Raw genomic sequence first — 144,179 nt, 5'->3', positions numbered from 1 at the left:
ACCCCAATGACAAAGAGAAGCGTCTCGCATTTTGTGTTTATGTACTAGCAAAGTTGGAGGATGACGCATTTCTACAGCGCGTAATTTTTAGCGATGAAGCGACATTCCACCTTAGTGGAAAAGTCAACAGACACGATGTTCGCATATGGGATTTGGAAAATGAACATTCACCATTGCAACACAAAAGAGACTCACCGAAGAACAACGTGTTCTTTAACACATTTCTAATTATTACATAATTATCGTAAACTATTTAATCACAAATTATTACAAATTGTTAGATTTATTAAACTGATATCAAACATTGTCAAAATAAACTTAGAAACTTCCTCTTTTCGTTGGTAAAAACTTGTTGATTTTGGATTTGTACTTGAATAAATAAGAAGTTTTGAAAATGGGTCCATCATTTAGAATAGCCCTATACAGAGAATCCAATAGTTGCATTAAGGACGACACTATAGTCGCGTCACATAATGTCAGTGGTAATTTATATATCATAGTATCAACTGGAGCAAGATTGTGCAGGATTTTGTGAGCTTTGTCAGCAATTTTACTGAACTGAATAATTTCTCTTTTCGTCTACGTACAATTGGAGTCGGTATGGTAGGCCGAATTTAAAATATGCAGAAAGGGTAGATAACATTAGATCGGAATTCATTCGGGTAAGTGGCAACCAAATGATTATTCACATTGCTGTGTAGGATCTGTGAGACTGGTGACGTACTATCAGACTTTCGGAAAAATGACATAAGTTCGAAAACTAACGCACAGTCAGCTTAATTTATGCAGCCAAGTCTCTCACAAGAATACTATACAGAAGAATGGAAAAGACAACTGAGAATCTCTTAGATGATGGATTATCAGCTTGGCTTTAGGAAAGGTAAAGGCACGAGAGAGCCAATTCTGACGTTGCGATTGATAATGGAAGCAAGACTGGAAAAAAAAAATAGAGAAACACTCATAGAATTTGCGGATCTAGAAAATGCATTCAACAATATAAAATTGTGACCACTGGTCACGCCCACTTTCTACGATACATAAGTCGCTCTCAGACGTCCGACCCGTCAGTCGGCAAGACTCACCGGAGGAGAAACACCCCTCTGAAGATGTCCAGCGAAGCACTGGACGAAACGTTAGGAGCTGAAGAGTTTCATGGACCACGACCTTACATCCCGCAAGGTTTACCAGAAGATAAAATAACAAAGGCTTTAAGGTGGAGCGCTACTAGAGACGAAGAGGTTAGCGCAGGGGAAAAGTTCTCTACGGGCCGCGTCAAACCACTCAGACTGATAAAAAAAAGGAGTGTTATCCACCAGACTCTTCTCAAGAGTTTCGGGCTTTTCGTGATCTCTTTACTGGGCGAACAATGCAGGCCACCAGATGGTGTCAAAAGCACCTCCAATGTGCACATTTGTTGTAACTACATATTTTCTATGGGTGCCGTCCACCAGGTGTATAGCCTTATTTACGGCATCGTCGGTAGATCTCTCTTTACTGAATCCAAATTGATTCTGGCGCAGTCCGTGTAATTCTCAACGCACTTACAGACGGTCACACATGACTCTCTCCTCCACGTATACCAGAGGATTCGTGATGCGTATGGGTATGGGGCTTTTCGGATGTAATACATACTTATCGTTTCCTCTTTACAACGATTATGACTCTCAAACAAGAGGTGGATAAAAACGCGGGAAACACCACAAACACAACACATTAACATGTCTAATACGGCGTAGGAAAAACGTAGATAGTGTCGGAAGTTCCATGCGGCTTTTCGCGGATGATGCTGTAGTATACAGAGAAGTTGCAGCATTATAAAATTGTAGCGAAATGCAGGAAGATCTTCAGCGGATAGGCACTTGGTGCAGGGAGTGGCAACTGACCCTTAACATAGACAAATGTAATGTATTGCGAATACATAGAAAGAAGGATCCTTTATTGTATGATTATATGATAGCAGAACAAATACTGGTAGCAGTTATTTCTGTAAAATATCTGGGAGTATGCGTGCGGAACGATTTGAAGTGGAATGATCATATAAAATTAATTGTTGGTAAGGCGGGTACCAGGTTGAGATTCATTGGGAGAGTGCTTAGAAAATGTAGTCCATCAACAAAGGAGGTGACTTACAAAACACTCGTTCGACCTATACTTGAGTATTGCTCATCAGTGTGGGATCCGTACCAGATCGGTCTGACGGAGGAGATAGAGAAGATCCAAAGAAGAGCGGCGCGTTTCGTCACAGGGTTATTTGCTAACCGTGATAGCGTTAGGGAGATGTTTAATAAACTCAAGTGGCAGACTCTGCAAGAGAGGCGCTCTGCATCGCGGTGTAGCTTGCTCGCCAGGTTTCGAGAGGGTGCGTTTCTGGATGAGGTATCGAATATATTGCTTCCCCCTACTTATACCTCCCGAGGAGATCACGAATGTAAAATTAGAGAGATTAGAGCGCGCACGGAGGCTTTCAGACAGTCGTTCTTCCCGCGAACCATACGCGACTGGAACAGGAAAGGGAGGTAATGACAGTGGCACGTAAAGTGTCCTCCGCCACACACCGTTGGGTGGCTTGCGGAGTATCAATGTAGATGTAGATGTAGATGAATACAGCTTCTCGGAATGGATAATTAATTACAGATCTTCCAGCAAAATAGTGGCAAACTCAGATAAATATGAAGAATGTGTGTAGCGGTAACGCACCCTTCTCCCGAAAGACCACAAACGGTCAATAATACTGAGGTCTGGTGGCTGTGGTGGCCAGGGGAGATGCGAAAATTCTTCCCCGTGGTTACAAAACCAGTCCTAGACGATGCGAACTGTGTGAACACGGACGCTGTCGGTTGTAACACAGCATCACCATTGCGGAGCAAACATTGTATCATGTGATGGACCTGTTAGCCACAATGATCACATAATCCTTGGCAGTAGCGCAGTCTTACAGAGTAACCATGGGGAAATTGGAATACCACGGTATGACTGCCCAAATCTTCACGGATCTGCCGCCTTGTTTGGACGTAAACTAAGCCAGAATGTCGAAACAGTGCGAAACAACACTCATCTGACCAAATGACATTCTTTCATTGCTACATAGTCCAGGGTTTATGGCTTCGGCCTGTTACGGGCATTTGTGTCAGTAATGAGTGGTTTTGGAATTCCAGCTTGGCCTGCACTTCCCTGCTTCTAGAACACCTTTCGTGTTGTTTTGGTGCTGCCAGCAGACATTCAATTCTGAAGTGACTTTTGTAGCTGCCGTCAACTTATTTTTCGTCTCAATCTTCTTCAATGACCGTCGGTCACGATCACTCGACACACGTTTTCGTCGGCGTTGTGACTAAGCGGATGACGTTTTTTTAGGTTTCTCGTATGCGGCATAAATCTTCGACATGTTGCCGCTTGAAACATCAAAGACTTCAGACATCTTGGTTATGGAAGAAAACACCATACGTACAACGACAATTTTCCCACTTTCGAATTCACTTTACTCTGACATAATGCACTCACAGCTACACAGAGCAATGTTCTCACCACGACTGACACTTGTAACGTATTGAGGACATTGCACAGGTGCTGTTCGTAGTCAAATACAACAGCACAGCTTGAAGGGCTGGCTAGTATCTCCCCCCATGCCCCCCCCCCTATGCTATAGTATGAGTTATTAAACGTCGGTCTTAAAAGTGACACATGTTGTCAGGACTTGGATCTTTCCATTTCTTCATATTAAAGTTGACTGTGGCTAACTTCTCTCCGACAAAAGGAAGGACAACCCCATAGCTGAGTTATTAAATATGCATTTGATTTCGAAGGCTACTATGGTTGTCATTGTCTGCAGCAGTGCCTTTACCTGAAAGAAAATGTTGGAAAAGGTGACTGTCATTGTTCTCCCACCTTTAGTCGTCGATTTGAATTAACTACATTTGGTCTGATTTATCAAACAGAATTTTATATGGCCATCCGAAGAAGCTGAACGTAAATTAGTTACGTAGCTAATGGTGGCACTCATGTGCTCAAAATAAATTCTTTACCTCTGCTCCTTCCTGAGCTAGCAGTAATTATCTAAACATTGCTTACGTTTTTGCCTTCCCAGTGATACTTGTGAAACTTTCCGCACTTTTCATATCGTCCTTCATAAAATGGATAGGTCTTTGTTCCATTACGTTTTGACGTATTTGATGACTTCTTGCTCGGTACTGCTATATTTTGTTAGTGTTGTATAACTTCTAACTATATGTATGCTGATCAGCCAGGACATTATGACCACCGAACTACCATCAATATAAACACATCCAGGCGACAGCAGCGTCTCTTGGCAAGGAATGACTGCTAGTCAGACACACGCACGGTGCATGTAATCAGTGAGCGCTCTGTTTGTGTGTAGAATATGCAAGGCACGCGATCTATCTGAGTTTGACCAAGGGCAGATTATGATGGCTCGGAGGCTCGGCAAGAGCATTTCGGAAACTGCACAACTCGTCGGCTGTTCGAGTACTGCTGTAGGGAGTGTCCTCAGCACGTCCGAAACCAAATGGAAACCACGTGCAGACGTCGTGGGATTGGGTGGCCACTCCTCATTATAGATGTTGGACGTCATAGGCTGGGCAGACTGGTGAAACAGGACAGTCGACGAACTGTGTCGGAACCAGCATCAGACTTAAAGGCCGGCAAGAATACATGTCTGTCTGAACACACAGTGCACCGAACACTCCTAACGATGGTCTTCACACCTGACGACCCACACATGTGCTAATGCTAACACCATGACAGCTGCAACTACGACTGAAATGGGCAAGTGACCTTCGGCACTGAACATTGACACAGTGGCAGAGCGTTGCATGGTCTGATGAATCCCTACATCTTCTTCGTCACGCCATTAGGAGGGCGAGAATCCGCCGTCTTCCAGGGAAACAGCTCCTTGACACCGCGAATCCCTCGTCTTTCAGGGGAAGAGCTCCTTGACAACTGTATTGCGGGACGGAGACAAGCTGGTGGCAGCTCCATTATGCTCTGGGGAATATTCACGAGGGCATCCGTGGGTCCAGTGGAGCTCGTACAAGGCACCAGATGGCCAAGGAGTATAGTTCACTGGTTACAGACCGCTTACACCCATTCATGATGATAATTTTTCCCGACGGCATTGGTATTTTTCAGTAAGGTAATGCATCTTGCCGCAAGACCAGGAGTCTGATGAAGTGTTTAGAGGAACACACTGGCGAATTCCAGTTAATGTGTTGGTCCGCTAACTCGCCAGATCTATATATACAGTAATCGACTAATCGACGCCATATTGTTTATAGCGAAGTGGAAATACTTCTACTAACTGCTAAACAAGACAGATCATAATCAGCATGCTACAGGTCAAAAGCATTTCCTGCGGAAATTTGTTTAGCCCAAAATCATGTAGATTTCCTAAATAAAATGCGTTGCCAGTTTGATCAGCCTTAGTTACATTCTGGTTTACAGTCCCTTCCATTGATTCTCTCGATGGATACTATATGGAAGATGGAAAATTGCTCGTAGCTCTTCAGGTATGCACTTTCGATCCTACGTTTACTGAGATTTTTTTGCTTCTAGTATCGTGTACTTTCAGCTGTATGCGTTTACGCCATTAATTATGATACACCCTGTATATGCTTTAGAGCTTTTGTGAAACAATGTACGTCATTGAAAATTAGCTAAGTTCTTGTTAATTCGTTTGATGTCGATCACCTTCTGCCTCTTTAAGTCCTCCGAACTTAGCAAATCACACAGGTCTTATACATTAATTGCTAGATTGTGATATCGAAGCACAGAGTACGCTCTAAATCATTGGACAATGGAAAGTAATTTGGTTACTCTTTTAGGTGAGCTAACTATACAAGAAGGTGTAGTCCTGCAAGAAGTACACTTATATTTCCCAACCCATAGACAATCACAGATTTAACTCCGTCTTACAGTTTACATTGCTCGTCAAAAAAGGTGAAGCACTCACGAAGGCAGGATGAGACTAAATGAAACTTCATGGGTTCAGAGGGTATATAATGTTTTTGCAGTGATTACAAAATTAAGTCAAATTTGCAAAGAACGTGGCAGTATTAACTCACTTATCAGTGTGACGTTGCAGCCCATTTGGCCTAAATACATACACTGATTCAGTTGCGAAAGTGTCATACAGTTCCTGTATCGTCGCTGAAGCAAACTGGCCCAAAACTCCTATAAATCGTCTGTGATATCGTGGATACTGGCACTTGAAAACTGAGCTGATCCCCCTCATCTTCTATCGCGGCCATATCTGGGGCTACCTAAACATTTCGCAGGCAGTTCGTATGGACACGTGTCATGTTTGGACTAGTAGAATCGTGTTGAAAAATGGCACCAAGATACTGTTACATGAGAGATAAGACATGAGGACCCAGTGTGCCCGTGATGTACTGTAGTGCCGTCAGAGTTTCCTGAATCACTATCAGCTGTGATGGTGATGATGATGATGATGTTTGGTTTGTGGGGCGCCCTACAAATTCCCAACCTTTGCTCAGTCCAATCTCACCACTTCCATGAATGATGATGAAATGATAAGGACAATCCAAACACCCAGTCATCTCGAGGCAGATAAAAATCCCTAAGCCCGCCGGGAATCGAACCTGGGACCCCGTGCTCGGGAAGCGAGAACGTGACCGCGAGGCCACGAGCTGCGGACTATCAGCTGTGACCTGATCTCATATTCAAAGGCTCCCCACGCCATCACCCAGGAGTAACACTGCTGTGTCTCTCCAAAAATTGGAAAAATAGGACCTTTCCAATGATAGACTGCAGAACCGCAGTTCATAGTTGAACATAATGCGACGCCATCCATCAGCTTCCCGGTCATTGTATGACCCAAAATTTTCAGTTTGTGTTGCAGTGTTAACGGCAGCCTACGTAAGGGATGATAATCTCCTAGTCTAGCTGTTGTTATTCGCCGACCAATTCTGCCGGATGATACAAACTGCTGCAAGGAGTCCATTACTTTTTCTCGGATGGCAGGAGCAGATGTGAAGGAGTACGACGTTCTTGGTACGCAATACAGTGATCTTCCCACTCAGTAATGGCGTTTGTTTCCGCAAGAGACTTTATAGCATGGTATCATACGCAGTCGAAAGAGAGGAAGCACAAAAAATAGTGGCGCAAGGAAATGTGAAGTGATTCTAGGGCTTTCTCTACGACAGACTTGGCGTTTGAAGAAGTAAGCTCTACTGAGTAACATGAAAATGTAGCTTTATGAACGGAAACGTTTTACGACGTGATTTACACCTAGTGACAGACGACACGGTTCTGTTAACCGGCAATTTAGACATATCTCGCCACAGATTGCCAAGAACAGGAATTTCCCACAAAGTAAAACCCATTCAAAATTTTCGATAAACTGCCAATTCATGTTCAGTCTATGGATATAAATTTTTTTTTAAATTAAGTGGTTCAGCTGGCTGTCAGATCATCCATTCTATGACATTAAAGAATTCTGTGAGATGCCTGAAGAGGATATTAGCATTTCAAAGTTGTCTGTAGTTAAATATATTATTGTGCGCTGTGATTAATCGTGTGTAATTACATAATGTATACAATAAACAATACAATACTATAGTATATTAGAGTATAATTTATTGCATAAACGTTTAGAAGATATGCTGGTGTAATTTGGTGCACTGCCATGCTTAAAATGTATTCTATAATGTACTGACACGAGTTTATTTTATTATTCTGTATGTACTAGCACATCCTGTATAACGAAGCCAATATCATTGTAAAATGATCCATGGTGAATAAAATTCTTGATTATTGTTTCTGAGTATACACTTTTGCAACAGAAGACCACGCAGAAAACTAATCTAATAAGGAAACAGTTTTGGGAAACATCAACGCTATGACGTTAAACTAACTACTTAACCAGCAACGTATATTGATGCTGAAATGTGCACAGAACTATGACCTTCACGATGAATATAAGAGAAAGCGACGTGTAAGCGACGTGTCAAAAAAAGTGGCAACAGTGACAAAACTAACTGGATTGTTGAAGAAAAATAGTTGTGTAACATTTTACAGTTTCTTTTCAGACTTCTACTACGAATTAGTGGCCTAAAACACAGTACAGGAGATTGAATGAATTAACAAAAGTATGAACTCTACTTGCTGTTTTTTTTTCAGAAGTAAATGCTGGTGAGTGCACTGCATCTAGCTACACTTTGTCCACAACATAATGTTCTTGTAAAACCTCCATCTGAAGATGAGCCTGCAGTGGTTCGAAAACATGTTCATAACGAATAAATCTTAAAAACGCGACGGGTTGCATATTTATTACCACATAAATCGCCAATTTAAATCACAATCGTAGATCGTCATCCACAATGGATATATGTAAATGTTTCTCTCTGAGACAGTGTGTTTTTTTGACTTTAGCTGTTACTGCAAGTTCTTTGTTGCTCAGAATGAGTGCCTGTGAAAAAAGTTGCCGGATGAGGATGCTTTAATTTTATGTGAATTACAAAGGTTTTTAAATTTCCACAAACTGAAAAGTTAATGTAACCAATTCCCTTATTTCTTTGTAAATAAACGTTCAGCAACAGCAAGTACTTTTTTCTTTTGCTCTTTTGCTAGTTTCCTGAAGAATTCCCTGATGTCTTTGTAAATAAACGTTCAGCAACAGCAAGTACTTTTTTCTTTTGCTTGTTTCCTGAAGTTGTTTTCTTTTGATGTTCTTGTAAGATTTTTCTCCATATTTCAAGCATCGTGCTCTGGGTGATAGATCTGTGTGTTGTGCTGAACTAACATTTTTAGCATCTTGGTTGGTAAGTAAACAAGTCATATTATGTAAAAATACGCGTTTTCAGAGTAACACGGTTTGCAATAGAGTGAGTTTACAACAGTTTGTCAATCGACAGCTCAAATACAACATATTTATTAATCTACAAGTATTTCTACACAGCTGTCCCAATCGAAGTATGGAATGGAGTTAAGCTTTATACATTAACCATAAAACTGTTTTTCCTTTATTATGATTTAGCTTTTGTATTTATCACACACCCAAGACATTTGTTAACATTATTAGGTCAAGAATTCTTCAAAAATGGTTCAAATGGCTCTGAACGCTATGGGACTTAAATTCTGAGGTGATCAGTCCGCTAGAACTTAGAAATACTTAAACCTAACTAACCTAAGGACATCACACACATCCATGCCCAAAGCAGGATTCGGACCTGCGACCGTAGCGGTCGCGCGGTTCCAGACTGTAGCGCTTAGAACTGCTCGGCCACCCCAGCTGGCCAAGAATTCTTCATTCAAATAGAATTCATTGCACTGAAGCCATGTTCCTAGTACCCTCCCATATAGGAAATAAAAGGCAAAATTAAAATTCTCAGGATGTAATTATTAAGGCCACGCGAGAGAGAGTTTATGGGATAGGAATGAGAAACTTGTTAAAATTTGAGAATATACTTATTTTGTGTTTGTAAAATTACTGGGTGGAGAGAGAATTATATTATTGAGATGTGAGATGTAGATTTAATTTAAACTATATGTTAGAAATTAAGCTTCACTCTTTAATACTACACCAAACATACACAAAGAAAGTGTTGAAGTGTTGTTTTATATATATATATATATATATATATATATATATATATATATATATATATGTGTGTGTGTGTGTGTGTGTGTGTGTGTGTGTGTGTGTATATTGTGGTACAGTATTTGCTTCCCTATTCATTATCCTGCCAAAAATCCAAAATAAATTGATAAAAACATCTTTTATTCACAATAATCTATGTGTGTGTCTTAGAAGGGGAATGTAGGTAGTTGGGTGACCTTGAAAAGTAAATGGAACTACATAGCTGAATGTATAATAACCACAGTTTCTTATCTATATGATGACACCGGGAAGGAAACAAGTTCAACATCATCACCTTTCCAGATTTTTTGATGGAAAAAAGTCACTTGACATATCAACAAAATGTATTTGATGATGGTAAGCATTCTGATCATATTGCTACTCTAAATGTATTCCAAGCATGGGAAGATGTTTGGATAAATGGTCAACTAACTGAAACTGATTTTTGTGAACATAAGATATTGTCATTGGCTAACATTGCTTACTTTAATAATTCTTGTTGGCAAGTGCACTTTAAACTGTAAGTTAGATCAGTATGTGTATTTTGCAGTGTTGTAGCTCCAATTTTATACATTTGATTTATTTAGTAACAGAAGTGATTTCTGGCGTTCCCCAAGGGGGTGTTATAGGCCCTTTGCTGTTTCTTATCTGTATAAACGACTTGGGAGACAGCCTAAGGTTGTTTGCAGATGATATTGTCGTTTACCGACTAATAAAGTCATCACAAGATCAAAACAAATTGCAAAACGATTTAGAAAAGATATCTAAATGGTGCGAAAACTGGCAGTTGACCCAATATATAGAAAAGTGCGAGGTCACACATATGGGTGCTAAAAGGGGTTAAACTTCGGTTACATGATAAATCATTCAAATCTAAAGGCCGTCAATTCAACTAAATACCGAAGAATTACAATTACGAACATCTTAAATTGGAAGGAACACGTAGAAAATGTTGTGGGGAAGGCTAACCAAAGACTGCGTTTTGTTGGCAGGGCAGTTAGAAAATGTAACAGATCTACTAAGGAGACTGCCTACACCACGTTCGTCCGTCCTCTTTTAGAATACTCGTGCACGGTATGGGATCCTTACCAGATAGGACTGATGGAGTACATCGAAAAAGTTCAAAGAAGGGCAGCACGTTTTGTCTTATCGCGAAATATGGGAGAAAGTGTCACTGAAATGATACAGGATTTGGGCTGGACATTATTTAATAAAGAATATTTTTAAAGAAAGGCCTTTTTCGTTGCTACGGAATCTTCTCACGAAATTCCAATCACCAACTTTCTCCTCTGAATGCGAAAGTATTTTGCTGACATCGACCTACATAGGGAGAAACGATCACCACGCTAAAATAAGGGAAATCAGAGCTCGTACAGAAAGAAATAGGTGTTCATTCTTTCTGCGCGCTATACGATATTGTAATAATAGACAATTGTGAAGGTTGTTCGATGAACCCTCTGCCAGGCACTTAAATGTGATTTACAGAGTATCCATGTAGATGTATTTAATGCTTTGTAATAAGATGAAAGAATGGTTGTCTACTTATCTATAATTAATTTAAGTATTGTCAATAAGTGAGCTGCTTGCATTTTTAAAGGCAATACAGATGATTTTCAATTGGAAATATTTGACTTCAAAGTGCAGTGTGCTTGGAAAGTGTGCTACAACTGTCAACTTAATCTGAAAGTTTTATCAGCAGTGCTAATATGCAAGCAAAGAATAACTAATAATTTATGACAGTAGTTTCACGTTCTCAAAATGTTACATGTTTTGAGAAATTATGCAGTTTATATTTTGCTGCAAAGATCGAAATTTCATTTGCAATCAAAGATCTGTAATTGTACTTTCATATTATGATAAGGAATCTTTCCTATGTCTTTCTTTGTCAATAAACGGTGAATAATTTTATATTGGATGCAAAATTTTTATTTTCGAAATGTCGACCTTCCATCTCTATCTAGTAGCATCATCGTCTTTGGTGATGTTACATGTGTCTCCTTCCAGCACCATCTTTGGTCATGTTTTGATTTATAAAAACACAGCAGGAGTTCTCATTGTGTACTGTGTACGTATGCAGTTAAAGTGATGGATAGCAATAAAATCTTATTAAAATGCCTTCTTCCTTCATTGCTAAATGTTTTTTGCTCTTTATGTAAATCTTTTGATTACGTTGAGCGTGAGTGTATGTTTACAGCACATAGTTTGATTAGATTTTCTTTTATTTAGTAGCTGATTATAAGAAGTACAATCAGTAAACCTTTTGCAGGCTCTTGGTATCATAGTTCCAATTGGTAAATATTACAGTCTTTACTAAAAGATGTTAGGGAACATAAACTCGACTAGTCCAAATACTATGTGATAAAATGTAATAATTGCCAGCCAATATCATATATTATTAGTTTCTAGTGTACAAAATGATAAATTATCTTCTCCTCCTGTATTAGTACCTAGCAAGGTGAAACATTATTTAGAAAATGGCAAACATATCAAGTATTGACAGATCGTTCTGTGATTCACCAATAACATTTCCTCAGATTTAACTGACAAATGCCTTTATGTATCTCAGACATGCAGACATCACTGTAGCAGTAACAATTGATAAGCATTATAAAACAATTTAGATGTGTAATAATTTTATTTGAGGGTTCATTGTACCTTACGTAAAGAATAGGCGTAAATAATGGCATTAATTATATTCTTCCAGTCTGTATCAGACTGTCTGTTTGTGTGTTTGCCTGCTTAGCCTAATATTTTATCTAACGCATATTTTGTGCAGTTATAAGTCTGGCCAAATTAATTTAACAAACTACAAATGTCAAATATATTGAGTACATTATTTATAACCATTTAGGCAAGAGCATTGTGACATTTGAGAAACATTGTAGAACAATTTAGATGTGGAAAATAATTAATTTGAGATTCTGTTGCACCTTACACCATGTATACGGCACACAGAACTACATCTGAATGTTCACTAGTGCAGCTTAACATGTAGGTGCATGATATAAATATTGTGTGTGTGTGTGTGCGTGTGTGTGCATGCATTTGTGTGTGTGCCCGTGTGTGTGCACATAAGGAAATAAACACTACAGGTGTGTGTGTGTGTGTGTGTGCTCGCGCGCACATAAGAAGCAAATTTCTTGAAAAATGGTACTATGTTGCACAAATAGATTGACTGTTTCACTTTAATATTGTGCTTACAAAATACAGACGTATGTATGTGTGTATATAATTCATAGGTAAATATCTTTTAACACTATTTCATTTTACACTATTATTTTTGAACATGACACCTATTCAGATGAAGAGTACGTAATTTTTTCGGATTTACTGGACATTTCTTAACTTGATACCATTTGTACGGAATTGGAATGACTGACTATCTCATTTTAATAGGGGGTGGGAAGGCAGAGGGGGAGGGGGAAATGATAAATAAGGAGAGCATGGCTTGTCACGTCATAAATAAGGGAGATACAGCTGGCGATATGATAGATAAGGTTGGCCTGGTTGCTGTTATCCTGAACTTTTGAATTTCCTGTCAGTACCAGCGACTGCAGCTTCACGACAGTGACGCCCACTAGCGGCCATAACTTGAATTACTGACCAGTGTCCTCACACACATACTATTCCAAACTGCCTCTCTTAGACTCTGATTGGGTGATTATTAAACTGTCTCTTATGGTAATACACACCGTTTTGCACGCAAATTGCTAATACCACTGTTTTCTCGGACAAGTAATTTATATTCTAAGCATATTTTCTTGCGATTCTGTGTGTTCGAAGTGACGCAGCTCCCATGTGTGTGTGTGTGTGTGTGTGTGTGTGTGTGTGTGTGTGTGTGTGTGTGTGTGTGGGTGGGTGGGAGGGTAGAAGGGGAGAGAGAGAGAGAGAGAGACAGACAGAGTAGTAATTTACGTGTTTACGAACAAACTGGAAGAATTGTAAAACAACGAATTCAAGAAAATTCTTCACCCATTCAGTATTGACTGAGACAAGAACTCAATAATTATTCCACATTCTATGGTGGAAAGTAAGTAATAAAATTAAAAAGGAATTATTAGTACGCTAGCGAGGAGCCAGATCAAAAAGGATCAACATTTAAATACACTCCTGGAAATTGAAATAAGAACACCGTGAATTCATTGTCCCAGGAAGGGGAAACTTTATTGACACATTCCTGGGGTCAGATACATCACATGATCACACTGACAGAACCACAGGCACATAGACACAGGCAACAGAGCATGCACAATGTCGGCACTAGTACAGTGTATATCCACCTTTCACAGCAACGCAGGCTGCTATTCTCCCATGGAGACGATCGTAGAGATGCTGGATGTAGTCCTGTGGAACGGCTTGCCATGCCATTTCCACCTGGCGCCTCAGTTGGACCAGCGTTCGTGCTGGAGGTGCAGACCGCGTGAGCCGACGCTTCATCCAGTCCCAAACATGCTCAATGGGGGACAGATCCGGAGATCTTGCTGGCCAGGGTAGTTGACTTACACCTTCTAGAGCACGTTGGGTGGCACGGGATACATGCGGACGTGCATTGTCCTGTTGGAACAGCAAGTTCCCTTGCCGGTCTAGGAATGGTAGAACGATGGGTTCGATGACGGTTTGGATGTACCGTGCACTATTCAGTGTCCGCTCGACGATCACCAGTGGTGTACGGCCAGTGTAGGAGATTGCTCCCCACACCATGATGCCGGGTGTTGGCCCTGTGTGCCTCGGTCGTATGCAGTCCTGATTGTGGCGCTCACCTGCACGGCGCCAAACACGCATACGACCATCATTGGTACCAAGGCAGAAGCGACTCTCATCGCTAAAGACGACACGTCTCCATTCGTCCCTCCATTCACGCCTGTCGCGACACCACTGGAGGCGGGCTGCACGATGTTGGGGCGTGAGCGGAAGACGGCCTAACGGTGTGCGGGACCGTAGCCCAGCTTCATGGAGACGGTTGCGAATGGTCCTCGCCGATACCCCAGGAGCAACAGTGTCCCTAATTTGCTGGGAAGTGGCGGTGCGGTCCCCTACGGCACTGCGTAGGATCCTACGGTCTTGGCGTGCATCCGTGCGTCGCTGCGGTCCGGTCCCAGGTCGACGGGCACGTGCACCTTCCGCCGACCACTGGCGGCAACATCGATGTACTGTGGAGACCTCACGCCCCACGTGTTGAGCAATTCGGCGGTACGTCCACCCGGCCTCCCGCATGCCCACTATACGCCCTCACTCAAAGTCCGTCAGCTGCACATACGGTTCACGTCCACGCTGTCGCGGCATGCTACCAGTGTTAAAGACTGCGATGGAGCTCCGTATGCCACGGCAAACTGGCTGACACTGACGGCGGCGGTGCACAAATGCTGCGCAGCTAGCGCCATTCGACGGCCAACACCGCGGTTCCTGGTGTGTCCGCTGTGCCGTGCGTGTGATCATTGCTTGTACAGCCCTCTCGCAGTGTCCGGAGCAAGTATGGTGGGTCTGACACACCGGTGTCAATGTGTTCTTTTTTCCATTTCCAGGAGTGTAAAAATGGTTCAAATGGCTCTGAGCACTATGCGACTTAACTGCTGAGGTCATCAGTCCCCTAGAACTTAGAACTGCTTAAACCTAACTAACCTAAGGACATCACACACATCCATGCCCGAGGCAGGATTCGAACCTGCGACCGTAGCGGTCGTGCGGTTCCAGACTGTAGCCCCTAGAACCGCTCGGCCACTCCGGCCGGCGATCAACATTTAACGTTTGTATGTACCCGACATTGCTGCTTTGCACAAGTGAGGCTCTCCGCGACTTTTGAATCTAAGGCTCTCCTTCGCTTCCCGCATCGGATTTCAACGATTAGTAGTAATAATGGATGACAGCACTGTCTATTATGAGGATTCGTTCACAATAACAAAAACCTGAAACGAATTTAAAGGACACTGCTTCCAGAACCGACGTTTCAAACACCGGCGATCACCACACTACTGTCAGGGCAAAAAATGAATAACTCATCTAGGGGATAGGTGAGCGAAACGATAAAAGACGAGGAGCTTCAGAAGTGATACTAACATCTGGCCAAACCTCAAAACTGCAAAGACACTTAAGAAATATATGGATTTTGCTGTATTGGAAGAGGATAGACGCACCAAAGAACAACTCATACTTACCGATGCCGGTTCTAAGAATTCTCAGGTTTCCGACCATACCAAGTGATTATTGTAATTACTGGTCATTCATTTTCGAACAGTGTATCTTGGATAAGTAAGTGTTCTGCAAGCAAAGCCTAGTACAAACAGATGGAGGATTTTATCCGATCTGTTAACATGATGTTTCAACTGACGTACCTTTTATATTTCTGTGAATCTCTTTCTATATGTATTCCTTGCCAGTACAGTGATTAGGAATATACTATCACCGAAAATTTATCTTTATGGCTTACTTGCGTATAATCGCTTTCGGTCTACAAATTACTGTGGTTTGTATTCAGTTCGTTTTTCGGTAACCTCATTCATGTGTTTCCAAGCCAAACGGAATTCGTATCAAAGCGCCAATAGTCTCGAGCCAGTTCTCTTGCGCACTAGGAATGCCTCCGATAATGAAGCGAGCGTATTCCTCTTATTCTTGCACCGAGGACTTCAGTAGATACTGACTTTATCTATCGGTCTGTCTGTGTGGTCTCCTCTCAGTGTGATCGGCACGCATGCAACAACATGCGCTACCTAACATCTTCCGTAAAAGTCTCGCATAGAAACGGGATGTTTCCGGGGCTCATTCTTCGTGTTCGCCGGCCGCGGTGACCGCGCGGTTCTAGGCGCTTCAGTCCGGAACCACGGGACTGCTACGGTCGCTGATTCGAATCCTGCCTCGGGCATGTATGTGTGTGATGTCCTTAGGATAGTTAGGTGTAAGTAGTTCTAAGTTCTAGGGGACTGATGACCTCAGATGTTATGTCCCATAGCGCTCAGAGCCATTTGAACCATTTTTTTCTTCGGGTTCTGTTGGTAATATAAAGTAGGTTCAAGTATTCTGGACAGCCCTTTGACTACGGACCGTTTGTATACCCAAGAGAAGGATCGCCTCGGTGTCGCTGCCCTATAGTACGGGGTCGAAGTACGAATATTACACATTTCCTCTTGCTTAGGCAAATGGAGCAAATCCGTTGGTTGTTTTTGCATTTGATTTGGTTTACCGTGGACCTAAAGGGGCTTATGGAGACACCATTCGGTCATGAGCGGTTCCTCAGAAAACTCCAAAAAGAACTTTTTAGCCATTTTTCCGTACCAAACCCGAGTCGCAGATTTCAATACGCCTATAGTCGGCAAATAGCTGAAACTTTTACAATATATTTCTAAGATCTCGATCTCGAACAAAGTTGGAAATTTTTTTCATATCTTTATCCGTTTTGAGAGACAGAGCTTCAAAGCCACACGAATTCTACACGTAAAATCCGCTATGAGACGAAATTTGTATAATAAAAAACAATAGTAAACCGCTCAAATTTTAACGGTATATTCTCTAGGTGTTTATCTAGAAGTGCCATCCCTCTGTTTTCAAAAATATTTGTTCGTTAATGTGCGGTTTCGTAGAGAATCGCAAAAAAGGTTATTTTTTACCATTTCTCGTACCAAATCGCTGATCCTGAGACGGCTATACACAGAAAAGTCTGAAATTTTTGCAATATATTCCTAAAATCCCGATCTCGACCAAAATAGAAAATTTTATTGATATCTTGATCCCATTTTCGACATACGAGGTTCAAACTTACCTTACATGTACACTTAAAATACGCACGTTAATTCCGGTGTGAGGCTAAATAGAAATAATGAATAACCGCAGCAAATTGCTCAAATTTCAACACTATATTCTCTATCTCTAGGCATTTATCTATAAATGCCGTCTTTTCGTTTTCGAAAATCTTTATGTGTTATCGAGAATTACCCCAAAAACATGGTTTTGGGGTCTCAGAACCGAGCTGCAGATTCTCAGATGGCTATGAATAGCAAATGAGAGTGATGTTTTCAATATAATCCTAAGATACCGATCTCGAACGAACTCGAAAATTTTCTTGATATCTTTATCAAATGGCTCTGAGCACTATGGGACTTAACTTCTGAGGTCATCAGTCCCCTAGAACTTAGAACTACTTAAACCCAACTAACCTAAGGATATCACACACATCCATGCACGAGGCAGGATTCGAACCTGCGACCGTAGCGGTCGCGCGCTTCCAGATTGAAGCGCCTAGAACCGCTCGGCCACACCGGCCGGCGATATCTTTATCAGTTTTCGAGATACAGAGATACTTACCCTATCTGTACACGTAAAATACGAGGGTATCCGGTGCGAGACGAAAACGTTGTTTATAAAGTGACGTAGCACTGATAAATATGCTGCAAAGTGTCTCCGTTATCATCAGAACCGGACTGGGAAGCCCATGTTGTAGTACTGAAGCACGTGCAAAATTCTTGTGCATGTGAAGTTCGGTTTGAAATATACAATTAGTTTTGCGTTAATTCAATTTCACATAAGTAAACTATCAAAATTTTCCTGGTCCGTGAAGTTCTTCTCATGTGATTGAAATGACCCGCTGCGGCAGGGAAAATTAGGGAACCAGCGGAAAAATGCTCTTATTAGAGCACAAAAAAGGTGAATATACTCTTGTTTAAAAGACTCTGACTGAAAAGATGGGTACCAGCTGCCTCATTCTACCATCCTCAGCATCTTTAGACATGTTCCCAAAATTTTTTGCTTACGAACATGTTAGTGCTTTTTACGCTGAGGGAGAAGGAAACGGTGGCAATGGGAATGACGCGGAGGGACAGAGTGGCATTGGAACGTAATTGACAGTAACAGAACAGTGCTGGGAAAAGAGTGACAGAGACAATGCCATTGGTTGAGAAATAAAGAGAAGCTGATAGTGGAAGTAGATTAGAGCTAAGGATAATGGGAGAATGAGTCTATACAATGACGTCGATGAAGGACAGATAGAGAGAAGAGACAGAAGCAGTTGGAAGGGATGGATGAGATGGTAGCAGTAAGAGAGGGTAAGACAGTGACAGTGAGAGGAGACCGTAGTAGTGGGCCAGAACGAAGGAGACTGTGGCTGTGAGACAGTAGATATGTGATAGTTAGACACAGAGAGATAATGGCAATGAACTGGGCTGAATGAGTGAGTGAGAAAGAGCAAGTGGGAGTGGATGGGTATTAGGGACTTAGAGCCATGGGCTAGTGCGTGTGAGTGACTTACTGTTAGAGGTGATTGTGGTGATGAGAAAAGAGCCGTATCTACATCTACATCTACATCCATACTCCGCAAGCCACCTGACGATGTGTGGCGGAGGGTACCTTGAGTACCTCTATCGGTTCTCCCTTCTATTCCAGTCTCGTATTGTTCGTGGAAAGAAGGAATGTCGGTATGCCTCTGTGCGGGCTCTAATCTCTCTGATTTTATCCTCGTGGTCTCTTCGCGAGATATACGTAGGAGGGAGCAATATACTGCTTGACTCTTCGGTGAAGGTATGTTCTCGAAACTTTGACAAAAGCCCGTACCGAGCTACTGAGCGTCTCTCCTGCAGAGTCTTCCACTGGAGTTTATCTATCATCTCCGTAACGCTTTCGCGATTACTAAATGATCCTGTAACGAAGCGCTCTGCTCTCCGTTGGATCTTCTCTATATCTTCTATCAACCCTATCTGGTACGGATCCCACACTGCTGAACAGTATTCAAGCAGTGGACGAACAAGCGTACTGTAACCTACTTCCTTTGTTTTCGGATTGCATTTCCTTAGGATTCTTCCGATGAATCTCAGTCTGGCATCTGCTTTACCGACGATCAACATTATATGATCATTCCATTTTAAATCACTCCTAATGCGTACTCCCAGATAATTTATGGTGTTACTGGTATCTTAAGACGAGCACAAATATGTTCGCAAGCCAAAAATGTTGGGGAAAGTTTTAAATGTGCTGAGGAAGGTGGACTGAGACAGCTGGTACCCCACTTAAAAGAGTCTTTTAAACAGGAGCATGTTCGCCTTTTTTGTGTTCCGATAGGGCCATTTCCCCGCTGGTTCTCCTTACGACTGACCACTTTTGCTACACCGCCATAGCTCATACCATTTAAATCTTTACCTTCATGTTTTCACCTTCCGATGTGAAACTAGTATGCATTGTGCTCTGTGTATAATGTCTGTTACAAGAATATGTGTCTATTTTATTGAGAAGTAAACTTTACTACAGGATTATTAGACACTGCAATGCGTTTTTATGATTATTTCTGATCATTTACACGTACCTGAAGTTTTTCGATGTCCTTCTCAACGAGGCTTTGAATTATTCACAGCTATTTCCCCGCTTATTTTCCTTACGTCTGGCCATTTTTTCTACACCTGTCATAGCTCATATCATTTAAATTTTTACTTCGTGTTATCAGTTTCCGATGTGAAACTTGTGTGCTTTGTGTATAATGACTGTTACAGGAATATGTATCTATTTTATTGAGAAGTAAACTTTACTATAGGATTATTACACAGTGCAATGCGTTTTTGTGATTATTTCTCATCATTTACACTTACCTGAAGTTTTTTGATGTCCTTCATTGTGTATACCATTTCAACGAAGCTTTGAGGTGTTTACAGTTATTTGGGCTATGAAATGAAATTTTTGTCTTACTAAGATATTCTTCACGTGTAAAAATAGAATGCAAATTCATGCTTCTCTTTTTAGTCTTCGTTTTCTTTCTGTGAGAGCAGAACGAGCCTTTCACAAATTTAGCTAGTTTTCAGCGAAATACCAGTGATCTGCGATTGTTAAGAAAGGACTGAAGTAATCTTGATTTGATACTGCAACTCTCTCAGTCATAATTATGTAACATAACATCGATTACTTATTCCGATTTATCTTATATGTATTAGCTGGAACGGATTTGTTAGTTTTTTTGTGATATGTTACAATACAGCATCACCGGTCTTTTGCGGTCTAACTGTGTTGGTGACGCAGTAAATCTATCCACAGGGCAGTGATACTGCGTCACTGCAATACACTTTGGAAGTGTGACGGTGGGACTTGTAGCCCCGTACCACCCTCCGACGGTGACAGTACTATCCACTGGGCAGTGATACTACGTTACTGCAATAAATACACTTTGGAGGTGTGGCGGTGGGTATTGCAGTCCCGTACCACCCTTCGACGGTGACAGTACTATTGTTAATTTTGGACTTTTGGGCTGTGACGTACATTTAGTGTGTGAAATTGATTATTTAACTACGAGAAGATCAAACTGTGTCTAAACTTTGAATGTGAACATTTTAGGTTAGTATTTATTTGCGTGTTTATTCAAATAACCCTTTTGAAGGTTGCAGTAAATCAACATTGGCTATATTTCTTCGTGTTTATTTTTAATTGCTCCCAGATTTTCTTCATCCTTCGAGAGTGTCGGCATTTTTCTTTCTGGGTCCACTTCCTTCCACCTGCTGACGCTTTCTTCCTTCTCCTATCTTCTCTTTTATGTTGCTTCATTAAAAATTGCTCTGTTATCTATTAAGTGCGTTCTAATAACAGTGTTGCTCACATTTTTCAGTTCAGTGAACCGCTTGGGTTTGGATTTGTGGCTGTTTAATACGTTAAAGATCTGCATTGTCAGTCTGTTACCAACCATTCGGTATAAGTCTCCATAAAACTGTACTTGTCATTTCCTAATTATTTCAATTACATGTCCCATTTTCGTATAGAACTCTCTGCTTCATCTTAATTTGCATTCAGAATTGCTGTTGCTTTTGGTCCCAGTACTTTCCTTATGATTCTTCTTTCAAATTCTTCCAGCTTTTCCAAAATCCCGAAATCCTGTCAGTTTAGGTGTTTCTGCTGCATACAGTGTGTCGAGCCTTACCACTGTTACTTTTGTGTCTTCTCGTAGTTCTGTATTTTTGAATCTATAAATCTTAAACTTGATACTGTGTATTTTTTCAAACTGTTCTTGAATGTTCTACAAAAGTCTATTGTGTTATTCTCCTTAAAATATGACTTAGTTGACGTTAGTCGATCTTTTTGAGTTCTTTTGATGCAAGTTTCCTGGCTTCTGTTAAGTTTTCCCTGTTCTTCTGGGCTTTACTTGCGTTCCAGATGTTACACGCTCGTCCTGTCTACATAATTAACTCATCACCATCGTGAGGGCACCGTTTATTTTTAAGAGAATAATTTATTCCGTAGCGTGAGTAATGTCTTTTTAAAGTTCTTTCCAACTTTTAAATTTTTCTCGAAATGCATTTTGAACTCATTTTTCATAGATAGCTTGTCTGTTCAAATTTTTGGGTTGGTTTTAGTCCTTTTTTCTCAAAATATTGGTCTAATTTTGGATTTAATGATTGTGGTGCGAATCGAAGCAGGTACTCCAGCAACTTTAACACTGAATTTCTCATTGCAGAGTGTCTACATTTAGCAAAATGATCGAGTAGGTTTTCACCACAAATTGGTATTGGTGATGTCCATGTAGTTTATTTTTTAGGAAGTGTTTGAAGACAGTAGATTTTTATTACTGTGTTCTGTTGTCTACATAGAGTTATGACTCTTTCTCCGCATTTGTTGTTTCTTTTATGTTTAGGGAATTTTCCTACTGCGGATCCACGAGGACATTCTTTGCCAAATTGCGCATTGAAGTCTCCAAGCAATATTATTGTGTTTTTCATTGTGTGACACATTTTAGCAAAACATCTCTCTTTTATGTCTCGGTGTTCTATTTTTCTCATTTTTAAGGCATATGTTTGTGTAACAGCCAACCATTTAAGGCTAGTGTGGTAAATCTTTCATCAATGGATTTAAATTCCATTACCGATTTTAGCGTGTTTTGTTTACAATGAATCCTTTTTCACATTGAAGAGCATTCGTCATAACTATTTTTAAGGTAATTCTCATTTATTGTTCCGTCTCAGTTGTATATTTTTAATCAGATTACGTGTTTCGACGGCTCGGGATCATCTTCAGATCTAAGTAGTCAGCAACACGTCTTGCCTGCTCTATATGTACTGTGATACGTGGTCTGAGCAGTGTAATTAAAAATGTACAACTGAGCTGGAACAATAAATGAGAATAATCTTAAATATCTGAACAGTTGCTGAATCTCTCAAGACAATTATGTCGACTATAGTGATAACTATTTTTCCTGGTATTCACTTAAATATCTGGAATCCACCTGAATAAAATTAATGTTCATTAACAAATATTGTTTTTCGTTGTGCTGTTATCATTAAGTTTCTTCTCCTCTTCAGCAAATTTATGAAAAGTTTTCCCGTTTCCAAGACTAAGCCTTCATTAAAAGATAAGGCTAGATAATTCATGTTTCTGTTTTTATTTTTTACAGTTTTTTTTGCATCGCTAGATTTCAGGATGCTCCTACTCATCCTTTGCAGCGTTGTAGGCTCCGCGAATCTGAATGTCTACTTTTCATTTCCGTGGAAAAAGGAATCGGTTGCTCCTTGGTGTAAAATCTCTTACGAAGTAAGTGTCTGCTGTTGATTGTTGAGTCAGTGGAACAAATCCTAAAGATACTGCACGAGGCCGTCAGCTCCAAGGAAAACGTTTCCTAGCGGCACCTTTCGTGAACAGACGCTGACCACTTTACCTCTTACTGCAAGTCAGACGCAATATGGATGTTCCTCTCAACTTGCTTCCGGTGCTAGTTCCGCAGTTCCAAGATCCATTCTCACCACTTTCACTACCATTAAAGCCTTCACTGTAATCCTAACATGGAGTGTTTCTTAAAGTTTATTGAAATTATAAAGTAACTCCCACTACAAGTTTCGGTCAGCTGGATTACAATCGCCCCCATAGCCGGGGTCGTTAACGCACGACTGTGCTGTAGCACTCGACTCGGAGGTAAGCCGGTTGGAATCCTGGTGGTTTCAAGCAAAGTGTTTGGCCGACAAATGCAAGAGAGATGGTGGCGTAAAGTTTCTGATCACCAAGCTTTGCGCCAATGTCCTGACCCATCTGTCGGACGGAGACGTTAAGATGGCGAGCCTCTTCGTTCTATTCGAGAAGATTTCTCTTTACACCGGCACAGGGTGTCACCCTCTCCTTTCTTTCATCATCTATCATACAACACAAATATGCCACCACACTACACACCAGAATGTTAAACCTCAAATGAACAGAATATTTCATCAAACATTCGCAAATGAGAAATATATTAATGAAATAAAAATCTGCTGGAGTTGTAAGTAATTTATCTTTCTTATTGCATGACCAGTTTCGGAAGCCTAAAACTCCATCATCACACCAAATAATTAAAAATCATAAGGCTGTGACTCGCACGACCGCCACACATTTATGATTGATTATTTGGTGGCACCTGATGATGGAGCTTTAAGCTTCCGAAACCCCTCGCGCAGCTAAAAAGACAAATTACTTACAACTGAAGTGGGTTCTCATTATATTAATACTCGTATGAACGAAGAGACCATGGACTATAGAAATCAATGGAGAGATCATTTCGCAAGAATGAATGAAAATAAAATGCCCAAATAGTAATAAATTATCGGGAAATAGGGAAACTGTCTATAACAGACCACGAAAGAGCTGAACAAATCGAGTATAAACCAACGACAGCAATAGAAGCACTGAACACGAGGCTGCAACACGTAAATGCCTAGCACTTGAAGAAAGAAGAAGAAGAAGAGGAGGAGGAGGAGAAGTAGAAGAAACTAACTCTCAGGCTCTCCCATCCAACCACTTCGTATGATACTTTATCATTTGGGTTGTTTTACATTACTGTGACGCAGATTATTTGAAAGCATAATTTTCTGGGCAGCCTGTGGCACCGTAATCTTATCTCTTACTACACAATCTCTGAGTTAGTTAGTTCATAATCCCGGTTAGCCGTTCGGTCTAACGCACTGTTTTCCGGGCGGAAAGGCGTGCCGGTCCCCGGCACAAATCCACCTGGCGGCCTGTCTGTGGATGTTTTTTTTTTTTTTTTTTTTTTTTTTTTTTTAAGGCAGTTTTTCATCTGCCTCGGCGAATGCGGGCTGGTTCCCCTCATTCCGCCTCAGTTACACTATGTCGGCGATTGCTGCGCAAACACTTTCTCCACGTACGCGTACACCATAATTATTCTATGACGCAAACATTGGGGTTACACTCGTCTGGTGTGCGACGTTGCCGGGGGTGATGGGGGGTCCACTGGGGGCCGAACCGCACAATAACAGTGGGTTTGGTGTGGGGTGAGCGGACTGCTGTGGCCTGTTGTGGGGTTGTGTACCACTGAGGGCTAAGGCGGGGACGAAGCCTCTCCGTCGTTTCTACGTCCCCATTTCCATACAATACAATACAATAGTTTATAAAATGTGAAGTGTGTGCTGTAGATTTGGTTTGGATAATCAGCGTGCGAGCAGTGATATACACTGCCACAGATTGCCCAGAAAATTGTACGTACACACCATTCACGTTCCTGTGGTCTAAGAGAGTGTACCACAAGTTGGAACCATAATCCTCCGAAAGACGTAATGAAAAGATAAATGAAACTGCCTAGTTACATTTATGATTTTTAATTGTTTGTGTCGAAAGGGTACCACTTTTCCCGTTTTACTTTCGTCCACTTTACGAAGTGCAGCAGGTCGTGATTTGTGCACATTATTTCCCTGTATGTACCAGTGAGCTGTGGTGAAGGGATGAACAAACTGTGTTATTTTATTTTTCAGTGCACATCGCTCACTAATCCTCAAGTATCCTCATTGTCTGAGTGATTATATTTATGTAACTAATTTTTGTTTTCTTCTGGTGGTTGGTTTGAATGTTGAGTGGCATGGAGTGAATCATCTGCTTAGGTATTAACGGAACCCTTCATAGGTGTTGCCTGTGCAATCCCTAGCTGTTGCCAACTTGAATTTTCTTCCATTAATAGCAAAGCAGGAGTGAAGTGTTAAAGATGTGTACGGTTCTGCATGTGGGGTAGGCCATGGTTGGCAGGAAATCCTTTCCACCACCACTCACCGGAAGCGGGACTCGTCTTCTCTGCCACCTTTCTAGACAATCGTACGCTGAAGTTAGGGGCGGACACTCGCCTTTGCTATGTGCTCCGCTAATTTTGTTGTCGACGAGGGTATTATATGTCGAATACTTATGCTGAATTGTACACTAATTCGTTCCTCTTTGGGAAATGTTGTTAATAAATGAAGGGTGATATTATTTTAATTATTTACTTAGGAAAATTGAGTAGGAACGACTTAAAACCACGCGCCTTTGTCTTATACAAAGGACATGCTTTACAAGCAGGCTTGGTAATGATTTCTGCGAGTGCTAGTCTCAAGCTGAAATTACATGTGAATGAAGTCTAGCATTAACCTGAGATTAGCTGCGTGTGGTTTGGTTTGAAAGGACAAGCACGAATATATGGTGAGTACTTTGAAATTCCATAGTCCGCGGTGCACCTCGTGGTCATTAGCTACACAGACAGTGTGGACAGAGCGTGCTTGATCCGAATTCAGATGAGGCTAGCGTGTGTGCCACTAATTTGAGATTACCTGCGTGTGAAGTCTAGAATTAAGTTGAGATTACTACCGTGTGGGATCATTTGCACGAACAATGACGTATACATGGTGAGTACATTGAATTCTCATTGTCACCGGTGGACCTTGTGGTCGCTAGGTGCACAGACTTTATTATGGAGTGAGGGTGCTTGATCCGCATTCAGTCGAGGTTGGCGAGTATGGTCCTATCTTACATTACTCAGGGTGTGTCTTGATTAATTGGTTCTTGAATCTTTCTGCTGTACTATTTATTTGTTTTATAAGACTAGAACTAGGTATATGCATGAGAAATGAATTGCCCTGGGAGGTAGCGTGTCAAAGTAGTGATATATTGAGGACTGAGTAATAGTCTAAATAAACCACCAAATTTGGGGATAGTGTGCTGGAATATTCCGTGTGCAACATTCCTGTTCTACTGTTCCTTTCTGCTTCAAACTCTCTGGGTTTAGTCGACCTCAGGGAGCTGGTATTTGAGTGTGTGCGAACATGTGATTGAGAGCACCTCCTTAACACTTTCCTAGTTGAGGAAAAAAGAAACATCGTATAATGGATCAGTTTTTTTATAGAGGAAGTAAACAAACTTTTGCTTTCCGCCAAGAGTAGGATTTGGTAAAATAGCTGTCAATAATATACGATATTCGTAGGAGACCAGTAGTTTTAATAGACGAAAAATGAGAGAATGATATGTGTTTCGTCAATAGCGGGTTCTCTGAATAAATAAATGTCGAAGGTGTACAAAGAACACGGACGGGCGGCCAATTTAAATTGCAAACAGTAATTTGCAACCACTATTACCATTTGTATCATCTTGTCTACCGTTGTCTACGTGGCAAGGTCAGGACACGTCATAAGCACAGAATAACAGGGTCGTGGACAATCAGATAAGTCACAGCCGGCCGCTGTGGCCGAGTGGTTCTAGGCGCTTCAGTCCGGAACCGCGCGACTGCTACGGTCGCAGGTTCGAACCCTGCCTCGGGCGTGGATGTGTGTGATGTCCTTAGGTTAGTTAGGTTTAAGTAGTTCTAAGTTCTAGGGGACTGATGACCTCAGATGTTAAGTCCCATAGTGCTCAGAGCCATTTGAACCATTTGAAATAAGGCACCCAGTGCCTCAGTTTGGGTAGCTTTCACTAACGTTACGTGTTATGTGTTGTGCAACTTAACCTCTGAACACCGATAGTATGTGGTAGTGAACTCACTTAGGGCCGGTATTTGCCCAATATATTCTTAATTCCTATTCCGTGAAGGGTACACATTAGTGAGCGGACCTCGATATTCGATGTGGTCCCTGTTTAGTCAACAAACCACATTGAACTTGTCCAGTTCGCCCATCTAGTGCATGTCTTAGATATACAAATAGAAGCAGATCGTTGTTGAGGGAGGTATTAAAATATTGTCTGTATAAAACAGTCACAGAAAACAATAATACCAATCCCTACCCCCTCCCTCTCAGTATGTAATTCTGCTGCAAATTATTTTGCGTAAATTTCTATCTATATTTCGGGTATATATCTTTCATGTCAAATTTTACCGAAAGAACTTGAGCGAAGTACTCCTAGCTTTCGAGGATCTTAAAATCCCGCAGCCTCTTGCGCTCGCCGTTCTCACACGAAATGGTGCTGCATGGCGGCGATGGTGTGGTTACCGACTTGCTAATTGCGAAGGTATCGGGCAGAATCAGTACCTAAAATCAGCTTTAGTTTAGACATTGCTTCCTGCTCTATGTACCGCCAAGCTGACGTCTGCGTCGCTTCGCCATGGGTTTAGTGTGCGTGTGTGCTCCTAGTCGGTTTGGTATCACGTCTTTGGAAATCGATTTTGGCTCGCTTGGAGTGTTTCCGCAATGACGTGTGGGTGGTTACAACGGTCTTCTGCGTTTTATTTTCATATCCCAACTGCGTGAAGGATTAGTTATTAATTGTTGTCAAAAAATGGTTCAAATGGCTCTGAGCACTATGGGACTCAACATCTTAGGTCATCAGTACCCTAGAACTTAGATCTACTTAAACCTAACTAACCTAAGGACATCACACACATCCATGCCCGAGGCAGGATTCGAACCTGCGACCGTAGCGGCCGCGCGGTTCCAGACTGTAGCGCGTAGAACCGCATGGCCACACAGGCCGGGTAATTGTTGTCGGTCTAAAGTTTTGCACCAGTGAGTGTGTGTTCCTGGTCGGATTAGACACCACATCTAGGAAAATTGGTAATGGCTAGCACTGCGAGTGTTCCCGCAGTGAAGTGTGGTTGCTAATTTGGGACATTTACGTGTTCCTTATGTGCAAAACGTGTGGAGCATCAGGGACAAATAGTTTATTTATCCGATGCTTTGGTCTGTCAACTGTGCATTTAGATCTTTGAGTAGGGGAGTTGATTGAATTCCTGTACTTATTTCATATATCAGTGATTGCACCATTCCCGTCGTGATTTTAGCGATGTGTGAAATCTGCATGTCATTCGGGAGGAAACCGTAACGCAATGTCGTTTGTTGTACTGTGTAGAACGTTAGCAACTGTAAGTCAATGTGGTTGTTATAACTGAGAACGGATCCACCACCTTGTTTAACTTGTCACTTGATCGACTGCGTCCCTGTCTGGAATGGCCGAGGACGAGTGGTTCAAGAAAGCCGTGTCCTAGCGACCATTGATTTTTTTGGCCAACTGTGTTTTATGAAATTGCGTTAATCTTGTTGGCTGCGTGTGTCTTGCGCGCTGATGTGCATATCTAGTTTGTTTTTTCCTGATGCTGATCAGTTTGTGCCTTCATTATTCTTGTGTGTTTTGAGATTACTTGTGTATCGAAAACAAGTCTTGTATCTATTTTAAATTGCTACCTTGTGTTTATCACTGTCTGCCTTAAGTATTCTCATCGTGTTTTGGCGTTACTTGTGTAAAGAGCAGACGTTTGCGTATCTGTTTTAAGTTGTTGCCTTGTTCTCATTAGCGTCTGGGTTGAGTTTTGCCGTTGTACGTTTCAGCGGTAAGACTGGCTTGTAAAGAACGACGTATATTCGTTATCGCGGTTCATACGCTTTGCTGAGTGGGTATCGTGAGCTATTAATTGTAGAAGCCTGCAGCTAGAGCTGTTCTTGTTATGTCGGTGATAAACCAACTTTAGTGCGCTGAGCCGCGCGGGATTAGCCGAGCGATCTAGGGCGCAGCAGTCATGGACTGTGCGGCTGGTCCCGGCGAAGGTTCGAGTCCTCCCTCGGGCATGGGTGTGTGTGTTTGTCCTTAGGATAATTTAGTTTAAGTAGTGTGTAAGCTTAGGGACTGATGACCTTAGCAGTTAAGTCCCATAAGATTTCACACACATTTGAACATTTTTTAGTGCGCTTATTACTACTAACCAGGCTAACGCCGTATGATCCTATTTTGTTGTTGATTTTCATCAGGCCACAGCCGGTATAGTTACGAAGGCGCTATTTCGCCGTTCTGTGCTGAGAACATAGGTAAGCTACGGCGAGGCCCTCTTAGGGTAAAAGGGTTATTTCCCGATAGTTGTAATATCGTACGGCAAACGGCGGTTGTCTTAGTTGTAAATGACGCTGTTTTCATTCAAGTTAATGAACATCGAGTGAGCGCTCTGGGTTAAACATTCGCTTGGATATAGTATAGTGAGCGGCCGCTAGTGTGTTCACTAATTCATAGCAATCATTACTACTACCCGGGCCCATGGTAGTATCTGAGTGATATAGGTAACTAATTCTGCCGCTGATATGGTCTGCTAAAACTAACCGGTGGTGACCAGTTAGCCTGTGTACTAATCAACGCCATTAGGTGTCTTTGTGAAGCTCTACACAAAGATTTTGAGCGTATTAGTTACTGACATCTGTATTATAACCATGTGAATAACGGTGTTTCTTTTGTCATTTAATTTTCATTGTGTGGTCCGCAGCTCGTGGTCGTGCGGTAGCGTTCTCGCTTCCCGCGCCCGGGTTCCCGGGTTCGATTCCCGGCGGCGTCAGGGATTTTCTCTGCCTCGTGAGGACTGGGTGTTGTGTGATGTCCTTAGGTTAGTTAGGTTTAAGTAGTTCTAAGTTCTAGGGGACCACAGATGTTAAGCCCCATAGTGCTCAGAGCCATTTTAATTTTCATTGTGGTCATAACTTTGTTTACTTGAAGCCTTTATTTAATGGTGATCACTGGATGAATTTCTGCTCAAGTATTAATATTATTGATCGAGTGAATGTTTTTATGTGGTGTTTTAAAAAATATAGTTGTCAGCCAGTTATGCTGTTATTTGGAGAGAGAAGGAATTACGTTCAATAGATCAACTGGTTATTCAGGTTTCTGTTTCAGAACAAGATATGACTTCCACTCTCAGCAGTTCAGATGTTCGCTGCGTCGTTGTTACCGACGCGGCGGTGGTCAAGCTGAATCAAGTTCTGACATATGGTGCCGGGTTCACTCTGAAGACATTGAAATGTCGGAATCCTGGATAGACTCCGAAGATTGAAAATTGTGTGCGAAAATTTTAAACTGAAAGATAAATATTGTTTCAGCACAGCCTAATGTCACAAACACTCAGCGCTCCACTCGCCAGTCACTTTGCTGTGGCTCAAATTTATAATTAATACGTAAAACAAAAAGTGATCTGATATCGAAAATGAAAATTGATCAGTAACTAAATTTAAAGTAATTTTCAAAATTTTAAGTTTTCTATTTTCGTAAGTAACCAAGTATTTTGCCTTTGAGAAACGATAGGCGGCCAAAATACTAATCGAACAGTGAAGTCAGTCCACTTCATTGGTTATGCTAGAAGGGAAATTTCAGTCATCTCGTAACTAAAAAATTTAAGAAAATTTAACACCCCCTATGAGTTTAGGTCGACACACACGTACGCTGTCAATCACTTTTAAAAAAATAGTCCAACCAACCCGTTTTGTCACAGTTGCTCTATGAGAACCAGATGGAGCCAGACGGGAGATGTGTTGTTATGTGAATACGCTAGACACCGAACGATACCAAATCATTGTCTTGATGCTTGGTCAAACCGATTACAGGGTATATTAAAACGACGAAATTATGTCTGTGCTCCCAGAGTACCGGCGCTGTCGAAAATCGCCATAATAGCAATATAAGGAGGATCATGACGTTTCAGTTTTATGTAGGTCCGTGTCTACTTTATGCATTCGGTGTCTAATAAGAAAAAAAAAACAACATTAATAACAAAATTGTAACAGAGCATAGCGTCACTGTTATAAAATATATGCTGAAGAAATTCTCACGCTACTTTGACTAATGGGCAGCAAATAATCAATCAATCGGAATATATAATATTGCGCAATCAAATATTTACGCTGATGGGATAAAGAAAAAGGAAAAAGTTTAACTGTTATTACCTTTCTAGTTCTAAGCGACAATCGGACGCCCGTAGAAATTAAACGAATTCTTTGATCAACCTAGTGTTACGTTTCAGTCGTTGTTTGGCTCACATAATGATGTGATTTTGTTGGAAGTGAAGAGTCAATATTTGACGGATTCATTTCAGTTTGTTATGATGATTTACAAAACTACGTATGTCTAATAGATTACACTCTGCAGAAGCGCGCGCGGGTGTGTGTGTGTGTGTGTGTGTGTGTCTACACAGGTACAAGCATTATTAAATTTAAAATTTTGTATATTGTATGTGGGGTGTTTACTTTACTTTCATTGTTTGCGTCAAACGTTCCTTTGGCTTGTGTGTTGATTAACTGATAGTTCAACAATGAGACTTCTAATTAGCGAAATGATTCTAATCTAGGTGAACATTAGCCCAAAGTTTCCTCTCAGGACTTAATAGAAAAATTGGAGATCTGTTTAGTGCTCCAGAACTGCTAGTTAATGAACAGGTAAAATTTTATTCATTTTCCTCCTAGTTGTGACATGTGGTTAACTTTCACCTTGGGGACTTGCTGTGTGGTGTGTATTGGTTGAAGCATTGTGTGATAAACAACAGCTATTACGTACTAATTGGTTAGGCCCCTGTAGCGGGAGAAGAAAAATTGCAAATTAGCTACGTATTTTCACGTGACAGAAAGTGTGCGAAGTGAGATAGGCATACTGATTATTAAAACGTGAGTTTTTCCGGTACTATACGAATATCACGCCCTTATTCACGTGTATTCATTCACTCCTTCTATGTGTGCATTTGATAACTCAACTCTTAAGATATTTTAGTTGTTCTTCCAAAATTATTGTAGAAGCTCAGAAAATAGTCCTGGCGACACATAGCTGTTAATATGACAATGATTTGACTGTGTATTTTAGGCGGAAGATGTCCTGAAAATGGAAACCATCATGGTGATCACTGGACATGATGCTACCCAAACTAGTAACTCTTGTCATTTATTACTGAAGCTTGTATGACGCAAAAAAGGGAACATAGAATTCCTGCGGACAGATATTAACAATGAAGTATTACAATTATTTACGTGCGTACAGTTTATTGCAAGCACATACACACTTAAAACACACATCAGTGTCACTCTTGCAGAATATCATATCACTTGAGAAAACTGCGAATAATTAATATACAAATACATATTTATTAAAGACAAATTTTGATAACTGGCGATGGACAGTGCTGTTATAACTTACCAGTACTTCCGTAACTGCTTCCGTGTTACGTACAGGTTGGTAAAGAAAGGAAGCAACATTTTATCTTTGGTCAGTCTCCGGTAACAGCATTATATGGAGAATTTCGTTGCAAGTATGAGAAATATAGCTTACTGCCCTAGAGAAACAATGATAGGAGAATGCTAATGTCAGCAAAATTAAACGTTACACTTGAATAATTTTAGCGGGAAAATGTTTTGGCAAGTTGGTGCTTTTGGCGTGGAAAAAGTGTTCCTCAAGAGGAAGTAAAGTTGGTTGGCAGGAAGAAAACCAGAACTGGTCAAAAAATATAATCAATATTAATTATATCCCAAATATGGACTGAACAACGGAGCTACCATTGCGCAAATGACTAGCTCAGTGGCTGTCTAATTAAGAGAAACTACAGCACGGTGGGTACACAACTCCTACTAGTGGCTGACTCCTGTACCAATTGTGGTAAAAAATTACTCGTACGTGCAACATCTGTGTAACCAGTGCACGTGTATCGGTTGAACAAAGTTATTCCTCTTTCCTGGATCAACTGTCTCCTGGCTATTCTGAAGCGAACAGCACGTCAGGCGTACACGATCGTAACCCATGGCTGAGTGGAACGAGTGTTACAATGTCACTCCGTAGAGCAGAGAACACGAAGGCTTCTCGGATAGCGGCGCAGCACCGAACAGACCGGTGCGTCGATCGAAAAACAAACGACAGCCAGCAGGGCGGCGGAGTGGGGGCGGATGGAAGGCGGCGTAAACAGCGCACGGTGCCTGGCCAGTCTCACCTGAGCCCCGGCGTGGGCGTGTGCGCCGGTGTTTGTTTGCGCACGCGCGCTGCACCGCACCTCGCCGCAGCAGGCGCGCCGACAGGAATAGACAACACGGCCACCGCACGCGACCCGCTGGCGGCTTTCTGCGAGCCGGCGGCGGCTGCATTTCCTTTGCAGTAGCAACACCTCGGGACAACCATTAACTCTGTGAACTATCATCAGTATGGTTGTTTCCCGGCTCCTACCTCTCTCCGAATAAGCGAGTACCAGGATTGTAGCCTGCTCCGTTGTCTGTCAGAAACATCCAAATGGAGCAGGACTAGCCGAGTGGCTGTCAACACACAGTCCTCATAAAGTGTCGGTTTTGTAACTTCGGGCTTCGGCCTCTGACATATCGGGGCAGCTGTGATATGTTGGAGATTTTCGAAGGAAGATTTGCCACGCTCTGTGGAGCCAAGCAATGTCAAGAGACAAAAAAGACGGTTCTTCAAGCAATACTCTAACATACGATGCAGAAGGATGGCCACTGAGCGAGCGATAGAGAATCGGAGTACAGGTAGTAGAGATGGATGGAATAACGAGGGCAGCCAGGATATCCATGAAAGAGCGGAGGAGAAATGAGGAAATTGGGGAGGTAATGGGTATCGAAGAACCAGCCGTGCAAAGAACTGAGAACAGGGATCTTCAATGGTATGACTATGTACGGTGCATGGACTAAGGACGATGGCCAAAAGCATACCTAGGATGGTCGCTGCCAGGAAGCAGGAAATACGGACGGTCGAGATGAACACGGACAGCGGGAGTAGCTGCAGTGATCGGGAAGCGAGGTCTGGAAGAGGAAGACTGCCATGATCGTGACAGCTGGAGAATGGGAATACAGAGCAACTGCTGAAGTGTGGAGAATTAAAAGTAGAAAAAGGAAGATATGCCGACCTACCTAACAGAAATGGTGACATTACAGGATATCATTAGGTAAAAAGAGAAGTTTTACACTAAAGAAATTTATAGAGTAGAGACAAGAATTCAAAACAGGAAACCCTTCGTTCATTTATAGATTCTGTTAAGGCATTTGGTTATGTGAACAGATAAATGCTGTGGAACGTAATGGCAGAACAAGGCTATCTATCTCATCCCATAAATGCTATTAAGAGTCTGTACACAAAAATCGAAAATGTTATAGATATGGAAAACAGCATCACAAAGTCTATGATTATAAGGAAAGGGGTAAGACAGTGGTGCTGTGTTTCCCCAGCACGCTTCAGTATACAGCATGATTCAGGTCCCCCCTCCCCCACTTTTGGGTTTTATACAACTTGCAACATCTTCAAAAACAAAGCGCAAGATTTTCATATTCTCTCGCTCATTAAAAGCCAACTATTAGCCCTACAGCGAAAATGATCATGATCTTTGTATAGGAAATGTAATGTAGTTAAATATTGTTGTGGAATACTTTTTCGCTGGAGACCATGGCTTTCGTGTTATTCAAGAAGAACGTTTTTCTTGAATGGCCTGAGAAGAACGGCATCTAGTGAAAACGTATCCCAGCACAAAATTTAACTATATTAAACTCCCCACAAAAATATACTGTTGTTAATTTTTCCTGTAGGACTAGTAGTTTGCACGTAGTGATCAAGAGAATGTGAAATCTTGCGCTTGGTTTTTGAAGGTGTTACATGTTGCATAAAACCCATAGGTAGGGGCAGCTGTATACGTAGATGGAATGATCAGGAAACGGACAATGGTGAAACTATACGTGGTTCTATATGCAGATGACGTAACTCTCATAGCAGAGAATGAAAAAGACTTTTAGGTGGATGTCTATAAGTTGCAACAGGTAGCCTCCGAATACAACCTAAAATTCTCTGGAGATAAAAGGAAAGTTGTGGCATTTCAAAGCATACTACCAGTAAGATAAGTGTTCAATTAAAAACAATTGGAGCAACTGATACATTTTAAATATCTGGGATGCGCCATTACACATCAAAACATTCACGTCAAGTTTAAGAGTCTACACAGCATTGTAGGAAATCCAGATACAATTAATTTGATATACGCTTTGGAAAAATTAAGAAATTCCTTCGCTTGGGCTATGGAAAAATGTTTAGTGTTGTTTGCTTTAAGGTCCAAACAGCTCAGGCACTTGGAGCAGAGTTATTTTATTTGTTGATGTTACATACTAGCTAAGCGCTTGTGGACCCGGAAAGAAGAAGATCAACGATTAACATCCCGTCGACGATAAAGCCGTTAGAGAAGGAGCCCAAGCTCGGATTGGGTAAGATGTGGAAGGAAATCGACCTTGGCTTTTCGTAAGAAGCGTTCCGGTATTCGCATTAAGCGATTTAGTGAAACATAAATATGAAAGACCGGGCTGGAATCACTGCTTACCCTAAAGTGTGCAAGCACTGCGTCAAATCTCTCGATGCAGACTCTGAGAACCTTCGTAATGATACTTCCATTTTTCACCGCGTGTACATTACATCATCAAATAAAATAAAATCCTTGCTTTTTATATAACAACACTGTCCTGAACCATTTACATAACTATTCTAAACAAGAAAATGAGTCATTAGTGTCCTAATTGCTTAAACTAAAACTAGTTACTCTATTTCGACTCGTATAATCCTACAGTACAAAGTTGGACAGAATTCAGTGTGACTCTTCATTTGCTTTCGCTGACTAGACTTCAGTTAGGACTTGGGTGCAGATAAAATGAAAATGATATTTACATTGAGGAATTCGTTCGCCTTACTGATACATATTTCAGCCTGTGAAATAGAAACAGTAACAAAATACGCTGCTAAACTTCAAACATAAACATGAACGTGCGATCTCAGATCATGTAGTTTTGAAATTTTGCATCAAACGGCTTCAAAGCTGTCGGAAGTCCATTGGTTACTGTCCAGTGCAGTAGGACTTCCACGTTACACACAGTATCTATCTCACCAATTTGTATTCTTAGGCATCACAACATAGCATGGAATCACATATCATTGTCAGTCACTACTGGTTACTATCTCTGCAAACCTCCTAAATTTTCTGACAGAGTGATCGTTCTTAATCTAGGATTGAAACTTGATCGTGAAACCTGCAGTCATGTCTCGCAGATAAATATTTTGTACTGTGCGCTTCTGTGGCACGACTATCTTATTTGACGGAAGTCCTGTTACAGTGATCTAGGTTTTGATGGTATCCGTGACAGCGTCGGAGCAGCAAAAAATATCTTTGATTTGCTCCACTTTTCGTGCCGAGGACCTGTTGTTAACTGGATGCTCGCAACCGTCCTCTGACTACAAACGTCTGTTGTTTGGAGCAGACCTGGAGACGTGGGAAATGTTTCACACGGAGCTGTAACAAGAACAAAGTAGTGAACGGCGATTCCGCTTTTTGGTTCTTGACTGCTTGCCAAGGTACGAGGTATGAGTGTTGACAGACGAGTAGCACAGTGGGGTTGTCTCGACACTGGGCGGTGGATCCTGCTGTGCTGCAAGCAGCAGAACGGTTGCCCCGGCGTCCCCTTGTCAGTGGTGGTTGCTGTGCACAGCGGGCCCGACTTCACAGCTGCTCTTGCTTCAGCTCCAGCGCCCAGACGTGCTGTGGCCAGCCCGTGCGGCCTTTGGACCGACGCAGCGGCGCCACGCCTTCCGCTTCGTCGCTGCAGCCACCCTGAAACAGACGAAAGATGTCTCACCGGTTTGTTTCTGGAGAGCTGACGCTTCTAAACACGTCTGTGTAAAGGCTAAATCAACCAAGGTGCTTTTCCTCTACGCCACGAACATTGACAACGCATCAGTTTAGCGTAGTCAGTTGGTGAATCATCCGAGCTGTACGGTCGTGGTCCAACTTCAGAGGTACCTGCTGTAAGGCTGTCTTGCCGACTTACAGATCGGACATCAGAGAGCGACATAAATACCGTGGAAAAGGGGTGCGGCCGAATTGCACACACGATTGGCAGAGCGAACCCTTGTCAGGGATAAAACATAACTGTCGACTGTAATGTGCCAAAGAACAATTGACCATGTATCTTAATATAATTGTGTAGGTAGCTGTGGCCACAATAGTTGGACATAAAAGTTTCCTGAGTATCTTACCGACATTACGGCTATAGTTACAGTGTTTTCTTCTGGATCTACTGGTCGACCAGCAGACCCAGTGAAGGCCACCGTAACCGTGGCCAAAATGTTGGTTTGTCCAGTGTAGTTTTTTACATAACGACGCAGAACGATGGGCAGGAAACTTGTATGCCAACATACATCACTAAGTTTCATGTCTTCTTCTTTTCTGTTAAAATTACGTCCATGTTTGTTTATTTCGATGGCTTCTCCATACGGTCGTGGATAACAGTTCGTTACTGTTGAAAGGTCTCTGTTGGATTCCTTTCACGTTAATTTCTTAAATCTGTTGTCATTTACGGCATATATTCCACTTCTAAATTTACTGTGATGTTTCTGACTCTATGTGGGAGGAGACTGAGCAGTGGAACGTGTTACTTTTACACATGAACAAACGATCTATCACACTACTACATTTTAAAACAGAGTTTATATGTAATTCATGTCACATAGTCTCATATGGAACCTACATCCGCTTTCTTTTATATAGTGTATATGATAAGATACTGTAATCCCCCATGCATGCTTGATGGTAGCAGACAAGCCTGTCTGCTAGAGAACAGCAGGACCAACGTCGGAACAGGTAGCTACGATTTCTAAAAGCAAAGAGGTTTCTATTCTTGGTATGGTCCTGTCCGTCCCTTGTCATGTTGGTATAGGAAGCTGCCTCTCTGGTCATTTCCGTTTGTGTCTGTGAGGCACCCTCGGTAGGGGCCCACTCCAGTCTGTCCGCAGTGAGCATCTGAAGTGGTAAGATATCCGGCTAAGCGCTTCTCTGCTAAGTCTGTAGGACAATGGATTTCTTAAGTTCAGCCTAGATTTAAAATATCTTCTGTTATCTTAAATTGCAACGCAGTGTAATTTGAGTGTGAAGTTCAGAATATCTTCCAGTAGTTGCTTTGTCACTAGTTTGTGAGCAAAGTGGGACCACATGTTAATGGTTAGGTTAGGTTAGTGTGTTATAACGTCCCGTCGACAACAAGGTCATTAGAGACGGAGCGCAAGCTCAGATTAGGGAAGGATGGGGAAGGAAATTGGCCGTGCCCTTTCAAAGGAACCATCCCGGCATTTGCCTGAAACGATTTAGGGAAATCACGGAAAACCTAAATCAGGATGGCTGGAGACGGGATTGAACCGTCGTCCTCCCGAATGCGAGTCCAGTGTGCTAACCACTGCGCCACCTCGCTCAGTACATGTTAATGATCTGTAACTCTAACAAAGTTCATCAATCTTAAATGCGAATGTGTGTGAGATTATAATGTCTCGTCTTGACAATATTTTTCAATATAGCAACTTTTCTTTATGTTCAACCCATGTGGGGTGTACTTTGTGAGACCAGTACCACGTGCTTATATAATTGTTTGACCCATCAGGTTAATAGTATGACGATAGTAACCAGTTGGAGATTTTTCTTTTGTAAATTGCGTTTTGATGTAATGTATTTTAATTATCAAAATTATTGTGGAGTTACGCTCTTTGTGTAAACCAAGGTGACCACGTGAAGCATGTGGTGTAATCATCAAAGTAGCCCTCAGCTATTCTTTTCGAGAAGATTTCACAGCCGGCTGGAGTGGCCGTGCGGTTCTAGGCGCTACAGTCTGGAACCGCGTGACCGCTACAGTCGCAGGTTCGAATCCTGCCTCGGGCATGGATGTGTGTGTTGTTCTTAGGTTAGTTAGGTTTGAGTAGTTCTAAGTTCTAGGGGACTTATGACCTCAGCAGTTGAGTCCCATAGTGCTCAGAGCCATTTGAACCATTTGAACCAGCCGGCCGCGGTGGTCTCGCGGTTCTAGGCGCGCAGTCCGGAACCGCGCGACTGCTACGGTCGCAGGTTCGAATCCTGCCTCGGGCATGGATGTGTGTGATGTCATTAGGTTGGTTAGGTTTAAGTAGTTCTAAGTTCTAGGGGACTGATGACCACAGCTGTTAAGTCCCATAGTGCACAGAGCCTTTTTTGAACCATTTGAACCAAGATTTCACAGACAATTAGTATGAATTTAGTATACCAGTGTGTGATAATTTCATGACGGACAGGATTGCGCCATGACCGTAACTTCTTTGGGTGAAAATTGAATCGGTTGGTTGTGGTTAATTTCCTCTCGCATATGTTTCAACGTTCTTCGTGTGTTATTTTATGAATTCAGTGTTGTATGCAGTCTCCCAATCTGGGCTCCATATTTGATGTGTTCCGTAAGATTACAAACTCACATTTTCACAATTCTAAATGAGGCACCAGTTTAGTTATGAATCAAGTTTAATATGCTGAAATTTTAATGGAACAATGATCAATGTTAAAATAAATGTCCAAATATAAACCGATTTATTTCTTTTTATTTAAATTCTCGTTTTATTTATAGATCAACGGTTGTCGTAAGATGACTATTAAAAGATTATAATTAATGTTAGTCTGGTTGGCAATTTGGTAAACTAGACTGGATACGTGGTGAAACAGTTGCTCAGTAACGAACGCAAGGATAACTTCCCCAGATAGCTCACAGCTTTTAACCCGCTTTTATTATTTTGAATATCAGCACCGCTTTCAGAACAACTTAATGTATCAACTTTACACTGTAGATAAAGTGTAAGTTTCGGAGCCGGCCAGGGTGGCCGAGCGGTTCTAGGCGCTCCAGTCTGGAACCGCGCGTCCGCTACGGTCGCAGTTCGAGTCCTGCTTCGTGCATGGATTTGTGTGATGTTCTTAGGTTAGTTAGGCTTAAGTAGTTCTGAGTTCTAGGGGACTGATGACCCTAGAAGTTAAGTCCCATAGTGCTCAGAGCCATTTTTTTTTGTAAGTTACGGAAAACCCCTTCATGATTTCCCGAGTGAAGAAGCCACGAAACATATTGATATACGAGACGTTCTCAAAAAGTGTCGGGAATTTTGTAATTTTGCGGGTTATATTAGTCCGATTTGCCAGATTTTTCTTTGTTGTATGTCGCTCTGGACAGCCGCGTGGTCTAGGGGCCGTGCCACGGTTCTCGCGGCTCTCCCCGTCGGAGATCGAGTCCTCCCTCGGGCGTCAGTGTGTGTTGTCCTGAGTTAGTCTAAGGTTGGTTGGTTGGTTGTTTGGGGAAGGAGACCAGACAGCGTGGTCATCGGTCTCATCGGTTTAGGGAAGGAAGTCGGCCGTGCCCTTTCAGAGGAACCATCCCGGCATTTGCCTGGAGTGATTTAGGAAAATCACGGAAAACCTAAATCAGGATGGCCGGACGCGGGATTGGACCGTCGTCCTCCCGAATGCGAGTCCAGTGTCTAACCACTGCGCCACCTCGCTCGGCGAGTTAGTCTAAGTTAGACTAACTTAGCCTAGGGACCGATGACCTCAGCAGTCTGGCCCCGTAGGAACTTACAACAAAGTTCCAAAAGAAAATTTCGTTGTTGTGTTGGGAAACGTCCAAAACGTCTCTCTTCACTGGTAGCCATACGGCATGAACATTCCACCGTCAGTTCTCGTGAAGGTTACACGTTTTGCTTACGAGTGGCGGTTATTCTGCTGTTTTAGAAGTAGGTAAGAGAATTTGCATTAGATTTTGCTATAAAAATGGAATAATATTTAACAAAGTTTTACAAATGTTGATATTGCTTTTGGTGAGTCTGTTATGTGTAAAGAAAAGGAGCTTACAAGTGATATAACAGTTTCCAAAATAGCGGTGAATAAGTTCACGCATTTTCTGGGCGCCCCAGCCCATCAACAACGGTTGAAAAATTGAAAGAGTGATAGAAACTATTATGAACAATCACCGAATCACCACCAAAGAAGTCGCTTATAATTTTGGCATATGAAGTGGCTGATGCCATGAAATCTTTTCGGAAGTTTTGAATGTGAAACGTGTGACAGCAAAATTTGTGTCAAGGAAATAGACTGTCGATAAAAAAAAAAAAAAAAAAATAAGCGGCGAATGGAAGTTGCTCAGAAGATGCTAAATGAAGTCAACAACGGTGCAGAACTACTCAAACGTGTTAGAACAGGTGACGAAACAGGGGTGTACGGCTAAGGCGTCGAAAGGAAGGCTCAATCGTCCCTGTAAAGGCAATCTGGATCGCCAAGACCGAAAAAGGCTCGCCAAGTGCGGTCGAATGTAAGGGTTCTGCTCACTGTTTTCTTCGGTAGTGCATTATGAGTTATTGCCAAAAGGTCAGGCGATCAATGAGTACTATCTACAAGTTCAACGCCCTTTGCGAGAAGCAATCCGAAGTAATAGCCCGAATTTGTGATACAACAATTCATGGCTTTTGCGCAACGATAATGGACCCACTCACACTTCATTGCTCGTTCGCGAATATTTGGTGAAAAACAACACTAATGACGCCCCACCCCCATATGCGCCAGATATGGCCCTACAGAATCGACAGATAAGTCTTATATTTGACAGATGACGATCGATAGTTCAGTTTCATCCGCGAGAGGGATTATTACTGCCGATCACGTTTAAGACTGTCCTCGTCCCTTTTCCACAGTATTTATGTCGCTCTCCGACGTCCAACCCGTCATTCGGCAAGACTCAGCCGAACAAGGAGTACCTATGAAGATGTCCAGTGGAGCTCTGGACGAAACGTTAAGAACGAAAAAGTTTCATGGACCACGAGCATTCAATGCGGAAGATTCACCAGCAGCTAAAACATCAGGTCGTGAAAGCCTTCATAACAAAAAATGTGATATCGGGCGTTCACCCGAGTTGGGAATATATTTCTCTGAGCGATATTTCGACAACAGACCCAAACGTCACCGTCAGATGCTGCAAGTTGTGTTATTATGAGCAGCCCAGATTCCAAGAAGACTAAAGTGTTTTTGGTGTCGAGCCGTTACTTACGAAGGTGGTCACAAATTTCTATTCATCTAAAAAAATAATAAAGTTTTGTAATTATTATGTTTATTTCTTTGCAGGTAGAAGTCTACAACCCTGGCGCACATTGAAATCGTGGCACAAAAGTAGTGCAGCACGCCGCTACAGGAGCCAAAACAAAAAGCCCCTGCCCATTGAGAAAGTGAGTATAATGCGGCAATTAGCATTCTGTATGTGCAAGAGATCAACACTGCAACAATGCATCCTGAGTTCGTAAAAGTAAAGAACAACAATGCTGAATCACATTACACAGTGATTCGGTAGAGCAAATACTTCTGGCGTGGTCAAACAAATCTGAATGACAAAGAACGAAGTGGCCGATCATCACTCTCCATGAGGAACAATGAACCCCAAGAGATTGTTCTGGTACTCAGACTGCTGTATCTAAATCGAGACGATATTGGAAAAAATGACAGTCATGGATTAGTTTTAAGCATCTTAGACGATCTTTGAATGTGACAAAGGCTGCCGCCCACTGGGTTCCACGACTGTTAGCACTCATTCAAAACACCAGCCGAATCAAGACAGCAAACGAAATGCTGCAGCACTGTCAGGCCAATCCAGATGACTTCTTAAGCCTCCTAATCACTACGGATGAATGCTAGATGTATCACTACGACCTCGAGACAGAGGTACGAAGCAGTTGTGGGAGTATATGGATTCGTAACAGCCGAAGAAGGCTAAGACCTATCATCGGGGAAGATGGTTTTAGTATTTTTCGGACTGCCATGTTATGATGTCAAGAGAATATACTTGTAAGAGGCAAACTACTGAAATTTAGTGACGCCATTAGGTGACGCTGTCAAGCCGAAATGTCGTGCAAAGGTGTCTAAGGGGATAGTTTTACTCGAAGACAACGCCACAGCTAATTCTGCACAGGATCGTGCACTTTGGGCTCGCAAAATTTGCTCCTGTCTCTGTACTATCTATATCTACATGCAAACTCTGTAAATATCTGGGAAATGCACGGCAGACGGTACTTACCATTGTACCAGTTATTTGGGGGTTACTTCCCGGTCCATTAACATATGGAGCGCGGAAAAATGACTTCAAATATCTCTGAGTGCGCTATAATTAATTTAATCTTGTCCTCACGATTCTACGGAGACCATATGTAGCATATTGTAATGTGTTATTAGAGTCATCATTTAAAGCCGGTTGTTCGTAAATAGGCTTTTTCGGGATAGTTTGCGTCTATCTTCGTCTTCCAGTTCACTTTCTTCAGTATCTCTGTGACAATCCCCCACGGGTCTAACAAACTTGCTTACCGCCCTTTGTATACATTCAATATCCCCTGTCTGTCCTCTATGGTACGAAACCCACACACTTGAGCAATAGTCTACGATGGGTCACACGAGAGATTTGTATGCAATTTCCTTCGTAGACAGATTGCATTTCTCTAGTATTCTGCTAATGAAGCGGAGTCTGGTTCAAAAATGGCTCTGAGCACTATGGGACTTAACAGCTGAGGTCATCAGTCCCCTAGAACTTAGAACTACTTAAACCTAACTAACCTATGGACATCACACACATCCATGCCCGAGGCAGAATTCGAACCCGCGACCGTAGTGGTCGCGCGTTTCCAGACTGACGCACCTAGAACCGCTCGGCCACTCCGGCCGGCAAGCGGAGTCTGCCACTGCATTACCTACGACAGAGCATATGTGATCGTTCCATTACATATCCAGACAAAGTGCTACACCCAGGTATTTGTATGAGTTTACCTATTCCAACTGTGATTCTTTGATAGTGTAGTTACAGGATACCACGGTTCTACTTTTTGTGAAGTGTACAATTTTAGATTTTTGAACGTTAAATCTAGCTGCCAGTCCTTGCACCACACGGAAATCTTATCAAGATCTGAGTGAATATTATAGATAACTACATCATATGTGAAAAGTTTGAAGTTACTATTGATATTATATGCAAAGTAATTAATACATAACCTAAACAGCAAAGGTCTCAACAAACAATCCGGGACACACCCGACGATACTTCTATATTCATCCAAGATTACAGTATGCATCATCCCTACAAATATATCTTCAATCCAGTCAAAAATTAACTTGATATCCCATACGATCGTACATTTCGTAGTATGCGTAGATGTGTTACTGACAAATGCTTTTCAGAAATCAAGAATTATTGCATCGATTTGACTGTCTTGATGAGTGGATTTCAAGATGTCGCCTGAGAAACGCGGAAGTTGGGTTTCTTATGGTTTATATTTTCAGAATCCATCCTGGTTGACATTTAGGAGGTCCTTCTATTCGAGATTCCTCATAACACTTTAGCTCTGAATATGTTCTAAGTTTCTACAACAAATGAATATCAAGAAAATTTGACGGTATTTTTGTGGATCACTTTTTCTAACTTCCTCGTAGACAGGGGTGACTTCTGGTTTCTTCCAACTGTTGGATGCGGTTTTCTGGTCAGGAGATCTACCGTAAATTATGGTTAAAATAGCGGCCAACTCAGCCACAGTATATCTTTGGATTTGTGAGAGATCCTTCGATAATATTCTGCTACGGTAGTCGTTGCGGACTTCACGCATTGTCCACGTCGCAGCAAAATGCGTTTCCTTCAGCAATTCCCTATTTCTAGCCCTATGATTTGTTTTATCCCATTATCCAGTGTTCTCTGTTTCTTTAGAAATTTCTTTACATTGACTTTATACCACGGAGGTTCCCACCCATCCTGAACTGGTGTACTAGGTGTATAGCTGTCAAGTACCTAGTGAAATAGTTTTTGATCCTGAGCGCCGGTTCTTATATATGCTTCCCTTCAAAGCTAAATGTTTCGAATTCCATATTGAGAAAAATATAAATCCTTGTACTTGTTACACTTGCCCTTTGTGCCTTGATAATCATTCTTGTTACAACTTCCTCATGGTTATTGATACCAGCATTATGTGGAAATCGACAGAGAGGTCAGGTCTATCTATTGCCATTAGATCTAATATATTTCCATCGTGAGTGGACTTCCAAACAATTTGTTTCGAGTATTTATCGGAGAAAGCATTTAACAATATTTCACCGGTCATCGTGTCATGCCCACCACTTGCCAAAGTCTAATTTTCTCAACTGATGGCTGGATGATTAACATCTGCTTCACTAATGACAATATGACTGGGGAATTTACTTACTAGTGAAAAGAGGTTTCCTATTAAGTTTTCGGCTACATCCGGAGGTGAGTCTCGTGGTCAATAGAAGAATACGATTATAAATTAATGCCTACCTTTGTCTTACTCCTACAATCTCGCACACAGTTTCAATTTGTATCTCAGTGGATATGAGTTTCTTGACTACTGCAACACATGTGACAAGGTTCTCTATGACTTCTTCAAGTGCCCTCAGATCAAGAAACCATTTCTTTGCAGACTTTTCCACAATGACGTCGAGGTTACTTTCTAGATGAAACTTTTGCTGAACAGAGAAAAGGTAGACTGCAGCAACCAAGGTGTCTGATAAGTCATTAATCATCAGGAAAGATGTGTCACATTATACAGGGTTTCCCAGGAATTTTGCGACAAACTTCAAGAGTTCTAAAGAGTATCTTGAGGAACAAATCGAGGGCAGGCACCCTTGTCCAGAAATGTCATCCAACGATGCCATGAAGATTCGAAGTTATAGGCGCCAGCGCGTGCCACTAGGCCACCCCTTCGGCAGCAACCATGACTTTGTACGCTGATGGACTGTCGGCAGAACGTCTCGCAATGTTGTTCCTCACTCAGTGATCGCGGCTGATTGTCACTATCGCCAGTGGAGAAGATGGAGATAGCTACTGCGTAGAAATGCCTTCTCTCATAAGAATGTGAAGCTCTGTTCCCTCAGTGTGTGATAGTTTTGGACATGAGTTTTGTAACACCCCCAAGAAATCCAAAAACCCAAATAAGAATGTCATGATAATTTAAAGTAGGGTACAGTGTTATCCTGACAGGTACGACAACTTTGACAATAATATAACACCTTAAAGTTTTGAAGAACACCAATTTCAATAATTATTGAATATGTCATGATATAAAGCTGGAAGGGAAGTACAGTTATTTTTAATTAGCTATCAAACATCTCAGTAATAGCTGCAAATCAGTACGACAAAAGTTAAGTCCAAAGTAGTATGTTGGTCAAAGATAACATTTATTGTGAAACAGAGTTGTAAACAAGGCGAAAAGGAAATTCAGTGCGTCTACAATGCTCGATCATGGAAAAGTTAGTCACTTGCTAGCTTGCTTGCTATCAAGTCGTGAGAGAGCACCGTTTCTTATAGTACTACAAACGGAACGGTACGAGATTGTTTCTTTCTTTCTTTTTTTTTTTTTAAGTAATATTGTGTGACAGAGATGCGCTGACTTTGTTCTCAGTTATTCTGAACTGATAGTGTACGACGAGTTAATGAACTTCAATTTTTGGAGATATTATTGTTGGACTCAACCTACATTAAAGTGAACAGTTACAACGAAGAATGGACATAGCATCGAAGACTGCAATACCTGATTAGCCTGGAGTAGGAGACATTAATACGACCACACGAAGATAATACAAATACGCCGATTGTAAAAGTTGTCTAAATTGTCACGACCACCGAACTGAAAAGAATCGTAATTGATCTGATCCATCGGTGTGCGTGTGGTGTGATGATTATAAACTAATTGCTAAGAAGGAACAATAAAATTGTTCGTCAGTAATGGAAATCTCACGTGTTGGCTCCATCATTAATTGAACTGTGTGATAGTTGATAATCGAAATTAATTAACTGTGAACATTTTAATTGAAAAAGTGACTTGATGAACATTGAGCATTGAAAGGAGTGTTTTGCCGAAATAATATCACGACGCACGAAAGAAAGATCGCATTATAGATTATCTCTGAATTTGCGTCGTGCCGTAGTGAACAATTCTGCCTAGCAACGAAACAACGACTGACACTGAACCGCAAATGAATTTTTCCTCGCTTCAGTGGTGTGAAACGACGCCGGTGATGAATGATTCACTCAATACAGCAATAACTAACTAACCGGACATAGCAAATCATCATAAAACCATAACAGACATTAAAATCAACAGTTCGCATCGCTGAGAAGACTGTGCGAACTCGCAAACGAACTTTCATAAATTTTCTTTAGAGATTTTCACGTGCTGTTCCACTTTATCCGACGGGGACAACCATCACTGCGCGTCGCGTCTCCATTCCACCGACCGAGCTGTAGCAGTAGCGGCTCAACATCAACACCGACAACAAAAAGGGGAGTGGGGATATCACAGTTTCAAACCCTCTAAAATCCGTAACCTTCATCCACCGAGGCGACAGAGCATCGCATTCATAGGAGACAAAGCCTTTATACACAGCAGCTAGCTCCATCTTCTCCACTGGCGATCTTGGCAGTCAGTAGCGATCACTAAGTAACAAACATGATTGCGAGACGTTCCGCCTACATTCCGATACCGTAGAAAGTCATGATTGCTGCCGAAGTGGTAGCCTAGTGGCAGGCATTGGCTCCTATAACTTCGACTCTCTGTAGCGTCATTGCATGACATTTCCGGCCACGGGTTCCTATCCTCGATTTGTTCCTCGAAGCCCAACGTTTCTGGCATACTGTGCAGCGTGAATGTTTAGAGATACACTACTGGCCATTACAATTGCTATACTATGAAGATGATGTGCTACAGACGCGAAATTTAACCGACAGGAAGAAGATGCTGTGATATGCAAATGATTAGCTTTTCAGAGCATTCACACAAGGTTGGCGCCGGTGGCGACACCTACAACGTGCTCACATGAGGAAAGTTTCCAACCGATTTCTCATACACAAACAGCAGTTGACCGGCGTTGCCTGGTGAAACGTTGTTTTGATGCCTCGTGTATGGAGGAGAAATGCGTACCATCACGTTTCGACTTTGACAAAAGTCGGATTTTAGCCTATCGCGATTGCGGTTTATCGTATCGCGACATTACTGCTCGCTTTGGTCGAGCATCGTGCAGCCACGTCTCGATCCCTGAGTCAGCAGATGGGGACGTTTGCAAGACAACAACCATCTGCACGAACAGTTCGACGACGTTTGCAGCAGCATCGACTATCAGTTCCGAGACCATGGCTGCGGTTACCCTTGACGCTGCATCACAGACAGGAGCGTCTGCGATGTTGTACTTAACGACGAACCTGGGTGCACGAATGGCAAAAGTCATTTTTTCGGATGAATCCAGGTTCTGTTTACGGCATCATGATGGTCGCATCCGTGTTTGGCGACGTCGCGGTGAACGCACATTGGAACCGTGTATTCCTCATCGCCATACTGGCGTATCACCCGGCGTGATGGTATGGGGTGCCATTGGTTACACGTCTCGGTCACCTCTTGTTCGCATTGACGGCACTTTGAACAGTGGACGTTACCTTTCAGATGTGTTACGACCCTTGGCTCTGCCCTTCATTCGAACCCTGCGAAACCCTACATTTGAGCAGCATAATGCACGACCGTAAGTTGCAGGTCCTGTAAGGGCCTTTCTGGATACAAAAAATGTTCGACCGTTGCCCTGGCCAGCACATTCTTCAGATCTTTTCACCAATTGAAAACGTCTGGTCAATAGTGGCCGAACAACTGGCTCGTCACAATACGCCAGTCACTACTCTTGATGAACTGTGGCATCGTGTTGAAGCTACATGGGCAGCTGTACCTGTACACGCCATCCAAGCTCTGTTTGAGTCAATGCCCAGGCGTATCAAGGCCGTTATTACGGCCAGAGGTGGTTGTTCTGGCTTCTGATTTCTCAGGATCTATGCACCCAAATTACGTGAAAATGTAATCATATGTCAGTTCTAGTATAATATATTTGTCCAATGAATACCCGTTTATCATCTGCATTTCTTCTTGGTGTAGAAATTTTAATGGCCAGTGGTGTAGATTAAGGCCAATTTATACGGCCGCCGTTAGATTTCTTCTAGATGATAAGATGTTATGACTACCTTCCTCGTACATATTTTTGCATTAATCATTATTATTCCGTTGTCAGAGATGAGTACTTATTAGTATGGATTATAAATGAACATGTTACACGAAAACGTGTTATCATAATAGATATTTCAGCGTTTGGACACGGTTCTCGATTAGTGCACCTGTCATCTCCGCAGCACTAACGTCCCCGGAGCAGAAATCGCCACCCGGCGATCGTTAAGCGCTAGTGACAGGGAACAAGGGCTGTGCGCCCCGGCAGCACCTCCGGTGGCGGACATAATGGCGGCCCACCCCAAAGTGAATTAGGTAGGGCGGCAGCCACGCGCCCCCAAATTATTGCCACGTTATCGCCCGGCGAGGCAGCGCGCTGTGCGGTCCCGCAGCTGCCGAGGGGGTGTCTGCCCGCACTGCGGTCAACCCCGACCCCACCCCATCCTAATGGTTGCCGATGACAACACTCTTATCTGGCGGCGGCCGCATCTGCCGGCAGTCACTGATTTATACCGATTACGGAGCTATCTGGCGGGTCTTATATAATCTGACAAAGAAATCTGGCCCTAACAGGGAGGCATGTACACTACTGGCTGGCGATAATCTCTCTAAATGATACTTCTGCATACTTGCTCTGCAAACCACTGTGATGAACTTGTCAGAGGATGCTTAGAATTGTGTCACCTGTCAATTTTTTTTCCGTTTCATAGTAGAGCGCGAGAAAAACAACCGATTCAGCCTTTCTACCTATTCTTTTATTTTTCAGAGTGAAGGTCATGATCTGATACAGACTGTGTTTTTTTTTCAAACTGAGGTGCAGGGGAACAGTAGCACAGCCATAGATAATATTTTTATTCATTCTTCATTACTAGAAGGGCTTCCTGTTACTAAAAGGGTGAAATGTATTTCAGACCATGATGCACAAATTTTAACACCAAAACGCTTTTGTACTCAATCAAATGTCACATATAATTACAATCCATGTAGGAACGCTAACCCTATGACAATAGAAAGTTTTTTAGGCCTCGCTAAGGAACAAGAGTGGCAGGATGTGTACAGTGACGATAACATAGATGACAAATATAATGCTTTCCTTAACACATTTGTCATGCTCTTTGAGAGTTGCTTTCCATTAGAACGGTCTAAACGGTGTAATAGCAGTAAAAGTCAGCCTGGGTAGCTCACTAGTGGGATAATGATATCATGTGGAACAAAGTGGGAATTATATCAAAATGTTAGAAGTAGTCACAATCAAGACACAGTAACCCATTACAAACAGTATTGTAGGGTGCTTAAAGATGTTATTAGGAAGGTAAAGAGTATGTGATACGCAAATAGAATAGCTAATTCACAGGATTAAATTAAAACCATATGGTCAGTTGTGAAAGAAGTGTCTGGCCAGCAACACAAGGTCGACAATATAAACTCAGTTCGTAGTAAAAATATTTATGTTGCTGATAAGTCGGATATATGTACAGTATTTAACAAACATTTTCTGAGCATTGCTGGTGAATCAAATAAAAACTTAGTTTCTATAGGAGATCAATTAACTCTCTTAGAAAATGGCCTTTTCGAGACTGGTGTCTGAAATACTACTCTGTGATACTGACAAGGGGGAGATTGAGTCAATAATTAAATTATTGAAGACTAAGGACTCTCATGGATATTGTGGGGTACCTAATTGAATATTAAAGTACTGTGCTGAAATGTTAGCCCTGAACTTAGCCACATTTGTAATTTTTCCTTTAAGAATGGTCAGTTTCCTGAACGATTAAAGTACTCAGTAGTAAAGCCGCTTTATTAAAAGGGAGAAAGAGATAACGTAGACAATTTTAGACCTACCTCTACGCCGTCAGTGTTTGCTAAAGTTATTGAAAAGGTTGTGTATGTAAGGGTAACTGATCATTTTGTATCACATAATTTGCTATCAAACGTACAGTTCGGGTTTAGAAGTCGTTTAACAACTGAAAAGGATATATTCTCTTTTCTCTGTGAGGTGCTGGATGGATCAAATAAAAGGTTTCGAACGCTAGGCATATTTTTTTATTGCTCCAAAGATGGACCATTAAGGAATACAGGGAGTAACTCACAATTGGTTCACCTCTTACTTTAAGAAAAGACCGCAATAGGTCATTATTCACGGTGTAGAAAATGGCTGTGATATGGGGTCTGAGTGGGGTACAGACAAGCAGGGATTGCCCGGGGATCAGTGTTGGGGCCACTCCTGTTCTTTATTTATATATATGATATGCCCTCTAGTATTACGGGTAGTTCTAAAACAGCTCTGTTTGCTAATGACACTAGCATTGATTCTGTTCCAAATGGTGCAGTTCATGGCATAAGTTCATGACTTGTAGAAAATAAACTAACGCTAAATCACAGTAAGACTCAGTTTTTATAGTTTCTAACACACAATTCAACAAAACCCGCCGTTTTAATTTCACAGAATGGGCATATGATTAGTGAAACTGAACAGTTCAAATTTCTAGGTGTTCAGATAGATAGTAAACTGTCATGGAAAACCGAGGTTCAGGCTCATGGTCAAAGATTTAATGCTGCCATTTTTACTATTCGAAAGGTATCTGAAGTAAGTGATCGTTCGACACGAAAATTATTCTGTTTTGCTTATTTTCATACGCTTATATCTTATGGCATTGGGGTAACGCTTTACATTATAAAAGGATATTTTTGGCTCAAAACCGGGCCGTTCGGGCAATTAGTGGTGTTAAGTTTACGAACCTCTTGTCGACCCCTGTTCACTAGTCTGGGTATTTTGACACTGCCCTCTTGATATATATAATCTTTACTGTCGATTCTTGTTAATAATATCAGCTTATTGCCAAGAATTACCAGCTTTTACTCAGTTAATACTCGGCAGAAACTCAATGTGCATTTGGATCGCACTTCCTTAAGTCTTGTACAGAAAGGTGTGCAGTATACTGCTGTATCCATTTTCAATAAGCTAGCACAAGAATTCAAAATTCTTAGCGGTAATCTACGCGCTTTCAAATCGAAACTGTAGAGTTTACTCATGGGTCGCTCCTTCTATTCTGTCGAGGAGTTCCTTGAAAAATGAAGCTGATTCTTATGTTATATTGTTGATTGTGTTTACTTAAACTTATGGCTTGACTTTTTTGGGATCATAAACGTTTTATTTTATCTGTTATTACTTTTGTGTTGTAATTTCATGTACTGACACCTTCCATGACCTTGAAGATTTGCTCCTCAATTTGGTCCTACGAAACTAGACGTGTAAATAAATAAACAAATGAATAAAATGTATGGTTCTTTTAATTAACGTCGTAGTGAAAGTAACAACACGAAAAAGTATTACCCACCGTTTAGTTTTCTAAAACTGGTAGGAGTCAAACACTGGGGTCTTCCTAAGTACCAGGTGGTCGTAATTAAAGCGCAGCTACTCACGGAGGTCAAGTGTGTGCTGTAATTATCGTATGGCAGCGAAACTTGCTAGCTACATTAACGCATTAATTCAAAACCGATTTACACCGGAAAAACAATTTAGTTCCAACTGTGGCCTTGAGATGAAAATCTGCCGCTCTACACTGTCTGCAAGGGTGAGCTTGGTATGGCACCTGGAAGAGAAGGCGTCCTATACCTGTGGAGGTTATTGACGAGGTTGCTGTTGCTGAAACTGACCATACAGCACGTGCCCCGGGTATTGCTGGTACTCTTGCAGTGTCATCACAATCGTCCATTCCATGGTCAACGGTACGAAAAGTTTTGCGGTCTATTTTACACTGGTTTCCGTACAAGATTCAGAAGCGCATTCTGAAACCACTTGATCTGCAGTGACGTTCTCAATTTGCTCTTCGGATTCTGGTAGGGATAGAAGAATATGACATGAGGCCGGCCGATATTCTACGTAGTGGCGAAGCACATTTCACACCACGTGTTACGGTGAATACACAGAACTTCCGAATTTGGGCTACTTGATTGAGAAGTAGCGGCTGCGGTCCCGGAAACTCACATACGGCCGGGAGAGCGGGGTGCTGACCACATGCCCCTCCATATCCTCATCCCGTGACGCCAGTGGGTTGGGGATGACACGGCGGCCGGTCGGTACCGTTGGACATTCCAACGCCTGTTCGGGAGGAGTTAGTTAGTTAGTTTATTCTTGGTCCGTTCTTCTTTGAAGAGAATACACCCAGAGGTCCAGTTAAGTATACCATAATGTCTGCACGTTATTAAGATCTCCTTGTACAGCATGTCCTTCCTGCTTTGTAAGAGCGCGACTGTGTGGAAACACTGTTTTCATGCAAGATAAGGCAACCACATGTCACTCGCCCAGTGGAAGATTTGCTTACTGCAACCTTCCACGAATGTGTTAACTCCAGATGTTTTCCAGCTGCATCGCGTTCAAGATCACCTGATCTGAATCCGTGTGACTTTTGGCACTGGGACCGAGCGAGGTGGCGCAGTGGTTAGCATACTGGACTCGCATTCGGGAGGACGACGGTTCAAACCCTCATCCGGCCATCGAGATTTAGGTTTTCCGTGGTATCATTAAATCGCTCCGGCAAAATGCCGGGATAGCTCCTTAGAAAGGGCACGGCCGATTTCCTTCCTCCTCCTGGACACAATTCGAGCTTGCGCTCCGCCTCTAGTGACCTAGATGTCTTGATGGCGTTAAACGCAGTCTTCCTTTATTCCTTCCTTCCGGCTCTGGGGATACCTAAAAGAAAGCGTTCACGAGGTTCATATTCGGTCTGTACTTGACCTGAAGACCAGTACATAGGATTACGCTGCTCAGCTTTCATTGTAACTACTGCGAGCAACCGCTGATGACGTCGTTTTACGGATGCCGTATCTCATCTCCAGAACTCGTATTGAACAAATTGTGTAAGCGGCGGTTAGCAATAAAATCAATATTTTACCGTCTCACTTGTTTGACCTTGTCTGTCCACGACCTCCTCCGTAGTCCGCTCCTCCACTACATACGGAAACGTTTCTATTCGTCTTTCTTGCATTCAAAGCGCCAATTTGCATCTGGTGGCTATAATTTGAACTAATTTTTTTCCATGGTAGATCGGTTTCACATTAACGCATTAGCATTTCTGTCAAGTTTCATTCGCAGACGACAATTACAGCCCACACTGGAGCTCTGTGAGTAGCTCCTCTTTAATAACAACCAGCCGGTACCTCCAGGGTTTCTGAAGATGATAAGTACATATAGAAAACATACATATATCTTTATACAGAGCATCTCTCCAAATTTTTAACTCGCATTACAGGCACCGTTTGTGACACAGTGAACATCAGTATGTGCATGCGATCGATGGACACGAACTGTCTGGAAAGGCACGACATAAGCTCGCTTTACAAATTTGTTCATCGGGTTGCCTATCCGCAGGAACGAACTAATTCGGCAGTACATAACCGAATGTATCAGAGGATTAACAATGAAGCTAGAACACTGTGTTCTAGCTTCATTGTTAATCCCATTCATGCGCACTGTTTGTGATGGAACTTTTATAAGCCTGTGTCATGGACATGGTACATTCCTTTTCGTGGACTATGGAGGAAATGTGCGTTTTAATAGAGCTAACGTGGGAATTTTACGCGCGCCCGTTGAGTAAACAGTGTGATTTACGAACTAGAAACATCCCTCAACTGCCGCTGGAGAGCATTGCGATCGCGTATACCACATTGGGGCCCACATACCGTACGCACAAGTTGCATCGTGTCTGAGGATTCAGCAGCACGTTGAGCTCGGCACGCTCAACGTTAACGTTCAATAGCACGGTCCGTGTGCCGACGGCTTAAGGCTACGTAAAATACACAATTGTTCTAATTACGTGCAAAACAAACATCCGAACAAACAAAAAAGTAAACAGAAGTCGTTGGCTCCCATTTTCTCTCTTACACACTCATTTATGTTTCTTTTCCTACCAATGCTACTAATATTACCGGTAATCCTGCCATTTACTAAGTGATTTACATAGCGTGTTGTTACAGGGCCACTGTAATGTTCCATCTTAGAGTATCCTACAGGACACTGTAACAGGTGGCGTCAGTGATGTTGTCACAGCAGTGTGTGTTCCCACCGTCGAACTCGGCGAGCTTTGTCTCGCGTTCCGCGGCAACAAACACTGCCGGCTGCCGCGGCATCCCGAGGGCACGCGAGTGCGTTTACAGCGCCACTCGTTTGGCAGCACGCGACTGTCCCCGGGACAAAATGAATGTCCGGGCACAAGGGGGGCGTTGTGCCGGCGCACGAGCGGCGCACTTAGTCCTTCGTCGGGGTCATCGACGTTTAAAGGGCGCGTTAATAGTCCGCGCGAACAGCGTGGCCGGAAGAGTGAGCGCAGTTAAAGAGTTACTGTGTCTGCAGCGTGGGAACTCACGGCGGGTGGTACACGAGAGGCACCAAAAGGGAAACATACATTACGTGAGAAAATTGCAGAAAACGAGGTCACAAATTCACAGAGTGCGGATCCAGAGACACAGTCAACTGCATCCCTTTGAAAAACCGAGGAAATGAGTTAGGGGGTTAGTGTGTGGCACATAAAATACACTACTGGCCATTAAAATTGCTACACCAAGAAGAAATGCAGATGTAATTCATTGGACAAATATATTATACTACAACTGACATGCGATTAAATTTCACGCAATTTGGGTGCATAGATCCTGAGAAATCTGTACCCACAACAACCACCTCTGGCCGTATTAACGGCCTTGATACGCTTGGGCATAGAGTCAAACAGAGCTTGGATGGCGTGTACAGGTACAGCTGCCCATGCAGCTTCAACACGATACCACAGTTCATCAAGGGCAGTGACTGGCGTATTGTGATGAGCCAGTTGTTCGGCCACCATTGACCACACGTTTTCAATTGGTGAGAGATCTGGAGAATGTGCTGGCCAGGGCAGCAGTCGAACATTTTCTGTATCCAGAAAGGGCCGTACTGGACCTGCAACATGCGGTCGTGCATTATCCTGCTGAAATATAGGGTTTCGCAGGGATCGAATGAAGGGTAGAGCCACGGGTCGTAACACATCTGAAATGTAGCGTCCACTGTTCAAAGTGCCGTCAATGCGAACAAGAGGTGACCGAGACGTGTAACCAATGGCACCCCGTACCATCACGCCGGGTGATACGCCAGTATGGCGATGACGAATACACGGTTCCAATGTGCGTTCACCGCGATGTCGCCAAACACGGATGCGGCCATCATGATGCTGTAAACAGAACCTGGATTCATCCGAAAAAATGTCGTTTTGCCATTCGTGCACCCAGGTTCGCCGTTGAGTACACCATCGCAGGCGCTCCTGTCTGTGATGCAGCGTCAAGGGTAACCGCAGCCATGATCTCCGAGCTGATACTCCATGCCGCTGCAAACGTCGTCGAACTGTTCGTGCAGATGGTTGATGTTTTGCAAACGTCCCCATCCATTGACTCAGGGATCGAGACGTGGCTGCACGATCCGTTACAGTCATGCGGATAAGATGCCTATCATCTCGACTGCTAGTGATACGAGGCCGTTAGGATCCAGCACGGCGTTCCGTATTACCCTCCTGAACACACCGATTCCATATTCTGCTGACAGTAATTGGATCTCGACCAAAGCGAGCAGTAATGTCGCGATACGATAAACCGCAATCGCGATAGGCTACAATCCGACCCTTATCAAAGTCGGAAACGTGATGGTACGCATTTCTCCTCCTTATACGAGGCATCACAACAACGTTTCACCAGGCAACGCTGGTCAACTGCTGTTTGTGTATGAGAAATCGGTTGGAAACGTTCCTCATGTCAGCACGTTGTAGGTGTCGCCACCTGCGCCAACCTTGAGTGAATGCTCTGAAAAGCTAATCATTTGCATAACACAGCATCTTCTTTCTGTCGGTTAAATTTCGCGTCTGTAGCACATCATCTTCGTGGTGTAGCAATTTTAATGGGGACCGACTAATTGACAGCATTGACTATGGAGAATGTTCATAACTGGTATCGGGATAACCCTAACTCCGACCTTGAGGATATGATGAAGAACGACAAAAAAAATTCTTTCCTTGTTTTCTTTTTTTGAGTCATCTATTTTCTGACTGATTTCGTGCCGTCCACCACGAATTGCTCTCCTGCGTTAACTTCTTCATCTCAGAGTAATAGTAGCACCCCACGTTCTCAATCTATGTATTCCAATATCTGTTTTCCCTACAGTTTTTACCCTCTAGAGTTCCCTCTAGTGCCACGGGGGTTCTTCCCTGATGCTTTAACACATGTCCTGTCATCCTATCGCTCCTTCTTGTAACTGTTTTCCGTACGTTACTTTCTTCGACGATGCAGCGGAGAACCTCCTCATTCGTTACCTTAGCAGAAGTTCGAACGTGGTGGGGAAGCTAGAAAATCTGAAAATGGTAATATTATGGCTCAATCTAGATATAGTGGGGATCAGTGAAGTGAAACGGAAAGAAGACAAGGATTTCTGGTTAGATGAGTGTAGGGTAATATCAATAGCAACAGAAAATGGTATAACGGGATTAGGATTCGTTACGAATAGGAAGGTAGGACAGAGAGTGAGTATTGTGAACAGTTCTTTGACAGGGTAGTTCTCATCAGAATCGACAGCAAACCAACACCGACAACGATAGTTGAGGTATACATGCTGACGTCGCAAGCCGAAAATGAAGAGATAGAGTATGTGAGGATATTGAATGGGTAATTCAATACGTAAAGGGAAATGAAAATCTAACAGTCATGGCGGGTTGGAATTCAGTCGTAGGGGAAGAAGAAGAAGAAGAAGAAGAAGAAGAAAGGCTACGGGACAATATGGGCTTGGTAATAGGGATGAGGCAGGAGAAAGGCTAAGTTGAGTTCTGCAATAAATTTCAGTTAGTAATAGCGAATACTCTGTTCAAGAATCACAAGAGGAAGAGGTATACTTGGAAAAGGTCGGGAGACACTGAAACGTCTCTGTTAGATTCGTTTCATATTATTTAACTTGTATTTCGTGCTTTCACGTTCAATTTATTTTTGCACTTTGTGTTTGTCCCCATTCAGTGGCACACAATTACATTAAAGCATCAATTTTTCGAGTAAGCATCTAACCCTATGTAGATTACCTACATTTCGAGCTCCCAAATTTCTTTTCTCTCTTTCATATCTGTGTGAACGAGTGAGTGTGTATGGTAGCAGTACAGCATCTGACTGCCTGCTGTAGTAGCAACGTTGTAGTGAATGTAGCTTTGTCAGTTAAGTCAAAGAGATTTGTACGCTTTCGGTGGTCATTCGACAGTAGTTAAGTTGGTGGCGAAGAGGGCCCCTCTGGTCTCTTCCGGCTACCTGGGGAAGGTCGTTGCAGGAAGAGCGTGCTCTCGGCACTCGGAACTGGACCTCTGGCGCTAGTGAGCATGTTAATGTTTGATTGTGTGCAGGTATTCCAACTGGTGCACACTTTTGATCTGCTAGTTCATTTTCAAGTTCGGTAGTCGAATTCTTACATTTTTCAGAAAATATTTTTCTGTATGTAATAAGTTATTTCCGGTTCACGCTTTGTGTAAGCTGGAGATGTGATGTAGGAAGTCCGTTACGCCAGCACAGGTTTAAAATTCAGTTGTTTGACTTCTGTTTTAACTGTAATGTATGTGTGAACTATCTTCGTCTGTGTATGTGTGTTTTATTTCTTCTATTTCTCATTTAGTTTCAGTTTTAAGATTGTGTAGCTTTTTTGATACCAAATGGCGGTGATTCCACCGCGTGTAATTTTCAGTGCCACCTTGAATAAGGTCTGTTCTTAGTTCCGCGTGAAATTTTGTTGCTATTTGTGTCTGTACGGTTTACATGTCTGTTCTTAGAGTTCTCACGAGTATTAGTAATTGTACTTTGTTCATGAATATTCACGGCATTTGCGGGTTTTTCATGCGAGTGTGCTTTAATTTCTTGTGCATCGTGATGCAGATAAATTTCTTTGTCGGAACGTGTTCCGTAGTATTCTTATTCACAATAATTCAGTCATAGCGGTAGGGATGAACCTTTGTGCCTCTGACTTACTGTGACGGGCAAAATTCTTTTTATCTCTGTTCTTGTATGTGTCTCGTGTATGTTTGCGTGGACTTTTCCCGTGCGCTCGTAAGATTTCCTTTTCGTATATTACCGCAATGTACCTCAGCATTTAATATAATATAAGTGAGTTAATTAATTAAATAACAGGCAACGACAGATTACAGTTTGTGAATTTTTAATATGTTTTTTATTTTAATAAACTGTGCTAAACTGTGGTGACTGTTTCTCAGACAAACCCGTTCTCTTTTGTGAGATTATTATTAATACAGCTCACCTGGCGTTCCTGAAGCACAAAAGGCAGCTCTTATATTTTTAAACTTCTGTCCGATTATCTTATTCTTTTTGTTGAGGCTTAAGCTCCTGCTTCCTCTGAATTATTGGACTTAACATTTGTACTTAAATTGTCCCATATGCTTATTCCAATTATTCACTTGAATCTTTTTGTTAATAGTAATACGTTAGTTATGCTTACCAATTCAGTGATTAATTCAGTTCTTATGTTAAATTTTCCCAATTTTAATTAAATTGGGTGGCGATCCAGAAAAATTCTATGCCACACGAAACTTACAGTAGGCTGCAGAGTTACACATTGCCTAACTTTCCCAAATTTCTGTTCGCAAAACGCTTTCCAGATAACTATTCACCCATTAATAACCATATAACACGGGAAGATTTCGGCTAGATTACATCGTGGTCAGGCAAATATTCCGAAATCAGATACTGGATTTTGAGGCATACCCTGGAGCAGATATAGACTGAGACCAGAATTTAGTAGTTACGACGAGTAGGCTCAAGTTCAAGAGGCTAGTGAGGAAGAATCAAGGTGCACAAAAGTGGGATACCGAAGAACTAAGGAATGAAGAGATACTCTTGCAGTTCTCTGAGGCTCTAGATACTGCGATAAGGAATAGCTCAGTAGGCAGTTGGGTTGAAGAGGAACGGATATCACAGAAGTTGGAAAGGAAAAACATAGATACAAAGTATCTAACTGCGAAGAACCCATGGGTAACAGAAGAAATACTTCAGTTGATCGATGAAAGAGGGACGTATAATAACGTTTCTGGAAATTTAGGAATAGAGAAATATAATCACATAGGAATGAAGTAAATAGGAAGTGCAGGCATGCTATGGCAAAATGTTTACGTGAAAAATGTGAAGAAGTCAAAAAACAAATGATTGTCGGAAGGACTGACTCAGCTTATAGAAAAGTCAAAACAACCTTTGGTGAAATTAAAACAAGTGTGATAACATGAAGAGTGCAATGGGAATTCCACCGTTAAATGCAGAGGAGAGAGGGATAGGTGGAAAGAGTACGTTTAGGCCTCTATAATGGGGAAGACTTGTATGATGACGTGATAGAAGAAGAAACAGGAGTTGATATAGAAGAGATAGAGAATCCAATAGTAGAATCACAATGTAGAAGAGCTTTGGAAGACTTAAGATGGAATAAGGCTATAGGGACACACAAAATTCCGTCAGAAATTCTAAAATAACTGGAGGCGGCGGCAACAAAACGATTATCCACGTGGTTTGCAGAATGTATGAATCTGGCGATATACCATCTGACTTTCGGAAAAACGTAATCCACACAATAACGAAGATTGCAAGAACTAACAAGTGCGAGAATTATCGCAAAAAAACCAGTAAAAGATAAAATGGCTCCAAGCGCTATGGAACTTAACATCTGAGGTCATCAGTCCCCTAGACTTAGAACTACTTAAACCTAACTAACCTAACGACATCACACACATCCATACCCGAGGCAGGATTCGAACCTGCGACCGTAACAGCAGCGCGGTTCCGAACTGAAGCGCCTAGAACCGCTCGGTCACAGCGCCGGGCAATTATCGCATAATCAGGTCATGCGTTCAAGTTGCTGACAAGAATAATCTACAGAAGAACGGAAAAGAAAATTGAGAATGTGTTAGATGACGATCAGTTTCGCTTTAGTAATGTTAAAGGCTCCAGAGAGGCAATTCTGACGGTGCGGTTGATTACGGAAACAAGACTAAAGAAAAATCAAGACACGTTCCTAGAATTTGTCGACCTGTAAAAAGCTTTCGACAATGTCAAATGGCGCAAGATGTTCGAATTCTGAGAAAAATGGGGCAAGCTATAGGGAAGGACGGGTAATTTATGATATGTACAAGAATCAAGAGGGAATAACAAGAGTGGTCTACCAAGAAGGAAGCGCTCCGATTATAAAGGGTGTAAGACAGAGATGCAACCTCTCGTCCCCACTGTTCAATCTATGCAATGACGAAAATAAAAGAAAGGTTCAAAAGTGGAATTAAAATTCAAGCCTAAAGGATGTCAATGATAAGATTTGCTGACGACATTGGTATTATCAGTGAAAGTGAAGACAAATTACGGGATTCACTGAATGGAATGAACTGTCTGATGAGTACAGAATATAGACTGAGAATAAATAGAAGAAAAACGAAAGTAATGAGAAATAGGAGAAATGAGCACAGCGTGAAACTTAAAATCAGCATCGGTGATCACGAAGCAGAGGAAGTTAAGGAATACTGCTACTTAGGCGGCAGAGTAACCCGTGGCGGACAAAGCAGGAGGACATATAAAGCAGACTAGCAGTGGAAAAAAAAGGCATCCCTGGCCAAGAGAAATCTACTGGTATCAAACATAGGCCTTAATTTGAGGAAGACATTTGTGAGAACGTACGTTTGGAGTACAGCATTGTATAGTAAAGGAACATGGACTGTGGGAAAACCGGAATAGAAGAGAATTGAAGCATTTGAGATATGTTGCTACAGAATAATGTTGAAAATTAGATGGACGGAGGAGATAAGGAATGCGGAGGTTCTCCGGAGAATTGACGAGGAAAGGAATACATGGGTAACACTGACAAGAGGAAGGGACAGGATTGTAGGAGGTCAGTTAAGACATCAGGGAATAACTTCCACAGTACTAGAGGGAGCTGTAGAGAGTAAAAACTGTAGAGGAAGACAGAGATTGGAAGACATCCAGTAAACAATTGAGGTCCTGCTACTCTGAGATGAAGAAGTTGCAGAGCACCACATCTCAAACGCTTCGGTGCTCTCTTGTTCCGGTTTCCCAACTATCCGTGAGTAACTACCACAAAATGCTTCGCCCCAAACGTACATTCTCATAAATTTCTCCATGATATTAAGGAGTATGTCGGATACCAGTGGAATTATTCTTGCCCAGGAATGACCTGTTTGCCAATGTTAGGCTGATTTTTATGTCCTCTTTCCTTCACCCGTCTGGGTTACTTTGCTTCCAAGGTAACAGAATTCCTTAACTTCGTCTACTTCCTGATCTCCCCAAGTTTGATGTTACGTTTCTTGTTATTTTCCGTTCTGCTGCTTCGCATTGCTTTCGTCTTCCTTCTTTTGACTCTCAGTCGATATTCTGTACTTCATTGGCCTGTTCATTCCATTCAACTGATCCTGTAGTTCTTCTTCACTTTCACTGATGATCGCAATGTCGTCACCGAATCTTATCATTGCTGAATTTTAATTCCACTCTTGAACCTTTCATTTTTTTTCCATAATTGTTTGCTAGATGTAAAAATTGAACAGTAGGGGTATGACTCCATCTCTATCTTACACGAAACAGGGCGTTGAATATCGTCGACATACTATTGTGCTGTAAGATTGGTTCGGATGACAGCCAAAGGGGTCTGGAATAAGAAGGAAAATCAATAGACGATTCAATTAATCACTGTCTAGAAATTAGCGTACAATACAAGAATGCTATTGCCATCATATTAGATACTGCACATGTTTTCGACAGCCTGGTGGCTAGTTGTGTTTTCGAGATTAAAGACAACTAGAGGTACCACAGTTCCTGTATAACAGTCCCTTAGACTACTCTAGGAACATAGTAGCAGACTGGCAAGTAATGAAAATAATTACCAAGAATTGCCCTCTGGGGTCGATCTGTGGACTCATCTTCTAGGACACAACTATTGAACCCCAACTTTACCTACTGTAGGGGGATAATAGGACAGATGGAGTTGTTGCATATGCAGATGATCTACTAGTAGCAGTCTCAGCAAACAACCAGTTAGAATAAAAAACCATTGACACACTAAACACAATGTGAACCGCAAACAAACTCAAGATAGCAGACACCAAAACAATATGCACATTACTGAAGGGTCGACTGAGAAGGGATCCTTCGGTAAAAACAGAGGACACAGAAATAAAAGCCACTCGTTACGCGTTATCTGGGACTACACATCGATGAAAGATTAAATTTTCATGGGCACATCAAAAGGACTATAGAGAAAGCAGAAAAATTATTACACGGACTGGCAAGGCTAAACTCAAAGGAACATAGACTACATTTATCACTTACACGAACACGCAACTCTGTGCTCTTCGAATCAATATTTGCTTTGCAGCCAGTATACGGGCACACTGATTAACTCGCGTCACAAACAGAACAGCTGTTATACGAGGGCAGAGACGTGCCCTGCTTAGATTGTCAGGGGCGTTCGGCACCACATCAGCATAACACTGATACCTGGAATACGCCTGATTGATATTACTATTACATATTGAGTTACAACGCGATGGTTAAAAGCGGTAAACTAGACCGGGTTAGTCTGGTAGCCTGTGTGACTATCAGCAAAAGCACCAACTTAAACGTTCTCAACTGTGGGAGAGATCAAGCGATCTCGCTGACCAAGGTAGGGTTGGGCAAGCACGATCAGTAGCATTAGAAACTCTCCCCGTGTGCAGGAGGGTATTATCTAGCTGTAATTTAAGTGCAGGATGGCTTGTCATGCAGAGCAATAAAACGGGGCGTAGAATATCATCGATGTACCGCTATGCTGTTAAGATTGTGGCGCGAATGACAACCAAAGGGATCCTGCTATGAAAAGAAATGGCACCCCAGAACATCAGTTCTGGCTGTCGGGTCGTAGGGCGGGCGACCGTCAGGTTGGTATCCCATTGCTATCAATGGCATGTCCAGGCACGTCTTCAGCCTAGAATCTCACTAACTGGAATAGAACCGGCGATATTCTACGTCCAGTTTTGTTGCTCTACAACCATTTTTTTGAAACTGTAATAATTTGTTTGTATGTACATGTACATCCCATTTACCAATTTACGTCCCTTTCCCATAATTCCTAGGTACACAACATATCTAATGAAGGCGAAATTTACGAAGCCATTAGAAACGTTTATCATAGGAAGCACCTAAACAAAATATCAAACGAAATTTCAAAATGAAATACAAAGAATACCTTCATACCAGGCCATACAGAGGGCAAGTCAATATGCAGCACATCGGGGGAATCCATAGCGTGGAAGAAGAAGAAGAAGAATGAGGAGGAGGAGGAGGAGGAGAAGACACTAACATATTACCTGTGAGCTCCAGACACTTTGACAACAGATAGATTGCATATCGATGCGTTAGTCTAAATAGAGATCAGTTATTGTTATCGAAAGGGTTTAAAACTGTACGTAAGTGCAGGGTGTATCAAAATGTACTTTGAAAATTCGTTCAAACTTATTCGTACGACTGACAGTCTGAATGGCATCTTGAAGGAAAATAGATCAGTTTTGACTCTATTTAATGGCACCACCACCAGCGCTAACGGCGGCTGCAGAAGATGCGGCTGCCTTTACCGGTCCCGAACATGCTCGCTGTGTATTTTGGTTTGAAGAGCCGAAGTCTGCGACAACTGTGCGACGTAATTTTTTACAGCTTACGGTATAGATTTCTCCAGTAAGTCTACTGTTTATGAGTGGCATAAGCGTTTACTGCAGCTGCATGTTCAGTAAAACATAAACGCTCGTAAAGCAAGCGAGACAATGCTTTGTGAACACTCCTACAAAATCGACCCTTGTGCTTCTCGATAGCTGGGTGTCCCTCAAATAACTGTTTGGGGTGTGTCATGAAAAAGGTCGCATCTCAAAGCACTCAAGTTTACAATGGTGCAAAACTTATAAGGCAGTGATTGAATTCCACGTAAGGACTTTTGTGTGGACATGTTATGTCGACTGGATGTAGATGAAGGTTTAACCAGGAATGATTAAGGATTAAGGTTTATTAAGGATTATCCTTAGAGATGGTATAACTTCTCACTGACGTGATAAAGTTAATAAACACAACTGTAGCACCCGTGGCAGTAAAAATTCTACGAAAATCCCTTTAATATGAACATGCTGGCCCAAAATTAAGTGCATTTTGTGCATTGAACAGAGCAAAGTTTACAAACCTTCCGTTTTCCAAGTGAAAACTGTCAACGAAACAGTGTACTTAGATATGCTGAAAAACTTTTTTATCTCCCAGACAGACGTTGACGACTAAGAACGCAGTATACAGTTTAAGCAAGATGGCGCATAGCCACACTACCTTTCTGCCGTCCGGCATTTCCTAAATGTCTGCTTTCCAGTTAAGTGGATGGGGCGAGGTGCATGATCTCCATGTTTGCTATAACTGACACTTCTTGACTTTTTGTTTTGAGGATTAACTAAGGATACCGTGTTTACTCCAGCCTGACTGAAGCTTACTGAAGCTCAAAGCTAGAAACTATCTCACAAATGAACAAGTCACACGTGACATGCGGCAGGGAGTTTGGCAAGAAATCGTCTTAAGATGGGATGTGTGCTATAAAACCAATAAAAGTCACATGAACTTGTTTAGGTATAAAGTAAAAAAATTGATGTATTTTTCTATAAAATGGAACAAAAACCATGTCTGTAAGTTATGTGAATAAATCAGTATGAGTTTTCAAACTTGTAGTCCTTTTTGATACACCCAACAGTGCCTATGTATTAGACTGGCAATGGCAAGGAAAGAGTTTCTGAAGAAGAGAAATTTGTTAACATCTAGTATAGATTTAAGTGTCAGGAAGTCGTTTCTGAAAGTATTTGTATGGAGTGTAGCCATATATGGAAATGAAACATGGTTGATAAATAGTTTGGATAAGAAGAGAATAGAAACTTTTGAAATGTGGTGCTACAGAAGAATACTGAAGATTAGATGGGTAGATCACCTAACTAATGAGGAGGTATTGAATAAATTTGGGGAGGAGAGAAATTTGGGGCAGAACTTGATTAGAAGAAGGGATCGGTTGGTAGAACATGTTCTGAGGCATCAAGGGATCACCAATTTAGTATTGGAGGGCAGCGTGGAGGGTAAAAATCGTAGAGGGACGCCAAGAGATGAATATACAAAGCAGATTCAGAAGGATGTAGGTTGCAGTACTTATTCGGAGATTAAGAGGCTTGCACAGGATAGAGTAGCATGGAGAGTTGCATCAAACCAGCCTCTGGACTGAAGACCACAACAACAATATGTATTGTTACCTCAGACACTATAAACCATTAACTAACCTTAGTTCTACGTGTATTGTCAAATTGCCCTGCCACTAACACATAATCAAGCATGGAGGCTGGGGGTCAATGGCTAGACGACAGATGCAGTGGTATTCTTTCACCGACACCAAGGGGTAGGCTCTGACATCTATCTTCAATCCTATCGTCTCCTTTTTTTTATAAAGTATCGAACAATTTATTTACATTTTCATTACACAATACTGTTATTTTATTATAAATACGTAAAAAACTGCTACAACAACAAAAGAAAGAATAGTAAAATAAATAGCCCGCCTTCAAGTGGCAAACACGAGCACCATGTGGACGCAGAGATTAGTGTTGTGCATTTGGTTTCTTCAAGTTCGGCAGCAGACGCAACCACTATGAGGTCAAAAACGAACCACCACAAGAATTTAGGCAGTAGGTCTTATACTGAGCAGAAAGTGAAAAAAAAATGGTCCTAATGTGACATTAGAAAACGGACACTACAGCTGTGGGGTAAATTCGTATCTTCATGCCCCAAAACTTATCATTTATTGTAATGTATGGTGACCAATGGGAAGGGGACGGTTTTCTAATGGACTGTAATATGATACACTACAGAGAAAAAAACTTTCATTTGTAGAGAATTTTGAACATGGGTACCTTCAGTAACTGTTCATGCAAGAGCTTCAATGGATTAGAATTAGCTGCCAACCAGTTGCAAAATACAGGTTTATTAAACTTTGACCATAGTTTTAAAACTGTCTTCTTCTGAAGGCAGCTATTGTACGTAGAATCTCATTATCTATATACAGCGTGGGAGTCGTTGTCTCTGTCTAATAATACATATGCGTATCATCCACTTAATCACCATTGAAAATACGTGGTATAAAAGTAGTATTTTAAATGGTGATTAAGTGGATGACACGCATATGTATTACTAGACAGAGTCAACGATTTCCACACTATATACAGATAATGTGATTTTTCGTACAATACCCTCTGAAGAAGACAGTTCTAAAACTGTCGAAACTATGGTCGAGGATTACTTAACCTGTATTTTGCAAACTGGTAGGCTGTATTTACAGTCCATTGAAGCTTTGTTTATACAAAGTAAGGTTAAGATCTATTTCGCTTATGCGGTCACTTACGAAAAAATCGAAAAATTGTATCATTCAAGTGGCCTCTACTCTATCAAATACAATTTTGTATTCTCTGCCAGAAGTTACTCATAACTAGGGCTCACAGACGTTCTTCCATAAAACCCACAGTTTTCAACTCCATTACGTTTTGAAGTTTGTGAACACAGCAAGCTCTTTTCAAACTCTCCCACAAGGAATAATTACAAGTGGACACGTGTGGCGATCTTTGTGGCCATGGTATGTGACCGAAACAAGAAATGAGATGACCAGAGAACCTCATAACTGCTGTAAGTGTACACGTTGTTGTCTTTTGCCTGTTGAAGGGGTGGAGATCTATAGTTGGATCCTTAAATTAAATCAGTTTGACACTGTAATATCTGATACATGTAAATTATCACTCATCAGATCAATGATTAAGGAATGCATCTGACTAACAAATTAAACTATGATCACAATTTATTCAGTTTATTATTCGCAAGTAATCAAATCTCGCAAAAAGCGAATTTAACAATGACTGAAATCACTAAAGTACTGGGGGGGGGGGGAGGGGAGTGTGGGGCTGCCCTCCCGTCCGTCCCCCCTCCCCCCATCCTAGATTAGCCTCTGATTTCAGACTATTGGCTCCTAACCCTTTCCATTCGATGTTTTTCACCTCGTACTGAGAGTGCACTGGTAATATTTGCTCTGAAAATAACCTCTATTACATATAATGAAATTATGCCAAGGCGAAGTATAAACTAAACAATTAAACAAACTATACATACACTATAGCACTGAACACGTCATGTTTCTTCTTTCATTTCATGTGTTTCGCCAGTGAAGCCCTATATTTCTTGAACGCGTGGAATTTTCAGACGCATTCACATGGACTGATTATCTGCAACACGTGCCGCAGTAGTAAAGTTTACCTTATACAATCTTTTACCTTTCTGTTGCAGCACAATCTTTACTGTTACTCTTTTCATTGAGTAAGTGAGGTATGGCTGCTTTGAAAGTATTTCCTCGTCATCGAAAGTAGAGGTCTTCCCCCTTCCGCACATTTCCAACCAAAGCTTTGAGAAGTGCCCCTCTGTATCTCTTGTGGCTGAACATTGGTTTCTGGTCGGAAGTAGCATCCACGCAGTAGATAATGAAGCTATTGACTACTGCGACCTCCAACAGCCAGAATAACACCTAACACCACCCTTTTCTGATTTCCTTATGAAGCTGTAGGATGCACAATACTGATCACTACTACTAAAACTTGTAGACTCTGGGTGTTCATCTCTATCAATTTCTATATTTTTTCCTTGACTGTCACTGTTTTGTGAATAATAATTACTGTTGCCATTACTCAGATCACTCATACCACTAACACTTTCATTCAGTATCCCCAGGATTACCACGTAAATTCGCCATTTGTGTTGTTACAGTTCCAACACCGCATTCGGAGTGAACTAGAAACGTGAAAACGAAAGAACAGCGGTATGTTTTCGACAAATGCGTGCGACTGGTCCCGGAGGAGGTTCGAGACCTCCCTCGGGCTTGGGTGTGTGTGTTTGTCCTTAGGATAATTTAGGTTAAGTAGTGTGTAAGCTTAGGGACTGATGACCTTAGCAGTTAAGTCCCATAAGATTCCACACACATTTGAACATTTTTTGACAAATGCGTCTCCTCGTAGCTACATCGCTTGCCGGCAGATGTCAAAACAATTCGGAGCAAGAAATACGGCAGTGAGAGCCGCGACATACGAGTTATAGCAAACTGAAGTTTATATCGGGTGTCATCCGACATACGAGTATACTGCGATATTTACGTGGCCGGGGCTGCACCGCCGGTCGAGGGCTAAGGGTTAAGATCTGGAGACGCATGAGATGGGCAGGTAGTGGCGTCTCTTGGAAGCCTTATAATGTCTAGAAAAGAAAATAATTCCATTCAATTATCTAAGAGGTGTCAGAAAATAAAAGGTGGCTCACAAACAGTATTTCATTGTAAAGTACACTTTTACATGACCGTATGTCTCGTCGCAGCAATGTGGTAGAAATGCCTTGCTAAACCAAGTGGAGTCTTCTGTGTGGTCATAACACTGAGACTATACCGAAAATACGCTGGCGGTGGTGTGTTAGACGTCTGGTTTATGTCTGATTCCCACCATGTGTGTGTGTGTGTGTTTTGCAGCCAGTCGCAGCACAGCTCCGCCATCTCCGTTCCGCGATAAGAGGCACTCAGCGGAATTAAGGGATGCACGTGGCGGCGCGGCGGTTTGCTGCGCAGTGGGCGAAACCACGGGGCCTCAGAGGCCAGCCTACCGCGGTCGATATTAGTCCAGGCGTCCCTCGCCACTACAGCAGCGCCACTCCCACGCTGATAACGTCGCACCCGGTGGCTTCTGACGTATTGTTCAGATACCGTACTTCATTTCCACGTTGGCACTCACCACTGATTCTTAACAATGAAAGCATGAAATCGTGAACGTACACCCCTATTCGCTTATGACGCGGTCTGCAGCTTTCAGCCTAGGAGGCCGTCGCATGACGGAGACTTTGTTTCTCTCTGTATCTGTCTACAGAAAAAAAGCATAGGTTTTCGGGCCATCTGTTCTGAAGGAAGAAGACTGGGGTTACACGCTCGTTAGATATGGTGTGGTGCTGAAATGAATGTTTCCAGGGAAACAGTCTGACGTCAGCAGACTTCGACATAGTTTATAGCCTACCAGGTCCAATACAGCAGTCGCCCGTTAACAAACAAAAGAATATGTTTGGCTGTTTTTTTCCATCTCGAGAAACCTGTGACTTTCTTCTTCTTCTTGCGTTACGGACTCTGTAGGACCACAGATAGCCCCTTTAGTGAACTGCATTTTCCTCTTCTTCTCCCAGAGCCTGTTCATTCTTTCTCTTCTTCCGAGATCTTCAGTGTCCTTTTCTCCTGTCGGCTCCGCTGGTGACACTTTAATCTTTCCCTGTATTCTTCTCTGTCGTTGATCTCCGGCGTATTGGTCGGTGTATATTTGTTCCTCCAATTTTCCTTTCCTTCGACCTTGATCCCCAATTCCAACCAGTCCTTCCGAAGTTCAACAACCCGCTGTCTTTCCCCTTGTCCTCCCTGTTGTTTCCCACACTCTCTTCGTCATTCTGTCCATACGTATCCTAACTACATGTCCAGCAAACCTTGCCCATTTGACTCTGATTACCCCCATATTGTTATCATGTTCCGGTACAGTTCTTCCTTAGGTCTTAGCATCCATCTCTCTCCACCTATTTTGGGACCTAGTATTTTTCTCAGTATTTTTCTCTCTTCTTTCTCTACATCTACATATAAATCTATATTTATACTCCGCAAGCCACCCAACGGTGTGTGGCGGAGAGCACTTTACGTGCCACTGTCATTACCTCCCTTTCCTGTTCCAATAGCGTATGGTTCGCAGGAACAATGCCGGAAAGCCTCCGTGCGCGCTCGAATCTCTATAATTTTACATTCGTGATCTCCTCGGGAGGTATAAGTTTGGGGAAGCAATATATTCGATACATCATCCAGAAACGCACCCTCTCGAAACCTGGACAGCAAGCTACATCGCTATGCAGAGCGCCTCTCTTGCAGAGTCTGCCACTTGAGTTTGCTAAACATCTCCGTAACGCTGTCACGCTTACCAAATAACCTTGTGACGAAACGCGCCGCTCTTCTTTGGATCTTCTCTATCTCCTCCGTCAACCCGACCTGGTACGGATCCCACACTGATGAGCAATACTCAAGTATAGGTCGAACGAGTGTTTTGTAAGCCACCTCCTTTGTTGATGGACTACATTTTCTAAGGACTCTCCCAATGAATCTCAACCTGGTGCCCGCCTTACCAACAATTAATTTTATATGATCATTCCACTTCAAATCGTTCCGCACACATACTCCGAGATATTTTACAGAAGTAACTGCTACCAGTGTTTGTTCCGCTGTCATATAATCATACAATAAAGGATCCTTCTTTCTATGTATTCGCAATACATTACATTTGTCTATGTTAAGGGTCAGTTGCCACTCCCTGCACCAAGTGCCTATCCGTTGCAGATCTTCCTGCATTTCGCTGCCATTTTCTAATCCTGCAACTTCTCTGTATATCACAGCATCATCCGCGAAAAGCCGCATGGCACTTCCAACACTATCTACTAGGTCATTTGTATATATTGTGAAAAGCAATGGTCCCCTAACACTCCCCTGTGGCACGCCAGAGGTTACTTTAACGTCTGTAGACGTCTCTCCATTGAGAACAACATGCTGTGTTCTGTTTGCTAAAAACTCTTCAATTCAGCCACACAGCCGGTCTGATATTCCGTAGGGTCTTACTTTGTTTATCAGGCGACAGTGCGGAACTGTATCGAACGCCTTCCGGAGGTCAAGGAAAATGGCATCTACCTGGGAGCCTGTATCTAATATTTTCTGGGTCTCATGAACAAATAAAGCGAGTCGGGTCTCACACGATCGCTGTTTCCGGAATTCATGTTGATTCCTACAGAGTAGATTCTGGGTTTCCAGAAACGACACGATACGCGAGCAAAAAACATGTTCTAAAATTCTACAACAGATCGACGTCAGAGATATAGGTCTATAGTTTTGCGCATCTGCTCGACGACCATTCTTGAAGACTGGGACTACCTGTGCTCTTTTCCAATCATTTAGAACCTTCCGTTCCTCTAGAGACTTGCGGTACACGGCTGTTAGAAGGGGGGCAAGTTCTTTCGCGTACCCTTTGTAGAATCGAATTGGTATCCCGTCAGCTCAAGTGGACTTTCCTCTGTTGAGTGACTTCAGTTGCTTTTCTATTCCTTGGACACTTATTTCGATATCAGCCATTTTTTCGTTTGTGCGAGGATTTAGAGAAGGAACTGCAGTGCGGTCTTCCTCTGTGAAACAGCTTTGGAAAAAGGTGTTTAGTATTTCAGCTTTACGTGTGTCATCCTCTGTTTCAATGCCATCATCATCCCGAAGTGTCTGGATATGCTGTTTCGAGCCACTTACTGATTTAACGTAAGACCAGAACTTCCTAGGGTTTTCTGTCAAGTCGGTACATAGAATTTTACTTTCGAATTCACTGAACGCTTCACGCATAGCCCTCCTTACGCTAACTTTGACATCGTATAGCTTCTGTTTGTCTGAAAGGTTTTGGCTGCGTTTAAACTTGCAGTGAAGCTCTCTTTGCTTTCGCAGTATTTTCCTAACTGTTGTTGAACCACAGTGGGTTTTTCCCGTACCTCACAGTTTTACTCGACACGTACCTGTATAAAACGCATTTTACGATTGCCTTGAACTTTTTCCATAAACACTCAACATTGTCAGCGTCGGAACAGAAATTTTCGTTTTGATCTGTTAGGTAGTCTGAAATCTGCCTTCTATTACTCTTGCTAAACAGATAAACCTTCCTCCCTTTTTTTATATTCCTATTTACTTCCATATTAAGGGATGCTGCAACGGCCTTATGATCACTGATTCCCTGTTCTGCGCTTACGGAGTCGAAAAGTTCGGGTCTGTTTGTTATCAGTAGATCCAAGATCTCTATACGTTCTTCCCCATTTCTTCCTAGTGTCATCGTTCAGCAGCATATAATACTGCATTCCTCACCGTTGCCTCGTAGTGGCTTAGCTTTGCTCTCGGATATATTCTTTTTATTGTTTATCTCTTTCGTCATGCAGAAGGCTGACGTTATCTTCTTTATCCTCTCTGTTATTCCCTCCTTGCTCCTGTTCCTTCCTATTATAAATTCTCCCAGGAATTTAAATTTGTCCACCATTTGCACAGTGCCTTCCGGCGTTTCCCAGTATGCAGTAGTATTTAATGTCTTTCTTTTGTTACAGGCGATCCTCAGTCCCACCTTTCTGGCTACCTTAATTAAGTTGTTGAGTTCTGTCTTTGCGTCTTCTTCCGCCTCACTTACTATAGCTACGTCGTCTGCAAATGCTAGGCAGTCCACTTGAGCCCTATTGTCCTTTTTATACCCAACATGGGTCTTTGGTATTCCCATTTCCTCGTTTATTGCTCTCCACTACCTGATCACTTCGTTCAGAGCCATATTGAACAACAATGGTGACTTTCTACTGCAGTAACTGTTTTTGTGTTACTAGTTATAGAACATCTACTATAAAGTGCTAATTGTGTGACAGCGCTTCTCCAAGTGCCCAGTAAGTTACAGTCGTTCAAAACGATAGCCACTGAAAGCGAACAGTATCGTTTATATTGATTTGTAACGTTTTTAATTTTCAATCATTAGAGCCTTGAGATGTATGAAACATCACAAAGTCACATCGTTTAAATATCTAGATAAAGTATATAGATTTTTTGGCGAACCGTTCTGAAGGAATGAAGGAAAGGAAGATTACGAGTGAACATCCCGTTGACCACGAGGGTGATCTAAGGAGACAGAGTTGTGTTGAAACAAAAGTTTCGAGGGAAAGGGAAGAGAGGCGAATTTTCAAACATAAAGAGCCTTGAGACGTATGAAACATCGCACAGTCACGTCGATTAAATATCTAAGCGTAACGTTGCAAAATGATGAAACGTGCACGCGAGATGGCTACTAGAGAAGGCAAATGGTAAACTTCAGTTTATTGGAAGAATTATAGGAAAATCAAGTTTATCTACAAAAGAGGTCGCTTATAGAATACGGTTCGACCCATTCTTGACTGCTGCTCGAATGTTTGGGCTTCCCACCAGGTCGGGAACATCGAAGCAATACAGAGGCGTGGTGCTACATTTGTTACCGGTAGCTGCAATCATCAGGCGAGTATTACGGGGGTACTCTGTGAACTGAAAAAGGAATCCCTGGAGTGAACAGGACGTGCTTTTCATGAAATGCTATTGAGTAAATTTAGAGAACCGTTATTTGCGGCTGACTGCAGAACAGTTCTACTACCACCAACGTACCCTTCCCATAAGGACCGCGGCGATAAGATGACAGAAATCAGAACTCGTATGGAGACGTGCAGACTGTCGTTATCATCTCGCTCTGTTTGCTAGTGTAAGGGAAACAAGGCGACTGGTAGTGGATAAATGTACCGTCCTCCATGCGGTGTATGATGGGTTGAGGAGTACGTATGTCGTATTAGAAGTTCCAGTTACCATTCTCTTTTAGCCTACAAACATTTACAGAAGATTAACATTTCTTTTTAGGAACAAGTAATTAGTAAACAGTAGAGGACATGGCCTTTCGCAGAAACAATAATAGCACAATAACGCTACACTTCCGGCCAAATCAGTTCACGAATGTGAGAAATAGCAAACTAATATGGAACTCGTCTACATATTTTAACTTGCCAAACAAGCCACAGCAACTGTCACCGAAGCAAAAACTGTCACGGAGACTTGACAGTGAAACGACAAAAGCACTAAAACTGTTCCTGACGAGTACCAAACTAGTTTTACAGTTCTTGATGCATCAGAAACGCAAACATTAGAGTCCTTAAGACAGGCGTTCTTTGAAGATGAAATATTTAGATTACGTTTCAAATGTTGAAAAATCAAATTAAGTGTAGCAATGAACAAATCATTAGACTCTGTGCTCATTTATGACGTTAAGAGAAGACTGGCTTGGAGCGCCAGTGCCGCTGCAACAGACACACGGCAACAATTTATTGTCACAACAGTGAATGTCACCTCTGTGTTTGTTAGACTGTACTGTTATTATGATTAATATAAGGAGCGATAAAAAAGTTTCCGTTCGAACGCTGTACAGTCCAGAATCGGTGTGCCAATCAGGCAAAATTACCTTGAGCTTTGAGGCAATCATCCCACCGACGCACCAGATTGCCGCTTCGTAAAACGTGTGCTGCTGCGTGAAGAAACCCGCAAGTGCCTGCTGCACGTACCCGTCCGACAGGAATCGCCTAGACTTCGAGCCCTTTTTTAAGGAACCGAAGTATCTATAATCGCATGAGGAGTGATCAGAACTATAGGTCGGATGCCAAACAGCGACCAGCACGAAACTTGGTGCACCATTCCACAACAACGTTTTTCGACAGACATGGTGTCCCATGCGCATTCTTCATTCTCTGATGGATCTCTACCAATGTCTGTCCTTCGGCAGCCAAGAGAAGAATTAAACATTTTTGGAAGATGACTGCTAACAGCCGTTAGGTAATGTATAAAATTCATATTTGAACCATTAGCTGTTTTTATTTTAAACCAAAATTCTACCGGTTTCGGTCTTGGACATTTTAAATAATGCCTAACTCAATATGGCGGCTTAAACCAAACAAAAGAAAAATTCGGAGTAGGTATTAAAATCCATGGAGAAGAAATAAAGACTTTGAGGTTCGCCGATGACACTGTAATTCTGTCAGAGACAGCGAAGGACTTGGAAGAGCAGTTGAATGGAATGGACAATGTCTTGAAAGGAGGATATAAGATGAACATCAACAAAAGCAAAACGAGGGTAATGGAGTGTAGCCGAATTAAGTCGGGTGATGCTGAGGCAATTACATTAGGAAATAAGACACTTTAAGTAGTAAAGGAATTTTGCTATTTGGGGAGCAAAATAACTGATGATGGTTGAAGTAGAGAGGATATAAAATGTAGACTGGCAGTGGTAAGAAAAGCATTTCTGAAGAAGAGAAATTTGTTAACATCGAGTATAGGTTTAAGTGTCAGGAAGTATTTGTATGGGGTGTAGCCATGTATGGAAGTGAAACATGGACGATAAATAGTTTGGACAAGAAGAGAATAGCTTTCGAAATGTTGTGCTACAGAAGAATGCTGAAGATTAGATGGGTAAATCACATAACTAATGACGAGGTATTGAATAGAACTGGGGAGAATAGGAGTTTGTGGCACAACTTGACTAGAAGAAGGGATTGGTTGGTAGGACATGTTCTGAGGCATCAAGGGATCACCAATTTAGTATTGAAGGGCAGTGTGGAGGGTAAAAATCGTAGAGGGAGACCAAGAGATGAATACACTAGGCAGATTCAGAAGGATGTAGGTTGCAATAGGTACTGGGAGATGAGGAAGCTTGCACAGGATAGAGTAGCATGGAGAGCTGCATCAAACCAGTCTTAGGACTGAAAACCAGAACAACAACAAACCATTTTAACTCTTCATCCGTGGAGATGGTTCAAGACCAAAACCGGTAGAATTTGGTTTTAAAATAAAAAAAATAAAATAAAAACAGCTGGTGGTTCAAATATGCATTTTATACAAGAGAAGAATAACAGCACGTTGGTCCTGTTTGGTCGCGTTTGGTAAGAACATCGCCATAGTTCGAGTTTCTGCATAGACCGGTCGGGAAGACACGAATGCTACACTACTTCCTTGCCTACATGACGGTGATTATATACCCGCATCGGAGTCACTGTATGTTGCGTATAAGCTGTAGCAACGGCCTGAGCCGAGAACTCTTTGATCGCCCCTTACATTATACACTGCTGTCATAAGGTGTGACTGCAAACATCTAGAAGCACCGCAGACCCAATTTGAGATTTACTGGTAAAGAGCAACCATTTGTGGTTTGGGAACTATGATGTGGTGCATTATCAACATCATCATCAGCCATTTATACCGACCATTCGGCACCCCCCACTCCCCCCCCCCCTCTTCCCCCCTAGACCTCTCCATGCATTACGATCTTCAGCTGTATTCATCTTTGTTTTCTAACCCATTTTCCATTAAGCAATCGTCTAGATCCTTCCTTATTTCTTAGAATCCAGCAAAGAACTTCCTTGGTCTATCTGCCATCTGTTCGCCTGCCGAAATATCCCGACCGAATGAGGTGACACAGTGGTACACTTCGTATGCGTATTCGGGAGGATGCCTGCGATCCAGATTTACGTTTTACGTGATTTTACTAAATCATGAATACAATGACTTGGTATAGTTAGCCAATAAGACTCAATTGCGTTCGACGAGATGACGATAGTGTCGGAACTAATCGCATACGTCATTCTCAGTGAAGCTGACTACGAGGATAAAATTCAGTTGATTCTCGAGGGGCATACCGAGAGGAACATCCCAAGGAATACGACGTCCCGGATAATGAGAAAGACAATAGAGCTCCAAATACAGTCATAATTGGAAGAGATCGCTATTAAAAACTTTCTCCCTCAGGTGCCGAGACCACCTATGCTTTATGTGCTACCAAAGGTCCACAAGACGGATTTTCCTGTTCGTCCCATTGTGAAGACAACTGGGTCACCTACTTACATATCGACAAAGCATTCAATTGGCCTCTTTAAATCACATGTGAGTTGCTGTGTGCATTACATCAAGAACAACGACGATTTTATCAATCGCGCCTCATTTCCAGAGGAAAGCGCGAGGGGATGAGACGAGCTGACCACTCAAGGCAGGTACTGGATGGCGACCCAGATACGGTTGACACTGGTGTCTGTGAGTCACGAAACTGCAGTTTTTCACATACGCACCCAACGCAATATGGGGTCCAGGGCTAGTTTCACACAAATCGTACAACATAGCATGACAAATGCCAGCACCTGTGCAGAGTCTCAGTTTTTATAGGCACTGACAGCTGGCAAAAACACATTTCAAAGGCGCTTCTTTTGCCCTGCAGAGTCGTCTTCTGGGATCACTGGACCAGGGCGATCTGTGAGAAGGGACAGTCCTGCACTGTGAACAGGGATTATTTTCTCTTTGCGAAGCAATGAGCTGACTTTCTTGCACTGTTTTTGCAGTGTGATTAACTTCTGAGCTAAAAAGTTGTAAAAGGGCTCTCCATTGGTTAATCTAAGAAAAGGGTAGTACGAGAGCTCAGGATGTCAGTGTCCGAGAAATGGGGATATGTAGATGATCTACATCTACATCAACATCTACATCTACATTTATACTCCTCAAACCACCCAACGGTGTGTGTGGCGGAGGGCACTTTACGTGCCACTGTCATTACCTCCCTTTCCTGTTCCAGTAGCGTATGGTTCGCGGGAAGAATGACTGCCGGAAAGCCTCCGTGCGCGCTCGAATCTCTCCAATCGAGCTGATACAACGGCCAACTTTGATGTGGTCTCCCTGCTTATGCGTTCCTTTCGAAGACTGTACAGGTGTCCTCTCCCAGTAATTTCATAGTACAGTTGTGGAACTGTTTAAGTGCATATTGACATCATTACAAGAGAAGAGACCTGCTGCTGCCGATTCGATCCGGGGAAAAAGCGACAGTCAATGGCATGTGTACCAAAGAAGTCGGCTGAAAAATCCAAGATCAACACGATGTTGGTCGCCTTTTTCGACAGCAAGGACTTGATTCATCATGAATTTACAGCGAAGGGGAGCGGGAAAGCTGATCAAAACCATGCCACTGACCTTCGATTTGGCTCCGGATCGAACTAGTAGCACCAAGTCTCGTCTCCAGTAATGATGCGGATATCCAACAACGGGTTACCACAGTGCTTCGAGCGATTCCACAAGAAGCGTTTTTGGCAGTTTCCAATAGCTTTACACCCGATAACAGAAGTGCGTTGTAGCTAATGGTGATTACTTTGAAAGTCACTAAAGGTATTTTGTTTGTAACTCTTCTTTCCTTTATTTTCTGAGACCATTCACTGAAATTTTCAGACGCGTCTTATATATAAATAGCGTTACAACCGATGACAGGAGGGTGTAAGCTAACGGTGATTACTTTGAAGGCTAGTAAATATACTTCGTTAGTAATTCTCGTTTTCTTTACATTCTGAGACAATTCATCCAACTTTTCAGACGTACCTTGTACAACGTAAGCCGCTGTAGAGAGTAAGACTAATGGTAATTCGTATCAGTATCAGCAATTTTTTGAAAATCCTATTCCATTCGAGTACTAAATGAGAGAAACATACCTGTCTAAACTCCTGTATCCATCTTAAACTCTCACATCTACATTCACTTAATAAACCATCAGATTTTGTCCTCATGATCCTCACGATAAATATGCACTGAAGCGTCAAAGAAACTGCTTTACGCATGCGTATTCAAATACAGAGATATGTAAACAGGTAGAATACGGTGCTGCGGTCACCAACGCTTATATAAGACAAAAAGCGTCTGGCGCAGTTGTTGGATCGGTTACTCCTACTACCGTGGCAGCTTATCAAAATTTAAGTGAGTTTGAATGTGGTGTTACAGTCGGCGCACGAGCGATGGAACATAGCATCTCCGAGGTAGCGATGAAGAGAGGATTTTCCCGTACGACCATTTCATGAGTGTACCGTGAATATCAGGAATCCGGTAAAACATCAAATCTCCGACATCACTGCAGCTGGAAAAGATCCTGCAAGAACGGGACCAACGACGACTGACGGGAATCTTTCAATGTCACAGAAGAGCAACCCTTCCGTAGATTGCGTGCGAACCGTACAACGAAATATCATCGATATGGGCTTTCGGAACCGAAGGCCCACTCGTGTACCCTTGATGACTGCACGACACTTAGCTTTACACCTCGTCTGGTCCCGTCTCCCCCGTACTCTTGCGGATTCGACTGTTGATGACTGGAAATATGTTGCTTGGTCGGACGAGTCGTTTCTAACAGTATCGAGCGGCTGGACCTGTACAACATTATGATCTCATGGTCCGTGCATGTCACCAGGGGCCTGTTCAAGCTAGTGGAGGCTCTGTAATGGTGTTGGGCGTGTGCAGTTGGAGTTATATGGGATCCCTGATACGTCTAAATACGACTCTGACAGGTAACAGTAAGCATACTGTCTGGTCACCTGCATCCGTTCTTGTCCATTGTGCATTCCGACGGACTTGGGAAATTTCAGCAGCACAAGGCGACACCCCACACGTCCTGAATTGCTACAGAGTGGCTCCAGGAACTTCTGCTGCCCACCACTCTCCAGACATGAACCATTATTGAGCATGTCTGGGATGCATTGCAACGTGCTGTTGAGAAGAGATCTCCACCCACCCCCCTCCCCCGTACTCTTGCGGATTTACTGACAGCCCTGCAGAATTCATGGTATCAGTTCCTCCCAGCACTACTTCAGATATTAGTCGAGTCTATGCGTGGTCGTGTTCCGGCACTTCTGCGTGTTCGCGGGGGCCCTACACGATATTAGAGAGGTGTAACAGTTTCTTTGGCTCTTCAGTCTAGAAGGATGCAGCGAAAGTATTGCATAGTATTGTCTAAATCGACAAATCATAATTTTGCGAGAACAATGTGACATTTACAATGAAATGAACGCTCTTAGCTGCTTACAGGCGTTGACATACGTCAACGGTGACAGATAAAAATGTGTGCCCCGACCGGGACTCGAACCCGGGATCTCCTGCTTATATGGCAGACGTTCTATCCGTCTGAGCCACCGAGAACACAGAGGATAGCGCGACTGCAGGGATTTCTCTCTGACACCCCTCCCCCGAAACCCACATTCTCAACGTATTGTCCCGCACTACATTCGTAGTGCCCCCGCCCATTATACTCATTACTCGCGGCGCGTTGCCGATTCCCGTAAGAGTTCGGCCACTGTTTGTGCATTCGCACAGATGAAGAAGATGGTCAAGTGGCCGGTGAGCCTTAACTATATATATACTAAGATGACATCTGTTCTTTCGGACATGTCCGAAAGAACAGATATCATCTTAGTATATAATGTGTCATTTGTTGCAAAAATTTCTATTTCGGTTCATTTACGCCTACCTGTTTCACTCTCCTAACAAGGGAACCTCCCCATCGCACCCCCCTCAGATTTTGTTATAAGTTGGCACAGTGGATAGGCCTTGAAAAACTGGACACAGATCAATCGAGAAAACAGGAAGAAGTTGTGTGGAACTATGAAAAAATGTTCAAAATTTACGAACTGAGTAGTCCATCTGCAAGATATGCAACATAAGGAGATTGTGAGCTCAGGAGTGCCGTGGTCCCGTGGTTAGCATGGGCAGCGCTGAAATGAGAGGTCCTTGGTTCAAGTCTTCCTCGAGTGAAAATTTTACTTTCTTTATTTTCGCAAAGTTCTGATCCGTGCGTTCGTTCATTGACGTCTCTGTTCACTGTAATAAGTTTAGTGTCTGTGTTTTGCGACCGCACCGCAAAACCGTGCGATTAGTAGACGAAAGGACGTGCCCCTCCAATGGGCACCGAAAACATTTGCTCGCAAGGTCATAGGTCAACCGATTCCTTCACAGAACAACACGTCTGATATATTCTATACGACACTGGTGACGGCATGTGCGTCACCTGACAGGAATATGTCGTCGACCCACCTAACTTGTACACTTGATGAATGGGTAAAAAGATTCTTCTACCTTGCCCTGTTTAGGTTTCCTTGTGGATGTGATAATCACTCCCAAAAAGTGATGAAAACATAAGAGTTTGTCACATAAACTGCAACAAATGAATGCAACAGTTTCACAGTCGCACAGTTTTCCCTGTGCTCTGTCAAAACATATGTGTTTAATGTTTTCAAATTTTTCCGTGTGGAGACCGTCAAATCCTGCATGTGTCCAAGCAAAATTGAACATGTCCTGGAATTTTGGAGAGCGAAGTTGATTATGTTTGAGTGCCTGAACTTTGATAATTGTCTGAAAATAAAAAATTAAAACTTCTCACTCGAGGGAGGCTCGAACCAAGGACCTCGCGTTTTGCAGTTGCTCACGCTAACCACGGGACCACGGCGCTCCTGAGTTCACAGTGTCCTTGATGTTGCCTATGTTCCGCATGGAATACTCAGTTTGTATGTTTCGCTTATTTTTTTCATAGTTCCATACAACTTCTTCCTGTTTTCTCAATTGATCTGTGTTCAGTTTTTCAAGGCCTATCCACTGTGCCAACTTGTAACTAAATCTGAGGGGGGTGCGATGGGGAGGTTCTCTTGTAAGAACTGTACTGACCTGTATCGATCCTAGTACAGCGTATCTGAATTCACTTGATGTTGGCTGCCGAATCTACTTGATAAGGATTCCAAACGTTGGAGCAGTATTCTAGATTGATCACACAAGCCTTTTGTGCGCTTTTCTTTGCATCCACACCGCACCTGCCCAGAACGCTCTCACAAAATTAAGTCTACAGTTCGCCTTCCTTGTTACTGACTTTACGAGTTCGTCTCATTTCATATTGATCTTTAGGATTATCCCTGAATGCTAAAATAATGTGACAGGTTACATATTTTACCACTGATTGTGTAATTGTATAGTGCCACCTTCTCTGTAATTATTGGATATCTCGCCTTTTTGTTATTGTAATTACTTATATCAGCTTTTTTTTCTCTATGTTGTCCGTTTTATTATGCATTTACACGGTCGTCACACTAATGTGACCACCGGCCAAAAGCCTGGATAACAACTTTCTGCTGTGCGGACGCTCAGGAACAGTGTCTGCGAGGCTCTGCGGCCGGCTCCTGTGTCGTGGCCAGCTGCGCTACATTTCTCGGTTGAGGATCCAAAGCGCGAACAGCCCGATCGAAGTGCTTCCACAAATTCTTGTATCGGTTTAAATCCAGGAATCGGTTTAAATTCAGGAAGTTTTGCGGCCAGAGCAGTACGATAAACTCGTAACTCTTCCTGGTGCACCGGCCGGTGCGGCCGAGCGGTTCTAAGCGCTTCAGTCGGGAACCGCGCGATCGCTACGGCCGCAGGTTCGATCCTGCCTCGGGCATGGATGTGTATGATGTCCTTAGATTAGTTAGGTTTAAGTAGTTCTAAGTTCTAGGGGACTGATGACCTAAGATGTTAAGTCCCATAGTGCTCAGAGCCATCCTGGTGCTTTTCCAAGTACACTGCGAGCTGCGTAACACGTTGCTTTGTCCTGCGGGTAGATGCCGTCATGCTGAGGAAAACACAAACTGCGTATAGGGGTGGAAGTGGATACATGCATACTTGTGTTGATCCACTGTGCCTTTCAGAATGACGAGATCACTGAGAGAACTCCACGAAAACGTTCTCTGGACCGTAACGCTCCATCCTGTGGCTTGGATGCTTCCGACGATTGTTGCAGGGACTTACACGCCAATGGCCATGCATCCGATGGAGTATCTGTAAAGGCCACCCGTCGCCCCTCAGTGGACATCTAGTTACGGCACTGACGTACAAATTCCACCCATTGTCACCGATGAATAGCAGTCGGGATGGATGCTTGAAATAGCCACCTGCTGCGGAGCCAAACACACAGCGACGTTCGCTGAACGGTCGTTGAGGACACACTGTTGGTATCCCCTTGGTTCATCTGGGTGGTCAGTTGCTCCACAGTTGCACGTCTTGTCGCCCGTACACATCTCTGGAGCCGTCGTCTATGGTCCCTGTTTTGGATAGTGCCCATTTTACCATGCACGGTGTACTTTAAGCACGTCTGCGCGCCGAGAGTTTACAAATTTAACCGTTTCCGGAATGCTTTCACCTTAGCCTCGAAGCCAGTGATCGTGCCCTTTTGGACATCAGATAAATCGCTCCGTTTCCGCATGACGACGACGGCTGCACTGTTCTCTGCGCCCCCGACACGATTTATATACTCTTCACTGCTGTGCTGCCACTTTCCGTCTGTAAGTGGCATTACACTTTCACATCGAACATACGCGGTTGTCACATTAACGTGATTGGACCGTGTATCTCCATTCATTGCATCAAGTTCTGCTTATTCTTATCTACCTGTACACAACAGCATCGTTAGTGAAGAATCTGATAGGGCAGATGGCCGTATGTGATAAATCGTTTCTGTATGTTGAGAACCTCTTTATTGTTGTGGTCGGTAGCGTTCTCGCTTCCCACGGCCGGGTTCCCGGGTTCGATTCCCGGCGGGGTCAGGGATTTTCTCTGCCTCGTGATGACTGGGTGTTGTGTGATGTCCTTAGGTTAGGTTTAAGTAGTTCTAAGTTCTAGGGGACTGATGACCATAGATGTTAAGTCCCATAGTGCTCAGAGCCAGCCCTATTGTTGTGGTCTTCGTTCCACGTTACTCTATTCTGCGAAGGCGTCTCAGCCGGCTGGGGTCGCCAAGCAGTTCTAGGCGCTACAGTCTGCAGCTACGGTTGCAGGTTCCAATCCTGCCTCGAGTATGGACGTGTGTGATGTCCTTAGATTAGTTAAGTAGTTCTAAGTTCTAGGGGACTGATGACCTCAGAAGTTAAGTCCCATAGTGCTCAGGGCCATTTGAACCATTTGAAGGCGTCCTTTATCCGCTTGAACTCGGTTAGTGTAGTCAGGACTTGGCCTCCCTCCACAATTTGTACTCCCCCCCCCCCCCCACCTCTTACATCCAACACCATATTGACGGTTTATTGATGCGTCAGGTTGTGTTCTATCAACCAGTCAGTTCGTGCCATAATTTTCTTTTCTCCCCTATTCTCTTCATTATTTCCTCATTAGATATGAGACGTATCCATGTGATCTTCTGCATTCTTCTCTAGCACCACATTTCTAAAATTCTATCCTTTCCTTGCCTGAACTGTTTATAATTCAAGTCTGATTTTCGAATAACGTTATACTCCACAAAAACACCTCCAGAAAAGTTGTCCTGATATTAAAATTTATATTTTGCAGAAATACTTTTCTTACTGTTGGCGTTCTGCATCTTATATCCTCTCGACTTCGGCCATCGTTACTTATTTTGCTACCCGATTAAAAAACTGATCTACTACTTTTAATTCTCATTCACTAATCTACTTTCCTCGGCATCACCTACTTTAATTCGATTACACTCTATTACTCCTGTTTCGCTTTTGTTGATGTTCATCTTATAATCTCTTTTCGAGACACTGTCCATTCCGTTCAAATGATCTTTGACTTCCGTTATCATGTCTGGTAGAATTACAGTGTCATTAGCAATCCGCATGGTTTTTAATTTCTTCTCTGTGAACTTTAATTTCCTGTACAAATTTCTCCTTGACTTCCTTTATAGTTTCCTCAGTGTGTAGGCTGAATAAGGTGGCTACAATATTTTCTCACTTCCTTCTAATTTATTTTTTCCCTTTCATGTCTGATTCTCGTAAAAGCAGAGTGATTTCTGTTCAAGTTGTGGATGACATTTTACTCGAGGTATTTTATTACTGCTACCTTCAGCATTTCAAAGTGAATTCCCCAATCAACATTGTCAAAACTTTTCTACGCTATAAACACAAAGCATCCTACTACGCTTCGAGAACGTAAGTTGTTTCGTATTTTCTTCGTAACAAATTAAAAAAAAAGTTTTGCTACAACACTCGATCGTGACATATCAAGGTTTGCCGGCGACCTATTAATGTACTTATTGTTCTCAATTAGAATGTAAGGAATTGTTTATGAAAACAGATTAATAGTAAAGCGAACAGTTCAACTGAAAGAGAACGCAATGCTGTTGTGATACCAGGTTTTCGAATGGCATATTTCAAATAATGACACGGCTATAACACGGTTCACAGCTGTACTTGGTTTCTCGTTTTTTCCCGCTTTCTCAACTACACTGATTCTGACAACATCTGGGTTTTTAGGTGCCATGATTGGTCAAAAATGTGTTGCCATTGGGTCTTGACAAATGAAGTGACGTGATTATCCACATAAACAGCCTGCAGCGTAGCACTGGAGACAGACGCCTTGTTGTTCTGGCCATGCGGGACTCTTGCGCAAACATGTTTTTAAGTCACACTTGAGGAACTCCGTTGGGAATATTGCGGATGCTTGCTACTGCTGTTATCTTCGTCTTCTGCCCGACTAGTTGCCTGCGGCTGATAGTGTGCGAAGCAATTGTTACTACGATTCACAACGCCTGTGTCCGACACTGCTGGAATATCGCAGTGTGTGTGCTACCGAGAAATCATTCTGGCGTCAAACAGAACTTAAAGCTGACAAGCAGACCACACGACGACTGCATTTTTGACTTTTTTTTGTTTATGGTCGCCGGCCTTTGTGACCGAGCGGTTCTAGGCGCTTCAGTCCGTAATCGCGCTGCTGCTACGGTCGCAGGTTCGAATCCTACTTCGGGCATGGGTGTGTGTGATGTCCTTAGGTTAGTTAGGTTTAAGTAGTTCTAGGTCTAGGGGATTGACGACCTCAGATGTTAAGTCCCATGGCGTTTAGAGTCATCTTTTTTTTTTTGTTTATGGTCCATGAAGTTCAGAACTCAAATATCAACACACAGAAGCAGTTTGATGCAACTATAAAAAATTCTCGAGGAAATCGTCTTTGAAGTCTCCCGACAATCTTTAATATGCTAAAGCAAGGTCAGTTTTTTCGATGGGTCGTGTGTATGTGTGTGAGAATGCTCGCTTACCACGTGTGTTTCCTGGTTTAGATTCCCAGTCCTAGATAAACTTAAATTGTAACAGCTTTTTAATTTAAACACTCTTTTATAAAACATAATTAATTAAGGATTTATATTTGCAATGAAAACTGGACTGTTGTGTGCTATATGTAATGAGATGTACCTATGTTAACTATCATACATTTGATAGTCCGAAGCTCGTGGTCGTGCGGTAACGTTCTCGCTTCCCGCGCCCGGGTTCCCGGGTTCGATTCCCGGCGGGGTCAGGGATTTTCTCTGCCTCGTGATGACTGGGAATTGTGTGATGTCTTTAGGTTAGTTAGGTTTAAGTAAGTTCTGGGGGACTGGTGACCATAGATGTTAAGTCCCATGGTGCTCAGAGCCATACAGTTGATAAATTTTATATTTAAGTGACGTAGGTATTGGAATAGAACGGAAAAAACGAAAAAATAATTACCGAACAAACCTCGAACCAACGATTACCAGTCTCGAGTACCACTGATTTCTTTCCCATGTTAAAGTATTTTAAACTTCATCGAATTGTTCTTAGAAGACGCAATTCTGTTTAAAAATTTGCATCAGCCGGGAATAGAGCCTCAAAACCTACGCGGCAGGAGAGCATTCTACAACACATCTCCTAGAGAATAAGATACCTTGCATTAGCATATTAACGGAGGTCGAAAAAACTTCGAAGTCGATTTTCTTGAGAATTTTTAAGAGTCGCAAATTTTGTATATTTGCGATAAGTTCCTATGGGACCAAACTGTTCAGCTCATCGGTCCCTAAGCTTACACACTACTTAATCTGTCTTAAACTATCTTACGCTAAGGGCAACGCACACACCGGTGCCAGAGGGAGGACTCGAACCTCCGACGGGGGCAGCCGCGCGAACCGTGGAAAGGAGCTTAAGACGCTTAAGAGTTGCATGGAAATGTTTGGAGAGATTAATGTCTAAGTTCTAAACTACACGTACCATAAATATAAAAAAATTACAAAAATCCGATTGCATTGTGGTTCCCTTGTGAGAAGTGATTTTGCCTCTTAGAAGTATGACGGCTGAAAATAGTTATTCGAAAACTACAGGCACAACAAAGAGGTCATAGTTTTCACTAGGTGTGAAGGTACAACTGTTCCACTTTGGAGCGTTTTATAATATATGCAAGCGAGAACCATGTACCCAGCTCGAAAATCAACATGCCACTGGAGGCACACGCACCAAAGTAGCATCGCTGGGAGTTGGGAAGAAGTGATCTACTGTCTTCCAGGAAACTCAATATAGGCAAGCGCAATGAAAATCGTCTACGAATTTCTACAATCTATAACATTTTAGCGGTGATTCAAACTACCACCTTCTTTTTTCCGTACTCCACTGATTAGACAACTGCCCCTTGCGATGTCCACCATTTCTTTGGTCTTCCGTAACTTTCATCCCTTCGGGTTCTGTTTTAAGATTTTGACAGGTAATCTCTGAACGATCATTCTGTTTAACATGCTCACTCCATTTTTTTCTACTCCTGTGGATTTTAGGTGATCATGTAAATATATGAAGTTTTACTTTTAATTTATTGGATCATTTTACCGGTACGAGAAATCTAATTTGTGTATTCTTTATTTTATTACCTTATTATTCTTAAGTTTTTCAACGACAATAGCGTTGTTACAGTCGTATCGCTACCACCTGTCGTTATTTGAAGACTTTCTGGCTGATGCAAAATGGTTCAAATGCCTCTGAGCACTATACGACTTAATTTCTGAGGTCTTCAGTCCCCTAGAACTTAGAACTACTTAAACCTAACTAACCGAAGGACATCACACACATCCATGCCCAAGGGAGGATTCGAACCTGCGACCGTAGCGGTCGCGCGGTTCCAGACTGTAGCGCCTAAAACCGCTCGGCTACTCCGGCCGGCTCTGGCTGAAGCAGATACAGTGTCCAGTCGCATTAACGTGACCACCTACCAGAAGTCTGAGTAACATCCTACTGCAGCATGGACAGTGCAAGAAGAGATTCAGTGAGATACTGGAAGGTACTGACAGGGACATGGAACCATGGCGCCTCCAGTGCCGTGGCCTGCTTTGTTAGGTTTCTCGGTTAAGCCCCCTTGGCGCGAACAGCACGGTCAAGGTGGTCCGACAGATTCTCGATTGGGTTTAAATCCGGTGAGTTTGGTGGCCATGGGAGTACGGTTAACTCATCTCGGTGCTCTTCGAACCACGCACGTACACTGCTAGCTGTGTGATACGTTGAATTCTCTTCCTGGTAGATGCCATCGTGTCGAGGAAAAACAAACTGCATGTTGGGGTGGACATAGTACCCAAGGATAGGTACATACTTGAGTTGAACCATGGTGACTTGCAGAAAGACGCGATCATCCAGGACAAAACATTCCCAAGACTGTAACGCTCTCTCCATCAGCCTGGACCCTTCCGACGATTGTTACAGGGTGGTTACCTACAAACGTTTCACGCAGTACATGCTACCGGCCATCTGTCCGATGGAGCATAAAACGTGATACATATGAAAAGGCCACCTCTCGCGCCTCAGTGGACGTCCAGTTGCAGCATGGCCGTGCAAATTCCAGACCTCGTCGCCGATTAACAGTAGCCACCTGGGTGCATGAATCAGGCAGCTGCCCCGGAGGGCCATTGGCAGCAACGTCCGCTGAATTGTCGTTGAGTAGACACTGTTGGTAGGCCCTCGGTTCATCTGGACGGTCAGTTGCTTAACAGTTACACATACCATCAACCGTCGTTGGCCCGTGACCTATATGGCACGTGGGGCAACACAGTTGCCTCGGCGCCGGTTTTGGACAGCGCCATTTTGCCATGCACAGTATACTTTACCCACGGCAGCACGCGAACACTTTAAAAACTTAGCTATTTAGGAAATACATCCATCATTGGCCCGAAAGTGAATGAGCATGCTTTTTGGACATCAGATAAATCGTTCAGTTCCTGCATTACGACAACGATTGCGTTGTTTTTCGCGTCCTCTCGACGCGCTTCATATACCTATTACTGCTAGTGCTGCCATTTGTGAGTGGTTACTGCACGTTGACGTCGATCTGACGGTGATCGCACTAATGTGAAAGGACCTTGTAATATGTAACCTTGTAATATGTTCTATAGCAGCTGACAAGGCAACCGCGCCTATTTGTCATAGACAATTTTGTTCAGACTTGTGGTCTATGCAGGGCTTGGCCATAAATAAAAAGGAGAGAACTGGAAAGTACTAGATGGCCAAGCGTTCATAGAAAAATAGCATTTTTGGCACTAGTCGGACGGGGCATGAGCCATTTCAGTTAACGTAGTTTCCAGGAAGCGGTTGGCGCAGTGGAAAGAGTATAGAACATTAATCCGAGGGTCGTTGAGACGAGCCCCTTTGTGGAAACTTCTTAAATTTTCAATTTTTACGTTATTTGCCCTGCAAACAAACTTGAAAAATGCTCCATATACTGTATTTACTAACATTTTCGTAAAAGGGATGAAAAGGTGAGACGAAGGAAAATTTTACAATGCAAATAAATTCCCAAGAAAGGACTTTAATTAAAGCGCCAAATCAAGCAGATAAGTCGAGAATGCTAAATCGCTGATGTCAATTGAAATACCCTTTTTAACGCCACGTGTCATAAAGTATTTTCATTTATATCTTCTCTTTCGAGGTCGCCAATCCTAATCAACTTATAACCGCACCCTGGACCATCGAGGGGCAAAAGCAATTGTCGTGAAGCAACAGGATATAAGCGAAGTAATTCACCCGTGTACAGCGCAGTATGGTATAGACCTTCCTGGAAAATTGTTGCATAGAATCTCCTTGTGGCTAGTTGAGAGTGCTGGCTCTTTCGGAATGAGGATTCAGAAATGCTGGATGAGTTAAGCGGCAAAATATTAGAATGTCGCCATTACTTCATCAAAATCTGGGAAACTTGCAACAGCCGAGAACACTGCACTAGAATACATTTCATAGTTTGGAGACATGATGCATTACGCACGCTTTGCTGCTAAACTGTGCTACGACAAAGAACCTTTTATGAATGTAAAGCATGTTTGCTTTTTTATAGAAACTTTACGTCAACGAAGTAACCATCAGCAGTAAAATAGCAAAAATGTTTAATTTTATGTATGAAGTTCTCGTGTACGTCTCATAATCCTTTGCTTGAAATTTATTTGCAGGACCAAATTTTTCTTTGCCTTTCCTTTTCATACACTTTATGAAAACAGTAGTAAGCACAGCATACTGAGCATTTTTTTCGGTTTATTTGCAGTGTAAGTAACGTCAAAATTGAAAACAAAAATTAGCCGAGCGGTCTAAGGCGCTGCAGTCATGGACTGTGCGGCTGGTCACGGCGGAGGTTCGAATCCTCCCTCGGGCATGGGTGTGTGTGTGTGTGTTTGTCCTTAGGATAATTTAGGTTAAGTAGTGTGTAAGCTTAGGGACTGATGACCTTAGCAGTTAAGTCCCATAAGATTTCACACACATTTGAACATTTTTTTTGAAAATAAAAAGAAATGTCAGTGCAGGGGAGCTTGACGCAACTATTCTTTTTGCTTTTCGAAGGCCGTACAGTCTAGAATCTGTGTGGCAATCAGGCAAAATCGTCGTGAGCATCGAGACAAACATCCAGCGACGCGGTAGGTTGAGGACACCCGTTTAGTAAAACACCGTGTCCTGGTGCATGACGAAATCCATAACTAGTTGCTGAATAACCTCGTTGGACAGGAATCATCGACTCTTCGAGGCCTTTTTTAAGGCACCGAATACGTTATAATCGCGTGGGGAGGCATCAGGGCTAAAGCGCGAGTGCTCGAATGTCTCGCACTTGAGTTGGTTTAAATTCTGCATTACGATATTTGCGATATGGGGATGCGGGTTTTCATGAAGTAGCGGTAGCCCTTATGGCGGATGTCTACCGGTGTTGGTCCTTCGGCAGCCAACAAAAGAATAAGTAATAACGTCGCCACAATCCACGTTTCTACCTTTAGAGCACCTCGGAAAGACACGAGTGCTTACATGTCGGTGCTTATATACCGGAATCGGAATCGCGATACGTTGTATATACGATACAACTAAGCCCTCAAACCGAAATCTTTTGATCGTCCATTATAAGAGGGTTGGAACTTTAATAGTGGCAACTATATATTTACAGCTCGTACGAAATAGATAAGTGTGTCAAAGTTTTACTGACCTTCAAAGTAGTCCACAGCATTGTGTGTAACCCGTTGCCAGCGATGTGGAAGTCGTAGGGCACTCTTAGCAGTGCCAGTTGTGTTGACAGTTCGAGCGGCGCGTTCTATTGCCCCACGAATTTGTAGCAGTTCTGAAGCGAATGCCGTGAAGTGCTTCCTTCAGTTTAGAAACCGACTTGAACTCACGAGGGCTTAAGTCAGGAGAGTGCAGTAGGTGTTACAGCACTTAGCAGCCCCATCAGTCAAACAAATCAGTAACAGCTTGCACTGTACGTGCTTGAGCATTGTCCTGCAAACTGATGGTCAGATCCTGCAGAAAGTTTCATCACCTCTGTCTCTATGCTGTTCATTTTTGGAACATAAGCTACGACCAGCTTAGAGACAGAAGTGACGACACTTTCTGCAGGATCTGACCACCATTTTGCAGGACAATGCTCAAGCACGTACAGTGCAAGCTGTTACTGATTTGTTTGACTGATGGGGCTGCTAAGTGCTATAACACCTACTGCACTCTCCTGACTTAAGCCCTCGTGAGTTCAACTCTTCACGGCATTCGCTTCAGAACTGCTACAAATTCGTCGGGTAACAGACCGCGCCGCTCGAACTGTCAACACAATTGGCACTGCTAAGAGTATCCTATGACTTTCACATCGCTGGCAACGGGTTATGCACAATGCTCGTGACTACTTTGAAGGTCTGTAAAACTTTGAAACACGTATCTATTTTTATGAGCTGGCACTATTAAAGTTCCAACCTCTCGTATTTACAGAGTATTAAGTAGTGCATTTCTCTTTTGGCTTTCCAATCAGAGTTGGTTTACGCTGTACATTAACGTAATGGAACAGGAGGCGTATGTCGGGCAAGGCAGCTAATATGAAGTCACAAGTTCGTTGCGGGGCCCGTAAATGCAGCAACACGAAGGCGTTGGTGTGTCTCATGGACCCCGGCTTAACCCAGTACTTATTGATAAATGAAGTGAGGTTGTGACCTCCCTTTCGTGATACAAAAAGTCAGAATATAGTACCAGTATTAAGGACCTTTAAATTATCTAGCTCATTGATGGCCAAAGTGAAATCATAACGGAAATTCTTGACAAAGGTAGTGTGCTAAATTTTTCATGCAGCTGGGCAATGAATGAATGAATATAAAGTGTCTTCCAAACATTTTCAAAAATCCAAATTCATTTGCTAGACAAATTGTAAACGTTCAAACACGTAAAACGATGATTAGAAGGCAATATGCAGGGCTTTTCTGCCTTTTTTGCTTTTTTCCCTTTCTAAATACCAAATAACGTCAAAACAATGGCACTTTTATTCTTAAACAGAGCTGAAATTTTCGTTGTCCACAAAAAGTGCTTTCTTGTAACACACTGTGATCAAAGTATGTTCGTCTTGATACACTGTGTAGTCATTTTCTTTGTCCATGAATTGCAAAACCTAATGATTTCTCGATTTCAGATATATGGCGTCTTTTACAGGACGACACTCATAAGAAGAATGTACAGCTCCTTATGGAACTTTCAAAAAGAGACACGAAAAAAAGTAAATAATAAAATAAGAATTAAAATAACATAAATTCACAATGTTCACTACAGTAACATGAGCGCGGCAAAAAACCTGTTAACTTCCGCTGTAAACAGACGACGCTCTCTCCCCACCGCCAGTGTGCACCTCTAAAACTTCTTTCCGAGTTTTATTCAAGTTGACATTTTCCTTATATTCTGTTCTGTTGACAACGTGTGTGAATGTCCACATTTGAAACGGACAGTTGAATGCTTTGACGTTTCGTTGATAACGCTTTCTAAACGATAGGTCAATAAACTAGTAAATTTTGAACACTCTTATTCTTATGTCAGAAATCCAGATTTGGATTTCATTGAAAGTCGAAGATGAATTAATTAACTTGCTTGCAATTCATTACAGGAGGCAGCTCTTAAGGTTCACTTGTGCTCGGACTGTGTTCCATGTATCGAGCTATACGTCAAAATATGTCTCTATATAATTACATTTACTACGTAAATACGGTGCACAGCCAGAATATTAACAAGCATCGGACACGTTTTCGCACGGCTGGTAACTTAATTTTGGCAGTCTTTCAGAAGATTTACAGGTAAGGTCGGTCTTAGTGACCTACCTCCACACGAGCTGCCACTGAACTGCCTGTGGTCGATACAGACATGCCTCTCGCGAATTGGTGGCGAGAGTCTTCCCACCAATCTATGGGATGAGAGGTAAGGAAAATGAAGTATAAATTCATACTTCACAGAACAATCAAGCTGGCTGATAGTTAGTACCTTTTTAATTTGTATTGGTTCTTACATAAAAGAGTTCGTTCTCAGTACATTAAGTTAATGGCAATGTACATAAATATTTTACCAACGGTCTTGGCGCATTGGTAACATCGGCTCCCGTCAGACCAACGAAGTTAAGCGCTGTCGGGCTAGGCTAGCACTTGGATGGATGACCGTCTGGGTATGCAGAGTGCTGTTGGCAAGCAAGGTTCATTCAGCGCTCTTGAGGCCAAAGGAGGAGCTCTTTTACATAAAAGTATATTGAAAAAGCTCCGGTCACAAAAACTGACAACAGCTGGGAGAGCAGTGTGTTGAATACATGCCCACCATACCCGCATCCAGTGACGCCACTTATCCGAGGATGACTCGGCGGTCGGTCGGTACCATTGGGCCCTCTGAGGCCTGTTCGGGCGGAGTTACAGCATATGTAAATGTGGTATCAACAATACTTGAGCTGTATACTCATTCTACAGATCGTTTTGACATCTTACCAATATAAAATAAGTGCAATTTTTATAGAATTTAAAACGACTGTAAAACGATGTGTAGAATGTCTCATTTTAAAGGAATTTTAGGCTGATACCAAAACTGACCTCAGATTTTACGAATCTGTAATATTTCCGTAGTTGTTGGAGATTTAATATTACGATTAACATTTTGTTAATATTAATTCAACCGATGCATTTAGGTTACAGTTGTATGTGTAAAACATGGTATTCTGCTCTCTAGCTTCAGTCTGAAAACAGTCGTTTGGCTGAAGTTCAGTATTGCATCATAAGTCCTTTTGTTGACATTTCAAACAATTTGAATTAAACAAATGAATCCTATTGTCTTATTATGATCTTTAGTCGTTATAGATCCTCGATTCATGGTAGTAAAATATGGGGTGATGAATATGACTGATTCAGCATTCCAAATGTGGACTTCTTCCACGAATTCTAAAATACTCTTCCAGGAGGATTGTATGGTACGTATAGAATCACCAAGCAATCAGTAATGTTGTGCTGCTCTTATAAACATGTCTTATGAAAAATAAAAACAGAAGTTTTATAATGTCAGTTTAACTTAGGGTCAAAGAGTTTGTTAGCAGTGATCGCGATCGGTTTGCTTTTATAATCGATAGCATATCACTGCTTCGATTCCGTTCCGTGGCATCCATGTGAATTGACTTTTATTTCGTACAGTCCGTGACTTTGGACTGGAGGTGCAGGTGACTGCTGGTGATGATGGTATCGCAGCCAATAGCGCAGAGAGGCGCCGCAGATAAACAACTCTCATTTGGGCCACTCAGAAGATTACACAGGAAGTGGCGCGGGATCGAGCGCGCGATTACCGCCAAATGGCGGGTCAGGGCGGGGTGCGTCGCACAATACTGGCCCGGCCGCCTCTCCGTGGGTGGCGCACAGCAGGTGGCGGCTGAGCGAGTGCTACTGGGGGAGGCCGCCGCGTTATGCAAGCGGGGCCCATCCAGTACGCAACTGTCAGTAACTTTCGCGGATAAACACCAGACGGCACGTGCTGAGTACTCCCACTGCTTTTTAATTTCGTATACTATAATCTAAAACTAAGGTTATGCATAATAAGTGGGCAGCTGCAGGACAAATAACACTGAATGGCAACATCCTAAACAATGTTACGGCATACGTTTATCTGGAGAAATTAATTGACACAAAACGGGATTTGAAACCTGAAATTTTTCTTCGAATTAAACTGGGTTGGAGGGCTTACGGAAAGAATGCAACAGTTTTCAAATCTAACATGACAATCTAATTAAAAAAGACAGTTTTTGTTCAGTGTGTCCTACCGGTTTTAACGTACGGGTGTGGAACTTGGACTTTAAATGAATTTTTCCAAAGGAAACTTAGAACTGCTCAGAGAGCAATGGAAAGGTCAATGTTAGGTCTCACTAAGAAAGATCGACAGAAAAGTGAAGACATTCGAGCAATAACAGGAGTAAAAGATATTATAGAACGGGTTAAGACTCTAAAATGGCAGTGGGTAGGACATATAGCACGAACGAAGGATGGAAGACGGACAAAATCAGTTTTAGAGTGGAGTCCCAGAGAAAAACAAAGACCACCAGGGAGACCACCTGATCGCTGGGATTAGGAACTCAGGTAAGTTGCGGGCTTCAACTGGCGGAGAGGCATGGAAAAACCTCTTAAAAATGTATTTAATAACTTAAAGAGGCTACATCTTGTATAGATTGAATTAGCTGAACAATAAATAAATAAATACTAGGTGTTAAAAAGCACTGGAATACGAGGTTTTTCCGGCCGTTGAGGCCGAGCGGTTCCAGGCGCTTCAGTCCGGAACCACGCTGCTGCTACGGTAGCAGGTTCGAATCCTGCCTCGGGCATGGATGTGTGTGATGTCCTTAGGTTAGTTAGGTTTAAGTAGTTCGAAGTCTAGGGGACTGATGACCTCAGATGTTAAGTCCCATAGTGCTCAGAGCCATTTTGAATACGAGATGTTCCCCCCCCCCCTCCCCCCCCCCCACCTCGCCCCCCCCCCCACCCTCCCGCTCTTGAACTTTGCCGTCGGTGGGTGGATTGTGTGCCTCAGCGATACAGAAAGCCGTAGCGTAGGTGCAACCACAACGGAGGGGTATCTGTTGAGAGGCCAGACAAACGTGTGGTTCCTGATGAGAGGCAGCAGCCTTTTAAGCAGTTGCTTGGGCAACAGTCTGGATGATCTGCCCTTGTAATATCAACCAAAACGGCCTTGCTGTGGTGGTACAGCGAACGGCTGAACGCAAGGGGAAACTACATCCGAGGGCATGCAGCTGTACTGTATGTTAACATGATGATGGCGCCCTCTTGGATAAAATAGTTCCCCATTCTGATCTCCAAGAGGGGCTACTCAGGAGAATGTCGTCAGCAGGAGAAACAAAACGGATCGGAGCGTGGAATGTTACATAGCTTAATTGGGCAGAAAATTTAAAAAGGGAAATTAATTGTAGTGGGAATTAGTGAAGTTCGGCGACAGGAGGAACAGGATTTCTGGTCAGGTGAATATAGGCATATAAACAGAAAATCAAACAGGGGTCGTGCAGGAGTAGGTTTAATAATGAATAAAAGTAGGAATACGGGTAAACTACTATGGGCAGCATATTGAACGCATTACTTTAACCAAGATGAACAAGAAGCCCACGCCTATCACAGTAGTAGAAGGTGAGATGCCAACTAGCTTCACAGATGATGAAGAGATTGAAGAAACGTATGACGAGACAAAAGGAATTGCGTTTCAGATAGTTAAGGAAGACGAAAATTTATTGGTGATGGGAGACTGGAATTCGATAGTAGGAAAAAGAAGTGTAGGAAAATAGTAGACGTATATGAATTGGGGGAAAGGAATGAAAGAGTAAGCCGCCTGGTAGAGCTCTGCACAGAGCATAATTTAACCATAGCTAACACTTGGCTTAAGAATGATAAAAGAGGGCTGTATATGAGGAAGAGAATTGCAGACACCGGAAGGTTTCAGAATGGTTATATAATGGTGAGACAGGGGTTTATAAACCAGGTTTTAAACAGTAAAACATTTCCAGGGGCAGATGTGGACTCTTGCCACAATTTATTGGTTATGAGCGATGCATTAAAACTGAAGAAATTGGAAAAAATAAGGAATTAAGGAGATGGGACCTGGATAAGTTAAAATAACAAAATGTTTCTGAGTTCAGGGGGAGCATTAGGCAGCGATTGACTAGAACGGGGGAAAGAAATAATGTAGAACACGAATGGATAGCTTTGAGAGATGAAACAGTGAAGGTAGCAGAGGATCAAATAGGTAAAAAGATCAAACCAAGTAGAAATCCTATGATAACACCAGAGATATTGAATTTAACTGATCTTGCAGTTATATGTGTTTTTAGGTTTTTAACTGCATCTTTGGAGATAGAAATAGCTTCCTGGCTTAAAAATCGTTTCTGGTTAACTTATCCACACGATGACGTATAAATCACACAATCGAAAGGAGAAAATGTGGAAGTACAGCAAATGAAGCAGGCGTAAGGGAAAACAAATGTTTAAAAAACCGGAGCGACAGGAAGTGCTAAATGGCTAAGTAAGAATGGTTAGAGGACAAATGTAAGGATTTAGAAGCATATTTCATTAGAAGAAAGGTAGATACCGCACTCAGAAAAATTTAAGAGACCTTTGGGGAAAAGAGAAGCCGATGTATGAATATCAAGAGCTCATTTGGGAAACCAGTCCTAAGCAAAGAAGGGAAAGCTAAAAAGTAGAAGAAGAATATAGATGGTCTACACAAGAGAGATAAACTTGAGAGAATATTGTAGAAAGTTAAGATGCGTAGATGGAAATAAGATTGGAGATATGACTCTGCGAAAAGAATTTGAAAAGCTCTGAAAGACCTAAGTAGAAACAGGGTGCAGGGAGTAGACGATTTTCCGTCAGAACTATTCATAGACTTGGGAGAGCCAGCCATGACAAAACTCCTCCATCTGGTGTGCAAGATATATGAGACAGGCAAAATACCCTCAGACTTCAAGACGAATGTAATAATTCCACTTTCAAAGAAAGTAGTTGCTGTCAGGTTTTAAAATTACCGAACTATCTGTTTAATAAGTTATGGTTGCAAAATACTAAGAAAAATCCTTTACAGAAGAATGGAAAAACCGGTAGAAGTCGACCATGGGGAAGATCAACTTGGATTCCGGAGAAATGTTGGAACACGTGAGGCAATACTGACCCTACGACATACCTTAAAAGATAGGCAAACATTGAAAGGGTACAGTACCGCCCGACATTGAAAATAGGTACAACATACTTCATTATTTTTGTCAGAACAACACATTTTTTTTTGTAAAATAACTAAATTTCAATTAATACAGCGAAGCCGGATACCAGTGTGGGAAAGAATGACAATTTATTTATTTAATTGATCACATGTGCACTCCCACAAAGTAAATCCCTACATCCAGTTTGGTGAGATCTCTGAAATGAATGAATGTATGGTCGTCTGCTAACCGCAGATAGTGAATGTGAATATATGATCATCTTTGAGACGATCCTTTGGCCACCTTTGGTGGAACCAAAGAGATGAAATTTACCTGAGCTTTGAGCGCCTGAAATGTGGCTGACCAATACGGTAGCAAGGTGCTCCCCCACTTCAGCAGAGGTGCGAGAGGACCTCGAGAACGGCCATGTTCCAGCACTCTGCCGCTGGATCTTGTGCTGTTAAGACCTGTTTTATTTGTGCTCTGTAATGACGAAAGAGTGGTGACATGGTATGCATGTGGAATATTTAAGAGTAGTTTGAAATAATAATTTCTCTATTTCAGGAACTTTTGTGGGGAAGATTAAATGTCAGGCAGGTAATATTAATGGGATTGTAGTAACCTTCAGAAGTGACCAACGGTCACAATGAAACCACGTGTATCAATAAGTTGAAATACTTCCATGTGCTTAGGTTGAGCTGAATTACTAGCGTGTGTACAATAAGTTGAAATATTTAAGAAATAGCGTGTGTACCATAAGTTGAAATATTTAAGAAATGACGTGTGCAGGACTTGAAATTAGAGACGAGTACTTCCACGTGGTGAGTACTGTTTGAGTCTCAAACTGTGTATGAGACAAAAGATAAAGAGAAGTAGTCGTCCATGGTATCAGTTGAGGACTCGCGTGTGTGATGAATACGTTCTTAATATTACTTTGCGTGATATGATTCCGTGTGACGCTAGATTCAAACTCTGAGAGAGAAGCAAGGTGAGTCGGTCGTCTATCCAGCAACGCCACTTAGCTTGCATTGCACAGGAAGACGTGCATATATCTCCAGAGTTCATAGTAGGAAAGTAGAATTACGAAGTGGGGGAGTGTCGTGTGAAACTGGGATAAATGTTAATTGAAGTGGGAAAGCTGAAAGTGATAGTGTTGTGACTATTTAGTGTTTTGTATTCCATGTCGTAGTGTGGTGTATGTCATGTAATTTGGGGATGTATGGTTTGCATGGGAGAGTAGCAAGGTAGTTTCAAAAGATTAGTGGGTTATGCTTGTTCCTTCGGTACCGCTCGGTCTGGAGGAAAGTTTCGTGATGATGATTGTGAGAGTCGAAGTGTGAGGTATAATAAAAGATCCACCATCCCATCCAGAAAGTGCACTGTAGCGTTAAATAATTACGAGACCATAATATAGAGATTCACCAATGTAAAGCCATGCCCACTGGGCGGAATTTCTCATGTGTTATTGTTGTAGGTTATAGAATTTGTGTGTTTAGGTTAGAGAATTTATCGGAATAAATAAGATAGTGAAAAGAAAAAAATTGGTGGACTTTTCCTTCGAATTGTATGTTGTCATAATGTCTCGAATTTATAATGTGTGCGCCATTCATATTCAGTGCGGTGGCCACGTATTGACAAAAGCCGTTAAATAAAAAAAGAAAGAAAATGTGGTATTGCCAGTGCGTAGTGTACAGTCAGAGTTCTGTAAATTACTGATAGTCAGATGCGTGTTTCCGTTGCGTATTAATCATATAGGAGGATAACTTGTAACTTAACTGTGAGTACTAGAGTTCATGTTACTTGATAAATAAGAATGAATCCACTCGCTTGGCAGACCACTCATCTTGCAGGCCTGACTGCTTGATGCCACAGTATGAGCAAGGCATGTGGGTGCCTCTCAACGTATTCTAGCATTTGTAGACTTACAGAAAGCTTTTTGTAATGTTGACTGGAATACTCTCTTTGAAATTCTGAAGATAGTAGTGGTAAAATACAGGAAACGAAAGGCTATTTACAACTTCTACAGAAACCAGACGGCAGTTGTAAGAGCCGAGGGGCATGAAAGGGAAGAAGTGGTTGAGAAGGGAGTGCAACAGGGTTGTAGTCTATCCCCGATGTTATTCAATTCCTGCATTGAATAAGAAGTAAGGGGAACCAAAGAAGTAGTAGGAATTAAAGTTCAAATTAAAGTTCAAGGAGAAGAAATAAAAAGCTTTGAAGTTTGCCACTGATATTCTAAATCTGTCAGATACAGCAAAGTTCTTGGAAGAGTTGTTGAACTCAATGGAAAGTGTCATGAAAGTACACAAGCGAACACAAAAAAATCAAGTGATACGAAGGGAATTAGATTAGGAAACGAAACACTTAAAGTAGTTAGTGAGTTTTGCTATTTGGGCAGCAAAATAACTTATAACAGCCAAAGTAGAAAGAGTATAAAATGTAGACTGGTAATGGCAAGATTAGCTTTTCTGAAGAAGAGAAATTTGTTAATAACGAATATAGATTTAGGCGTTAGGAAGTAATTTCTGAAAGTATTTGTCTTGAGTGTAGCTATGTATGGTAGTGAAACACGGACGGTAAACAGTTTAAACAAAAGAGAATAGAAGCTTTCGAAATGTGGTGCTACAGAAGAATTTATAAGATTATATGTGTAGATCACGTAACTAATGAGGAGGTGCTAAATAGAATTGGGGAAACAAGCAATTTGTGGCACAACTTGACCAAATGAAGGAATCGATTGGTGGGGCACTGCCTGAAACATCAAGGGATCACCACTTTAATACTGAAGGGATGTGTGGGGGGTAAAAATCGTAGAGGGAGAGAAAGAGATGAATACAGTAAGCAGATTCAGAAGGATTTAGGTTGCAGTAGTTATTCGAAAATGAAGAGGCTCGCACAGGATAGAACGTTATGGAGAGCTGCATCAAACCAGTCTTCGGACTGAAGACCACAACAAGGACATACTAGGTGTTTGAGAAAAGTAATGAGACTGATTTTTATCTGCCAAAGTTTTTATTTCTTTCAAATGATAATATTCTCCGCTGCAAAGTGGTCCCCTCTGGCAGCTAGACACCGACGGAGTCATTGTTTCCAGTCTTAGTAGCAGCGCTGAAAGGTTCATCTGGTAGGACCTTTAACCTGACTGTCACGTTCTTTTGAATTGATCCAGAGTCCCAAAATGACGCTCGTTTTTACATTTTTTTCAATTTTTGGAAAAGAAAAAAGTCACAGGGACTCTGATCAGGTGAAAAGGGGGGCTGTGGAACAACAAGAATGCATTTTGAGGTCAAAAACTTCGTCATGGAAATGGCCGTGTGACGTTGGGCGTTGTCATGATGCAGCATACGCTTGTCTCCAAAGTCTGGTCTCACTCAGTTCACCCTTTTCCTGAGCCTTTCCAGCCTTTGTAAAACGCTTTGTTGACAGTTTGTCCTGGAGGAACAATCTCACAAGAGCAAGCACACGTTCGACGTTTCCGTCGGTTTCTCAAGTTGAAGGTGCCCCTGAGCGAGGTTCATCTTCAAGGTGTTCTCGGCCTTCCCAAACTGATTTGTGCCGACGAATAACTTGTGCTCTTGGTAAGGAATGTTCCTCATAGCCCTGTTTCAACTTTTCAATGGTTACACTCACAGATTCCTCAAGTTTAACACTATACTTCAAGGCATAACGGTGGTCTAAATTCCGCTGTTCCATTTTCGTAACGCACAACAAAAACAAGCTTCACTGAAGGCGCTCTAAAAAAAAAAAAAAGCACGTGATAGCTGTACAGAGGTCAAACTCGGTCTAAGCATCGGAAAAGAATGAACACACCGGTCTACACAAGTAGAAAAACACAGTGTTGCCAGATCACTCGCAGTGTTGTCAGCCTCGTTACTTTCCTCACACACCACATCCGAACACCCTTACGTTATTCGTTACCGATGACTGGATGTCACGAAAGGTGGAACCACCAGGATAAAAAGAGGTGGGGTGTATTGTGTTGCCATTAGAGAAGCAGTAAGAGGAGAATGAGTCGGTCAAGACAACTTAGTGTTTTCGGACGTGGACTACACATCACATATGACCTGAGTAACAAATCCATCAGGGACTTTAAAATCCCTTAGAAAGTCGGCCAGGTTGACTTTTAGTGATGTGATTGTGAGTTCGAAACGCAAAGGAACTACCGCAGCAAAACCAAGACATGGCAGACCTCATTTTAATATTGACAGAGACAATCGTGCACGCGCGTGAAATCAGTGGACGAAATCACTCGTGAGTTCCAAAGTACTACCAGAAGTCCAGCCAGCATAGTGGCTGAGGGGATGGGATTAGCAAGAATGGGGTACAATGGTTGGGCACCTCCACATAAACCACACATTTCCGTACTCACTGCTAAGCGTGGCATTATGTGGCTTAAAGAGCAACGCCGTAGGGCGGTGGATGACTGGAAACGAGAGATTTGTAGTGACGAGTCAAGCTATACGCTCTGGCAATTTGATGTAGATTTAGGTTTGGCTTGTGGGTGGAGAACGTTAGAACGTTACCTGCCATCAGATATAGTGCCAACAGGGAAGTACAGAGGAGGGGGTGTTACGGTATGGGAGGTGTTTCTCGTGGGTGGAGTGTGATCCCCTTCGGTGCTGAAGAAAAATAGTTCTGGAAGGATATAAACAATTTTATACCATTTTAGATATTCAGCAGAGGAACAGTTCTGACACTATGATGTTTTATATCAACATGACAATGCAGCAGCCGCGCGGAGTGGCCGCGTGGTCTAGGGCGCCACGTCACAGATTGCGCGGCCCCTCCCCCCGGAGGTTCGAGTCCTCCCTCGGGCATGGGTGTGTGTGTTGTTCTTAGCATAAGTTAGTTTAAGGCTAGGGACCGATGACCTTAGCAGTTTGGTCCCTTAGGAATTCACACACATTTGAACATTTTTGACAATGCAGCTTGTCATAAACCAGCGTGTGGGAGGCAATGGTTTGTGGACAATAGCATTCCTGAAATGGACGGGCCCAATCAAAGTCCCCACATGAACCCAACGAAACACCTTTGGATGACTTAAAATGTCGCCTTCACTCCAGCCTCCTGCGTCCAGCATTCGGCGACCACCTCTGGTTTCAGCCATTGAGGAAGAAAGGGCTGCCATTCCTCAAAACATTCAGACATCTCACTGAAGGCGTCCCCAGCAGAATTGCAGTCGTGATAAAGGCCAAAGGTGGAGACATCCTATATTAATGTCCACCAATACTTGTCCGGACACTTCAAATCAAATAATATATGTTTGTGAGAAGCGTTTCTGGATCTGTAATAAGAAAACTACACAATACTTCCTCTCTGGATACAAGCCTGAAATTGATTGCTGTTACAGGAAAATGATGGGTGTCCACGCTACTGTTGTAACTATTCTGCAACCATCTCTGTGATTGCGTCATAAATATGAAACCAGCGTCGTGCCTCGGATTGTGTAACGCTGAAATTATTGAAGAGCATTCCATCGACACCGTAGCAGTAGGTCTATATCTCACTACCCCGCTCCTCCACAACACACATCATCTACGTGACACTTCGAACAAAGCTGATCACCTTCCTCCTATCACTCCGATATCTTCACAATTCCTGTCGGCTCTCATTTCGACTACTACCTATTTCCTACAGTCCATAAATACATAGATGCTACTGCCCCACCACTGGCTCACAGCTTCCACTACTTGAAGTGCATACCCGAAACAGTTAAATACAACAATCACAGCATACGACATAAAATAAGCGCTACGAAACGCAACGCTGTCTCATCAAGACTGCGTTGGGTCTCGACAACTAAAAGAATCTCCCCTCTCCCTACTAGTAACCTTCGCAATACAAACCTTCGCAATACAATCCACGGCAACTGTCCTCAAATTTGGAGAACCTAAAAAATCCTATTTTTCGCAAAGCAGACAAACCCCTTACCAGCCTCGCTTCGATGTTAGGAAAGCCTTGCAATTCATCCTCTCTCGACACACCGGAACCAGCACCTACTTCTTCATGTTAAACAGTGTGGTTTCCGTTCCCACTTCGTCTGCCACGCTTACAGCAGTATCTCACCGCAGTTTTTATATCCATTGATCTTGAGAAAGCCTATGACCACGTTTGGAGTTCCGGTCTTCTTTTCAGTCTCCAGGCATAAGCACTTCCAATTATGTACTTCATCTTATTGTATCTTTCCTAATTAAAAGCTCATCTGTCACTATTAACAGTATCGATCCCCGTACCTTCTAACCTACTTCCACACATGTCTTTTTTTTTATATTTTCTACTTTTGCGATTTGCCCAAACTAGCTTCAATACACTGATGACACCATTTTCCTAGGCGTCTTCCCTAGTATCCAGAAACCACACCTATCTCGACTATAACCAGTTCACCTCCTAGTGCAACCAGTGGCTCCTAAAGATGAACCCTTACCACACCATCAATAACTCTTCTCCGGTACTCATCTGACGTGATTGGAGAGGACTGTAGTCAAGGGGCAAATACTCAAGAATAGTTCCGACGGCAGTTTTGTATATTGTAGATAAATTACATTTTTTAGCAATTTTTGCGACGACTCCTATTCTGGTTTTTGCGTGCACTGTATTCGCACTCAGAAGAAGTGATTCTCAAATTTTCGCGGGGACATACTGGCATTGGTTTTCCGTGATTTCCCTAAACAGCTTAAGGCCGTTGCTTGAACTGTTACTTTGAGAAGAACTCGGCCAATATCTTTAACCAACTCGGGGTTGTACTCTGTCTCTAATGACATAAGTTTCGGCGTGATCTTAAATTCTAGCAGCTCTTTCTTCCTTTTACTTTGTCACATCTAGTTTTATGAAGGCATCTCAGTATAATATGTTGCGGGAGTAATGGCTAAATATTTCAGTTTCTAGTCTCATCAATTATGGTGCAAATAACTTACGGGTATGCAGCAAAGTAACGTCCTCGATTACCGCCAATATCTCGACAGGTGAACACCCCGCCATTTTCAAGGCTGAAATGCCGCCTTAATAACACTACCCCAGTAATATTCTAGTTCCTTAGATAATGTTATTAAGGATGCTGTCTAAGTCAGACTAGCAACTTACCCTATAAATAAGGACGTTTTCACTTAAATTCTGCTTCGAATCCCGCACTCTTTCTGGTCAAGCAACAGAAGGACAGAATCAGAGATACTTGCTCACAAGTAGTTGGTTAACGCTTGACGTTGATCGTCTTTCGTTGTGTGGTTCTAGATGTTTCTTTGCTGTCTTTATGCGATTGTCGTCTTTTCGTTTCCTGGTCGGCTCAGCCCAGCCCATCGAGAGTTTAAAATGCCTTCAAAGCGATCCCTCGTTTCATTTGAGCCTTGAAAGTGACGGAGTGTTTACCTGTCGAAATGTCGGCCATTGTCGAGGACTTTCCAGGCTGCACCTCCGTTGAACTGGGAAAGTTAAGTTTGACAATGACTAATGATTATTTTGAACAGCACAGTCAAACGAGATAGGATATCTCAGGCTGTTGACACATTTGAAATATTTATTCGAAACGATTTTACAGATAGACTATGTTCTAAAAAGCTCAAAGTATGCTGCACACTAATAAAGGAATTTTTAGTCAAATCGACATTACTGAAGTCCTCAATACATTACTTCGGCTGTTTCTTGCAGAAGAGAGCCGTGGGTCTTGTCGTTTAAAATTCTGGATATGTTTGCCCTCATAAAAAAATGGTTCAAATGGCTCTGAGCACTATGGGACTTAACATCTGACGCCATCAGTCCCCTAGAATTTAGAACTACTTAAACCTAACTAACCTAAGGACATCACACACATCCATGCCCGAGGCAGAATTCGAACCTGCGACCGTAGCAGTCGCGCGGTTCCGGACTGAAGCGCCTAGAACCGCTTGGCCACCGCGGCCGGCTTGCCCTCATAGTTCTTGATGATTTGTAAGGGAACCTTACTAATATAGTAAGAAAAACAGAGATACATTAACATAGATACATACAGAAGTGGTAATCTTGCTACACATCATTCGTCAGTTGAATAACAAGGAGCGAAAAAGATACCCTTCACAACGTGATGTGATTTTTCGAAGTATGATGTTGATAAGAAATTCACAGGAGACTGCACCTAAGATTTACTCGTTGTTAAACGGGAAATAACACTAGACGACAGGTGGAATTTCTCTCACATTTCAAAAATTTTGAAGGATGCGCTATGGATTATGAGTTCCGCATGGAACTGCACTTGAAGATCTTAGAGATCAGAGGCAGCAAACGCATAAGAAGCGGAATCCTCGGAACCTCCAACGGACGCCACTTCATGGCCGGAAAAAAGTCGCAACACCAGGAAGAAGTTTTGCGAGATAAACGAAAGTTGATAGCGGTGTTTCTGCTCTGAAAGATGATTTCTATTTAGATTTCACGACAGTTGACAAAAATGGAGCTAGTAGCGCCACTGTGAGAATGCAAATAAAATTTGCTTTAAATACGTGCTGTAACGGGCGTGAGCTTTAGTTACCACTTAAATTGGACATGGTGAGTTGATCTCGGTCAATAATACTTTAAGGTGACAAAGACTCCATTATCAATAACTGAGTTTGTACGAGGTCGTGTAATAGGGGTGCGAGAAGCTGGATGTACCTTCTGAGATACTGCAGGAAGACTTGGCAGGAATATGGCTACTGTACATGACTGTTGGCACTGGTGGACACGGAAATGTACGGTAGCAAGAAGACCGGGCTCCGGACGGCCACATGGAACTACCAAGGGAGAAGACGTCGTGTTCAAATGGCTCTGGCGCATCGTACTGCATCTGCACCAGCAATTTGATCAGCAGTTGCCACCATAGCGACACAACGAAGTGTTCCAAATCGGTTCCTTCAAGGACATCTCCGAGCCAGATGCCCTGTAGCTTGCATTCCACTGACCCCAAAACATCGCCATTAGCAGTGCTGGCTGTTAACAATGCTACACATCATTCAACGACAGAATATTCAAGTATCTCTGCTGCTGCAGTTCAGTTCCAAAGAAACCGTGAACCTTATGTACTCAATTTTTTTATTGATCTTGCAAAAAAAAAAAAAAAAAATCTTCAAAAGGTGGAATATTTGCATTCTGTAGAAGGCTGGAGTACGCTTGGTGTTTCATAGTCAGCCGCTGCGTCATCAGCAGTGTGAAGCGAGCGGTCACTGAGCCACGACCGACACTCTGGCTGTACTGTTTTTCTAAAGCGCGGCCAGCGTCCGGAAAAAGGAAAGCTGCGAGGGAGTTGGGCCGTCCGGCCCTCTGGCGACGACGGATGAGAGGCTGACAGGCGGGGCAAACGGACACCTCGTGACGTCACGCTACGCAGTGGCCGCGGCGTCTGCAGGTGGCCCCGTCTCCTCGCAGTGTGCTTCGTCACACGGGACGAGTTGGCTAACTTCGATTTTTGTGACATTATTCCTGCTGTTTCACGTAGAGGAGCCGTTCCGACAAGTGAAACAGAAAATAAATTCTGCAATGTCTCGGTAACGTGCCACGTAAAGTAGAACCAATACGAAGTAATAACGCTCTCCACGTCATAAGCAGAACTTCCGAGATATCATATTGTATTTGTCGTATTCATTGAAGCCCGGATTGGTCGGTTTTATTTTGTAGCTTACAGTCTATGAATATATGCTACTTCCAGGCACCAGGAAGGCGTCGTTATTGGCTTAATCTGATGAAATAAAATGACAGAAAACCTCGTAATGGTGGTTACGAATTTACGTATTTAGTTATTCTCGTGTTATAATCCTTGTGTTATGAAAACACTATGTTTAAAGGCCACGACACAATGAAGGTTCATGAAAAACGTGTAGTACTTGGTAGGATTTGTTGCAATGAAATGTCAGTTAACAAAATATCGGCGATTAAAGCCTTCAGAAGACCGTGACATGAAATACAAGGATTTTCGTTACAGAACTTCAGCTTAGCCTAACTGGTAGTGGCACCATATTACGAACCAGCTAGTTGTGGAATCGCTTCCTGCTGTACCTAGATTTTATTTCTTTTCACTATTCGCGGTTTCTAGGAGGTCGTGGGACATTCTTTTTACATTAATAGAAATTATTTATATAGTATTTGACGTCATGTATGTCCCGGATTGTTATTATTAAAGTGCAGCTATTCACTGAGGTCCAGTGCGGGATGTCATCATCGATGTCCCTGAAAATTGGTAAATATGCTATTACGTTTATGCAGAACCGATTTCGCTGGAAAAAAATTAGTTCCAGTTTTGTCCACAACGTGAAAATCTGGCTCTGTGCACGGTTTCTATGACTTTATGATATCCACGTAGTCATCTGACACGCCTTAACGGTTAATAAAAAAAATCAATAATATGCCATTCTCACTTGTTTGGCCATTTCCTAATCCATTACATACGGAAACATTTCTATACGTCTTTCTTGCACTCACAGCGCCAGATTTGCATCTGGTGGCGAAAGCTGGAACTAGTTTTTTCCAGCGTAAATCGATGTCGGTCTAACGAACGAGCATATCTACTAAGTTTCGCTTCTATGACAAGGTAATGAAGCGATGTTTGCTATACTTTCATTTTATGTTTTTTTTTTTTCGTTTTGCCTTTTTGTCGAGGAAATTGCGTTCCTTAGCGCTACGTGATAAATCTGTGTTGTTTTCTTTATTTTTACTATAACATCACTCTGTTTCACGTTACAAATAAACAATTTTCGAATAAAACCTGAATTAAAAATTGACATTTGGAATTTGGTATAAATACTGTTTACTTTTATGTAATAGACTGGAGGATAATTATGAAAAACAAAAATATTCTTCATGTTACCCGGCGCTTTATATTCCCTCACTCAATTTCTATATGGTTCACCGCTTCCGGTTCAAGGGAATCTAGTAAAAACTGATCGCATACGTATATAAAAAAAAAAAAAAAGATCGTTGTGAGGTAACGCCTGCTAGGTATGCAACACACCTAACCTATGGGTAACAAAGGTACGACCTTAACTGACCAGAGCTACTAGGAGAATTATCTTAGTCTTCGCTTACTTATAACAGTCTATCGTAGCCTACGGTATAAGTGAATTGCTCAATTTTTGAAATCTTTTATATTCTGCTGTCTTAGCTGAGCCAGAAAGTGCAACCTGTTAATTCACAAAAAGGCCAATTGGTTAAACTATTTGTTGTTTCGAGTGCTAAGAAATAAAAATAAAAGTTAAAAGGGAAAATGATTTTTTAGGTCGTCGGTTTTGCTGATACAGGTAGTGACAGATGGCAGACACCAAACCAGTTTCATATTAGTGTTGCCATTTATTACAATGTAAGAATATTTTCATTTGTATTTTCGGTTTTAAAACGTGTAAAGATTGTACGTGGTGTGTTTCTATTGGCAAGGAACGGTTATAATTGTCAAAGGCTTTTAAAACTGGCTGTTTTGCGCAGTCAGCAAGAGCAAGCTGTAAGGTAACAAACCAGCTGTCAATTTATTGATGCTATTTTTAAAACTAAAAGAAAATTTTCCTTCTGGTATGCAGTTTTAAAAGCATTTAAATTTCTATATGCTTGTCAAATTAAATTTATTTGTCAAAATAAATTATTCAAACTCACGTTGTATGTTTTTCGCCCCAATCAACGAGCAATGTCTAGGAGAAGGTACAGTAACGCCACACTTGGTTGTAGAAGTCTCCATTTTCGCAGTTTAGGAAACGTTCCACTTCGATAATCACCTCGCAGTCATTGTGAAAACCACGTAATGGTTTCTTCATCCGAAGATAGAAATCGAGTGCCATTTTAGGAGAATATGGCGGTGCGATCCAAAGAAGCAGCATGTGTGACCTTATGAGGTGTGCAGGGGCGTTGTCAGCGAACTGAAATACCCTTGTGGACAGCATGCCGCGACACTTCGTCTGTATAGCCTTCCCTAACGTCAGGAAACTTCGGTGGTTCGCCTCATACGAACATAACCTGTCAGCACCACACCTTGTCAGTCTCCAGTATCTCTCAGGCCACATTGTTCGATGATGGTTGGGTCTTCGTAATTGTGGCAGATATGAATCCACAGGATACAACTGAATACTTTGCTCCGTTGTTTCGCGGTCATAGGGATATACCCAGGACCTGTCGGTGGTGATTAGGTGCCTAAAGGTCACTTTGACTTCCCTGACACAACTGCACTAGCCGGCCGCTGTGGGCTAGCGGTTGTAGGCACTTCCGTCCGGAACCGCGCTGCTGCTACGGTCGCATGTTCGAATCCTGCCTCTGGCATGGATGTGTGCGCAAGCACCCCTTCTCCGGAGCTCCATTGCCGGGTGTACTTCGAACATTGATGCGCTGAGACCCTTTCTGTGTGTTTGTCGGTTGAAAAGCATTTACAGACTTTCATAGTGGCCAGGGCTCGATATGTGCTGAGTGGACACTGTATTGAAAAGTGACAGATTTATAAATTTTTCGTATTTGTAAATATTTCTACATTCAGATCTCCTGTTAGCAACTGACGCTGCAACTACAGCCGCACAATTATGTTTTATTTTTACTATTTTATATTAGATGTGGTATAAATTAATACCTGAATTCTCTGTTCATGAACAGCATCAGTTCCTCGCTCCTGTATCCACTAAACAACCACACAGCGTCCTAGGGAATTTAACAAAGATGACAGAGGTGTTGGTAGATGAGCCCAATTTTACATACTTATGATAATATTCATCAACATTTTAACTAAACTACATACTTTCCTAGTTTATTTAATTTATCTTCTTTCTAGTTTCGGGTTAGGTGCTTTAAATGTACAATGGGATACGTAATTATTAATCTTATTTTCATGTTGAACTTTTACTTCTAAATGTAGGAGATATTAATACAGTATGAAAACACAGTTTTATATATTCGTAACGTATGAAAATAATGAATAAGAGAGCATCTACCAGCCCTAATACCTTGTTAATGACACATGATCATCATCTAAACCCATATATACTTCACAAATTTGACCAGACAACCTATTCCGCAAATATTTTTATCCTCAGATGTTCGACAAAGAGATAACTTCTGGGATCGTGATTCCGGACGATTCGGGTTTGTTTCAATAGACTTCATATTCTTTCATTTTATGGTTCAATGAAAGTCAGTTTCTGCGTTACGGTTGCGATGCTGTGGTATCTGCGCTTCTCCAGCTCTTTACAATTCCAGGAAATCTCAACTCAGCTACTGCTCTTTCTTTGGTACTTCTTCAAAGTTACCCATACCTCCCTCCTGTACATTGTAGAAGTACAATTACTGCCTTGTAAAATATATTCCTTCTTAAAAACAGTGAGAGGAACAAGTGAATTAGAGTGGATGCACTACAATATTCCTAATCTTCCAGCTTCATTGTTGAAGTGAATTCCGCTATCTATTTTTATCGTCTTCTCTCAACACCTTCAAGCTGCATATGGCTGAGTATGAAAGTTCAGATTGTGGTTTAAAAAAGAAATCCGATTCACTATACTAACTCCAACAGAAATCAAGCTAGCCTCTGTTCAATCAGCTTATGAAATTCTGAGATGGTATTTTCTGCTACTGAACTTTTTGTTATCTTCCAGTTGTTGAAAGATCTCTGTAGTTCCGTGGAAACTGATCGTCCATTTATCCGACGACGAAGTTAACTCTCCTGTCAGTTGGAATTTACCCGGGAGACGTGCTCGTAAAAATGTTCAAAGAGTATTTTAACCCGAAAGCAAACCAGACTCCACGCGTACAGCTCCCGGATAAACAATGTGGCACAAGCAGCGTGTAAAGTTCAAAGGGTGGCAGGCCTGTACAGGGGAGCCCCGCGAGCCGCCAAGGTAGGCAGACCGGGGTCAGAGACACAGAAGTTGATCCAGCCAGAGCAAACACGAGGCAATTTAACGTTTAATGATGTATATTACTACGGTCGTCAGCCACGGCCTTATGGTGTCGGCTTTACTGCCTGGTTTTTTCCCCCGCCTGAGACGCTCTCATAATAAACACAGGGAGCGCTTTTACGACGGAGCAAGTCGTGAATTCGTGCTCTATCTACTTCCTGCGCTGCGGAGCGCGTTTTAAATTTGAACACGGAGGTCGTCTTCGGTACGACACGTACATACATACAGTTCCATATGTACAATTTTTCTATATAGCTAGCATGAGTCATTCTAATGAAGACCCATACCTGCCATAATGGATGTACGGTTGACTCTACAGAAAGTTCACTAGTTAACGAATGTATTATCAGATCCCACCACATAATAGGCAGGTGGCTTCTAGCACGTAGACTAGGCAGCAGTATCATGTAGACTTGAAAGCTAATGCAATAAACTGAACTGTGGTAACTGTTTGGCTAAAACCGTATAAATTATGAGGTATCTGCGTTACTTTTAATCCTAATAAAAATTCTTTCTTATCTGAATACCAAGAAAAAGTAGAAGAGCAACAGTAAACGTCAGATCTTGACGTCACTATGCACTGCTACAGTGGTTAGACAATGCGTTTCCTAACAAGTGCAGCCAACACAGATAAAGTGTGTACTCTTAACGACGCATATTCTTGATCGAATTTCCCCTTTCTTTCATTCAGCACTCTTTCTATCTTCATACTGGGTGTGATAATTATTTTCGTGTTTTGTTTTCGCCATTGGAGGATTGAATATTGCACCAGATTAATCCGAGGTCCCCCTAAGATTTGCACACGCAAAATTCCTTTCAAACAAAATGTTTTTTATAACGATAATGATATTTGGCTTCTCTCGTCTGAACTGAGTGTAACGTGGAAAATCCACTGAGCAGTCTTCGGCCAGAGTGGAGAGCTTTCGGTCCGTGTGCGAAATACTCCAATCGAATGGGAAGAATAGTTACGGTACAACAATATGAGCACACTATGAAGAGTGAACACTGGAACACCTGATTCTGAATTGCCTCCTGTTCTGAAGCGAACGAAAAACAACGACGGTTCATTTGTAAACTGTAAACAGTTGAACGAGATCTGGTATTACAAACGTGTAAATACATTATCTGAAACGGCGTATCAGTGAAGTTATGGCAACAATACTGTTACACGAAGAAATGTAGGTGAAAAGAAAACATGGAGCAACGGTCAAGACACAAAGAGAAACGCAAAATAATTCAGTGCATTCTATACTATTCCGGATAACATTTTTGAAAATTGCAGCTCCAGGAAGGACACCTGATTCTTAAATGTACTTTGTACCACAGATCAGATAGATGACCATCAAAAAATGATTAAAATTGCAGAACTATAGATGATCTACGGTATGGGGAATTTAGTATGATAGGACGATATCTTCAGGAGCCATTGAACATAGTCACCTCAAGACGACGAGTAGATTGTCCGTCAAAATTCTGAGAATTTTCCTTGACACAATCTGACGCAATGCCCGAGGCGCTTAACAACACTAACTAAGTAAGGAAAGCCTTTAACTGTGCACTTCGAATTCATTCAATCTTGACCTGCGTCAGAATGTTGCTCATAAATGCATGTCACATTTTTATTCCTATCCGTTCGCAGTTATCACCCTTGATACCAGAGGACAATGATTATGGGTACCTTCCCCGTTTCTTAGCAGTTTGGTTAGCTAAAAAATTTCCTCCCATACCTTGTTCCATATAGATGAAGGGCCTCACTCATTTTATGCAGCAAATTTTCTGTATAACGAAAGAACTCTGTTCTAAATATCGTATCAGTGCAGGAGGCAATTCAGTATCAGCGGTTCCGGTGTTCCCTCTCCATAGCGTGTTCATACTGTTGTACCGTAACTATTCTTCCCATTCGATCGGAGTATTTCGCACACGGACCGAAAGCTATACAGTCTGGCAGAAGACTGCTCTGTGGATTTTCAACGTTACACTCAGTTCAGACGAGAAAAGCCGAAATATCTCTGTAAACCTGTGATTTACTTGGCATGGTCCTACCCAATACGGTATCTGTCCTTTGAAAATACAATGCGCAACCAAATTAAAGGATGACTTTTTCGAAACCCTGTAATTGTCTCCCATTGCAACTCATAAGTTTGAAACTTGGCTCAACGGTGCCTACGCTCCTTCCTCTATAATGGTGCAAAGGAATGGGGCACTGCTCGACGGCTCTTCAAACAGCAAGATGTCGACACATGCGAAAAAAAGTTCATTTGGACTGTAAGGTGGGTTAAGGATGTCACATTGGCGCCAAATTTCACCACAATTCTACCCAACGTCTCCGTGAACGTCTCACGCGATGAGAAGGTCGTCACATCCCCTCTTACCCTCATTTTACCCCTTCTTTTGACACATCTGAAATGGAGCTGAGAACCGTGACATCAGGGCGTCAGCGAAACCACCCGTTCCCTTGCAGCGTTGATTTCCATACATTTCCCTATATAAAACCACAATTATCAGTGTAATAAGCAACAGGACGACATTCTTGACAAATAAGGCCACTGATACCACCTCCTGGTCCTTTCAACCCTACTCAAAGGACATCGCGGGGCTACAACCCCTCTGAATGAGATCTCATCCTTTTTGGAGAGCACCATGACAGCAATTTTTGCTGTGCCCTATAGGGTGGGACCACCTTGGACTGTTAAAAACTGTTAAACGAAATTTGGATGTGATCAAAAGCGGTAAAGTGTTTGTATGAGTTTTCATCCATCCATTTTCACGCCATCCAGCGGCGTGATGACCGGTGCTTTCGCCACTGATACAAGCGGTGAAAAATGGCAAAATGTCGCTCCAAAATCACCCAGTTTAGCAATATCTTCAGTACCACCTACTCATGTTTCTTGAGCATATTATAAATGTACATGTCAGAGACAACGATACCAGTTCAGCTTAGCAGTGGCTCTAGTGCCTGAGGTTAAAGCAACGCCTTCGACACTCTTAGGCCAGGTGCTGGAGCAGCCCTTAGACACACATAGGCAAAGTTCACCTAACTTCAGGCGCTAGAGCATCAGCGAGACTGAATTGTCTGGATAATGCGTAGTTTCAGTGGACTTCAAAAGAACTCTTCACACCAGTTATTTCCACATCATGTTGCATATCGGCAACAGACATGGTTCGCAATGCCAGACTTTTCTAGCATATATTGTAAATCTATAAACTCGTCTACAATTAAACCCAGTGTCGCAGTACTTTTTATCTGTAGATGCTCAGAATAATTTCTGCGTTAAATAAGCAGGTTTGCACTAAGAAAATGAGCGCAGAGAGAACCACAATTGTGGACACATAACGTACGAGTATAACTTCGATTCGGTACATATGCGTTACTGTTTCAAAGCTGTTTCCATCGTGTTCTTCTCTGCGAGAACTGGGCACTTAATTTGTGAAATGTCTGAATTGATTTCTATCACATTTTTCACAGGTATTAAGGTTGTGGGGTTCCGCGATATTTTATTCTCGCTGACTGTCCCCTATGGTCTTGCGCAGGCGATCTTTGGAACTGAGTGTATGAGTGCGCTTTAGTAGGTTCTATGAGTGTCTCATGTCTTGTATTGTGGTTATTTTTGTAATAATGAGAGTGCTATCTCCTATCGGGGTGCATTGTCTATTCCGGGGCAAGACTCTACAAGATAAATGCATTTCTCGTCTCGTAATGTGCAATATTCGTGTATTTTCTACTGTTCGGAAGCGGTGAGTTCCTTTCCTAACAGTGTATCGTTTTCATCAACAATTCAATTTTTTTTTTCTTTTTAGTGTTGCAAGGGCTGGACGAATTCTTTTTACACCTGTGAACAGAGACAAAATCTTTATTATCAGACTGTCGGTCATCTTCTTGTCAAATTAGAGCTGCCACATGAAATTCAGAGTGTTAAGTACCAAATCGTACAAAATGGCCGCCCATTGAGGAAGTGACCTTGGAGTCGGAAATCGGCTGCACACTTACTTAGTTTTCCAAAACGCACCTTCAGGATTCAACTATGTATCGAGATCAGACCACGACAGCAAACCGTAAAATAGACTTGGACAACTGCAGACGTGTGAATAAGAGAACTGCCGTCGCGATTAGTGCTGTCATCCGTTCCGATGTATCGTGACCGTCGCCGTTAGTATCTTCTTGTCCCGACATCCCGACATGACCTAATTCTGTCCAAATTTTGGAAAAATACTGTTACGATCTTGGCTCAAGTAATGAAGTAGCGCCGTCTTTTAACGCAACATGTAAATGCAGCTTCAGTTAGTTTTATTTATGCCACCAAGTTTATGTTGACAAGATCGTCTCACAGATGGCGTTGCATGTTGCGTATCCGGCATCGACGAGGGAAATATCTTCTTGATCTAGCGCCATCATTCGAGAAAATACCAGACTTATCCAGCAGCACGTGGCCGGAACTATTTAAGCAGCGCCGCGCGGAAGAATCTAATACGAACAATGAGTGCGAGTTAGTAATGTTTGTAGTGTTTACTGCGCCCTCGGGGAGTGAAGTGTATAGCGACGTGTTCTTCGATGACTAAAGTGAAATTGTCGACGGTTTACCGTCACTTATCATAGCTTATGAAAATGCCTAAGGATGGAAAGAGGCTTGTTGAAAAAGGTGAAATCTTGCGAAAAATATGATGTACCGACTTCATCTGCTGCAACAAGTTCCACGTAATTGCGTTCTAAATAAAAAGTAATATTAAGTAAAATTTTTACTTCATTTCTACACCCCCATCCCAGAGTGTCTCGATGAGGTCCCAGAATGGTATGGCTGCATTAGTCATGATGCACAACTAGTTCACCAGGAAATACAGTGTGCAGTCTTGTCATTTCTATAGCGTCGGAACAGGGGACGTCAGATGCGAACTGTTATATTATGAAGAATAGTGGCTATTCTCTCACTATTTTGCTTTCACTCAGCTGTGCTTATTGTTTTTATTTGCTGTCGATTTCAGAGCAAGTACGGCTTCTTCTTCAGGCACTTCAGCACTGTGATCGATGTGATAAGCCACCGGAAATATATCCTTGTAATGTAATCTGTCATTCTGAAATCCTGTAGATGCTTCGAAATCGATCACACATAAATGAAATTTGCAAATAAATGAAACTAGTAATAGAATGAAACTAGTAATAGAATAGACTTAATTCTGTACATAAAAACAATTTGCAGTGTTGGAGAAAGGCGGTCTTCTAGAACAGCGATTTGCCCCTCCCGTGCGGGACAAGCTAAAAAACACACGCTCCATAGCATCGCTGAAACCCTCCATGTTCCACAAAAGGACGAGGCAACTTGACAGGGTTTTGCTGTTCTTCACCAAACGTAAAGCCATGTGCTGCTCATGAATTATGTGAACAATGAGTCTGCTGGCCGTATGACGTTCTCCCATTGTTATTATGTCAAATCTGTCAGCTCGCACACAAATTTTGTAACAGTTTAGAAATGGCCGTTCTATTGTGATTGTTTGATGCACAAAATTCACGTCACATAGTTTATGAAAACTCAATCTCCTGCAAACGCGTGTTCATCAAAGATATAGGACGCTGTCTCCTTGCGCATTCTGATCAGAATTTGTTCAAAACCTGTCAGTTGGCTACAGCTTTCACCCACAACTAGAACTTAACAGATAACGCATTTCCCTGTTTGTTGCAGGTTTCTATTAATGTCGACTCGGCAGCTCCTCTATCGCCTAGAGGGGTAGACGTTCAGATACTGAGAAACGAATCCTGAGAAAACCGTGACATTAGCTGTAAAGAGGTGTCAAAATTACAAACTGCCCACCTGACTCCTATTGCAGCTAGCCGTAAACAAACGTGATAACGTTCTCGCCTACTACGTAGTCACCGGCCGGGGTGGCCGAGCGGTTCTAGGCGCTACAGTCTGGAAGCGCGCGACCACTACGGTCGCAGGTTCGAATCCTGCCTCGGGCATGGATGTGTGTGGTGTCCTTAGGTTAGTTAGGTTTAAGTAGTTCTAAGTTCTAGGGGACTGATGACCTCGGAAGTTAAGTCCCATAGTGCTTAGAGCCATTACTACGTAGTCTGTTACAGCACTACATGCTGCGAGTGAACAATGTTCCATTGAGTATTTTTATTACGTAGGTGTTAGTATTATTTTTGGCAATTCCTGTAGTTCCAAGCCTCTGCCTAGAACGCTGACTCATCTTGATCTAGAATCACTTGTGTAGCAAATGGTCCCATGCGTCTGAATAAGACGGTGAGTCACTCTGCTTTACGAAGAGAGTAGAACATCTTATGCACCGAATTACAGACGAATAATGAACCACGTTAACCCGTCGTATGGCGCTAGAACACTAGCCGGGGTTGCTAGAACACATTCTAAGCTCAAACACTGTGCGGTTTCTTAGCAGTTTCATTAGCTTACAAATTTCCTCCCTTATGGAAGATCATAAGTGTCTCGAAAAGCTTCTCACTCGCGTGAGACATAGCCAGCTTTATTCAAACAGGACAACTGACAAACAACAGATAGAGGTGAACAGACAGATGCCATCATCTTAGATTTCCGAAAGACGTCCTACACTGCACCACATTATCTACTATCAACCAAGATAAGATTCTTCATGACTCCATGAATACGTGACTATTGAACCAAGTTCGTTATCCTGAAACGTAACACCGACCCAAGAAAGCGTAATAGGACCTCTAATGTACTCAAAAGACACAATGATTTATCAAATAGGATTAGCAGCATTGTAGGATTGCTCGCTGACGAAGCTGTTGTGTACCAAAATAGGGCCGTTGGACTATCGCATGGAAATGCAGAAAAGACAAAATTTCCACTTGGTTTAACGAATAGCAGTTGACTTCAAATGTGGATAAATATACGAGGCCGTGCTGAAAAGTAATGCCTCCAAATTTTTTATACGAAAACTCAAGCTTTTTACATGAAACAATCATTATTAACATGCTACATCTTTATTCTTCATGTCTACAGATTTATTTCTTGTTATAGTCATCCTTGCTACAAACACATTTCTCACAAAATGAGGCCAGTTTGTTGGTGCCGGCGCTGTACAATGTTTGCTGACGGAGCGACAACTAACTGATGCTCACACCGCTTCATCACCATCAAAATGCTGTCCTCGAAGGTGTTCTTGAAGTTTTGGAAACAGATTTGGTGCCAAGTCCGGAGGCTATGGACGATGATCGATGACAGTGAACCCAAGACGTTACACTGTTGCAGATGTCGCAGCGCTCGTGTGTGATCTGGCACTGACGTACTGAAGGAGAGCCTACTCCAGGTATGGACGAACTCATCATGTTGCAAAGCCGGTTACAGCATGCTGTTTCTTACGCACTGTCTTATTACATGATACAATCGAAGGCGTCTAGTGGCAGAGGTCTGCAAATATGTGGACATGGAGAATAAAGATTTAGAATGTTAACAGCCTTTGTTTTATTTAAAAAGCCTTAAGTGTTTCCGCACAAAAATTCGGAGGCATTGCTTTTCAGCACGCCCTCGCAAAGTAATGCCTACAACATGGGTAATTATCCTGGTAGTACCTGATCACAATACTGGTGCTGAACATCTTGAGCAATTCACATCATATCTTCAGTGATAGTCTGCCTCTGGAGCCGAGTAGTTAGCGGAGCTGACTGCCAGCTGGACGATCCGGGTTCGATTCCCGATTTTTCCTTGGTGGGATATCGCAGACGAAGTCAAGGAATTCTGCTACCTAGGATGCAAAATAACGCACGATGGACGGAGCAAGGAGGACATAAAAAGCAGACTAGCACTAGTAAAAAGTCTACTTGTATCAAGTATAGGCCTCAATTTGAGGAAGAAATTTCTAAGAATGTACACTTGGAGCACAGAATCGTATGGTAGTGGACAGTGGGAAAACTGGAACAGAAGAGAATCGAAGCATTTGAGATGTGGTGCTACAAGAGAATTAGATGGACTGATAACGTCAGGAATGAGGAAGCTCTCCGCAGAAAGTAATACCTGGAAAACATTGGAAAAAGAAGGGACAGGGTGACAGGACATCTGTTAAGACATCAGGGAAAAAATTGCCAAATTACTGGAGGAAGCTGCAAGCGGTAAATACTATAGAGGAAGACAGAGATTGGAATACATTCAGCAAATAATTATAGGTTGCAAGTGTTGGTTTGAAGTCGAAGAGAGAGGAGAGAGAGAGAGAGAGAGAGAGAGAGAGAGAGAGATAGGAATAGGTCTGTTTCTGGGTGCACTCAGCTTCGTGGCTTAAATAAACCCATTATTATTTGGTATATCGTGATTCCTCACTGCTAATCACTCGTAGGTGTCGTTCTTTCGCATTTTCACTTGACAGTCACTTCACCAACCATCGACTTGAGCATTTTCCGAAGGTTACTCGACCTTGCTGTAGGGGCTCCTGGTCACGAAAACTTACAACAGCCAGGAGAGCGGTTTTTTCTACGTCCTTCCATATCGCATCCAATGACGCAATTGGCAGAGGATGACACGGCGGTCGGTTGGCACATATGGGCCCTCAAGGGCCTGGGGACGGAGCTTACAGTTTTTAGTAAGAGGCAATATGAAATGGGACGATCACGTGGCTTCAGAATTACGGAAGGTGATTGGAAGACGTATATTTGTAGGAAGGCTTCCGGGTAAGTGCAACATATCTGTAAAGGAAATGGCAAACAAGATGCTTGTATGACAAACTCTAGAGTATTATTCCAATGTTCCGAATGTTGGAGTAGGCATGACAATTGGCACGGTTGGTATAGCCTTTTAGAAAGTGTAACACAAGTGATCTGGGAAATTAAACAGAATACATTGGAAGGAAGATGACATAGTTCTTGCGAAATCCTATTTGGTAATTTTAGAGAACCTGTATTCAAAGAAATCTGTGCGGCCATTATGTTGCCACTACATCTCGCGTAGCAATATAAGAATGACTTAAGAGATATTAGGGCCCGTACAAAGGCATATTGGCAGTTATTTTGTATTCGCCCGATAAGCGAATAGAATCACTGCCATTCATTACTCTCAGTGCAAATTTTGTCTAAGTTTTTCAGTATTTTCACGCGATCTTCCGCCGGTGATACTTTTCTATCGACAAAAGCATCGTCACGAATACTTTTATAGCGCTACAGATCTTGTCTCGTGAATCGTTTCTGTTCACTAAGAAATCAGAGGTCCAATTTCGCTTCCTTGGGGCACACGAACATTTCTACTGAACATTCACCGTACACTGTAACGTATTCGGTGCAATTAGCGAAATCTTCATCGCGCCAGTCACATATTTCAGTCATATCTTTGCTATTAGTCGACTATGTGGTACAGTGCCGAAAGCCTTTCGGAAATCTCGGAAGACACATTCTACCTGTTCAAATGCATCCGTTGTTTCCAAGATGTCGTGCATGCCCAAGACATCACTGTCATTATCATGGGTTGCATGCTGTGCATCTTGTGTATGCACAAGTAATAATAAGTCATATCACTGACTGTAGGCAGACAAAGTGATCATGTCCAGCAATAAAATTGTTGAAATATCATACGTATTTCTCCCCTTGGAGATTATGTCAGTTTTTCCTGAATGGTAATCTCTCGAGATTTTCCTTTTCCTTATCTCCCACATTCGCACTTCGAGGACGTCCTGGTTGTGAATGATTCTCCTCATTCTTCCAAGCGTCATAGAGTGTCACATCACTGTTAAGTTTTTTCAACATCTCGGTCACTTGCCTCAACCATAGTTAGACGGAAACTTCAGTTGTTCTCTCAACACTCCTAAAGATAACGGTCTGCTCTTTGGATCACGTGAGTAAGATGGAAGATACGGCAGTTCAGGGCGCCTCTGAGGCAATTAAGCGGTCATGTTTGACCCTCTGAATCTGCGAATAGAACAGGACAGTAAATGGACAATACTGGTACGAACCCCCCCCTCCGCACTGTGTACTGTAAAGGGGCTTGCGGATTACATGTTATTTGATCAAAAGTATCTGGACAACTGTTAGTTGGCATTAATATTGGGTATGTTCACCCTTCGCCTATATGACGGCTTAAACACCTTATGGAACACTTTCAGTGAGGTTTATGAATGAGTGGCAGCCTACTCTCGCTGAAATCAGAGAAGTAGTAAAGTTGGATGTTGGTGGCTGGAACTAATTCGGCCTTCTAACTTAACCCAAAGGTGTTCCATTGGGTTCAGGTCGAGACACTGTGTCGGCCAGATGCTTTATGCCAGGGTACGTTGCCATGCCGATATAGACAATCATCGTCTCCGAACTGTTCCTCTGATGTATGGAGTACGCAAAGAAATGGTTTAAATGGCTCTAAGCACTATGGGACTTAACATATGAGGTCATCAGTCCCCTAGACTTAGAACTACTTAAACCTAACTAACCTAAGGACATCACACACATCCATGCCCGAGGCAGGATTCGAACCTGAGACCGTAGCAGCAGCGCGGCTCCGAACTGAATAACCTAGAAACGCTCGGCCACAACGGCCGGCTTATGCAGTACGCAATGTCGTAAGATGTGTTCATACGCATCCGCGTCTAGAATTTTTAAGTCTGATAAGTGGACTACGCCAAACCACTAAAAACATCTACATACCGTCACACTACTTCTCCTATAATTCTCTGCTGGCACACATGATAACATGTAACGTTCTCGAGGTATTCGCCGAAACCAGCATCGGATTCCCACAGGACGTAGCGTATTTCATCCGTCCAGATCTTTCGTTCCCACTCATCCACTGCCTCGTGGCGTTGCATAGCACCGACCGCAGAAATGTGAGGTTTATGAAGAGCTGTTACAGTATTGTACCCATTCTTTTTGACTTCCTATGCATAGTAACTACGATAGCTGGATTTCTCTTAGTACTTTGGAACTCACGATAGATCCCTCCCGCTCATGTGGCAATGTTCGACGGTCAGTACACGAGGTCTACTTGTCTTGGTTTAGCTGCGGTAGTTTATTGGCGTTTTTATTTGACAATCACATCTGCAGCAGTCGACCTGGGCAGTTTTAAAAGGGTTGAAATATCACTGGTGCGTTCTAGGCGCTACAGTCTGGAACCGCGCGGCCGCTACGGTCGCAGGTTCGAATCCTGCCTCGGGCATGGATGTGTGTGACGTCATTAGGTTAGTTGGGTCTAAGTAGTTCTGAGTTCTAGGGGACTAATGACCTCAGAAGTTAAGTCCAATAGTGCTCAGAGCCATTTGAACCATTTGTCACTGGTGCACTAGTTACTCAGGCGACAGCCAATGACAAGTCCACATTCGAAGCCATTAAGCTCTCCTGACGGACGCATTGTGCTGTTGCTGCTTTTCTGCTGATAGTGATATCTATATTCTGTTTTAAATTACTTGATAGTTGTCTGTCACTTGGCTCTAGAGTGCTGCCGCATTGGGCGCCGGCTATCGCTCTGTTATAGATAATATACAAACACGGCGCTTCACAAGTGCTGTTGATGTGCAACGCGGAGCAATATTGGGAGTGGCCGCCAGAAGGCATGTCGGAAATGCGAGATACTCTGTCGGCGGCCAGTGACACAACTGCGGCAGGAAACGACTTTTGTTGTCCTAAATTTCAAGTCACGACCCAAGCTAATCACAACCTCAAGATGTGCGGTAGTCAACAATCTGCGGAAGAACTAAAATCACGATCGTTTTGTTCGTGGCTATTAAAGCTAAGCCCTACGACCAAATTCAAGACAGAAAAGGTTCGGTTTCAGCGTAAAAAGCAAACTGTAATTTCTTGCTATCATTGATTATGTGAATCTGTCTTCTCACTGGCTGCACGAAATGCCCCTTTACAAACCAGTCAGCCATCCTCGTTGGCACTTGGTTGCAGATTATAGATGACACAGGCAGATTCCAGACGAAAAAAAGAATGATATGTAGAAAAACAAGTACAAATAAAAAAGTAGATACGATGATGAAAATGTCGTGGCAAATAATTAGAAGTAAAAAATGTACCTAAACCGATTAACTGATTAAGAATGAAAATCAAATTCTTTTGATTTGGTTCAAAAATTTAAAAAATACAGCATTTGATGAGATTCGAACCTATTACATTCATAGTCCAGTAACGGGGTACTTTCTGCTTGCAAAAAACCAGGTAGAAGATTTTATTTTTTATCTTGTGTATGCATTTGAGAGTAAGTTGAATCCAAGTTTTCGACCTCCAAAACCCTCGGAACAATTTTTTATGGCAAAAAAAAAAAGAAATTTTGCACTCTTTTCAGGTTTTCGCCTATTACCCAGAAACTATGCATCGTAATTACACGCTCTACAGCTTTGATAACTTGAAATTTTTCATTTGGAGTAGCCGCTTTAGAGTTACAGGCTCGGAGTCGACTTTTAAGCCAAGCTGGTAAAAATGAACGAACTTTGACAACTGATTACGGCCAAACGGCTGCACCGATTTTGCATTTAAATAGGTCATTCGACGCAAAATTTAATGTTCTTTCATTTTGGTAGGAGCAATACTCTCACAAGGGGAAGACCTCAGACGCGGCCAACCGATTCGGCTCAGATATGGCAGGTCGCTTGTGTACAACCTAAAACGAAGGAATCTAAAATATTTTTGGTCAACACCCCTGCCTTTTTGAGAAAATCACCCTAAAGGTTATGACCAGCAACCGACTCAGAAATGGCGGGATCGATAGATAATTGTAAATAGAGCATGTTTCATCATCACGTATGGGGTCCGAAAACGCATATTTTTCCAGAAATCGAGGTAAGAAACCTTTACAACTGCCGCTTATGTAGCCACATGGTAAACGCTTGTTCGCCAGGAGCACCGATAGCGCAACGGCTAAGGTAACTGGCTGGGAATCGGAGAATCCTACCGGGTGTTTTTCTTTCCGTTTGTATTTTTCCATATCTCAGTTGATAGGGATGGGAGGGTTAATAAGGTAAGTAAATCAATAAGGAATGATAATAAGGTAGGCAAATAAATTTCTCAAAGCTCTTGGGATAGTAAACAACTAAAATGATACTCCAGGTCACTTTACAGTGGTTCTTCCAGCCACCGTTACGTGTCCTCACTTTTCTTCAAACAACTAGATGGATGGTACTTGTCATATAAACATTCGAAACAAATATACTCACGGCACCAAGAACACCTAATGAATGCAATCTTTCGACATCTACACTTTTCCTTCCGAAGAGTCGGCGGGAAAACAAACTTGGTTTACATTTAAAAATATGTCTTTTTCGGGAATTAATTTTGATGCGTACCACGCATATGATATCATTGCCTGAAAAATCGGTGCTGAAAGTTGATTATGAATTATGCTGTGAATAGTTATTGCATCCGTGCGGTTGTGCAATTCCCGCTGGGTTTCCAGAAGCACACTGCAATTCTGAAGCCTGGAAATAAAGTTTTTAACCTGGCGATAGAAATAAACATCACATGGTTGGCACACAGGTGTGCAGTTTGACGGTATTACTTTTACTGTGTACGTCGGCTGACCCTCGCTATCTATAAACAATGTGTCATATATTGTAGTATTAATTTGTCCACTCCAGGAATCCAATATTAGACAAAACTTGGTATCGTAAACGTTCCGTTTTAAAACATTCTCAAGAAATGTTCTGTAAATCGCATTCGTCAGTTTCCCGGATTTGGAGCAGGTAATGTAAACATTTTTCAACGAGTCGGTTAAACGATTGACCTCTTCTATAACCCGAGGACCAAATGTAACATTCGTTTCTTGTAAATACAGGAAAACCTTTGGCAACCCTTTTCCAGAGGCTGTTATGGCATACTGCGTCGTGTACGAATGTGTTAGTTTGTTTTTACTACCAACTGCGAGAAGGGTTCGTCTTTCTCCCTTATGCGATAACGTGCGTCGAATGTTCACTCGACACTCGCATCCTGTTTGATCGGTGTTGATCATGTAATCACGATTAAAACTGGTCACAAGTGACGCCGTTTGCATGCTGAAAAGAGCCGCCACTTTCTGTATATCTACTATATTTTGTACCTCCTTAGGAGAGACGTATTTAGTGACATGCCGTTGACGAATTTTATACTCCGATTTGAAATTTCTTGCTCAAGATAATGATGCAGCAAACGTAAAATCCTTGTTGGCCGAATATTGAAGCGCTGCACCTGCAGCCCACTACTGAAGTATTCTCGTTGTTACATTCTCGTTATGACAACGAGATTCGACAAATCTGTCGTATGTCCACTTATTTATCGCCTGGTATTTGTCGTATCTTGTCCCTCCTTTAACGATATCGCTTTCCCACAATTTCAAGTCCTCCTTCCTTTTCAGGGCTGTTGTTGCTCCATTCTTTTGCAGTGTTTGTAAGTTCCAATTTGGATGATTCCTGGCTAGCGCTGCCGCCTTTACTTTTACTTCAAGGGGTATAGCGCCGTAGTTCAATCGTTTAGTAACCGGTTCGTAATACTCATCGGGAACAGATGAAGCACATATTCCCAGTGACGTGGAGATTTCCGAATTGTTATGACTAATTTGCGATTCACTAGTAGGGATATCTTCCACTGAATCACCTTCTGCTTCGTCTTCATGGTATAGTACTTCAGTATCAACGAAAGTCATTTCGTTCGTCAGCTCCAAAAATCGCTCGACGATAGCCGCTCCTATCAATCTGGAACGCCGAGAAACAGAACTGCCTGCTTCCGGTAGTGCACTGATAATGCATCTGTCTTACAACACTTTTACAAACCAAAACACAGCGCCGGTAACTTCCCGCTTGCCATCGTCTGGGACAGGCTCCCAACTACACTCCTGGAAATTGAAATAAGAACACCGTGAATTCATTGTCCCAGGAAGGGGAAACTTTATTGACACATTCCTGGGGTCAGATACATCACATGATCACACTGACAGAACCACAGGCACATAGACACAGGCAACAGAGCATGCACAATGTCGGCACTAGTACAGTGTATATCCACCTTTCGCAGCAATGCAGGCTGCTATTCTCCCATGGAGACGATCGTAGAGATGCTGGATGTAGTCCTGTGGAACGGCTTGCCATGCCATTTCCACCTGGCACCTCAGTTGGACCAGCGTTCGTGCTGGACGTGCAGACCGCGTGAGACGACGCTTCATCCAGTCCCAAACATGCTCAATGGGGGACAGATCCGGAGATCTTGTTGGCCAGGGTAGTTGACTTACACCTTCTAGAGCACGTTGGGTGGCACGGGATACATGCGGACGTGCATTGTCCTGTTGGAACAGCAAGTTCCCTTGCCGGTCTAGGAATGGTAGAACGATGGGTTCGATGACGGTTTGGATGTACCGTGCACTATTCAGTGTCCCCTCGACGATCACCAGTGGTGTACGGCCAGTGTAGGAGATCGCTTCCCACACCATGATGCCGGGTGTTGGCCCTGTGTGCCTCGGTCGTATGCAGTCCTGATTGTGGCGCTCACCTGCACGGCGCCAAACACGCATACGACCATCATTGGCACCAAGGCAGAAGCGATTCTCATCGCTGAAGACGACACGTCTCCATTCGTCCCTCCATTCACGCCTGTCGCGACACCACTGGAGGCGGGCTGCACGATGTTGGGGCGTGAGCGGAAGACGGCCTAGCGGTGTGCGGGACCGTAGCCCAGCTTCATGGAGACGGTTGCGAATGGTCCTCGCCGATACCATAGGAGCAACAGTGTCCCTAATTTGCTGGGAAGTGGCGGTGCGGTCCCCTACGCCACTGCGTAGGATCCTACGGTCTTGGCGTGCATCCGTGCGTCGCTGCGGTCCGGTCCCAGGTCGACGGCACGTGCACCTTCCGCCGACCACTGGCGACAACATCGATGTACTGTGGAGACCTAACGCCCCACGTGTTGAGCAATTCGGCGGTACGTCCACCCGGCCTCCCGCATGCCCACTATACGCCCTCGCTCAAAGTCCGTCAACTGCACATACGGTTCACGTCCACGCTGTCGCGGCATGCTACCAGTGTTAAAGACTGCTATGGAGCTCCGTATGCCACGGCAAACTGGCTGACACTGACGGCGGCGGTGCACAAATGCTGCGCAGCTAGCGCCATTCGACGGCCAACACCGCGGTTCCTGGTGTGTCCGCTGTGCCGTGCGTGTGATCATTGCTTGTACAGCCCTCTCGCAGTGTCCGGAGCAAGTATGGTGGGTCTGACACACCGGTGTCAATGTGTTCTTTTTTCCATTTCCAGGAGTGTATATATTACAGCGCTAGTCGAAGGGTGTACATCCTCCATTATTCAGATTATGTACCTGAAAGATATGACACAACAAACAATAACAAGTTACTACGGCATAAACAGACGAGCTAATTACTACAAACTACATACAGTATTCGCCATACTGTAGAACACTGTATTTATTCACAAAACGTATTTCATTCGGCGCATAAACGATGGAAAAATCACTACCTGTATCCGCGAGATTCGCGGCAGCCTAATGACGGAAAACAACTGTTTCCGATTGACTTCTGTAAGGCTCGTGCTGGACACCTTCACTCTTCCAGGTTCACAACTACGATATGACGAAGAGGCAACCGGGACAACATAGCTCTCCCCGCGTGCATTCCTTCCCGTGCCTCGTTGTAAATAAGCGTCACGCGTTTAGGAAATTAGTTTGCCTACCTTATTATTATCATTCCTTATTGATTTACTTACCTAATTAACCCTCCTATCTCTATCAATTGAGATATGGAAAAATACAAACGAAAAGAATAACATCGGCGAGGTTTCTTCGAGATTCGAACCCGGGTTTTCCGATTCCCAGCCAGTTACCTTGGCCGTTGCGCTATCGCCGCTAAGAGTTTACAATGAGGGTACAGAAACGCAGTTGTGAAAGTTCTTTCCACGATTTCTGGAAAAGTTTGCGTTTGCGGACCCCATACCTCATGATGAAAATGCTCTATTTACAATTATCCATCGATCCCTCCAATTTTGAGTCAATTGCTCGTCATAACCTTTAGGGTGATATACTCAAAAAGGCGGGGGTGTTGACCCAAAATATCTTACATTCCTTCGTTTTAGGTTGTACACAAGCGACCTGTAAAATTTGAGCCGAATCGGTTGGCCGTGTCTGAGGCCTTCCCCTTGTGAGTAGGACTCACAGTTTCCGGCTATTAGGCGAAAACCTGAAAAAAGGGCTAAGACTTTTGATTTTTTTGGCCATAAAAAGTTGTCCCGAGGGTTTTGGAGATCGAAGAAATGGGTTCAACATACTGTCAGTTATATACACAAGATAAAAAATAAAATATTCTACCTCATTTTTCGCAAGCAGAGGGCCTTCTTTGTGCCGCCATTACTGGACATCAGAAAGGCACGTTGATAGGCTACCCATTGCGCTTAAAGGACACCTCTGAGTGAGTTATTATATTATCTGCGATCACCCAGTCGCAATGTTGAATTGCAACCTTCAACAACTCGGTTCCGCCCGAAGTAATGCGAAGCTTATTTAATGTAAGCCTATCTGTGTGATTACAATTATTACATATGTGAGGCTGAATCGCATCTTATACGGAAGTATCCAGTAGTGTTTAGTTAGAGCTGTGTATGAAACGTGTGTATTTCATTAGCATCGTTATGTGAGTGTGTGTTGTTTGTGGTGTGGTTATCACGTGTGATGAAGTACGAAATAAAAGTGCCAGACCAGTGATTCGGGATCCAAACATATCAAAAAAGAATGCTGGTCGAGGAATTGGAAGTGAACTGATGAAGTGGCTGTTTGGCAACGACAAACGGTTCTGGGGTGACGTTGCGCGCTCTGATTGGATAAAACCATCTTCAACGCGTGAAGAGTCAAATAGCAAGTAATTTTAATTAGACTACAGAGCTCCATTCCCCACTACATATGGTATCCGGATAGTTTTGATCCGATGTTGTACGAGGGGGCACAAAAAAAACGAAAAAAAAAAAAAACAGAGTAACATTGCCGTGAGCGGAGCTTGTCTAGTACGCATTTCTGCCGCTAGGTTTGTATAGCGCAACTCATTGCCAGTTCAGTGCGCCTTTGTTGTCGACCTGGCTTGTTCTGCTATCTGCAGTGATTGTTTTTGCTAGCGCTGTTTTGTTCTTGTCTCGTTTTTTCTTATGGGAAGTTTAAGTGAATAACGTGCAGCTGTGTAATTTTGTTTTTTACTCGGTAAAAATACTGGTGAAACTGTTTTAATGTTGAAAACAGCTTAGCAAGATGACGCTATGTGAAAAACTCAATTGTCCGAGTGGTTTGCTCGATTTAAAATGGCGACTTGTTGATTGATGACAAACCTCGGTCTGGACACCCAAAACTGCCCAAATATTGAAAAAGGTTCCAGAGCTTGTGCCCACAGACCGTCAAAAGATACCTGGTCAATTGTCAGATATTAGCGGGTAATATTAGGGTTGTTGTTGTGGTCTTCAGTCCTGAGACTGGTTTGATGCAGTTCTCCATGCTACTCTATCCCGTGCAAGCTCCTTCATCTCCCAGTACTTACTGCAACCTAGATCCTTCTCAATCTGCTTAGTGTATTCATCTCTTGCTCCCCCTCTACAATTTTTACCCTCCACGCTGCCCTCCAATACTAATTTGGTGATCCCTTGATGCCTCAGAGCATGTCCTACCAATCGGTCCCTTCTTCTTGTCAAGTTGTGCCACAAACTCCTCCTCTCCCCAGTCTATTCAATACCTCCTCATTTGTTATGTGATCTACCCATCCAATCTTCAGCATTCTTCTGTAGCACCACATTTCGAAAGCTACTATTCTCTTCTTGTCCAAACTATTTATCGTCCATGTTACACTTCCATGCATGGCTACACTCCATACAAATACTTTTAGAAACGACTTCCCGACACTTAAATCTATACTCGATGTTAACAAATTTCTCTTCTTCAGAAACGCTTTCGTTTCCATTGCCAGTATACATTTTATATCCTCTCTACTTCGACCATCATCAGTTATTTTGCTTCCCAAATAGCAAAACTCCTTTACTACTTTAAGTGTCTCATTTCCTAATCTAATTCCCTCAGCATCACCCGACTTAATTCGACTACATTCCATTATCCTCGTTTTGCTTTTTTTGTTGTTCATCTTATATCCTTCTTTCAAGATACTGTCCATTCCGTTCAACTGCTCTTCCAAGTCCTTTGCTGTCTCTGACAGAATTACAATGTCATCGGCGAACCTCAAAGTTTTTATTTCTTCTCCGTGGATTTTAATACCTACTCCGAATTTTTCTTTTGTTTCCTTTACTGCTTGCTCAGTATACAAATTGAATAACATCAGGGAGAGGCTACAACCCTGTCTCACTCCCTTCCCAACCACTGCTTCCCTTTCATGCCCCTCGACTCTTACAACTGCCATCTGGTTTCTGTGCAAATTGTAAATAGCCTTTCGCTCCCTGTATTTTACCCCTGCTACCTTTAGAATTTGAAAGAGAGTATTCCAGTCAACATTGTCAAAAGCTTTCTCTAAGTCTACAAATGCTAGAAATATAGGTTTGCCTTTCCTTAATCTTTCTTCTAAGATAAGTCGTAGAGTCAGTATTGCCTCACGTGTTCCAATATTTCTACGGAATCCAAACTTAGGGTAACACCACGTATTTGTAGATGAACAACAGCACCTTCGGCTGAAGTAATGCAACATAGTGTGCAGGGAAGTGTCGCGACTCACCAGTCGCACGTCGTCGTCCATGTGGTTGGCTCCCGACGGTACGTGGGCGTGGTGGGGCGAGCGAGAGACGACGCCGCCGCCCCCGGAGAGATCGGCGGCGGGCGGCAGGAAGGCCCCAGCGCCGGCGGTGGCGGAGGCGGGGTCGGCGTCGGCGGCGAGCACGCGCATCAGGTAGCCGATGTACGACGTGGCCAGCCGCAGCGTCTTGATCTTGGACAGTTTCGTGTCGGCCGGCACGTTGGGGATGCAATCGCGCAGGTCCGCGAACGCGTTGTTGATGGACTGCGTCCGCTTGCGCTCCTTCTTGTTGGCGCACGTGCGCTGGCGGCCGCCCCCGTGCCGGAGGCCGCTGACCGGGATGCCGCCCCCGACGCCGCCCCCGGCCATCGCCCCCGGCGCCGCTCCCGGCGAGGCAGGTCCACCGCCGCCGCCTCCTCCGCCTCCGGCGCTGCCCCCGTGGCAGCCTGCAACAGGGGGCAGGAGGCGTCAGCGGGTCCCACGCGGCTGTCGCGGGGCGGCCCGACGAAAAGTGCCTCTGTTTACTGCGAGGTCCCAAATAAATGCGGCCGCGTCGACACACAGAGCACGTGGCGACTGAGCGGGGAGCGAAACTGACGGGAGGCGAAAATGTGTGCGCCGTGTTAACCGCGGTAAACAACCTTGAACCCCCTTTTTGTAGCCATTAGCGCGCTGTGTACGAAACCCGTGATAACGCAGGCAGCGGAAGCTCTAGCAGGTAGCATTTTTGTTTGCATTCGGTGTCTCTGACCTTGTATTTATTTACTTTATTTATGGCCTCTAGGTGTCCATTTATTCGGCGAGTAAGATCATTATACTCGTTATTTATAACGTATCACCGTATAATTAAAGGCAGTTTTTTATATCCTTCCTCAAATGGGGTTTCTTGTATGTCCATACTTCTAACTGATGGTCTGCGGGATTGCGGCCGTTTACCTACGTAATAAAATGAAGCATCTGCAGCCGTCGTTTTGACGTTATGTTGTTATATTGCAACCAATTTCAGTGACTCGATACACCGTTTCCAGGCCTTAACTGCTGCTGATGGGGTGAACTCCAATCGCATAAACGATTCCATCAGAGGCCAACATGTATGAACTGGCTTCCGTAGAGTACTGTAACAGCGATGTTGCGTCTGCAGCCATCAAGTACCAGTTCAAAACGAACAGTTGACGGTTGATGACACAGCATTACTGTTAGAGCATTCTACGGAAGCTGGCCGCTGACGGGATCGTATATACGACTGGAGTTTACACCCTAAGCGTCACTTAAGGCCTGAAGGTGGCGTACTGAGTCACTGAAACTGGCTGTCGTATAATAAAATAACATCGAAATGATAACATCGAATAACTGCCTTGTTATTTGTTGATTTATCTTGGTAAGATCAGGGCCATCATCCCTATCTTACGTACAACTATGCACTCTACATAGCTTACATCACATTCACTATGAGAAGCATGTTATAAGTTACATAGGCCTTTATTTAATAACACAACATTTAGGAATTACTAAAGAGGGAGACAAATGAAACGGCGTCAGTTGCAATAAAACTGGCCAAGTCCGAGTAGCATTCGCATTCTATCGATTCCGTAAAGAATTAAGTTTGTACATAAATAGGTCATCCAGCCTCAGTATCGAGAATCTCGATGATTTTAGCGTGTAATCGATATCGATACTGGCAAGATACCAGTTCTGGGAATTTCATGACTTTCGAGAACGTTTCTTCCCACTATCATAAATTACAAATTACAATTTTCGTTTTTTTTTTCCTTCGCTCTTACTGTAAAACCTTGCTTCTTGCCAAATTTTGTGAGTCTAGGTCAGTGGGAAGTATCCTCTAGATTTTGATGAGTTAGATTGCAAGTATCAAAATATAAGACATAAATTGTCGTATCTTTATATTTGCTCAGAAGTATAAATGTTTAACAGCGCCAAGGGACCATAGACTTACTGTGTGACATAAATATCAGACTGATACCTCTACCCGCTCCTGAGAAAAATGAGTTTTAACACTCACTCTTCAAAACCTATGCCGGCCGAAGTGGCCGTGCGGTTAAAGGCGCTGCAGTCTGGAACCGCAAGACCGCTACGGTCGCAGGTTCGAATCCTGCCTCGGGCATGGATGTTTGTGATGTCCTTAGGTTAGTTAGGTTTAACTAGTTCTAAGTTCTAGGGGACTAATGACCTCAGCAGTTGAGTCCCATAGTGCTCAGAACCATTTGAACCATTTTTCAAAACCTATAGCGTGGCTGACGTTGACCTATAATCATGAAATTTAGCAAGAAGCATGGTTTCACATTGCAGTCTAAGGAAAAAATTAGAAAATTGTTAATTTGTAATTGTACATACATACATATACATGGACGGACAATATAGTGATCCTGTAAGGCTTCCGTTTCTACCGAATGAGGCACGGAACGTTAAAAATTAACTAAACTGTTCATTAATTCAGAAGTAATCGCCGTAAAGGTCAATGCATTTCTCCCCTTCGTCCGAAGCAAACCTAAGGCCACGAATGTCTTCCTTCAGGGCTACAAAAATATAGAAATTGTGTGGGTAGAGATCGGTAGATGTGTAAGGGCGTCCCAGGAAAAATTATGAAACATAGTCGAAACAACCTTGGCAATATCTGGGCCCGCGCTCTCCCTCCATACACACCCCGTGAAATTTACATGTTTTGGAGCCCTAAAAAGACATTCGTGGTCGTCAATTTCTTTCGGACGAAGAGGTGCACGCGTGCATTCAGTCATGGTTACATAGGCAACCACAAACATTCTTCTATTGAGGCACTGACCGTCTTGATTCATAGTGGGATAAATGTATTAATAGTTATGGCGATTGCTTTTGAAATAACGAACAGTTTACTTACTTTTTACGATTCCGTACCTCAATCGGTAAAAACGGGACGTTTATAGGACCACTTTGTCGTCAGTCTGTCTGTTTGTCCAATTGTTAAAAACATATTTTCGCAGGAACTGGTGGACGTACCAAGGTGAAGTCTGCTACATACAAAGGTCTGTGGTTATTTATGGTTTTTATTAGATACTCGCAAACTCACTCTTCAAAACCTATAGCGTGGCTGACGTTGACCTATAATCATGAAATTTAGCAAGAAGCATGGTTTCACAGTACAATCTAAGGAAAAAATCAGAAAATTGTTAATTTGTAATTGTAGCACAAGAAAAACATATTTCTTTTGTCATTTGTTATCCGACTTAAAACATTCTCGAAAGTCTTGGGATTCCCAGAACCAATATCTTGCCAGTATCAATGTCGATAACAGGCAAAAATCGTCGAGGTTCTCGAGTCCGAGAATATATGGCCTGTCAATTAACACTCAGTCTGCGAGCCTTACTTGGACCTGACCAATCTTTTCCGTCTGCGTCATTTTCATATGATTGCCCCTTATAGACTTCAATAGTGTAGAAAAATCTGTTTATATTCGTTCATGACACGTAGAACGATAAGGAAAAATTACAGGCATGCAAATTTCGACTACGGGCTCCAGTAACAATGGACATGAGGGAAGGAACTGAAAAGGGAGAGAAAGAGAAAGGTGATGAAACACGAGTAATGAACATACGTGGAAAAAAAGCGCCATTACTGACTGAGAGATGAGCAGAGGAAGAAGAGCAAGTGGGAGATGATGGAAGAATTTACTGCATTGTGTGATAGAGGAAAACTGACCATGAACGTTAATCTTTTGGCGAAAAATTATGAGATTGTCAGAAATGCTTCAGGTTTTTTTTTTAATGCAACACAGCACTGCATTGTGTGGAGAGTACAGCGTATCCTATTATAGAGACGGACAGCAACAACAGAAAAGGATTTTGCGAATGTTTTTATTTTATGGACGAGCACAGTAAGGATACTAGACGAGTGAGATGTTGTGTTGTAGTTATGGTAAGATCTCTGATGCGAGATGCTGCAGCGCACGCGCAATGAGAAGCCGATGATGCAGGCAAAGCATGCGGTAGTTTCGCAACTTATGTGGCCAGAAAGATCTCAGCTGCGCTTATGAAGCGTTGACGTATTAGATGTTGCAGGTGTAACGGACACAGACATTAATCATTAGTACTAAAACCATCAACAGTTTCGCTTCTGGCACAGTGTTTGATCAAATCGCAGTAGTGGAGTTACTGGTTGTTAGGGATTAGCGATCATGATGTCATCGTATCGAAGGTGGTTACTAAGGTTAATAAACCCATAAAGAACACTAGGAGAGTAATTATGCAAGAAAAAGCAGATAACTAGTTGTTACTATCCCACTTAGACAATGACAGGACATTATTTAGTTCCAATACGGCGGACACAGAGGAATTATGGGCAGAGTTTAAACTGATTGTTAATCGCGCCCTGGATACGTATGTGCCAAGGAAGTCGATTAAGGATGAGAAAGACCTGCCGTGGTTTAATAAGCAAATTCATAAAATACTCAGGAAACATAGGCTGTTGCACTCTCGGTTCAAAATAAACGCGCAAGTGTCGACAGGCAAAGGCTAGTAGAATCTCGATGCCCGACGCATACAACACCTTCCACCGTCATACCTTAGCGAAAGATCTTGCCGAGACACCTAGAAAATTCTGGTCATACGTAAAATCACGAAGTTTGCGAAGCGATGTATCCTATCACTCATCCACCATTGTGGTCTGGCAGTAGAAGGCAGCATATGGCAAGCTGAATTTTTACATTTCGCGTTTAAGAAACCATTTACGCAGGGAGATCGTACAAACATATCGTCGGTTGACTGTGACACAGACTCCCGCATGGAGGACGTAGAAACAGGCATCCGTGGCTTAGAGAAACAACTAAAAGGGCTTAAGTCGCCAGGTCCAGATGTAATCCCAATTATACTACTGGCCATTAAAATTGCTACACTACGAAGATGATGCTGTGATATGTAAATGATTAGCTTTTCAGAGCATTCACACAAGGTTGGCGCCGGTGGCGACATCTACAACGTGCTGACATGAAGAAAGTTTCCAACCGATTTCTCATACACAAACAGCAGTTGACCGGCGTTGCCTGGTGAAACGTTGTTGTGAAGCCTCGCGTAAGGAGGAGAAATGCGTACCATCACGTTTCCGACTTTGATAAGGGTCGGATTGTAGCCTATCACGATTGCGGTTTATCGTATCGCGACATTGATCCAAAAACTGTTAGCAGAATATGGAATCGGTGGATTCAGGAGGGTAATACGGAATGCCGTGCTGGATCCCAACGGCCTCGTATCACTAGCAGTCGAAATGACAGGCATTTTATCCGCATGGCAGTAACGGATCGTACAGCCACGTCTCGATCCCTGACTCAACAGATGGGGACGTTTGCAAGAAAACAACCATCTGCACAAACAGTTCGACGACGTTTGCAGCAGCATGGACTATCAGCTCGGAAACCATGACTGCGGATACCCTTGGCGCTGATCACAGACAGGAGCGCCTGCAATGGTGTACTCAACGACGAACCTGGGTGCACGAATGGCAAAACGTCATTTTTTCCGATGAATCCAGGTTCTGTTGACAGTATCACGATGGTCGCATCGTGTTTGGCGACATCGCGGTGAACGCACATTGGAAGCGTGTATTCGTCATCGCCATACTGGCGTATCACCCGGCGTGATGGTATGGGATGCCATTGGTTACACGTCTCGGTCACCTCTTGTTCGCATTGACGCCACTTTCAACTGTGGACAATTCATTTCAGATGTGTTACGACCCGTGGCTCTACCCTTCATTCGGTCCCTGTGAAACCCTACATTTCAGCAGGATAATGCACGACCGCAAGTTGCAGGTCCTGTACGGGCCTTTCTGGATACAGAAAATGTTCGACTGCTTCCCTGGCCAGCACATTCTCCAGATCTCTCACCAATTGAAAACGTCTGGTCAATGGTGGCCGAGCAACTGGCTCGTCACAATACGCCAACCACTACTCTTGATGAACTGTGGTATCGTGTTGAAGCTGCATGGGCAGCTGTACCTGTGCACGCCATCCAAGCTCTGTTTGACTCAATGCACAGGCGTATCAAGGCCGTTATTACGGCCAGAGGTGGTTGTTCTGGGAACTGATTTCTCAGGATCTATGCACCCAAACTGCGTGAAAATGGTATCACATGTCAGTTCTAGTATAGTATATTTGTCCAATGAATCCCCGTTTATCATCTGCATTTCTTCTTGGTGTAGCAATTTTAATGGCCAATGATAGGTTTTACAGATGGTACTCTGCGGCATTGGTCCCTTCTTAGCTTGCATTTATGGCGAACATCCCGCCCAGAGAAAAGTCGTAAGCGACGGAAAATAAGCGTAAGTGACTCCTGTCTATAATGGAGCTAAAAGAACTGACCCGCATAATTACCGACTAACTTCCTTAACATCGATAAGCTGCAGAAATCTTGAACGCATGGTGAGTTCGAATACAATAAATTTCCATGAGGCAGAAAAGCTTCTGCCCATAAAGCATCCCTCGTGCGAGTCCCAGCTTTCCATTTTCTCAAGTGATATCCTACAAACCATCAGAGACAAGGATATTGTCGGGAGTACCCCAGCGAAATGTGATCGGACCGTTTTTGTTCTCTATATGCATAAGCGACCTGACGGACAGTGTGAGCAGTAATTTACGACTCTTAATTGAAGACACTGCTGAGCAAGGGACTGTGTTGTCGTTGAGTGACTGTAGGAGGATACAAGATGACTTAGAGAAAATTTCTAGTCGGTGTGGTGAATGGTAACTTGCTCTAAATGTAGAAAAATGTAAATTGGTGCGGGTGAGTAAGAAAAAAAATCCTGTATCGTTCGAATACAGCATTAGTAATGAGCTGCTTGACGCTGTCACATCGATGAAATATTTAGGCGTAAAGCTGCATTGAGGTTTCACATCAGGTTGGTACTTGAGAAGGCGACTGTTCGATTCTGTCTTACTGGGAAAATTTTAGGAGAGTGTAGCTCATCGATAAAGCAGATGGTGTACAGAACGCTTGTGCGATCAATTCTTGGGTACTGCTAGAGTGTTTGGGATCCTCACCAGGTCGGATTACAGGAAGACATCGAAGCAATTTATTATGGTAAAAAAATGAAAGTCCTTGGTGAGAAGGTGATGCTCATTTCAAGAGGCACTATTGCGGAAATTTAGAGTACCAGCATTTGAGGCTAGCTGCAGTTTGATTCTGCTGCGGCCGGTGCACACTTCACGTAACAACCACTACGATGAGAAGGGGGAAACTGAAACTAGTGCGGAGGCATGCAGACAGTAGTTTTTCTCTCGTTCCATTTGTGAGTAAAACAGCAAAGGAAATGACTTCTAGTGATACGTAGTATCCTTCGCCATGCTTCTTACGGTGAATTGCTGAGTATATATGTAGATGAAGATGTAATACAGTCGATGTCCTATTGGAGTAGGAGGGCAGTACTACACAATGAAATAAATTGCGCTTTGATATCTTGTTTGTTTTGCCTCTGCTGGCAGCAGATTATTCAGTAGATTCTCTTCCATGAATAACAATAAGAAACATCCAACTCTCAATAACCATTCAAAGTACAATAAAAATTATAACCTTTAAAAAAGTAAAAAAATGATGTATTTCCAAAAGCCGCATCGCTGTACGAAGGTGCTTTATTCGCAACTACCATTTTCTCGCCAGTATAGACGCATTTTCAGATTTACAATGGTTATATTTTCATAATGTGCATCGAAAATTACGGAATCCCAGTATTCGGGAAATTATCCTCAACGTGAATAACTAGCCGAGTGCTAGGACTCCGTAATTGTCCATGAACATTATGAATATATAACCATTACAAACCTGAAGATGCGTCTATACTGGCGTAAAGAGATAGTTCCGAATAAAGCATCTTCACACAGCTGCTTTCGGAAATACCTTATCATTCTTGACTGTTTAATGATTATAATTTTTACGATAATTTGAATGGTTATTGAGTGTTTTTATTGTCATTCACAATGTCTCTGAGTGGAAGTTGCTCTCCCTAGAAAGTTGTTTGTATCTCTTCCATGATTCCCTGTCCTGGACATTTCGCACGTTCATCTGGACAATGAAGCGCCTTTCCATCGTGAGGATTACAGCCGGATACCTTAATCTTGAAAGTAACATATGAACATGTACATGTTCTTGGTAGGCCTGTAAGACCCACGCCATCCATGTGAAGCAAAGTGCCATGTTCTGTGATAGGTCATATAGCTTGGTTTGTGGGGCGTTACAAAGTGAGAAACCGAGTAGAATGCGGTGGATGTCTACTAGTTCGAAAGGGTGTGTTGCACAATATGGCGCAGAGAGGACCTTGTTCCGTGGAAGTGTGTGGGTGTCAGCCGTAATCGTTTCTTATCCTGATGCAGCATTGCGGCAACGAGTTTATAGTGCAGCGAATACTTAAATTCTAGCTAAGTGTAGTCCTCTCGCATATTTTGTAAGATCCCATCTTCTATACAGAGTGTTAGGGGTATAAATGGCGATACTGTGATCATTGGTTCCTTAATAGGTATCCACTTGATCCACTTCAGCGTGTTAGTTGTTTTTAAACTGCGTCTAACAGTCTTCCAATAAACACGTCACTCAATTAACTGATGTTTCTGCGCTGTAGTAAGTGCACCACTAAGTGGACTTGCCTGTCAGTATAGACTAACCGTTACGCCTCCATGAATCCGCACTTCAACACCTGACATGTTTCTCTGGAGAAAATAATTATTAATAGCTCGCTCTTGCCACATGTACTTGGACGTAGTCCCCAAACGAAAAACATACTACTCCTAACAGCTATATTTATTATTCTCCAAACGAAGTAAACACTGGTGTAATGTTAATCGGTACACTGTCCTCAGCGACCTATAAAAATATCTGCACTTGTATCCCTAACACGTCATATTTAAGAAAGATTCGTCTGATATCTTCATTAATTAAGGTAAAAATTTAAAATGTTAACTTGCGCACCGACACTAAATATTTACTTTGGCGCCAGTTATAAGTTGCCAATGTATGTGGTTGCTACTACGAGACTCCATGGCCCAGCTAGCCCGCTCGTTCGCTCGTACATTCCCAAAGTGCTTCGAACAGAAATGACAATAACACAGCGAGGCATTCCTCGTTCTTCGTTCCAACAGGTGTAATTCAGTTACAACTACGTGGCATGAGTTTCGTCGAGAGTACAATCTCAAAGATGAGTAGACTGTATAGGGTATATGGATCTCTCACTGCACCATTGGCCACCAAGGTAGACTTTTGTGAGGCTTTGAGAGAGACTCCCTGTCCTCCGCTTCCAACAACTATAGGTGAACTGCTATACCGGCACAACAACAACAAGGTATGCAGTAAATCCAAATGTGCTCACATAAATATGTGACCAGCTTGACTATCACCTTGAGGTTTGTCGTGTGCCTCATGGGGGGCCACATTAAACATTTGTGAAAAGTACACGGTCCAATCACATTAACGAGACCACCGCCTGCGATCGAAGTCAACGTGCAACAACCACTCACAGACGGCAGATGGTGGCAGTGGATTGTATATAAAGAGTGTCGGGGGTAAGCGGCCAATAATCCAGTCATTGTCGTAATGCGGTAACGGAGCGATTTATCTGACGTCTGAAACGGCACGCCGGCCGAAGCAGCCGTGCGGTTAAAGGCGCTGCAGTCTGGAACCGCAAGACCGGTACGGTCGCAGGTTCGAATCCTGCCTCGGGCATGGATGTTTGTGATGTTAGTTAGGTTTAACTAGTTCTAAGTTCTAGGGGACTAATGACCTCAGCAGTTGAGTCCCATAGTGCTCAGAGCCATTTTTTTGAAACGGCACGATCATTGGATTTCGGGCCAAGGGTGGAAGCATTTTCGAAGTGGCTAAGCTTGTAAACTGCTCATGTGCTGCCGTGGATAAATCATACCGTGAATGCCAAAATGACACTATCCAAAACCGGTGCCGAGGCAACTGTGGATAAATCATACCGTGCATGCCAAAATGACACTATCCAAAACCGGTGCCGAGGCAACTGTGGTGCACCATGGATCATAGATGACATGGATGCTCGACGGCTGCGGAGATGTGTACGGGTGAAAAGATGTGCAACTGTTGAGCAACTGACGGTCGAGATGAACCAAGGGGATACCAACAGTGTGTCCTCAACGACCGTTCAGCGAACGTTGCTGCGTATGGACCTTCGCAGCAGGCGCCTAGTTTGTGCACCCACGCTGACTGCTGTTCATCGGTGACGAAGGCAGGAATTTACATGCAAGTATCGCAACTGGACATCCACTGAGTGACGACAGATGGACTTATCAGATGAATCACGTTTTGTCCTCCATCGGACACGTCCGTTGGCGATTACGTCTGAAAGCAAGCACGATGCAACAATCGTCGAAAGGTTCCAGGCCGGACGAGGGAGCCTTACGGTCTGCGGAATGTTTTCGTGGCATTCCCTGGATGATCGTGTCATTCTGGAGGGCACAGGAGATCAAAACACGTATGCATATATCCTTCTGGACCAAGTCCACCTGTACATGCAGTTATTTTTCCTCGGTACAATGGCATCTGCCAGCAGGACAATACAACGTGCCGCACAGCTCACAATGTACGTGAAAGGTTCGGAGAGCACCAGGATGCGTTTGTCTTATTCCCCTGGCCACCGATCTCCTCGGATTTCGAGAATCTGTGTAAGCACCTCAATAGGAATGTTAGTGCCATGGACCCTCAACCGAGAAGCCTAGAGCAACTGGCCACTGCAGTGGAGTGGGGAAGGCTCCACATCCATGTTGGCACCTTTCAGAACGTTTCCTAAACTTAACAGTGAAAAGCACTGTGTGGTTTATGTGCATGTAAGTAAAAGATATGCCCTAGAGAAATCAGTAGTTCTTTTGAAAATAAAAACTGTTTACGCCTATGCGTAAATTAAAATTTACTCCATGTTTCTGTCTTCTTATGATATCAGAATAATATTATTCAAAAAAATGTTCGAATGTCTCCAAGCACTATGGGACTCAAGATCTGAGGTCATCAGTCCCCTAGACTTAGAACTACTTAAGCCTAACTAACCTAAGGATATCACACACATCAATGCTCCAGGCAGGATTCGAACCTGCGACCGTAGCAGCAGCGCGGTTCCAGATGAAGCGCCTAGAATCGCTCGTCCACAGCGGTCGGCTCAAAAAGAGGAAAGACATTATTCCACCGGTATGTATTTTGAAATGTTTTATTCAGCACAACTAGTTTAGGCCATTCAGATGCATTTAAAAACATAACAACACATCATAATGAAAACAAAGTTGCAACATAGCAGCCACGGTGCTGCACTGGACGCAAGTTTCTCGCAAACATAGTAAATACCTATGACAAATGTGGATACGTCATCGTCCTATCATACGAAAATAGCGTGCCATGTGTAACTGTGCAGGGCACGGTCGTCAAAGTGACTAATCTAAAATACAAAGTGTACAAAGCAATAAATGTTGCGAAAACAATAACATTACCACACTATTAACACGTCACATCTAACCAGAAGCAACAAGAACAAACATTGTGATGCATAGCTACAAATCATAGAAATACACACTTATTTTTGGAACTGACACATGTGTACAAGTG

General features: G+C 42.7%; 1 protein-coding gene across 1 annotated transcript; it reads right to left on the bottom strand.

Moving 5' to 3' along the window:
- Window positions 1-32,642: 32,642 nt before the first annotated feature.
- Window positions 32,643-135,991, bottom strand: LOC126413036 (heart- and neural crest derivatives-expressed protein 2-like). Its single transcript, XM_050082930.1, has 5 exons — window positions 135,959-135,991; window positions 132,658-132,906; window positions 124,269-124,290; window positions 52,105-52,138; window positions 32,643-37,116 (listed from the first exon to the last, which is right to left on the bottom strand). The coding sequence occupies exons 1-5, from the start codon at window positions 135,989-135,991 to the stop codon at window positions 37,017-37,019; spliced, it is 438 nt and encodes a 145-aa protein (XP_049938887.1). The 3' UTR covers window positions 32,643-37,016.
- Between the last annotated feature and the right edge of the window lie 8,188 nt (window positions 135,992-144,179).

This window comes from Schistocerca serialis, chromosome 7 (genome assembly GCF_023864345.2).
Source record: "Schistocerca serialis cubense isolate TAMUIC-IGC-003099 chromosome 7, iqSchSeri2.2, whole genome shotgun sequence".
Lineage (NCBI taxonomy): Eukaryota > Metazoa > Arthropoda > Insecta > Orthoptera > Acrididae > Schistocerca > Schistocerca serialis.
The sequence above is the reverse complement of the archived record's forward strand: the minus strand, read 5'-3'. Positions and strand labels throughout refer to the sequence as shown.

What these genes read in the sequence shown, in the direction of transcription:
- LOC126413036 (XM_050082930.1), bottom strand. Translation starts at nt 135,991, where the DNA reads ATGACGCAGACGGAAAAGATTGGTCAGGTCCAA. An exon ending in AAGCAGCAACAGCACAATGC is followed by an intron (nt 52,139 to 124,268) that starts GTCCGTCAGGAG and finishes ATATATCAAGAG; the next exon opens with GGCAGTGTCAAAATACCCAG. An exon ending in ACCCAGACTAGTGAACAGGG is followed by an intron (nt 37,117 to 52,104) that starts GTCGACAAGAGG and finishes GGGTGGCTGCAG; the next exon opens with CGACGAAGCGGAAGGCGTGG.